The 101,936-nt window shown below is 36.9% G+C and overlaps 12 protein-coding genes, 1 non-coding gene and 1 pseudogene across 16 annotated transcripts in view; 7 read left to right on the top strand and 7 right to left on the bottom strand.

The window, feature by feature from the left end:
* The first annotated feature begins 7,560 nt into the window (after positions 1–7,560).
* LOC137749441 (protein TIFY 5A-like) lies at positions 7,561–8,872 on the top strand. The gene is made up of 3 exons (XM_068489536.1): positions 7,561–7,653; positions 8,002–8,083; positions 8,652–8,872. The coding sequence occupies exons 1-3, from the start codon at positions 7,610–7,612 to the stop codon at positions 8,853–8,855; spliced, it is 330 nt and encodes a 109-aa protein (XP_068345637.1). The 5' UTR covers positions 7,561–7,609; the 3' UTR covers positions 8,856–8,872.
* A 918-nt stretch (positions 8,873–9,790) lies between these two features.
* LOC137708075 (uncharacterized) lies at positions 9,791–15,226 on the top strand. The gene is made up of 18 exons (XM_068447060.1): positions 9,791–10,010; positions 10,426–10,498; positions 10,604–10,647; positions 11,017–11,059; positions 11,256–11,477; positions 11,591–11,707; positions 11,846–11,917; positions 12,046–12,090; positions 12,183–12,262; positions 12,414–12,478; positions 12,561–12,627; positions 12,815–12,928; positions 13,204–13,277; positions 13,951–14,048; positions 14,134–14,190; positions 14,286–14,354; positions 14,439–14,492; positions 14,699–15,226. The coding sequence occupies exons 1-18, from the start codon at positions 9,892–9,894 to the stop codon at positions 14,789–14,791; spliced, it is 1,506 nt and encodes a 501-aa protein (XP_068303161.1). The 5' UTR covers positions 9,791–9,891; the 3' UTR covers positions 14,792–15,226.
* A 1,083-nt stretch (positions 15,227–16,309) lies between these two features.
* LOC137707603 (protein PAT1 homolog 1-like) lies at positions 16,310–22,413 on the bottom strand. The gene is made up of 5 exons (XM_068446508.1): positions 22,030–22,413; positions 21,127–21,275; positions 20,714–20,770; positions 20,036–20,111; positions 16,310–18,881 (listed from the first exon to the last, which is right to left on the bottom strand). Exons 1-5 carry the CDS (start codon positions 22,082–22,084, stop codon positions 16,801–16,803), a joined length of 2,418 nt encoding a protein of 805 aa, XP_068302609.1. The 5' UTR covers positions 22,085–22,413; the 3' UTR covers positions 16,310–16,800.
* Positions 22,414–42,244: 19,831 nt separating this feature from the next.
* Positions 42,245–44,619, top strand: LOC137707588 (UDP-arabinose 4-epimerase 1-like). Its single transcript, XM_068446491.1, has 9 exons — positions 42,245–42,453; positions 42,529–42,642; positions 42,728–42,835; positions 42,950–43,041; positions 43,129–43,270; positions 43,433–43,527; positions 43,648–43,777; positions 43,879–44,023; positions 44,128–44,619. Exons 1-9 carry the CDS (start codon positions 42,331–42,333, stop codon positions 44,355–44,357), a joined length of 1,179 nt encoding a protein of 392 aa, XP_068302592.1. The 5' UTR covers positions 42,245–42,330; the 3' UTR covers positions 44,358–44,619.
* A 70-nt stretch (positions 44,620–44,689) lies between these two features.
* LOC137707587 (pentatricopeptide repeat-containing protein At4g02750-like) lies at positions 44,690–47,245 on the bottom strand (annotated as a pseudogene).
* A 127-nt stretch (positions 47,246–47,372) lies between these two features.
* LOC137707586 (heat shock 70 kDa protein 17-like) lies at positions 47,373–54,307 on the bottom strand. Its single transcript, XM_068446489.1, has 15 exons — positions 54,161–54,307; positions 52,924–53,727; positions 52,434–52,666; positions 51,651–51,810; positions 51,265–51,510; positions 51,032–51,168; positions 50,567–50,894; positions 50,308–50,469; positions 49,877–49,951; positions 49,687–49,787; positions 49,146–49,215; positions 48,835–48,891; positions 48,641–48,702; positions 48,058–48,130; positions 47,373–47,952 (listed from the first exon to the last, which is right to left on the bottom strand). The coding sequence occupies exons 2-15, from the start codon at positions 53,695–53,697 to the stop codon at positions 47,755–47,757; spliced, it is 2,676 nt and encodes an 891-aa protein (XP_068302590.1). The 5' UTR covers positions 53,698–53,727; positions 54,161–54,307; the 3' UTR covers positions 47,373–47,754.
* A 1,062-nt stretch (positions 54,308–55,369) lies between these two features.
* LOC137708223 (OVARIAN TUMOR DOMAIN-containing deubiquitinating enzyme 11-like) lies at positions 55,370–59,468 on the bottom strand. Of its 2 annotated transcripts, none has more exons than XM_068447255.1 (10): positions 59,263–59,468; positions 58,560–58,760; positions 57,669–57,742; positions 57,247–57,301; positions 56,910–56,972; positions 56,578–56,651; positions 56,412–56,460; positions 56,058–56,142; positions 55,758–55,814; positions 55,370–55,635 (listed from the first exon to the last, which is right to left on the bottom strand). In XM_068447255.1, exons 2-10 carry the CDS (start codon positions 58,725–58,727, stop codon positions 55,589–55,591), a joined length of 672 nt encoding a protein of 223 aa, XP_068303356.1. In that variant the 5' UTR covers positions 58,728–58,760; positions 59,263–59,468; the 3' UTR covers positions 55,370–55,588. The 2 variants fall into 2 exon arrangements, with proteins under 2 accessions (XP_068303356.1, XP_068303355.1); XM_068447254.1 differs by having other exon boundaries at positions 56,898–56,972; positions 59,263–59,464.
* Positions 59,469–62,325: 2,857 nt separating this feature from the next.
* LOC137749231 (UDP-glycosyltransferase 82A1-like) lies at positions 62,326–66,696 on the bottom strand. Its single transcript, XM_068489340.1, has 2 exons — positions 66,179–66,696; positions 62,326–63,278 (listed from the first exon to the last, which is right to left on the bottom strand). Exons 1-2 carry the CDS (start codon positions 66,666–66,668, stop codon positions 62,347–62,349), a joined length of 1,422 nt encoding a protein of 473 aa, XP_068345441.1. The 5' UTR covers positions 66,669–66,696; the 3' UTR covers positions 62,326–62,346.
* An 11,941-nt stretch (positions 66,697–78,637) lies between these two features.
* Positions 78,638–79,987, top strand: LOC137708526 (protein CYSTEINE-RICH TRANSMEMBRANE MODULE 9-like). Of its 2 annotated transcripts, none has more exons than XM_068447622.1 (2): positions 78,638–78,931; positions 79,612–79,987. In XM_068447622.1, the coding sequence occupies exons 1-2, from the start codon at positions 78,910–78,912 to the stop codon at positions 79,800–79,802; spliced, it is 213 nt and encodes a 70-aa protein (XP_068303723.1). In that variant the 5' UTR covers positions 78,638–78,909; the 3' UTR covers positions 79,803–79,987. The 2 variants fall into 2 exon arrangements, with proteins under 2 accessions (XP_068303723.1, XP_068303722.1); XM_068447621.1 differs by having other exon boundaries at positions 78,646–78,931; positions 79,609–79,987.
* A 5,635-nt stretch (positions 79,988–85,622) lies between these two features.
* Positions 85,623–86,276, top strand: LOC137749527 (large ribosomal subunit protein eL27). The gene has a single exon (XM_068489638.1). It carries the CDS (start codon positions 85,687–85,689, stop codon positions 86,092–86,094), a length of 408 nt encoding a protein of 135 aa, XP_068345739.1. The 5' UTR covers positions 85,623–85,686; the 3' UTR covers positions 86,095–86,276.
* Positions 86,277–89,262: 2,986 nt separating this feature from the next.
* LOC137708396 (scarecrow-like protein 23) lies at positions 89,263–91,062 on the top strand. The gene has a single exon (XM_068447457.1). The coding sequence runs from the start codon at positions 89,514–89,516 to the stop codon at positions 90,861–90,863; it is 1,350 nt and encodes a 449-aa protein (XP_068303558.1). The 5' UTR covers positions 89,263–89,513; the 3' UTR covers positions 90,864–91,062.
* Positions 91,063–94,110: 3,048 nt separating this feature from the next.
* LOC137708536 (uncharacterized) lies at positions 94,111–98,119 on the top strand. The gene is made up of 4 exons (XM_068447634.1): positions 94,111–96,653; positions 96,924–97,125; positions 97,219–97,415; positions 97,507–98,119. The coding sequence occupies exons 1-4, from the start codon at positions 94,343–94,345 to the stop codon at positions 97,560–97,562; spliced, it is 2,766 nt and encodes a 921-aa protein (XP_068303735.1). The 5' UTR covers positions 94,111–94,342; the 3' UTR covers positions 97,563–98,119.
* A 630-nt stretch (positions 98,120–98,749) lies between these two features.
* Positions 98,750–98,821, bottom strand: TRNAD-GUC (transfer RNA aspartic acid (anticodon GUC)). The gene has a single exon. It is a non-coding gene; the product is annotated as a tRNA-Asp (tRNA).
* Positions 98,822–100,132: 1,311 nt separating this feature from the next.
* The window catches only part of LOC137708784 (COP1-interactive protein 1-like), an 8,334-nt gene continuing 6,530 nt past the window's right edge, over positions 100,133–101,936 (bottom strand). For both annotated transcript variants that reach the window (XM_068447934.1, XM_068447935.1), the window contains exons 3-7: positions 101,653–101,936; positions 101,329–101,571; positions 101,022–101,180; positions 100,772–100,930; positions 100,133–100,610 (exon numbers count right to left, since the gene is read on the bottom strand). The exon at positions 101,653–101,936 is cut by the window's right edge and continues 2,971 nt beyond it. In XM_068447934.1, the coding sequence (XP_068304035.1) occupies positions 100,371–100,610; positions 100,772–100,930; positions 101,022–101,180; positions 101,329–101,571; positions 101,653–101,936 (1,085 nt within the window). In that variant the 3' untranslated portion in view covers positions 100,133–100,370. The remainder of the gene's footprint in view (positions 100,611–100,771; positions 100,931–101,021; positions 101,181–101,328; positions 101,572–101,652) is intronic.

Raw genomic sequence — 101,936 nt, 5'->3', positions numbered from 1 at the left:
CCTAAATTTTCTAGGCTAAAAATTTTAGGTTTTATTCCAAGGATTAGAGATGGTCTCAGACAATTTCAGAAATCAAGAAATTAGAAATCATGCAATAATCAAATTTACCCCTGATTATTCTCTATGGCCTCTTTGGGAACTTGTGGTGAAAGCTGCTACTTAACTTTTGGTGAGTTTTAATTTGAGTATTGATAATAAATTAATTGGAATATTAGACTATGCCTTTCTATGTTGCTATCTATTTAAGTAGTTAGGATTGTAAATTTTCTTAGTCAGCAAAAAGAAAAAACAATTCAAACTCTTTATGTCCTCCTAATTTGTGCTTTTGAAATCTTTTTCATATAGGAAGCGGTATTGGCTGCTTCTCTTTGTGTTCTTATTACGCTTGTTTTTCTCTTGCCCCCTTTTTGGGATCCTATTGATGCATATTTCAGAACGGGAAGAAGGCTTTGTTTTTTCTTTTCTTTTTTTTTTTTTTGGTTGATTTTATCTAATTATAATGATGCTTTGTTAAATTTAAATTAACAGTATATTGATTACTATTGAATGAAATTTCAAATGTGAAATTTGCAGAATGTTTATAAGTGTAAATTCATTTATAGTTGTGAATTCATGTATTATATATCGCTTTTGGTAATTTCCAAATTTTTTTGATATCTAATAGACTAATACTAATGTATTGAATCAATACTATACATTCGGATTATATGCATGTTAGAGTGTTTTTTTTTCTTTGTTTTTTTTTTATTTGTTTTCTATTTATTTATTTGACATTCATATTGTATTTTCTTTTGTCAAATTGAGTGAAGCTACTGGAAAAGTAAGTTCTCAAACTTTGACCAACGCTGATGCTTCATCAGTGCCACCTCCCCCACTTGTGGATAATGGTAAGAAGAAAAAAGCAAGTAGGAAAATGTCCACTGTGTCAGATCACTTCACCAAAGTTGGTGGTGGTGAATCTTTTGATCCCAATGACCCTAGAGCTACTTGCAACTACTATAAGAAGAATTATACTAGTGATACGAAGAAGTGTGGGACCTCTTGTTTGTGGAACCATTTGTCTAATTAGTATAAAAGGTATCCTCATGGGTTGAGGACAAAAAACAAAAAATCCTTAGCTTTGGGGAGAAAGATGGTAATAGGAGCCTTATAGCAATTGGCTTTAGTAAGGAAGCTTGTAGGGTTGGGTTAACCAAGATGATAGTTCTTGACGAGCTACCCTTTAGCTTTGTTGAGAAGGAAGGGTTTAAGCTTTTCTGTGGTATTAGTTCCCCAAAATTTACTCCACTCTCACGCAGAACTATTGCGAGAGATGTGTTTCAATTGTATTTGGATGAGAGGAGGCTTTTGAAAAATGTGTTGACCATAAATGCACAAAGAGTTTGCCTTACCACTTATTGTTGGACGTCTGAACAAAACATTAGTTATATGGTTTTAACTGCTTTTTTTTGTTGATTGTGATTGGAAATTACACAAGCGCATATTGAATTTTTGTCTTGTACCTAATCACAAAGGGGAAACAATTGGGAAACTAATTGAATGGGGAATAGAAAATGTGTTCACTATCACTTTTGATAATGCTTTAGCAAATGATCAAGTTGTTAAGTATGCGAAAAGGAAACTGAGAAATTGGAAAACTGATGTGCTTGTTCTTGATGGTGTGTACATGCATTTACGATGTAGTGCTCATATTGTGAATCTAATTGTGTCTGAGGGGTTAAAAGAATTGCATGAGTCTATATTGAGAATTCGATCTGCTGTCAGGTATGTGAGGTCATTGCCCTCAAGGCTAAAAAAAAATTAAGGAGTGTGTGGATCGTGTGAAAATAGAGTCTAAGGGTCTTGTGGTTTTAGATGTACCAACAAGGTGGAATTCCACCTATTTAATGTTGGTTGATACCCTTAAGTTCCAAAAAGCATTTGAAAGGTTGGAGGAAGATGATGGACATTTTGTTACTTACTTTATAGATGGTGATTAAAAAAAAAGGGTTGATTCCTCCTACAACTGATGATTGGGATAATGCATAAGTTTTTGTTAGGTTTCTGAAAACATTTTATGATGTGACACTCAAGTTCAGTGGATCTTTAACTGTGACTTTTAATACTGCATTTCATGAGATGTGTTCAATACAACAAGAACTAATAGTTCTTGGTAGTAGTGGAGATCATTTATTGCAAAAAATGGCTATTAGTATGAAACTCGAGTATGAAAAATATTGGGGTTATGTGAGAAATGTTGATAAACTGCTAATTATTTCAATGGTGCTTGTTCCAAGATTTTAATTGGATTATGTTTCATTTTTCTTCAGTTTTGTATATAGTGCAAATAAAGTGATTAAGTTGACCAAAGGTGTTAAAGATGTGTTACTGCATCTTTATGACTTTTATTTGAAGTCTAATGAACAAGCTCCCCAAGCTTCGAATATTGGTTCATCTAGTAGTAGTGGACCAACGCAAATTGCTGATGGTAGTTCTATTGAAGATGAAAGGTTGTCTCATTTTTTGAAGATAAGAAAACAGAGAAATAGTGGTGAGTTAAGAAGTGAGGTGGATAGGTTCTTATTGGAACCTCCTAAGAATCCAATGCATAAGCAATTTAATTGCTTGAAATAGTGGAAGGTCCACTGGGAAAAATATCCAATTTTAGCTAAGATTGCAATGGATGTGTTTGCAATACTAGTTTCCACAGTGGCATCTGAATCTACCTTGAGCACTGGAGGGCGTATTCTTGATGATTATAGGAGTTCCCTGACTCCTAAGATGGTAGAGGCACTGATTTGCACACAAAACTAATTAAAGTCATCTCCTATCTCTTCAGAAGTTGAATCATCATCCATTAATGAGATGGAACTCCACAAGTAGATCATATCAGGTAATAAACTATTTGTACTTGTATTTGGCTTTCATTTTTCAAGTAAATACTTTCTGACTTGTTTTATTTTCATTTGTATACGTTTTGTAGAGCTTTTAGTTGCTTCCACATCTAAAATGAATACCATTGATTAATACATGGTTGAGTTAAAGTACTTTGCAATTTCTATGAACTATTCAAATCTAATCTTCTATTCAAATTCCAATGCTTTTGTGTTATCAGTTTACGGATTTAATGAATGTTTTTAATCCATTGTAAGCTTGCAACTCCTCTTGAATGCTTTGGACCTTCACTTTGGGAATAAATTAGTAGATGTCATCTCATGTTGCTTAGGGTCATCAAAATTTGCTGCTCAAAGCTCATGGACACTGCCACTATCTAAAGTTTTGAATTTTATTATAATTTTGGGCTTGATAAGTTAGTTCATGTTTAACTTTTGAATTTTATTAGTATGGAATTGTTAAGTTGATTTTCTTTTATGGTTGAAGTTTGGAACATGGATTTTAAGTATAATATCTAACTATTTGAGATTTCAAGTTTCAAGTTCATTTTTTGTTGAGGAAATTTGGATTCAAGAGTTCTGAATAATCGGTTGAATCCTTTTAATGTTTGTTTAAAAAGAATAATAAAATTGTTATTAAAAAATGGCACGAAGCCCAAACCGAAAAACCTACCCAACCCAACTCGCATAACAATGGGTTGGGTGGATTGGGTTACATGTTTGAGCGGCTAGAAATTATACATATACTAAAACCCAGATCGCAGACACTGTTTTGCACTGTTAATGAACAATAAAATGTCGGAAATTTGAGGGTTTTAAGTAAAATGTCGCATTTTATATGATTTGTTTTGTTGATTTTATTTTCTAGGATTTGAGTTTTTATCTCCTGATTATTTTTTGTAGAGGTATTAATTTTCCTTTTTGACTGGAAATTTGAGGGTTTTAAGTATAATGCTATCAAATTAATTCTATTTTTCTAATTTTCTGATTTTGGTGCAAAGCACGGAGTGCTAATATACTGATCCTGGGATTGTTTGTCTTTGTAGGATTTTGGTCTTTGAAATGGGTATGTGTTGTTTTTAACATTTCAATTCTCACGTATTCCGGTTTTTGATTTCGGTTGTCTGCCTTTTTGTAAAAATAGTTGTAGTTTTCTGAGAACGTTGGGACTTTAGTTATATTTTCTGTGTAATCTCAATTGAGTTTAAGACTCTCAAAACAATGGAAAACAGATAAGAGTGATTAAAATTTTGCATCCGAATCGAGGAATTGGTTGCTGCACTAAATCATCATATTGTTCTTCATATTTTGGAAACAGATTTTTATTTTTTGGTTTTTATTTTTTATTATTATTATTTTGCTGTTATTAGTATGAATTTTGTTTGATGGGAGGCTGGTTGAGTGTGCAAAAGATTGTATGGGTCCTCTGTATTTGAAGGAAGATTTTCATAAAATTCCAGTATTTTTTTGCAAGTAATTACTTTTGTGTGTTTGAGCACTGTACTATTGTTTCTTGCCATTTTCATTTTTATTTTTGTGTTATTTGAGGCTAAGCTATACATATTTCTCAATAACGTACAAGGATTTGTTGCAATTACTCTGTGAACTTTAGTATTGTATAATATTTCAATCAGTTGAATATATTTTTAACAAATTTTAGTTTCAAATGCTTTGAAAGGTTTTACTCTTACTCTCCTGCTTTTGTTCAACTGTTTTGCAGTGTGATTTGATTTTTTGGATGGCTTTTCTGGATTGTTCTTGATTTTGTGTTTTCTGTTTGCATTTGATTTGATTCAATGGAGCTAATATGTAAATTATTAGGGTTTATTGGTTATTTTACTGAATTTGGCAATAATGCAGAAAAGGGTATGAAGCAGTCACAGAATGCAACAACCGCCCCCAGTTGGAAGGGTTCTTTGTTTCTGGACTCTACCATTAACTTTGCTTGAACTTTCAAATCATCAAATAAGCTTATGTAGACATGGGTTCAACCTGAATAGAAATCCTAATATTGATTTTGGTTTGATTTTTGTTTCCTTATTCTTTTTATTTTTTATTAATTTTTTAATAATTTTATTTATTAGTTTTAAGTCCCATTTCACACAATCAACCAACATGCTTGCAATTTTGTCTAATAGTCTAAAATTCATATAATCATTTTATAAACTGGGATGTGTGAGGAAGTGTATCTCAATCTGAAATTATACATTTGTGTTTAAATTAAGCATGTGTTTGGTATTTGTGAATTTACAACTGCTTAATGTTAAGGTTAATACTGATTGCAAAAATTTTGTACGATTTTCAATCCCGCAGCATCGTGTGGGCTATTCTTTGCTAGTGGGTGCTAAAAATCACTACCCGAGCTTGTTGGGTCAACCAACAGGTTTAGGCCCAACCCGGACTGACCCCGCCCATTGCCCACCCCTTAAGATAGCTATATATAATAATATACGTACTTTCAAGTTTTGCTTCAACGTGTGAGATTCTTTCCACTTATTAACTAGTTTAACTTAGTCATATATATTCAACTTTGACCTAATCTTGTCACAATCAAACCTAATTATGGTCTAATCACACAATCCCAAGTATTTTCTGGTAACATGATGGCACCAAGATATTGGAGTTAGATATAATCCAAATGTAACAAGGAACCAAATAGTTAGGAACAGTTGAGATCCAGTAATAGCAATAAAACATGGCATGTGCATAAATGGTGTGACATAATATACCAAAGTGCACCACCTCCTTTAAATATACTACAAAGTTTTACAACATATAGAGGAAATATCACATTTTTCACACAACCTAAACACACAAATTACAAATATATGTCGTTCCCTACAAAGTCCTTTGGGTGTTGTTATGAAAAAGGTTCTAAAAGATGTTAGGTCTTATTCGGGTAGTTGGCTAGGGTCTAAAGCCTAGGCAGCTAGTTGGACTTAAGTAAATTTATTATATATCATATAAATAAGTGTCTATTTGTACTTAAAAGATACATAATTATACTAAGATACACATATTTTAAAATAAACATATTGAGCACATGGGGAACAAGCAAGCATATAATGAGTGTTCATTTAAGTATTTAACAAGTCTTTTACATTTTATTCAAAAAATAAAATGCAAAGTGGGTGCTTATGCGGGTCAAGGTAGGCTAGACGGGCGCCCAAGCAGATGCCTAAGCAGTTCTAGACTCCCTTTCTTAATCTTCAAATGCCTAGAAATTAATCAGAACAATGGATAGTTGTCTAACGTCTAGGCGAAACCCAGACGAAGCTAAGTGGAACTTAAACAACATTAGGCGGAGATTTTTAGAATAGTAGTTATAAAAGCATCATTCTCATTTGCTTTACAAAACCAGTAAAAAACCAAGCAAAGCGGCACCATCTCATAAGACTTGCAAGTCCCATTTACACATGATTGGCTTTCGGCTCTCATGCATTTGTAAAAATTTAAGCACGTGCCATTTGAGGGACAATTTCCACGTGCCTTAAGTTAATTATGAAAACAACTTCTCCTTTTGAGAAAGGAGGACTTGACTAGCTAGATGAATGACAATATGTAATGTGAGTGAAAGTACATGATAATTGCATGCATGTGGGCTGCAATACATGCCTAGTTGTATGACAAGGGCGTTTGTGGAACAAGACTTATCCATGCCTATGTTGTTTGTTTCTCCTCTTGCTTTAGCGATGTCCATTTTCTTATTATATGTGAGAATTTGAGGACTGGCCTACAACATTCACAAGTATTTAGTATTATCACTATTCATTAATTGGATATGTTCTGTAAATGCCATTACAACATATTTGATGTTCAAATAATGATAGTAGTGAGTACTTATAAGTATTGTAACAAAATTCGACATTTTAAGTGAGTCTAGATACTAGCAATCACTCATATAATCAATCTATTATACTTGTGTACAGAAAATGGTTCTCACTACGCCCTTCAAAGTGTTTCTAGCTAAAGCACTAATCTCGAAATTAGACCTGGCAATTTCATGCACAACCTATTAACTCAACACGAAACAAAATCCCTTGGAACCCACTAAATTCCCCATCCAAACAAACCCTGTTTTTGGATTTGAGAGAAACATATCAAAAGATATTTTTGTTGATTGCAATAATTAAACTTGTTTCTAACAAAGACGTGTTAAATATGATTAAACCGCGTCAAATGTAAAAATAAAATTTTCATTTAAGAGTAAGGCGTCAAATTCGTAATAATATGAGACCACATTCAATTAAAAGAGATGATGATTATCCATTAACAAAATATCTCAATTTTGAGCTTTTGTCTCCACCTAACGTGCAAGTAAATAGGATTACGAGTCAATTGCATCAACAAAGCAAAACAAACCCTGCAAATTCCACCACTCATGAATTGCAATACAGTACTTTTCATTTTTGGAATGCAATCTGAAAAGACAAAAGGCCGCTACCTAGACGCAATGTCGTAATATAGCAAGTGTGAGAGAGAGGTAGAGAAAATTAAGAGGGAGAAAGAGAGTGAAGGATAGAGATATAAAGAGAGTGAAAGAATTTCTCACGTGGCCAAATGCCTAGCCAATATTTGGGGCACGTTTTTTATGCTTTTTATTTTTATCAAACACTCTCCTATAACAAACCATCTCTTTATTTTTATGATTTGATTTAATTCTTCGATGGAATAGTAGTCTCTCCTACTGGCGGCTATCGGAAACGGAGTGCAGCTCGTACGTTCAACTTTCTCCGATGGCCACTTCTGAACCACAGTCGGATTCTCACAAAACTCCAACGTAAGTTCATCAATGTTTTCATGCCCGAAATGCTATGATATTTTTCCGAATTCACACGCACATAAGTGATTCCTAGCCGTGGATGTATAAGATTGACGATGAAATTCACACTTACATTAATGGATGATAAGTTATGATCAGTTTGTGCGTGTGTATGGACGATTTCGAAAACATAGCCCTTTCCTTTTGGTTTTATAAGAGATTGCTTTTGATATATCATGCCGAAAAATTGAAATGACCAAACAAATGATTAATTCTATCTGTTTGGGTTTGCTTGTTGATGTCTCTTTTGGAAACCGGAAAGAGACTTCCCTGATATCTCTTTGCTTTCCCTCTAATCTTTGTTAGGGGTGACTCAATTCGGAGCGAAGAACAAATTACGATTTTCCATAATGGACAAGTTTTTGTTAGCGACGTGACGGAACTTCAGGTACTTCGTGTATTGTATGAAATAGGTTTGCATTTTTAGGGAAAAAAACTGTAGGTTCTCTCCAATGTGTGTGAATATGATCCGTTTCTTTATATCTCACTCTTTTATTTCATGTTGCATTCAATGTAACGTGGTATTGTAGATTTTCCGATATATATATGAGAGTCAATGCTATATGACAACATTGTATCAAACAAAAAACAGAAGAGGAAACTCAGAAATGAAAGGAACAGAACAATCAGAGTTGTGCCATAAGGAATGGTTTCAAAACTAAAAAAGTTCTGGGTAGAAAAGAGGATGTGCAACAGAAGTGTTAGTCAACAAGTAGCTTGAGCCCAACCCTGTGAACCCAACATAAGTGTTATTAATCAGTAGTCAATTATTATTGTTTTTAATTTTTTTTCATGTTTTTGGTACATCTGAATAGAATGATTTCGATCTTGACCATGTTTTCGAAGGACAATTAGGATTTCAATTTAAGATAAGCTTTGAACTTTTTTTTTCAAACGAAAACTTTAACGACAAAGAGTTACCAGACAATCTGATATGTTAAGTTTATCTGGTGTAGGCTAGGGCCATAATTTTGTTGGCAGCTAGAGAAATGGAAGGAAGAGACAGATCAATGTGGTCCAGCGCAGCATTGCTTGCCTTGCACTCTCAAATTTATGGGCCTCCAGGTGTGTCCCTGAAGAGGTCTCTTCAAAGCTTTCTCCAAAAGAGAAGGCAAAGAAGTCAAGCAGCTTCTCCATACAACTCCACCGCCAACCTATGACTATAGGCTGGTTTCGTATTGATGTGCTTTGAAAAAAAAACTGATTCTGCTATGCTGTGAGAATAAACTCATTTTTGCTGCTTCACGTTTTCAGCTTTTTTTCCGTCCAAAACTGTGAAAATAAGCTGTTTTAAGTGTTTACCAAATACCTTTTTTAGCTCAGCTTTTTTTTTATACCCACTTTTTATAAAAGCACATTAGTACCAAACTAGTACTATGTCTCATCAAATATTATTTTATTATTTTAGGTGCAGTTTAATTAATATTAGAGATCAATTCATGTATCTTTTTCATAAGAACTCATAGTGATGCACTGCGTTTTAACCACTTTTAATAATGTTTATTTTTCGTAGTTTTCTAGCCATTGAACTTGGCCATTGTATGTAAGTATTCCTTTTTTGAGCCGTTGTAGATAGCCATTGTATGTATTTCATTGTATGAACAAACATTGTATACTTATATATTGTACTCTTTACGCAAATGAAATCAAGAAAAATCGAATCAAGACAACGTTGTGTGCAGGGCACTATAACCTATAAAGATAGGATTTTGACCGACTTTTTAATTTGTGTTTGGTGTAATACTCGAGGTGAGGAAAACATTGACAACCAAAGACTATAAGATGTGAGGAAGATGGGACACAGTTTAACACAACGAAGTACGAAGTGATATAATTAAGGACAGAAGTGAGAAGCAGATTGATGAAATGAACAGAAGTGAGGGCGGCTCGACCCATAAATTATGAGGAACTAATGAGTTGGTCAACCTAAAATTCCGTCAAATCTTAAATATGAAAAGCCCAAACATCTAATATCCAACTCTTTATCAGACCCCCCAATTAACAGGTACTAATGGGTTGGTCAACTTAAGATTGTGTTTCATGCTGGGCTCGGCCCTTTATATGTATTCAATGATGCGTAACTCATCCTGTTTGACTGACTACGTGAGGAGTCGAAGTACTCTCATCAGTTGTTGGAACAAACACCAGGGTGTTCCTGTCAGTATTCTGTCAGTCAGAGCCGACGACAGCAGAGATATGCATCCATTAGCAGGAGGAGGAGTTGAGGACGAAGATGACGAACGACGTCGCCAGAGGAAGCTCGAAGAAGCTCTCGAAATCAAGTCCCTCAGGCGCATCATCAGCGCCTACCTCAAGTACCCTTCTCCCTCTCCCTCTCGCTCTCTCTCGCTCTCTCTCTCTCTCAAGTTTGAATTCAATGATTTGGGATTTATTTAATTTGCATCTATGATTGTAAAAGCCTAATACTTTCGCTAATTTTGTTCGTTCAATATCAAAAGATTTAATTTTTCTTGTAAACAGTCGAAATATTTGAATTTTTGGAAAGAAAAAAAAGGCTGCTGTGATTGTCATATAGTCAGCTGGAATATCTGTTTTTTACATTCTGCTCTATTAGATTGTGTATAAATTCTTAAACTTTATGGCTCGAATTTCGGAAATTATGAACCTTTTGATTATTCTGTTGGTGCGATAGCTTATTTTGTTCAATTTTCACAGAGATATCAAATATGTTCGTATAGTTTGAATAATGTCCCCTCAATCTGAATGCAGCTACCCGGAGGCGTCAGAAGAGGACGTGAGACGGTATGAAAGATCTTTTAGATTGCTTCCACCTGCCCATAAGGTATACTACTATAAGAGCCTTCATATGTTTAGGAACTTGGATATAGTAACCAAATTGGTATTTCACCATCTTTTTTGTTTCTAACGATCTCTCTTGATACTGCAGGCTCTATTATCCCACTACCCATTGAAGTTTCAAAGACTAAGACGGTAAAGTTTTCTTGACTATTTTCTCATTACATTAATTTCAAGTTTCTAAAATTTGGATATTACACCAATTACTGGCATATCTTTGGTTTTAATTTAAACTGTAAAATGTGTAGGCAAAGTACCTATGATCTAGAGTTAACAGTGAACCTAGTAAAACTTCATATTAACTCAAAATCTAATCTCAAGGTTAATGTGATGAAATTTTCTGACAATTTACTGAATATTCTAGAGTATTGTGACGACCAAGATAATAGCGTTTTTTTTTAAAAAAAAAAATCTGTAAAACATCCTAGGTCTTTCTTTTTGAATACATGATTGATAAAATAGATTTTCGAGATTTGTAATGGGTCAGACTTGTTAATTCTGCAGGTGCATCTCTGCAAATTCATATTTCATTTTTAACATGCTTCAGGTTAGTTCCGACTTCCTTCTTATCTATTTTTCTTTCAATAGAAGTTTGTTTGATGATATTCCAATGACCTTTTGACATCGCGACACTTCATGCTTCTCAAAGGACTGACATTATGTGAGCGATTCCTCATACTGGTCTAATTGGTATTAAGGTATCTTGACTTTTTTTGTTTCCCCACTTTTATATTACATTGCAGGCATTTGAACCCCCACTTGATTTGAGCCAGGACATAGATGTCTGTGATGGACCACATCTTGAAAACATCCCGAATAATCACGATGTTTCTGGAGTAAATAATGTTTTCTCTTCTCGGTCTACCTGTGCTAGCAAAAGATTGCATACCTCCAATTCAGATCAGGCCTGTTATGGGGAAGGGAGCAATACAGTGTGCAGTTCACCAATAGTGACTACGAATAAGGTTTCTGCAACACTTACACGACCATGTTAGCTTTTCATTAATGAGAATTAAATGTATATTTCTCTTCATATGTCTTTTTTCATCAGAAATTTGACCTCTGTAGATAACCACAGGAGGTAGACAAAAATGGTCATCGTGAGTCCATGACCGATAGACACGCTCTAGGCGTGGAATATGACAAAGAGACACAGAACTGTTGTGAGAATGATGCCATTGATTCCAATGGAGATGTAAGATTTTTTGTTTCTTTATAGCTTTAATTTACAACTTATTTGAGTAGGTGTCTGTCTCTTTTTGTAGTTTAATTTTTCAGAAAGTGGCCAAAATTTTCTATTAAAATTGTGGCTTTCTTTGTGATACATGTTCAGGTATCCTCACCAACTCGGACATGGTTGGATCCATCATTACAATTACATGTTCCATTAGTTGATGTTGATAAGGTATGTTGCTTCTCATGTGTTGGATATCTGGTTCTATGAGACTACTTGTCTTCCCTTTAAGCAATAAGAAATACAAGTAATAAAAATTTTGGTTTAATTTATCAAAATTTCTTTTACCCTTGCTACAGGTTCGTTGTGTAGTACGGAACATAGTTAGAGACTGGGCGGCAGAGGTATCTCATGATTTATCATTGATTTCTGTGCTCGAGGATATCTTATCTGTGATTCCCAGTTTTACTTGAGCTTGTAATTATATAAAATACAGGGACAGAAAGAACGTGATCAGTGCTACAAGCCTATATTAGAAGAACTTGATGCACTTTTTGCTAATCGCTCTAACGAAAGGTAATGTTATTCTGTTGGTTGTGCTTGTATCGTTTCTTAACCATTGCAATTATCAGATTACTGTTTCTTATCGAGCGAGTGTTTTTTTTTTTTTTTTTCCAAGTACTTTACTAGTTTACTGTGTACGATAATCATAATTATTTTTTAACAGTCCTCCTGCCTGTTTGGTTCCTGGTGCTGGACTTGGGCGGCTGGCTTTGGAAATCTCGTGTCTAGGTGTGCATACGTTGTTTGTTTGCTAAGAATTCGATTATAACATATTCATACTCATGTTTATTATTTCTCATATTTTATACAGGTTTTATAAGTCAGGGAAATGAATTTTCATACTACATGATGATATGTTCGAATTTTATTCTTAATCAGTAAGCATGTCATTACATCTCACCTTAAACGGTCTTTAATCATCTTGCTATCACGAAAAAGAAATCCTTTTTCTGACCATGGAAGAGAGTTTTCAATGGTTGGCAATAGATTCTTTTTCCGATATATTTCATTTTAATTTTGTATTCTATGTTTTCTTTTCTTAGATGTTTTTGTTTGGTTAATCAGTTGCCAAACTGCTGGGGAGTGGACAATATATCCTTGGATCCACAGCAATTGCAATTCACTTTCAGATAGTGACCAACTTCGTCCCGTTCCAGTACCAGATATTCATCCAGCTAGGTACTGATGCTGCTAATTCATTTGTTACAAAAGCGTTTCTGACATACTTTCAGTTCTCTAAATACTTTTAAGGCGTTTATCCATGAATCATTGAAATAGATTGTAGTTTAATATACTCTATACTCTTCAATATCCTTTTTTTATTTTTTATCGCTGTCCTAGAAAGAGATAACATGCTTTTCTTCTTATTTTTTAATATATGAATCCTATTTTCTTTTCATAAAAGCTTCTATTAGGATTTGTTTTCCAATAATTGTAGGTTTTCTTTCAAACAGTGCAGGGATTACTGAAGGATTTTCTATGTGCGGTGGTGACTTTGTTGAGGTTTACAACGATCCAAGCCAAGTAGGTAAGAAAATATGGGTTTCTTATATTCAAACATTTGATTGATGCTAATGAACACTTGATATTTTGAGCACCTAGTAGTAGCAAATATTGTAAGAAATTTTCCATTGCATTTAACCTGTGGTAATCCATTTGTTATAAGGTGTATAATGTGGCAAGTTGCTTCTGCATAGTGACGGGTGGTCTTAAATTGTTAAGGTCTTGTGTTGATAACCTGAGACAGCAAGTCAGGACGACTTTCAACCCGCTGGTGGGGAAATAATAAACAGAAAATGACATACAGAATGCTGAATGTAGGCTAATATAGGTTTCAACAGGTAGTTGCCTTGTCTGTATAAACACATCTGGGTGAGATAAAATAAATTTCTTGCTTCCCATTCACAGCGTTTAAATATTGATACGATCTTTGTGAGGAGACCTAAATGAATCTCGTGTCACAAAGATTGACAAAGTCAATTTCCAAAGTAAATTTAGGGGCAATTTATAATAAGAAAAACCTGGTCAAACAGATTGACAAAGCAAACTTAGACAGTTCATGGCGAAGCAAATTTAATTTGCTAACGTTGCTTTACTGCTGAGGAAATTACCTTTGAAAGATTGAGACTGGGATGCACTCTAGGAAATTGCATAAATAACCTCTGTAGTATTTCTCATGGAGATATTTGTGGAACGTACAGGTGTCTGGGATGCGGTTGTGACCTGTTTCTTTATTGATACCGCGCACAACATTATTGAATACATTGAAATCATATCAAGAATCTTGAAAGACGGCGGTGTAAGTTCCTCAATCAGTCATGGTGGCTTCAATTTGTGTTCCGCTGTCTGATCACTTCATTAATCCTTAATTGATTCGATGACAGGTTTGGATAAATCTGGGTCCCCTACTTTATCACTTTGCGGATGTCTATGGGCAAGATGTAAGCTTCCTTCCATTTAAGCATTTCGTTTGCTCGCGTGCTCTCTGAGGGAGCCCTATATTCTCTTTAAAATTGTTTTTATTGTTTTGTTTTAGGAAATATCTGTTGAACTGAGTTTGGAGGATGTGAAGAGGGTTGCTTTGCACTACGGATTTCATTTCGAGGTAAGTTCATTCCAATTCTATTGTGTTGCTTAAGCGTCATTGGATGATCATAACTGTATAAATTGCCTTGTTCGTGAACCGCAGAAAGAAAGTACCGTTGAGACAACCTACACTACAAATCCTAGGTCAATGATGCAAGTACGTAGTACCATGTGATGTGGCTTTTCTTGTTCTTCCTTACAATTCTTTATTCCACTTTCATGTTGTAATCTCGAAACTGGATCTCTGAGTATGTTACTCCTCGAATCCCAGAAATTTTAGATTTGAAACCTGTTTAAAACTGAGTTGTTCTTTTAAAATCTTTGCTGCTTTTGATAATCTTAAGGTCCGTTTTTTCCTTGCAGAACCGATACTACGCCGCATTTTGGACGATGAGGAAGAGATCGGCAGCAATGGAGCACCAACCTCCTTTAACCGAGAGACTTTCACGTTCTTGACGGTTGAAATAGTTTTTGTTTTTATATCGAGTTGATTGTTATATTACTCGAGGATTACAAATTCTTATTTGTTTAAAATATTTAATTTCAACGTGAAATAATTTTATTTAATTTTTTTTTTTTTGAAATTGAAAAGTGGAAAATACTTCCCAGGAACCTCTCCCATGCAAATCTCCGGCGGCCCTTCACCGCAGTTAGGATCACGACTATTCATTCCCATGCAAATCTCCACTTCCAAGTAAGCCGACAAGTAACCGCAAAATTAGGGCTCGAATTAAGCCCAAATCATAGCTTCCCCATATAGCATTGTATTAATGATTTACGACACTATCACCTTGGCAGCTGATTTCATGCAAGTTAAGTTGTGAACGACATTGGTTTTTATGAAGTTTGACCTATATCCCTGGAAAGTAATCAGTGCCAAAAGCAATATACATAATTAACGTAGTGAGTGTCCTTTTCATATCAGGTTTGATTAATTATGCGTACAGTTGGTTCGATAGGTCTTTCCTGGACTGAAGCTGTTGGGAGGGCGACCTCTGCAACATTCCCCATGCACTTCAAATCTTCGACTTGCCTCAACTTTTTAACCATTTTTTTCCATACTCGTATCTGGACAAGTAATCCACTGCTTACCTGGCTCGACCGTTTCATGGATCTCTGCAGCGATGGGTTTTGTGCCCTACGGGATGGAGCGAGGGAAGTTTTGAGAAGTCAGTCGCGACGAGGCGAGCCATTCATCATTGCGTTACGATAGGTGTCAAGTGAAGGTGCGGTGATGTATACCGTTGAGGCATTCTAATGGACCGGTAAACTTGAACATTGTTCCTACATGACCGGATCAATTCAATCAGGCACTCGCTGTCTATTTTTATTGTTCAACTCATTGACAACAGTAAAAATCATTGTTCAACTCTTTAACAACATGACGAACCAAAAACTCTGCTCTCCCCTCTATTTATCTAGAGGATGGAAGGGCAGAGTAGTGTCCCCTCCAATCAAGAATTTGGGCCTCACAGTTCTTTCATGCCTTTCTTCCGTCATGGTTCGATATTCTGGTATCCTAAGCGTGGAGGAACCACACCATTCCATCCTCAATTTGGTTGTTAAACTCCATTGCGGTGACGGTATCCTAAATCTCAAACCGAAGCTGAACCAAAATAACTTGGTTCGAATTAACAGAAAAATAATTCTGTTCAATTTCAATCTGGTTCAGTCTAGTTCGGGTTTTCAAAAATATTCTAGAAACTAATGCTCTAATTTTCTGTTCATATACATATAGTCAAATTATTGTTTTCTTTACACCCAATATGCTAAAAAACACTACATTTATATTTTAAATTGAAAATTATCTACATAGACGCACGAATGATCACATAGTACAATTATGACCTTCAACACCTTCAGCTTTCTATCCTTACCAACCTGGTGACGCCCGATTCGGTCGCTCCCTTTCGAAAAGAAGAACAAAAACACACAAATTAATGTGGATGCTAATAAGTTGCTAACAGAGAGACAGATACATAACTGAATTTGAAATATGGGAGAAAATGAGAGAGAGAGAGAGATGGAGCAAAAGGAGTTTTGAAGGTTCTGTAAGACTACACCCTGTACATTATCTCTATCCCTATGCTTCCAGTTCAACACAGAGCCACCAAAATAAAAGCTCCCCAGAAGAACAATACTTCCACACTCCAAACTCCCCGTCCTATACAGACAGAACCCCATCACATTACACATTTTTCTTATGCATGACTATCAATTCATCATCAAACCGAGCATCGCATGTTTTCTTGACCTTCGAAACAGTAAAAAGTTAAGCAACAAATAAAAGCAAAGCCTTTAAAATTACTTCATTGGGGATGCACGCACGCAGGCACTATCCCTGGCACACCCCAGCCGGCCACGTTCCAAGCAGATTCACTTTGTTAAAGAATCTGACCTCCGCTCAAAGAATCGCCGGCCAAAGATGGATTATGTTTTTTTTCAGAAAACTTGTAGGTCCTCCATTATCCCCTCACTGATTCAGAGTTCATTTGACCTCCGCTCCCGCCATGGGCATTAAGACCAGAAATGGGCATTGATCGATGAGCAAAATCTGACAAAAGCTTCCGCTGATGCTCATCTGTGTGAGGAAGACTAGCACGCAGAAGCTCCACAGGAATTTCACGATGTATCGCCCTGGTGGCCTCTGAACCAATAACTTCTGCACTTTGCTGACTCTGTGTAAATATTGATTGTACTATAGTTTCATACTTACTCAGGCAATACTTGGTGAGCAGACCAAAAAATTCATCAAAGGATGCCTGCCAAAGGGTGCGGTTAGAAATGCTACAGCTTCCAGCAGCATGAGGGTCACTTAAGAGTACAGTTGCCCTTTCAAGAACAGATTTTAGAATAATAGTGGCCCCATCTCCAGCAGGGCTTCCAAGGGGTCGAAGCGGTGGCTGCTCTGATGAACAAACTACTGCAACAAGACAAGCACTTAATGCACGAAGATCCACACCATTTATACATGTAGAAACTGTCTTTGCAAGATTAGTAGTTGTCTCAGCAGCTCCAGGATCAGAGGGTAGACCACCATACAAAAACCTTAAATGACGGAAAACTGTCATACAGACAATACGGGCAAGCTCGCTACCAGGGAAGAGAAGCTGAATAAACCTAGAAAGGAGCTTGCGCCCCTTAGGAAGAGAAACTATACGTAGGAACACAAGGTCATCCTTTGGAGCCAGCCCCGCTGAGTGGCTGCCTTTACCAAGTGGGTCGACAAGCTGAAGCGATGCCGCCAACCCTTCTAGCAGTATTTGCCGTCTTCGCCTGAGTTGAACCCCACCATCTTGGGGCTGACCATGTTGTAGCAATCGATCAATGTCATCAATATCAAGAAGGAGACAAAGGCCATCCTCAATAGCAATTCTAGCAGCAAGCATGGGTTCCTGCTCCAGAGGCTTCTCAGAGACCTGTTTGCCGTCGCCAGAACCAGGGGGAGGATCAACTTCAAGGAGGGGGCGAGGCCTACGTATGGAAGCGAGGGGAATTCTCCCAAGAGCGTCAACAGAACTATGAGTATGCTGATCAGTACTATTACGACCTCGGGAGGGGGACTCTCTAAGATGGGATGGGCAAAAAGGATGTTTCAACCGCAAGCCAGCTGCTTTTTTGGAAAGGCTTGCCTGGTGGTAGTAATCATCAATATAGGGGTCATTGCTATGTGTTGCTGCATGCTGCATTTTAAGAATACTCTCTATCTCTTCAGATGTCATGTGCTTAGACCTGAACTGGATCCACCCACTCTCACTTTTCTGACTACCAGCATCAGAGCCTTGAGAAAAACGTTGTTTTCCTCTTTTCGGTCTATGATCTCGTACGTCGGACAACCCATGCATTGACTTATGTGATGAAGAAGGATGAGTACCATAAAACTGAGACTGCATTGCAGCAAAATGGGCCATTGATGGCTGAACCGAGTGGTGCAATCTCTGCTGTTGTAGCTGCTGCTGCTGAGCTGACAGTAATTGTGGGGAAATATGTCCATTTTGATGAGGGAGCTGTTGCTGCAATATATTGTTTATGAGGCTGGAATGATCACCGTGCAATACTCCAGCATGGGTAACCCAATGATTTTGTGACCTGCTATTGAAAGGAAGGCCAGGGTTGACAAACTGAGGCATGTTCCCTCCATAATGCAACCCAAGAGGTAAACCGGCCATATGAAGATTAGAGTTAGATAAAGGTGAAAGGTTTGGTGCAGAAAAAGGCAACTGGGAACCACCAGCAAGAGCAGAAAGATTCAGCTGATGTGGTGAACCCTGTGGGAACTTGTTTCCAGGAGGAGGGAATGATGTGAATGCTGACTTGGGCGGTACAATTGGTTCACTAGAGAAGTGATGCTGGACTGGCTGCTGGTCTGGGTATGAAGATGTTCTGTACAAAGGCTTTTGCTGTTTTGATTCTGAAAATCGAGCAGAAGAAGGTTGGGGCTGTGAAGACCACCTCTTTCCTTCCTGTGAAATTTCTGTATCAAACATATGCTGATCTAACCAGTTATTGAAATCTCCGTCTTGGGCCCAATCAGTGGCTGATGAACCTGAAGAAAACACCACATTAGATGAAGCCAAAATATAATCCAGACAATTGGAAATTGTACAGAGAAAGATATATCTACATTACATACTTCACAAATGGAAGAAATCAAGCACATCAAAAGATACCAAAGAGGTGATAAAAATTAACTAGCGATAAAAGGAGAGGGTGGTATAATGACCATAGACAAAAGGTGAACTCTTGGAATCTTAATTATCTTATAGCTAACTGCTGCTGTTTTTCAGCCTGCTTACTTCTATTCTGCAAGAGGTATTCGTCAATTTGCCCCCCAAACTGGTAAGGATTGGCCAATTTCCCCCCTCAACTCTCATAATTAGTCAATTTCCACCCCACTGTTGGATTTTTGAATTTTCCATCTATTCTTCTGTTAAGTATGTCACGTGCTATCCACATGATCAACTTTAAAGGGCAAAAACACCATTTTCTCCAAACCTTCTATCTTCTTCCTTTTCTTCCACCCATGTTTTCTACTCCCCATATTTCTTCTCTGTTTGACTTCTCAAACCAAACATTTCTCTCTGTTTCTCCTCCGACCTCCAAACCCAACATTCAATTCCAGGTCGTTCTGCCAAGGCGTGGATTGGGTCGATGGTGTGAAGCTCCAGCCGCCAACACATGGAGCATGGAGAGAAGAAGAAGCTTGCTGCCGAAGACGAGAGTGCCTTAAAAGTTTGGGGGGCAAATCAGCAAATGCCTCATTTTGCAATGCAAAGCAACAATACCATCCAATCTTTTGCAATTAAATCTCAAGTATCTAGATCTTAAAAAATCAATCAATGATAAAGCATAATGTGCAAACAATTGTTAAGCAAAAATTGTACGACTGTTCTAGTTTTAATATTGTTACAACGAGTGCATTCATGTTTCAATTTGACAAATTGTTTATGGAATGCTAAAACACATCATATATGTTAAACAGAGGTAACAAAAACTGTGGAATGCATATCCAACAATTTCTTTTTCTTATTTATTAGACTTCAATAGAGGCTCGTTTCCAGCGGATACTGGCTCAAATAAGATGACCTAAGATTATAAGCATTATCGCATACGGGACAAAGGAACAATTTCAGAGCAAGCATGCGTGCAACAAAAATAAGAACCACAATAATGTGATGACAAAAGTTAAGAGTTACTCACTTTCCCGTGAAAAAGATCCTGAACCTCTGTCGCCAATAACTCCTGGATGTCTTGGTCCTGTTACAACTTTGTTTAACTATGCAAAAGAAAAACTACGTCACTACTAAGAGTTCGTTGGGGGGGGGGGTGGTGTGTGCAAAATAGGCCATAGAGTTAAAACTGAGGGAAATAATATAATATGCTACATTTAAACCATCACATTTACAGGGTAGAACCATCCCTAGTAATTTGTAAGTACCAGCAAGTGGCAGATAAGACTCTGATGACAAATATAGCTCAATCATTCCAGTCTTACTTTGTTGCAATGAAATATCATCAGCAAAGAACAAATAAAAGGATACATATATTCCAGTACTGACCAAAAAGTTCATAATTTCGCGCAAATTTATGCCTATAAATATGCAAGAACATACGGATTGAAGTATCTCTCAATGGATGTCATGCTTACAATGATAAGATTTAAAAGAATTCAGGACCAAAAGGCATGCAATACCAGAGATATAAATTAATAGTACTTCTAAAAGAAAAAACCAGGTAACAGTCACTAAGATCTTTAAACGATAAGTACAGCCACACAACTTCCATTCAAAAACCATGTCAAACAAAAGATGTGGACCAACAGTTACTGATTGCAGACAAACTCAGTTGTTTGAAGTCATCAAAGTTAAGAAAGCTGACCTTTGCAAAAGTACTTGCCAGATCATCGACGTCAGATAAAGATCCCAAACCAAGACCCTAATGCAAAAGGAAAGATTGACGTCAATAAACATGTTTTATATTGCTCAAGGACCTGCAACATATTTCATTAAACTAAATAGACAACGAATATGAAGCTTATCACAAGGAATAAAAAGGATAGGGAAATGGGTGCACATAGCATCAGGTCAGGTGTTAAGTGTACTCAGCATGAATAAAGAAAAATATACGCACACCAGCTCAAGGGTAAGTGAATAACTTAGCATGTGAAACAATGCTTCAAAAAGAACACAAGTGCAAATTAAACATAATAAACTATTTCATTGTTGGCCTTACAGACCATTGTAAGCTTTTGGGGGGGGGGGGGTGTGGTGGTGGGGTGAAGATAATCTAACCTCTTCTTTCTCAAATAAATGGTACTCATTATCAGCAGGCCCGAATAAAGGTTTCCTGTCTTCCACATCGTCCAAACCCCCCAACTCAACTTCGTCCACCAGATTTTGACCAAAAAATTCATATTGTGACGCATCAAAGAGTTTATTCTCTGTATGACAATACAAAAAAAGGTTAGACATCCGTAAAAAGAGAGCTAATTTCACTAATTTCAAGAGTTCATAAATAAGTAAAGCTGCAAAAATGAATCATCAAGACATCTGAAAAAAGTGAGCTAATTTCAACAGTTCATAAACAAGTAAAGCTGCGAAAATGAATCATCAAAGTCATGGTACTAAGTGCTAATAGCGCAGTGCATATTAAAACAGAACAATTATCAAGCCATTGTGCAAAATCCGAAGAGCGGGTACCCCAACTATTCATTTCGCATACGATTCAAACCACAATGACAGACAAATTTTCAGTCTTTCTCATAACTAGGCCTCGTAATTCAGTCAAGATGAGAACTTGATCGGTATCATACAGCCTCGAAACAGCCTTAAATCAAAATTAGGCTAAACTTGATTGTGAGAGTAAACTCTCTGCAGAAATTGTTGGGCAACAAAAATTTACATCCATAAACAGTAATCATAAACTCCGAATTTCAACTTCTATACAAATCTCCCAAACAAGCGACGGAAGCAGGTCGAAGAACAAAAACCCTTATCGTTTTCTGGTGAGAAAAGATTGGAAAGGGGAAATAAGAATCGCATGCCAATTTTCGCCTCAGATTCTTCGAACCAAAAGGACATTCAAATATTTACGATTTTCGTTTCCTTTCCTTCTACTTTCTCAGCATCCAAACAACCTCTTAAGCAAGGGAGAGGAAAAAAAATTGATCTTGAAGGCAAAAGACGAAAGCAGACCTGACGAGGAACGCTCAAGCAAGTCCCTGAAATCCGTGCCATTAGATCTCTCCATATTTACAGAACGACCAACACCGCCGTCCCCGACCCTAGAAACTGGAAGCTCCGCCGCAGAACCAAAAACTACGCCGTATTGGTCCAGATCAGCACCATCACCGCAAAGCGCCGAGACTCCAAGGCTTCATTAGGAGATTTAGGCGGCGGGGGATGGCAAGGGAGTGTAAATAGAGGGGAATCCGCGGGTCAAATTCGAGAAAAAGGGTTAACCCCTCTCAGAAGAGAGAGGGATATTGGAGAGAGAGAGAGGGGGAGGGGAGAGAGAGAGAGAGAGAGAGAGCGAGGGTTAGGTCATTTTCTTTGCAGCGCGAAAGAGAAGACGACTTTCGCATTCGCGCACGTGCCTTCCTCCAGCGAATGGCGGTGAGCAAACGCAGAGAGAGAAGGCGCGGCGAGGTGGTGCGCTCTCATTGGTTGGCTTCCAACTGTTTCTTTCTCTATTAAACTCGGATATTCGGACTCGGTTACGTAATATGGACCATTATGTCCGGGTCGACTGTGGAGATGTTTAGTTTAGTACGGCTGTCTAGCTGTCACATAATGTTATTAATTAGGGATGTAAATTGAGTTAGGTTAACCCGAATTTGCTTATGTTTAACTCGATTTTAAATTCGATCATGTGGTTAGGATGAAGAAAAAACCTGCCCAATTCGACATCAACCCACGCTCAACTTGATTTTGAGTCCGAGTTCGCTCGTGCACATATTACTCATTTCACTTCATATTATGTAAGCTATGTATAAGTTTTGGAATGACTATACTTCTTTATTGTCCATTTTCATATGGATAATGCATGATAGTGTTACCTTTACATTTATTTTGGTTGAAGCTTTAGTGTACGTCTTGTAATTTAATTTCAACTTTGCATGGTTGAAACATTAGACATAATCTCTAAGTTGTTTGTTTTATCTTCTGTGTGGATGATGATGTGTAAATGAAATATTAACTAATATTAACGTTATTTGGTTCAAATTTTGAAAAATCATACAAAACAAAATGTTATAAGATTGGACTCGATGAATTCGGCTAGCCCGAACCCAACCAAAATTCGAACCCAAATACAACCTGAACCCGACTAAACCTACATGAATCTGAACACAACCCAAACTCGAATTATAAACAATGGATTAGGGTTGAGTTGACCATCTAACATGCCCAACACGCCCGAATTGCACCCCTATCATTAATTGTTTTAGGTTATAATTTGTGTATTTATGAAGCATTAGTCACGTTTAATATGTAATTACATGATTCTCGTTCTTTTCCTCACTTATTAGTTTTCATGGTCACATAAGCTTGAATTTTACATCAAAAATGAGATTATAACATCAAAATCAATTTCATTTATATTGATAACGATGCGTGAAAATGTAATTACTTTGCCTCGTGGCCAGTGACGGAGTTACGCGTATCAGCGTGTGACAATGGCAACTTATACCGTGATTTGATGAGGGATGAGGGAATGCATATGGGGCTCCACGGTGAGATTGCTCAGCACGCAATCGTTTCATAAGAGGATATGTGGCTAGGATTTGGAGAAAATATACGAGACGGTGCGTTTTGGTTGAATTGTTATTATTTTTGCCAAGAGTTTCTTCTAGGAAAGTGTTGTTTTCTTTCCTTTTTTTTGTAGAAATTTTCTCATTTATGAAACGTGCAAGATGAGAATTCGGAGATGATTTAGGTAGTAGGGTGTAAGCAACGAGAAAATTGGGCAGCAAAGAAAGATAGGGTGTTAGAAATTTGGTAACAAACAAAACCCTATGTGAAAGACAATTATTCAATCTAAAAATTCCGTTAAAAAAATAAAACAAACCAATTCAATCGGAAACAGCTTTAATCACAATAATGTTGGATAATTACATTTGTTGGGCACAATATATGTCACATTGAAGATAACAATAATTGATCATAATAACTGATACAATAAGAATACAGTCTACTGATGCATCGACATATAAGTATTTCATGTAACAATGTTCTTTTATATTGACCCTCTTTTACGGAAAAATAACATTGTTGATAGTTTGTTCAGAGAGTTGTTATTGACATCCTAGTATAAATAAATAAAACCAAAAACAAGAAGTGAATGATGATTTTTTAGACGTGCTAATAACAATTCTATTCTTTTAACCTATAAAACCTACGGAAAACTTGGAAGTGCTTTCAAGTAGTGCTTGAGAGTATAGGGGACTGAGGAGAGAACCTAATTAGAATATGGTTGTATATATAGTAAACTATACGAAGTCCACAAACTGTGAGTAAATGCAAAAAAATTGAAAAGAAAAAAAATATATATGGAAAAGAGAATGGTTGGAAAGAAATGTGAGAGAAAGAAAATGTCAGTTTTTTTTTTTTCTTCAAATTAGAGTTGTTATGATGACATTGAGGTGTGGTTTAAAAAAAATGCAACATTTGATTTGTGTAAAATTATATTATTGTTCATGATTTTATTTTGTGCTAAAAATTATATTATCTTTTCACTCTTTTTTAATTGAAAAATAAGATTTTATCAATAGGTAGTTTAAATTAGAATACGAGGGAGGACTAGGGATTAGGTGTTTAGTGTTTTTCTCTCTTGAGGATTTTTTTTTTTTTTTTAGTACAACGATATTTTTATATTAAGAGGAGGGGGAGTTTGGTAAAGTCATATGATAGGCAGCCTATTTGGTATCGAATTCACCATCTACGAGATTCAAACCTAATACCTCTCACTTCCAAGTGAAGAGGAATATTACTAGACCGTAGTACTGACTAACCTCTCTTGAGGAATTAATTACGAACAAATCATGCATACATCTCTTTCATATATAATTTCTCCATCCCAGATTAATAACGATTAGTTAGGAGAAAATATAATTGTTAAGAACTACAATTAGTGGAACTCCAACAAGAAGAGAAAAAAAAAAAAAAAAAAAAAAAAAAAAAAAAAACCATTAGAGCATCTCCCAATAACATATCAATATGTAAACATATAATTTAAATTTAAAAGCATGTGACACTAAAACATCTTTTAAAATTTTGCTCTTCACCCAATATGTCAAATTAAACTATTATTTTATTACTTTAAACTATTATAATAAATCTTTTAAACAAAATAATCTATACTATATATATAGTAAACCCTCCTTATCAACCTTTTTTCTAATTTTGCCCTCACTTTTGAGACACACTCTTGACAAAAAGGAGGACAAAATAGTAATTTTGTACCTTTTGACAAAATGACAAACATATCCTCATTTTTCCTATTTTACCCTTACTTTTGATACATAATAATTACATAAAGATGGCAAAATGGTAATTATGTAATATTAAGAAAAATATGCCCTTATTAAGAGATCCCATAATCATTGTCTCATATTCTTTTTTAAAATTTGATGTTTTTTGGATAGTTTGAATAAACTGAAGCAGTTGCGCCTAAGGAGAACGTGGGAGGAGGTGGGCGGTTGTTCATACACACAAAGTATGTGCTCTGTGCTAGTAATAATAATACATTTAATAATCAATTAAAAAAATTTGAAGATGCTATCAATTTTGGTAGTAAGGGTGAGGGTTGACAATCCACGTCATGCTACATCAGATTTGGGTTTTCCATTGAAAAACTTGTTGCTACATTTTTTTATTGTTAGTGCTGAGACATTTTGACGTCTCATTTAGAGATGCACTTAGCATGCTTAATGTGCAGTGTGCAATCATCAATATTCTTAATAAACATATTACACATAAATCTAAGCAACCCAATTTCATCTCTTTAAGCAATGGATCCTAAAGCGATTGAAAACATGTATTTGTATTGGATTCTCCCCTTCATCCATAAACATATACCACATACATATAAATACACACCAAAAATTTACCTCTTTGTTAAGCTAAGGTTTGTATCTCAAGCAGTCGAGCATCCATCTCCGCACCTGAGGTCATGTACGTATTTGTGTCGCATATGTGTATAAACTAATAAGTGTAGACATCAAATAGAGTGTGACTGTGTGCCATGTCAGCTAAATATGGTTGAGAATTGTTAGTAGTTAGTTGAGTTGTCAAAAATTAGTTAGATGTGAGCTGTATAAGTGTAAAATGCTATATATAGCATATCTTGTAAACATTTACATTTTACGAAACGCAATCTGAAAAGTCACAGCCACTTCTTTCATTCCTCTCTCTCTCTCTCTCTCTCTTTCTCTCTCTCTCTCTTTCTGCAATTCTTCATACACAGTTCTTCATTTTCTTCATCTAATTTGTCACGCTCCACCCTGAATTATTTGCTTTATTTCAGGAAATAATAATATTAGTGATAGGCCCAAACTAAACTCCTGTTTAGTTTGCTACTATTTCTTTTATCTTACTTCTAAATCTCCAACCGATTTAATTCCTATAAAATTAACCATGTTTTTAATTACCATAACAATCATTAAGTTATCAACTTAATTCCCCAAATTCTTCTATCAAGCAACCTCTAATTCAAAGATTAATTCTCGAATATTTAATCTTACTGGTATTATGGCTGCATCTAACGTCTCGTTAGACTGCCTACGTACTCTAAATAGGTATCAAGCCATTCGTAGTTCACAAATTCCAATTCAATTAAACTTTGATATTTCTACATGTAACTAACAATCACCATCTAGCTTCAAACAAGTGTATTACATTAAATGCTTAATAAATTTAATTCCAGAACAACAAAATTAGCCTAAAAATACGACGTTGGCTCCCTGGCCACGCGCCACCGCTGGTGGCAGTCGGCTGCCCCGATTTGCTAGAAAATATCAACTATCTCCAAAATTTACCAAATTTTATAGAAAAGTAGATCTTAGTAAGAGGAACAACTTTCATACCTGCGGCCAAGCCCAATTTGGCCGTGAAACACCTCATATTGGCCACGAACCACCGGAAACCCTTGAATTTGGGTGTGTTCAATTTGACCTCAAAGTAACTCCAACGCCCATAAACTTGTTTGGGCTTTGTTCCACACCTCAAAGGGAGTCTAATGGTGGTGGAATTGGACTTGAGTAGTTTCAAATTTTGGGTAATTCGAACTCAAAGCCGCCGCACCCCACCATGCAGTTTCTACCTATTTCAAGCTCAAATCCCATGATTTTGGAGGTGTAGTAGGAAGATGGAAGGTTGGAGGGTTTTACAATGGTTAATTTGATGTAATTCCCTGGAAAAAGGGACAAAATCCCACCGGAAAAACACAAGAGGGCCGATCGGGTCGGGTCCGATACCCGGGTCACGGGATCCCCCTCTCCCCCCCCCTTCTCTCCTTTTTCCTCCCTTCTTCTCCCCCCTATTGGTCCTCCTCCCCTATTCTTTTTCCTCCTTTTTCTCCTTTCTATTCTTTTCTTTTAATCACAACCATCCATTTTATTTCTTCCTTTCATACCAGCCACACCCGTGGCTTTTTCACATGGCTCCAGATTTTCTGGAGCCTTCTAAAGATATTTAAAATTACCAGTTTATCCCTGACTTTAAACGTTAATAACTTCTTTGTTAAAACAATGTTTCACGAACGGTTTGTGCCTACGCGTTCGTGAGATCGAGCTCTATTCAAGCATATAAATTGTGACCTCAAAGGGTCTAGGAATTTTAAATAATTAATTTTCAAACTTTAAACCTCGTAACTAGTTTAATTTAAAACTTAACTCAAATCAATTACTATAAATTCTCGAAAAATCAAATAAAAGCTCAATACTACAATTACATTAATTGTAATAATTTCCCAATTCTATTTCCATAACCATAAATCGATTTATTTTCGATTTTCTCTACGTATTCATAATTATGAATATTTAATTCATATACTTAAATTTTCAGGATATTACATGATTCATAATAGTTAATATGGTATCAAGCCAGCAATTCTGCTGTGGAGTTATCGGGTCGTGTTTCTGATGAAGTTTCGAGGTTGAAATTGGGTTCTTGGGTGGTGCTGATCGGAAGTGCTTTCTGGGTTTCTGGCGATGGTATTTTCTGAAGGTGTTGCAGTGTGTTTTGGAAATCTCTATCTCAGGTGAAAAGTTCTGAATTTTTCCCTTTCTGCATCTGTTGTGATCAATTCTTGAACACTTAAGCCAAATGGAATCTTTGTCTCTAGGTTCTTTCTTGAAATTTTTCTCTTTGGTAGTCTATTGCTTGATTTAGCTAGACAAATAGTTGTTAGGCACGAAGCCATTAGTAACTAAATATTGTGGGCACTAAGCCATTCTTTGTAAAGATTAGTTGATTGAAATTTGTGGGCACGAAGTCATTTCTATGAATTTCTTTGAAGAGTTGTTGAAATTTGAGGGCACGAAGCCATTCTCTGTAAAGATTAGTTGATTGAAATTTGTGGGCACGAAGCCATTTCTGTGAATTTCTTTGAAAATTTGTTGAAATTTGAGGGCATGAAGACATTCTCTATACAGATTAGTTGATAGAAATTTGTGGGCACGAAGTCATTTCTGTGAACTTCTTTGAAGATTTGTTGAAATTTGAGGGCACGAAGCCATTTTTGTGAATTTCTATGAAGATTAGTTCAATTTATGTGGACGTTGTTAGTTGAAATTTGAAGCATTTCTTGATAATCTGTGATTCTTGAAGTATTGAGAAGATATTAGTTTCTTGATAAAACTATAAATCCTTCAAATAGCAATGGCATCTTCTTCTGTCAAAATTGAAGGGCTTTTGTGAATGTTGACTATTAAGCTGAATGACAAGAATTTTTCGAAATGGGTCTTCCAGTTCAAATCTGTTCTAAAAGGATATAAGTTGTTTGATCATTTTGATGGATCGACTAAGTGTCCAGCAAAATTTGTGATTAGCACTGATCATGGTGTTACAAATGAACTTTCTGATGAGTATAAAGAATGGGAAGCTGTTGATCTTGCTCTCTTGAGTTTGTTGATTGCTATGTTATCTGATGAGTCGATTGAGCACGTTTTGGGATCTAGGACTGCTCATGAGGCTTGGACTAACATTCAAGATAGGTATGCTTCCATTTTTAAAGCAAGGGTGAATATGCTAAAGACTGAGTTTCAAACTATGCAGAAAGATGGTGACTCTATAGATCAATATTTGTCTAAGCTTAGAAGTATTAAAGAACAGTGAAATGTTGTGGTAGAATTTGTGACTGATAATGATTTCATTGTTGCTGCTCTGTCTGGTTTACCAAGGGAATATTCTGTGATTAGAACAGTGATCTTTACAAGAGACACTACTATGTCCTTAAGGGAATTTAGAAAGCATCTATTATGTGCAGAAAGGGAGGTTGAGTCTATGGTGAATGGCTTGTCTTAGAATTTTTCTAGAATGTATGTGCAAGGGAATGTAGCCTCTACTTCATAATTTACAAAGGCTCAAGGGTCTTCAAGTAATTCTGATGAGGTTGCATATAGTATTGGAGGGATTCTTACACAGATTCCAAATGGAGTACCAATCTTTGGAGTGCCAAGTCAGGGAGAATCATCATCTAATCATGTTATGCATCCACCACCAATGCATGCTATGCATCCACCACCACCAATGTCATTTTCTTCAAATCCTCAAGCATTGTATCCATCACCATTTCATGTTAATCAGTTCCCTATTGTGCAGCCTCAACCTCAATTGTACCTTGATTTCTCTAATGTATATGGTTTTGTTGGTAATGGTAACTTTAGATCATCAAACTATGGTGGCAATCGTGGGAATTCATCTGGTGGAAGACAAAATGGTGGAAATCGGCAATCATGGTCTGGAAACACTGAAACTAGGCCAAATATAGTTCTTGAATGTCATATATGTTCCAAGATGAGGCATACTGCTCCAAATTGCTGGAAGAGGTCTACCAATCCGAGTTCAAGTGGATCAATTCTTGAATGTCAAATATGTGGCAATCAAGGACATAGTGCATTAGATTGTCACCACAGAAACAGTTTTGCCTATCAAGTTTCTGCACCTGCACCTACATTGACTGCTATGCAAGCTCAAGCTCCAACCAACTTTCTTCCCAATGATTCTTGGATCATTGACACTGGAGCATCACACCACATGACAGCAGACCTGAATTTTTTGCAGCAAGTATCTACATATGAAGGCAATGACAACATCACAATAGGCAATGGTGAAGGACAAGGTAACCAAGGCTGTACTATACCACGGAAGGAGCAGTGATGGGAGAAGGTTCAAAGAAAATACTTACAAGTGCAATATGTCTCCACAGAACATCAGATTGCAAATATTCTAACTAAAGGTTTGCATGGTCTAGCCATCTTCAGACATTGCTGCAATCTCAGGCTTGGTAAACCCAGCTGAAATTAAGAGGGGATGATAAGTGTAGACATCAAATAAAGTGCGAGTGTGTGCCATATCAGCTGCCATGTTAGCTAAATATAGTTGAGAATTGTTAGTAGTTAGTTGAGTTGTTAAAAGTTAGTTAGAGGTGAGCTGTTTAAGTGTAAAATGCTATATATAGCATATAAACATTTACATTTTACGAAACGCAATCTGAAAAGTCATAGCCAGTTCTTTCATTCCTCTCTCTCTGAAAAGTGGCTAAAAAGTCATAGCCACTTCTTTCATTCCTCTCTCTCTCTCTCTCTCTCTCTCTGTGCAATTCTTCATTTTCTTCATCTGATTCATAGTAGTTAATATAAACAAGTACATTCGTGGACTCGTGGACTTTAGGCATAGCAAGACTATTTCAACAATAATCTCAAAATTTTGACTGAAGCAAAGCTGGCCTGAGAGCTGCAAAGACCCTAAAGCTGCGGGCTCAGGCCGGTCAATTCACATGCAGAAGACCGGGAGAGAGTCTGAAGCCGCTGACCTTAACCGCGCGCATGCACATGAAACGTTTTTGTATACATTCTCCTTCCCTTTAAAGAAACACAAAGACCTGCAGGAGGACCTCGTCCAAAGTCTATCTCACTCTACGAATATTCATGGCGCGCAGTTATTCTTTCCTTTTCACTCATATAACTTTGGCGACACTTTATTTTCTCAAACTTGCCCTATATATACATTCCACCTAATCCTCCGCCTTCATATATTTATGTGTGTGTGTGTGTGTATGTTTCAATTGTACGCATGCAGAAACGACTAGAGACGTTTTATATAGTCAAACGCCAAGTCCAAGTCCTCGTTTCGACTGTCTGGTTTCTGTGTTTCTGAGGTGACCAGTTTAACGTTTATGTGAGGCAGTCGAGACTCCTCAGGCTCTTGTCATGAATTTCAACCCTTGCTTAATTAATTCTCAGTTTCTGTCATTAGGGTTCCATAAGTTCATTGAAAAGCTGTGTTTTTCATGTTTTTGTTGTGTCTAAATCACTTTGTTTTCCATGTTTCTGTAACGTTTCCTTTCTTTTCCTATTACTCCTTTATCTTGTAATTTGTTAATTGATTTTTTTTTTAACTTTCGTAACCTCTTTGTTGGGTTGGAACTGGGAGTCTTATATGGATGTTCACTTTTACCTTACCTTCATACATCTTTCTGATTTGGGTTTTCGGTTAGAAAACATTCTTGCTATATTTTTTTACGGTTAGTGCTGATCTGGACGTTTTGACATCTCCTTTAGAGATGCACTTAGCATGCTTAATGTGCAATCATCAATATTCTTAAAATAAACATATAACACATATATATCTAAGCAACCCAAGTTCATCTCTTTAAGCAATGGCTTATAGCCGAAACGATTAAAAGCATGTATTTGTATTTGATTCACCCCTCCATCCATAAACATAAATCACATACATATAAATACACAACCAAAATTTTACCTCTTTGCTAAGCAAGGGTTTGTATCTCAAACAGTCGAGCAACCATCTCCGACCTGAGATCATGTACGTACTCGTGCCGCGTGCATATATAAAGTTTATAAACAAGTACAGTCGTGGACTTTAGGTATAGCAAGAGTATTTCAACAATAATCTCAAAATTTTGATTGAAGCAAAGCTGGCCTGAGGGCTGAGACCCTAAAGCTGCGGACCTTAACTGCGCGCATGCACGTGGAACGTACGTTTGTATACATTCTCCTTCAATTTAACGAAACAAAAAGACCTGCAGGAGGCCCTCGTCCAAAGTCTCTCTCTCTCTCTCTCTCTCTCTCTCTCTCTCTCTCTCTGTGAATATTCATGGCAGTTGTTCTTTCCTTTTCACTCATATAACTTTGGTGACACTTTATTTTCTCAAACATGCCCTATATATACATTCCACCTAATCCTCCGCCTTCATATATATACGAAAGTGTATATATACTACCAATGTACGCATATAGAAACGACTAGAGGCGTTTTATATATATTCTCAAACACCTAGTCCAAGTCCTCGTTTCGACCATCCGGTTTCTGCGTTTGTGAGGTAACTAGTTTAACGTTTCTGTGTGGCAGTCGAGACTCCTCAGGTTCTTGTCATGAATTTCAGCCCTTGCTTAATTATTAGTTTCTGTCATTAGGGTTCCTTAAGTTCATTGAAAAGCTGTGTTTTGCATGTTTTTGTTGTGTCTAAATCACTTTGTTTTCCAGAACCACGTTCCTTTCTTTGCCTATAATTCCCATCTCTCGTAATTCATTAACTGATTTTTTATTTTTTACGACTTTGGTGACGCTCTTTGTTGGGTTGGAATTGGGTCTAATATGGATGTTCAATTTTACCATATTTTCATAGATCTTTCAAATTTAGAGGTGCGGTCCTTTTCATATTCAATTTATCATCATTTATGATCTTTTTCGCTTTCTATGAGCAAGAGACGGAACTAGAAATTTTAAGTGCCGTTCATTTCTTTTAGGCAGTAAAAAATTCTCCCCAAATTTCAATAGTGCATCATTTGTCTTTATGACATTTTTCAAGTCACGAGTCTAAGTACTGGTTTGGTACTGAGGTGTTTTTATAAAAAGTGGGTATAAAAAAAAGTTGAGTTCAAAAAAGTATTTGGTAAACACTTAAAAACAACTTATTTTCACATTTTTGGGTGAAAAAAAAAAAACTAAAAACGTGAAGCAACAAAAATGAGCTTATTCTCACAGCACAATACAAACAATTTTTTTTCAAAGCACATCAATACCAAACCAGCCCTAACTACGATAAGTCGGCAAAATGCTTTTAGATTTTAGACTTGAAACAAGATTAATTAAAGTTGGCAAAGTTAGGCATTGAATTGGATGATAAACATTGGGAACATCGAGCATAGACTTTGGACTCATCAAATAGACAATTTTCACTCCTGTACAAGCACTTTGTAACAAAGTGCTTCAGTACCAAATTTGTTTTTTGAACCAATTCTGTGGTTGCAGTTGCGGGCATGGATATTCCAGTCTCGAAACGGAGGAGGAACTTTTCCAGCAAATTTATCGCAGCTGCCGGCCTAATCACCCTCTGCATTGTCATGTTCAAGCAGTCACATGATTCTAGCAGTCTCAACAAGGTATGTTCCGATTTAATTTTCGCTTTGTTTGGATTTTTTTTGATGCATTTTCTTTACATTCGACTTGTTTTTGCAGTTCTCTTATCATGAAGCAGGGATCACTCATGTATTGGTCACAGGAGGAGCTGGCTACATAGGCTCTCATGCTGCACTTAGGCTCTTGAAGGACTCATACCGAGTAACGATAGTGGAATACATCGATCATTCTTGAAAGTTTTTTCTTCGTAATTGTTACAATGCGTGAAAATGTAACTGTCATATTGAAAAAATATTTGCCTCGTAGCGATGACGGAGTTACACGTATCGGTCGGGTGAAAATGGCAACTTGGACCGTGACTTAATGAGAGATAAGGGAATGCATATGGGGCTCCACGGTGAGATTGCTCGGCACGCAATCGTTTCAGAAGAGGATATGTGCCTAGGATTTGGAGAAAATATACGAGACGGTTCTTTTTGGTTGTATTGCTCTTATTTTTGCCAAGAGTTTCTTCTAGGAAAGTGCTATTTTCTTTCCTTTTTTGTAGAAAATTTCTCATTTATGAAACGTGCAAGATGAGAATTCAGAGATGATTTAGGTAGTAAGGTGTAAGCAAAGAGAAAATTTGGTAGCAAAGAAAGGTAGGGTGTTAGAAATTTGGTAACAAACAAAACCCTATATGTGAAAGACAATTATTTAATCTAAGAATTCCACCAAAAAAAATAAAACAAACCATTCAATCTTAGACAATTTTAATCACAATAATGTTGGATAATTACATTTGTTGGTGACAATATAAATCACATTGAAGATAAAAATAACTGATCAAAATAATTGATACAATAAGTATACAACCTACTGATGCATCGACATATAAGTACTCAATGTAACAATATTTTTTATCTCAACCCTCTTTTGCAGCAAAGTAACATTGTACATAGTCTATTTACGGAGTTGTTATTGACATCCTAGTAAAAAAACAAAACAAAGAGAGGTGAATGATGTTTTTTTGAAAATGCTAATAACTATTCTATTATTTTAATCTATAAAACCTAGGGAAGACTTGGAAGTGCTTTCAAGTAGTGCTTGAGAGTTGAGACGATTGAGGAGAGAATCTAATTAGAATATGTTTTTACATATATAAATTTGAAAAGAAAATATATGGAAAAGAGAAAAGTTGGAGAGAAATCTGTGAGAGAGAAAATGTGGGGGGTTTTTTTTTCTTCCTAAATTAGAGTTGTTATGATGACATCTAGGTGAAAAGTTAAAAAAAAAAAAACACAAATTTTGATTTGTGCAAAATTACATTATTGCACATGATTTTATTTTGTGTCATAAATTAAATTGTCTTTTCACTTTTTAGTTGACAAAGAAGATTTTGTTAATAGGCGGTTCAAATTAGGATACGAGATAGGACTAAGGAGTAGGTGTTTAGTCTTTTTCTCACTTGAAGAATTAATTACATATAAATCATGCATACGTCTCTTTCATATATAATTTCTCCATCCCAGATTAAAAATAATTAATTAGGAGAAAATATAATTGTTAAGAACTACAATTAGTGGAACTCCAACAAAAAAAATAAAAAAATTGTCACATCTCGGCCTGGACCCTATCACATTCGGGGCTCGACTCTACCGTAGCACTATATTGTCCGCTTTGAGCCCATACCACACCCTTACGGTTTTGTTTATGGGAACTCACACGAGAACTTCCCAGTAGATCACCCATCATAGGATTGCTCTCGCGCGATTTTGAAAATTTGTGTTCCGACCACTCACTCTTTCTATTTTTGCACCCCTCCAGGTTCTAATAGCAAAATTCCATATCGACGAGGACTTGTGGCACTCCCAGTTCAGGTGGCTCCTTATGATGGTATAATCATTATCTTACCTTACTGTGCTTACTTATGCTTTGTATCACACGTAAAATGGGTCCATACTTACTCACTACGTATTTGTGTATATAGGCACTTTTAAGTTTAAATTTATTCACATTTTACACATTATATCACATTCTATGGCTTTGTCACCTTCCAGGTGTCGGCCAGCACAACTCAATTCGAAATCCTAGTGGACTTTCCAAGTCGGGGTATGTCAAAAACCATTAGAACATCTTCAAAGAATATGTCAAATTTTAAACATAAAATTTAAATTTTAAAGTTATGACACTTTGACATCTTTTAAAGTTTTGATCTCCACCGATATTTCAAATTAAAATATCATTTTATTACTTTAAGCTATTACAATAAATATTTATATGTATATAAAAGCAATAATCAAATCAATAAAATCAATAAAATACATTTAATAATCAATTAAAAAAAATTGAAGATGCTAACAATTTTGGCAACAAGATTGAGGGTTGTCAATCCACATGCCACATCAAATTTGGGTTTTCCGTTGGAAAACATTATTGCTACATTTTTTATTGTTAGTGTTAATTTGGACATTTTGACATCTCATTTAAAGATGCACCTAGTATGCTTATTGTGCGATCATCAATGTTCTTAAAATAAACATATGACACAGATATATCTAAGCAACCCAAGTTCATCTCTTAAAGCAATGGCTTGTAGCTAAATCGATTAAAAGTATGTACTTGTATTCGATTCACCCCTTCATCCATAAACATATACCACATACATATAAATACACAACCAAACCTTGCTGGCTGAGGATGTTTAACATGTAAATCTTCCAATAAATACCTCAACCAACTTAATTCACAAGTGGCAGTAGCCATGGACCGATACTCCGCTTCCGCGGATGAACGAGCTACTGTAACTTGTTTCTTGCTTTTCCAAGACACCAGTGATTTTCCAAGAAAAATACAATAACCAGTCATTGACCGACGTGTAATGGGGCAACGAGCCCAATCTGCGTCGCAGTAACCAGTTAAAGATAATTCACTTTGGGAAGAAAACATCAAACCTTGCCCAGGAGCTCCTTTAAGATATCGAAGGAGTCGATATGCTGCATCAAGGTGGTGTCGTTGCGGATCTTGCATAAACTGACTCAACGTGTTAACAATGTATGCTATTTCCGGTCTTGTGATGGTCAAATAAATCAACTTGCCAATTAAGTGCCTATACCTCGCAGGTTCATGAAGTGAAGTGCTTCATGTGGGTGTTAGCACCAAATCAGCCTTCATTGGAACTTTCATGGGTTTAGCACCAAGTAACCCAGCCTCCTCCAGTATGTCCAATGTATATTTTTGTTGACAAATTGTGACTCCGGCTTTCGAACGTGCGACCTCGACTCCAAGGAAATATTTTAGAGGTCCAAGGTCTTTAATTCGAAATCGACTGCTAAGGAAAGTCTTTAGGTTCTTGATTTCTGTCTCGTTGTTGCCTGTAATCACCATATCATCAACATACAACAATACAATAGTGAGTGAAGTACCCTTGACTTGAGTGAACAGAGAGTAATCTGCCTTAGATTGGCAGAAACTGATGTCACTGATAGCTGAAGAAAATTCTCGAAACTAACTTCTGGACGCCTGTTTAAGACCATATAAAGATTTATGGAGTCGACACACAATGTTCTCCCCCTGTCGACGACACCCCGGAGGAGGCAACATGTATACTTCCTCTTGAAGTTTGCCATGAAGGAAGGCGTTTTGGACGTCCATTTGATGTAATGGCCAATGCCGGACAGCAGCGATGGTCAGTAAGCAACGCACTGTGATGAGTTTGGCAACCGGGGAAAAGGTTTCCTTGTAGTCGATACCTTCACGTTGGGTGAAGCCTTTGGCAACGAGACGCGCTTTGTAGCGTTCAAGAGTGCCGTCGGAGTGGTACTTGAGTTTGAAAACCCATTTGCATCCGATAGGTCGTTGGCCGGACGGAAGGGGAACGAAACTCCACGTTTTGTTGTCGTCTAGAGCTGTGAGTTCGGCCTACATGGCTGCAACCCAGTGGGGATTTTGACAAGCCTGTTCATAGGTAGTAGGCTCTACCAAGTGGGAAATGTGAGAAACAAACCGTTGATACCCAGGAGATAAGCAAGAATAGGAAACATACCGATGTAGCGGATATCGCGTGCTGGACATGGACCGCGAGAGGGACTCGGTTGGTGTGAGCAAGGTGGAATGATGAGCCACATAATCTTTGAAGTAAGCCGGTGGTTTGGTGGGGCGAGTAGAGTGACGGGGTGGAGGTGGTTGGAGAGACACTGGAAGGGAGAGGCTAGAAGAGACGGGGTCAGATGGTGGGTGACTGTCGGTGGTGGTAGGTAACGCGGGAAGGTTGAAGTGTGATGGGGAAGATTCGTGGGTGGTAGAGATAATGGGTGAGGGAGAGTTGGAAGGAGTCTCGAGGTTGGTAGGGGGGAGATTTGGCAAAGGTGGAGTGGATGGGGAGATAGGTGTGTGGACCGTGGGATGGGAGGTGGTGGGAATATGGGTATTTGTGCCGTGGATCATGTCGTGAGGTGGATGGATAAGGGGAGTAATAGGCAGGTCATTTTTGTCAAGGGTTGGTGAGGTGGTGTAAGGGAATATATGTTCATGAAAGATGACATCACGGGAGGTGAAGATTTTATGGGTGATAAGATCATATACCTTATAACCCTTTTGACCAAGTGGGTAACCAAGGAAAACACAACGACGAGCACGGGCGTCAAACTTAGTGATGGGTGTGAGGTTGGTGGCATAACTAAGGCACCCAAAAACTCGTAAGTGGGAATAAGTAGGTGGTGTATGATGCAAAAGTTCATATGGAAACTTATGAGAGAGCAAGGGTGTAGGTAGACGATTGATGAGATAACAAGCGGTTTGGATACTTTCCCCCCAAAATTTTAAAGGTAAGTTGGCTTGAAATCTAAGAGCACGACCAACATTTAAAAGATGCCTATGTTTACGTTCGACTACCCCATTTTGTTGTGGTGTGTAAGAACAAGAATGTTGGAAGGAGGTTCCACATGAGTCTAGGTAAAGACGCATGGAAAGAAATTCACTCCCATTATCCACACGAAGAGCTTTAATGTTATGATGAAATTGGGTTTTGACCCAAGAGAAAAAGGATTTTAGTAATGTTTGTGTGTCGGATTTGAAATTCATAATATGTACCCAAGTAAAACGAGTAAAATCATCCACAATAGTGAGAAAATATCGTGCCCCATAGTGTGTTTGATGTTTGTGAGGACCCCAAATATCACAATGAATTAAATCAAATGGTGCGGAAGATTTAATTTCACTAGTAGGAAAAGGTAAACGAGTTTGCTTTGCTAAAGGGCAAACTTCACAAATGTGTTTGGAATCAAACATTATTTCAGCATTAGTTTTGGCTAAGGAATGTAAAGGTGTGGATGATGGGTGCCCAAGGCGCCGATGCCATAGACTTGTGGTGTGGGAAATGTGGTTGGCAAGGTGAGGATTTTGTGTCGGGGTGAGGTAGTAGAGCCCATCAAAATGCTTGCCCAGGCCAATCACCCTCTTCGTATCCATGTCCTGCACAACACAAAAATCAGGATAGAACGTCACTATACATCGCAAAGCTCTTGTCAATTTACTAACAGACAATAAATTGACGCGGAACTTTGGTACATAAAGAACTTTATCAAGAGATAACTCATGTGACAATTTCATTGAACCAATCCTTTTTATTTCCGCTTACCCCCCATTTGGTAAGCCAACATAGTCATGTTGAGCATCTATGATGTTATGTGTTGGTGGCGAATGAGAGATATGATCAGTGGCTCCGCTATCAACAATCCAACATAGATTCGAATGTGGATCTGTTTGTGCTATATTGCATTTAGGCAAGAAAATACCTGTTGCATTGGCAAGTGGCTGTCCATTACTGTTACGAAGCATGGCGATGATTTGATTGTACTGCTCGGTAGTGAATGTAGGACCATCAGAAACATTGGTCTTGGTGGTTGTGGTAGGGTTGATAGCCTCGGCATTGTTGGCTGCTCCTCTCTTATTCTTGGGCTTCACAGTTTTTCCATGCCATTTGTGTCCTTCTGGGAACCCAATAATGTAATAGCAACGATCCACCAAGTGTCCATCTCCATCACAGTAAGTGCATTTGAGTGACTTACGTGAAAATGTGTTGGAGGTCTTGTTATTGGATGAGAATAATGCAGAAGTTCGCTGGACTTGCATCACATGTGAGGATGTCCCCATATCGCGACGACTAGCCACATCCATCTGCCGTTCATGTTGAAGAATGAGGCCATGGACTCTGCGTGTATCAGGTAGTGGACTCATCATCAGAATCGAGCCTCGTACAGTTGCATAGGATTCGTTCAATCCCATCAGAAACTGCATAACTCTTTCTTTCTCTTCCCGTTCAGCAAGTCCTCTCAAACCTGTGCAAGTGCAATCGAATGGATCATGATATGACGCTAACTCATCCCATAAGGCCTTCATCTTTGTGTAATAGGCAGAAACAGAGAGCTGCCCTTGATGATTCTCGACAATTTCTTGTCGAATCTGGTAGATCCTCGAGTCACTACTCTGTGAGAATCTGTCTCTGAGGTCGCTCCAAACTGCAGCAGCAGTTTCGGTGTACATGATGCTGCCGGCTATGTCTGAGTGGACTGAATTCACAATCCATAATGTAACCATGTCATTGCATCTTTTCCAGGCTGCATAATTTGCGTCCAGTGATGAGGGAGCCTTGATGGTTCCATCAATGAACCCAATCTTGTTCTTTGCGCTGAGACCCATGCGCATGGCACGGCTCCATTGCCCGTAGTTGTTTCCATCAAGAGTTTTGGAAACCAGTACAAGTCCAGTGTGATCTGAGTGATGAATGATGTATGGGTCTGAGAACTCCATGAGATTCTCATTTGATTTATTGTTTTTGGGTTTGACTGGTTCTGTCATGTTGTGGTCAATGGTATTTATGGGAGAGCTGTAGAGATTACGGAAAGGCTATGGTGGTTATTGTGTTTGTGGTGGCGGAAGCATGAAAGAGTCACCAGGATCGGTGCTCTGATGCCATATTAAATTGTGAGTTTGTATATTTCATATTAGAATATTGATACACGGGCAGAACTTTTATACAAAGCCTATAAGCCATTCTAAGTAAACAGAACCTATAATCAAGCTAATTACATCCTACAATCACTCAATCACAAGAGTTGACAATATCAGAAGTTACAATCACTCTCAATCAGATCATGAGATTTCTTTCCTTTAACACTGAGAGCTGCAGAGATCGTAAAGCTGCGAGCTCAGGCCGGTCAATTCACAGGCAGAAGGCCAGGAGAGAGGCTAAAGCCGCTGACCTGAACCTCGTGCATGCACGTGAAACGTGTTTGTATACATTCTCCTTCACTTCAACGAAACACAAAGACCTGCAGGAAGACGTCGTCCAAAGTCGCTCTCTCTCTCTCTCCCCCCGAATATTCATGGCAGTTATTCTTTCCTTTTCACTCATAACTTTGGTGACACTTCTTTATTTTCTCAAACTTACCCTATATATACATTCCACCTAATCCTCAGCCTTCATATATATATATATATATATATATAGCCAATGTAAGCATACAGAAACGACTAGAGACGTTTTATATTCTCAAACACCAAGTCCAAGTCCTCGTTTCGACGGGCCGGTTTCTGCGTTTCTGAGGTGACCAGTTTCTGTGTGGCAGTCGAGACTCCTCAGGTTCTTGTCATGAATTTCAGCCCTTGCTTAATTATTAGTTTCAGTTATTAGGGTCCTTTTTTTTTTTTTTTTTCTTCTTCCTTTTAACAAACGATATTATCTACAGTAATAGGGAGGGGATAAACTTAGCCTCACAATGGGCTAGCAATAATGCAATTCAAATTCGCCTTTGGTGATAATCGAATCTAAGACCTCTCACTTACAAGTGAAGAAGAATACTACTAGACTGTAGTACTGAGTGACATAGGGATGAATAAATTTAATATTACTAAGGAATTTCAAAATGACGGAAATTGAGTGACTTAGGGATGAATAAATTTAATATTACTAAGGAATTTCAAAATGACAGAAATTGAAACGACGAGATTTTATATTCTAGAATTTGTGAATTTTCTTATTTGGTTAACTTAAAAGAACAATGAAATTGAATACGGAATTTGTTATTAGTAAAGTCTCAACCATAGATATTGAGAAATGACACCTATTTACATGGAATTTAAACTTGAGAATTGGAGATCCCAAATTCCAAGTTTTTTTCCACGCAGAAATTCTAAATTTCTATGGTTATGGATCCAAACAAGAGAATTGGTGCATATCAATTTATAAATTCTGACTTTTACCCAAATTCTAAGTTTATTTCCCCATCCAAACATAGCGTAAAGTTCATTGGAAAGCTGTGTTCCATGTTTTTGTTGTGTCTAAATCACTTTGTTTTCCATGTTTCTGTAACGTTCCTTTCTTTGCCTATAACTCCTATCTCTTCTAATTTATTAACTGAATTTTTTTATACTTTGGTAACGTTCTTTGTTGGGTTGGAATTGGGTCTTTATGGATGTTCAATTTTATTATACTTACGTAAATCTTTCTAATTTAGAGGTGGGTCCTTTTCGTATTCAATTTATTCATTTATGATGTTTTTCGTTCTCTATGAGTAGAGACGGGGCCAGAAATTTTAAGTGCAGTTCTTTTCTTTTAGGCAGTAAAAAATTCTCCCCAAATTTCAGTAGTATCATTTGTTTTTATGACATTTTCAGGTCACGAGTGTAACTACGATAAGTCGGCAAAGTGCTTTTAGATTTTAGACCTGAAAGCAAGATTAATTAAAGTTGGCAAAGTTTGGCATTGAATTGGATGATAAGCATTGGGAACATCGAGCATAGACTTTGGACTCATCAAATAGACAATTTTTACTCCCGTACAAGCACTTTGAAATAAAGTGCTTCAGTACCAAATTTGTTTTTTGAACCAATTCTGTGGTTGCAGTTGCGGGCATGGATATTCCAGTCTCGAAACGGAGGAGGAACTTTTCCAGCAAATTTATCGCAGCTGCCGGCCTAATCACCCTCTGCATTGTCATGTTCAAGCAGTCACATGATTCTAGCAGTCTCAACAAGGTATGTTCCGATTTAATCTTCGCTTTGTTTTGATTTTTTTGATGCATTTTCTTTACATTCGACTTGTTTTTGCAGTTCTCTTTTCATGAAGCAGGGATCACTCATGTCTTGGTCACAGGAGGAGCTGGCTACATAGGCTCTCATGCTGCACTTAGGCTCTTGAAGGACTCATGCCGTGTAACGATAGTGGTATACATCGATCATTCTTGCAAGCTTTTTCTTCGTAATTGTTGCATGATTCGTTGATTTAAAACCCTTCTGAAAATGTTCACAGGACAATCTCTCTCGAGGAAACATCGGTGCTTTTAGGGTTCTTCAACAGTTGTTTCCAGAACCCGGGAGGCTTCAGTTCATATACGCTGACCTCGGAGACGCAAAAGCTGTATCCTAATTATGCTTCTTTTGTACATTCTACTTTAAACTAATCTAATATGCGTACAAAGTAAATTGAATTCGGGCGAACAATGTGTTGGACATTCCTTGATTCTTGTCTTAGGTCAATAAAATCTTCTCAGAGAATGCATTTGATGCTGTCATGCATTTTGCAGCTGTTGCTTATGTTGGGGAAAGTACAGTCGAGCCTCTTCGGTATTCGATCGTCAATTTCACGTTAATTAGGTTTCCATTTCGTCTTTGTTTACCTGGTAATGACATACAATTAGTGTTCTGCTGCAGATACTATCACAATATCACATCAAATACCCTGTTGGTTTTGGAGGCAATGGCAGCACACAATGTAAAAACATTGATCTATTCTAGTACTTGTGCAACTTATGGTGAACCTAAGAAGATGCCGATCACCGAAGAAACCGAGCAAGTGAGATTTCGTAACACAGTTTTAGTTGTCAGTTAATCATGTGTTAACTGCAAAGTTCAAATATTGTGTTAGTGTATCAAGCCAAATACAACACAGATTAATAGTTGTAGCAAGATGTGCTAATTTTTGAAATACTCAATATGCATAGTTGTACGAATTCAGGTCCCAATCAATCCATATGGAAAAGCAAAGAAAATGGCAGAAGATATCATACTAGATTTCTCCAAAAACTCAAACATGGCAGTCATGATCTTACGGTAGGCAGCGAATTCTTCTTAATTCCATGAAAAGTGTTTGTGCGCGCGCAAGCGTTTCTGAATTCAAAATGTATATTTTGGGTATAACTGAAGCTAACATATGTACGGTTATATATCCAGATATTTTAATGTGATAGGATCAGACCCGGAGGGAAGACTAGGAGAGGCTCCTCGACCTGATCTACGTGAGCAGGGACGAATATCTGGTGCATGTTTTGATGCCGCTCGAGGGATTATTCCTGGACTGAAGGTACTTTTCTCCCTCCGTTCCCCTCCTCTTTTTCAGTACACTTTTTAAGGACAAAATCAATGTGAGAAATTGAATTCTTTTGTGTATGTCATTGATTCTAGGTCAGAGGAACAGACTATGATACAGCTGATGGTACTTGTGTGAGGGACTATATTGATGTCACTGACCTGGTGGATGCTCATGTGAAAGCTCTCGCCAATGCAAAACCGGGGAAGGTTGGGATCTACAATGTGGGCACTGGAAAAGGTCAAGAAATCTGTCATTTGCGTTGAAATTATTTTCATCCTTTCCTTACCCTTGCCTCGCTGGCCCCGCATTTCTGAAGTTCTTTTTGATCATTTTGATCACAGGTAGTTCAGTGAAGGAGTTTGTCGAGGCATGCAAGAAGGCGACAGGAGTGGACATAAAGGTTGAATACCTCAGCCGAAGGCCAGGGGACTATGCTAAAGTTTATAGTGATCCTTCCAAGGTAAGGCAGGAATTGAATTGGACAGCCAAGTACACACTTCAAGAAAGCCTACGGATTGCATGGAGATGGCAAAAATTGCATTTGAACGGCTATGGTCCTTCCAATACTTAGCTTAAAAGATACCAGATATATCGTTGTGGAAGCCGGATGTTGCTCCATTTAGTTGAACATGGATTTCCTTTTACTTGGAACATGTTGTAAATTTCCAATCGGCAAGGAAGAAAATCTCTGGGTTTGTTGAGAGAATGGACAAAAGTAACCCTGCTTGTGTTTTCTGTTCCTGTACTTTGTTCAAGCCCAGAAAAAGAAAAGGAGAGGATTAGATATCTCCTTGGCAATAATGAGTTCTCTATTCAAAAGTAACACAAGTCGTTTCAATGCAACTGAGGAACAATTGATAAAATTACAAATGAATACTCCGTGTGATTATATACTGATAAATGCTATAATGTTAATAGCTTAGCGAGAGCGAAAAGGCAGTTACCATTTGTCGTAGTTTGTAAATCTTTGTAATCATAAGGTGTCGACAAGTAACTGGTGCTTCTCATCTTTGTGGTTAGACTCTTCAATATGCTTGCAAGCTCTGCTGTTCTGGGCTGCGCCAGATCATCGAAGAGAAAAGCATGTACCTGATTTCTGACTTCAATCCAACTGCAGCCTGGCTGCTTCTCCGTGCTACTTTCTTTCATTAATACCCTGACTCTTTCAACCTCGTCCCATCTTCCGGCCTCAGCATGCATGTTCGACAAGAGCACATAATTTGAAGCTTTATCGGGTTCAATTTCTTAGAGCTTCTCAGAAGCATACTTTCCAAGTAGTAGACTCCGGTGTATCCTACAAGCTCCAAGTAATGCACCCCATATTCTAGCAGTTGTCGTGATCTTCATATTCCTCACCATTTCAAAGGCTTCCTCTAGCCTCCCTGCACGACTGAGCAGATCAACCATGCAAGCATAGTGTTCGGCAAGAGTTTCAATAAGGTAAACTTCAGTCATGCTCTTAAAAATTTCTAAACCACACTCAACCAACCCACTGTGACTGCATGCTGATAACACCGCAACAAAGGTCACCTGATCTGGATTCATCCCTTCTATTAGCATCTTTTTGAAGAGCTTTACTGCCTCTTCACCATCTCCGTTTAGAGCATACCCAGATATCAAAGAATTCCAAGAAACAATATCCCCACACTTGATATCTTCAAACACAAGATTAGCATCCACAACTTTCCTGCTTTTAGCATACATTGTAATCAGGGAATTGCTGACAAACAAGTCATTTACATAACCACACTTCACAACCAAATGGTGAAGTTTCTTTCCAACTTGTAAAGCGGCAAGATTGGCATGCGCACTTAGACCACATGCAAAAGTCAACTCATCAGGCCTCTTCCCTTCCTGTCCCATCTTCACAATGCTCCTTAGTGCATCCAGATATAACCCATTTTGCACATAACCTGCAATCAGAGAATTCCACGAAACTACGCTCCTCTCATCCATCGACTCAAAGATTTCAACTGCTTTATCCATTTGTCCTGTTTGAGCGTAACCAGTAATCATAGTATTCCAAGAAACAATGTCCTTGTTAATCATATTTCGGAAAAGAGATAGAGCTTCAACCATTTTCCCACACTGAGCATAGCCTGCAATCATTGTGTTCCAACAAACAGCATCACAGATGGAAATGGGACTGAAGATCTCGCTTGCTTCATCCATCCTTCCATTTTGCACGTAGCCAGACATCATTGCTGTTTGTGCTGCAATGTTCTTGTATGGCATTTGGTTAAGCAATTGCCTTGCTTCGTCAAGCTTACCAATACGAACATACCCATTGATCATTGTTGTCCACGACACAGAATCCCTCTCGGGCATATCCTTGAATAATTTAACAGCCTTGTCAATTTGGTGGTCTCGAACATAGGCTCCAAGCATTGCATTCCAAGAAACCACATTTCTACTTGGCATCTTGTCAAAGAGATCCTCTGCCTTTGCAATCTCCCCATTTTGCGCAAACCCACATAACAGCATGACCCAAGAAACCACATTCGGGTCTGGAATCTTCTTAAAGAACTTCCAAGCAGAATCCAAATCACCAACCTCAACAAACCCATCCAACATCAGATTCCACGAAACCACATTCCTCTCAGGCATTTCCTCAAAAAACTTCACTCCCAGCCGCATCTCCCCATTTTTCTTATACCCTGCAAGCATTGAATTCCAGGAAACTAAATTTTTGGCCGGCATTCATCAAACAAACCCTTAGCCTCATCAAACTTCCCCTTCTTTGCATACCCTGCAATCATTGCATTCCAACAAGCTGCATCCCCCTTATCCGGAAGCAAATCAAATAGCTCTCAAGCTCGCCACTACGTGTATAGCAAGATATCATCAAAGTCCACGAGTAAAGGCCTCTTTTCGGCATGTCAATAAATATCCTATAAGCTTCCTCGACCTCGCCATTGTGCAGGTACCCGGAAATCATAGTGTTCCAAGAAACCAAGTTTCTGTGCGGCATTTGATCAAACAGTTGGCGCGCGTTACCAACTCTACCATTCTTAGCATAAGCAGAGATCATAGAATTGTATGTTACTGTGTTCCTCTGAGTCATTTGTGAGAAAACTTTAACCGCTTCGTCGATCCTACCAGAGTTCCCCAACCGGGTAATCTTCAGATTTTGGTTGAAGACTTGGCTTCCCTTTTCACCTAGTGATCTCAGCCTCATTTGGTCTTACTGGTGGCGACTCGGAAGAAAAAAGTGCTGCTTTGTAGTTTGAGCAGTTGAATGGCAGTTGTGTTATAGTTAAATTTTGGAGGGAAGTGTTATTCACACTCCAAATAAATGATGCACATACATTTTTTGAGAGATGCGTTATTCTGAAACGTAAACTAGAACTATAGAAGAGGATTCTAACTTGGCTACGTTATTTTTAAAATCTTCTAATTATCATTTTAGAAGGGAGGTGATTTTCACACCCATATTAACTTCTCGGCATTCTTGCACATCTCTTTTTATTTCTGACCATCTGACTAAATAAAGAAAACACCGAACAAATTAAATAAGAGTGTGTGAGAGGCTAATAAAGACGGGTAATTATTATTTTCCTTTTAACAGCATAGAAAACAAACTAAATTCAAGAAAGGACTAATCTTTTTTCTTAAATAAGAATATAAGACGGTACAGAGTCTTCCTCAACAGCCAAAATCCCCCCTATCAATATCACATCGTCTGATGCAGATCAAAACTTCTCTCTAACGAGGCAAAGCAGAAAATCGATCTGTGCCCCTACGTAATGTGGGTATAAGATGATAGCAGTATAAGTAACAAGAGAGATGTCGTTCTTGAGCAACTATTCTTCAGACCGCCAAACGGCAGCTGAAAACCATGCTCAACTCTACTCTTTTCTTACGTCTGAAAATTCCAGGTGCATTCTCCCTTCTTCCGTATCGATGCCAATCCACGGTGGTTGGGAAGGCAGTTAACTAAGGCTAATTGACATGTCAATTAGATTAGATCACAGCTCATCGTGACCCTCAGACTCAACTTTTTCATTTGCTGAGTCATCTGAGTCTCCGGCTTTCTGGTCATCTTGTGAAGAATTATCAGAACTCGAGTCAGAATCCTTAACTTTTTCTCCGCTGCTCTCGGTTTCATTGCTTGTGGGTTTCTCAATTTTAGGCTTTGGCTTGGGGATTCTGTTGACTCTAGCAACCTAGACAAAGATAAAGTCATCAATAAGAGCATTACAATCGTATAGAAATAGCTCGGGATCGCATTCCATTTATTTTCTCAACCAGAAACAGATACGAAATGATACCTCATCTTCCAGATCAAACACCTTCCCGAACACTTCATCCGATGTGAATGCTGGTTTGCTATGTGCAGGAGTCCTTCAAGGTAGAGAAAAATTAGGTTAAGCACATTGAAGGACTGCCCTAAACTTGTTATCATACTTATAGTTATTCAAGGAGAGCAGACTAGATATCAGTCGGTAGACAAAATCAATTTGAAACAAATCATGAACCAGGTGAAATTATGCACTTAAATTACTGCTAACTGCAGGTTTTTTTTTTTATAAACGAAAAGAGCAATACTTTCAAACCAAATAAAAAATTCAGCACAAACGTGCAACACAGTACACATGGTACATTCAACACTCGTAAACATAAAGCAACATATCAGGCAAAGGGAAATGGGCTTTCTCCGCATGATTCCTAAATGGGAAACTTTTATTTTACCCCCCTTCAGCATGCCTTGTTTTAATTTACTACACTGTACGCGTATATGTAAACATCACTTATAAGCATGTAAGATTATATGCGCATGCATAGTTGACATCAACAAGTTACCTTAATAATGTCAAAAAAAAAAAAATCAATGCAGCAACGACAATTACTTACTTTTTCTGCGCATCCTCCTTCTCGTCCAACCACTTCTTCAACTTGTCAGCATCACTCGCAACCTGGAAACACACATAAATTTCCCACACCTTAAGCATCAGAGGCCGTCAAATGCACCTAAATTAGATCATTACTACAACTACTATTTACAAATTCACAAAGAGTTTAAGTTGGATCATGTATGATTGAAGCACCTCATCTGTTCGATCTTTCGGAATCCAGGGTTTGTTTGACTCCCATCCACGTAGAATCTGCAAACATTGAGGAGGAAAAGATAAATGAATATGTCACATCTCATAGTTTACTAAGGTCATAAAGGTAATGGTGTGAACTTTATTGCAATAGCAGAATAGCTCTTTAAATATTAATGGTAATTGACCTTTTATGGCAACTGTTTCACATGTAAAACTAAAGTCTATTTATTTGTTTAGTAACGATACGCCCGAGTTCAATTACTAGCATTTGATAATAATCTATAATTTATAATAATAAGTGTCTGAATTACCTGTTGCACTTCAACAAGGTACTTTCGAGCGTGTTCCACTGCTTCTGGCCGAGCAGTGAGCTCTTTGAATCTGCACCCAAGAATTCATCAGATCAGATACATTGCATTCACTTGACACAGGACTTAACTATTAGAAATTCATACATCTGAGAATTATAGATCACACCCAAAATTTTGAGGATTATAATGCAGTGGGGGTAGCAGAACTGTGGGGTAGAGTAAGATACTGGGCATCAGTTTCGAATGAGTTCAAGGATTATTCCCTTTCTCATACAGTGTGGGATATGTTAGCAGCTGTAAAATGATTTTGGTTGAGGTTATGTTACTTGTAATCAGATCTGTTTGAGAGGTCTTAGCTAGCTTTGCTACATGGTGGATTTCTTAACCACTATTTTGTAATTCTTGTTTTTATTTATAAAAGTGTTATCGTTTCTTCTCAAAAAAAAAAAAAAAAAAAAAAAAAAAAAAAAAAAACCACACCCAATTCTTTTTCTTGGTGAACGCATTAGTACCCTCAGTTAAACTTAAAGTAAAAATATACCTGAAGAATATCGGATCACCAATAGCTTTTAGCACATCTAGGCGTTCCTGAAACTCTGAAGCAGTAGCATCTTCACCATCGGTGTAAAGCCACTCTTGCACCTAAGAAAATGGATAACATGTTAAATAGAAAAATTAAGTCAAAGATATACGATGAAGCAGAATTTTGTGGTGCATAAAAGAAATCCTACCTCATCTAGCTTTCCAATAAAGGATTGGCGTTCCTCGCTAGTTGAAACCTTTTCATATTCCTCAGATGTTTCAAACTGGTATAAGAAAGAATTCATTAAAAGGTTGAAACAAGAACAGTATTGTTGACCTAAAACTTTAAAATAGGGAATCTTGCACTAGAACAAAATAATTTGGTCTATCAAAGCAAAAACACAAGGAGAAATAACATTAGATTCAATACAAAGCAAATCAATGCAATATCCTCAGATGCATGATATGAGAGAAAATACAAAACAAACTACATTAATAAATTCATCAAACAACAATTGCAAGGGCATGATATAAAACCAGAAATATTTGGAAACATCGTAAATATTCATGAAAAACATATCATACAATGAAGATGGTTTCTTATGCCGAGAAGAAAAAATAGTCGATTGCACCTACATACCTTTTCTTTGGTACCATATATGTATCCTTCCAAGGTATTTTTCAACTCTGCCGTTCTCCTCCGCTCTGCATCCTTCTTGTCTAATTCTTCTAATTTACGTTTTGCTTCAGCAAGAGATTCTTTTGAAGGAGACATCGCAGGTCCGACTGTTTTCTCGACAATCTACAATATATAAAGGAGTTAAGAGAAGATACGAGCTTCTATTGAGCTGTTGAGAAGCATGAAAGAACTTTAAGAGGATTAACTAATAAATATATACCTTCAGTGGAATCCTAAAGGTCCGCTTTTTCAGCTTTTTTTCAATAATGATGTCTGTTTCTACTGTAGAGTTGGAACTGTTACTATTTCCACCATCATCAGTATTGCCATTGCTTTCTTTTGATGTGTTCTGAGCACCAGTTTCAGTCGATATGTTGGGTGCAACATTAGTTGAATTCTCCTGAGTAGTCAGATTCTTCTTAGGAACTTCTACCCATTCTGACACTTCAATAAAAGCATCTGCACGATCCAACGACAAAACACCACTTCTACTCAAAGAGAAATGCAAACTTGCTTTAATGGGTGAAGACAAATTTCGTGATGCATACCTAAATAAAATGGAAAGGACAAAGATAAAATGTTGTCAGTGTTCATCTCATGCTTTTGCATGGACATATAGGTAGAACTTCTTTAGAACACTGCAGAATAAATTGTAAAGACAGAATCTGGAAATGCAAATCCTTACTTCTCACTTGTCTCTGTCAAACTGGACACAGAGTACTGAGCAAATACAGGAGAGGTGGCACCAGGGGGTAAAAGGTCTTCACTCTCGTATGCTAGTGTCACTTCAAAATTTTTGCTCTGGATAAAGGACCTGAACATCTATTTTATAGCAAACCAAAACATAGTGAGTCAACTTAGCGGGAAAAACTATAAAATAAAACCATAACACTTGCTACTTTTTTCCATGTTATTTACCTTGCTGGGGAGTTTCTTCATCCGTTGCACAAGTGTCTGCCTAGTGCTATCTTCTTTCTGAAGATCGCGGCCATCTAACTCAAGCACAAACCCATAGGTAGAACCATCAATCATCCCTAACTTACGGTTCAGTTTGATTCCATCACTTAAATTAGCAGCATATAATGCTGCACCAAGAACTGTAGCTTCATCAGCATCCAGATGTCTATCCAACTCTTTCCTTCCAAGATATTCCTGAAGCCTAGCCTGTCATTAAAAAAACAGAGAATTCCTTCTTGTGATCACTCTTTATAAAAAATCAGATGACGAGATTCAATTGGCAACATTAATAGCAAGGTGATGTAGGACATCACCATAGAGCAAAAGGGAGATAGTATAGGTCAAACCTGCAACTTTGGCACTCTAGTAGCTCCTCCTATCAGTTCCACTGCATATATCTCATCTACCTTTAAACCAGAATGCTTGAGCACTTCCTTAAGAGGTATTAGCGACTTCTCCCACAGATCTTCGCAGAGCTCTTCAAACTTTTCACGAGTTATCGTGCTCCTGAAAGGGACATAAATAGTGTTCAGCTTGTTATCTTGGACATCTGACACAAATTGCCAGAGTACACAGGGTGAAAACATATGCATCTTTAGAAATTTAACATAGCTTATTTTCCACCAAATCTAGAAGGGTAAACCAAGCTTTTTATAATAAAACTTACATCAACCAGAGCATAGCAGTGGAATAAATAGTAATTAATAATAGAACTTCCAACAATGGCAACAGAGGCATCACAAAGAAACCTATCTACATAAGTTGCACAACTACATAACGATTATGTTCAGTACACTACGTTGGACAACTAAAGATAAATTCCAGCACAATGTGAAAAGCATTTAAATTCAAACACTTAACATAGCCTATTTTCCACTGCTCTAGAAGGGAAAATCATGAAATTAAAAGCCCATATCAACCAGAAGTATGGCAACGGTAAAAATAATAGTTAATGAAAACTTTCAACAGTGGCATCCCAAAGGCACAGCCACATGAACAAAAATTGACACATGAACTCCTTTCACCATTCTGCTCATTGCTTCCACTAGTTAAATTAATATAAATAAACAATGATAAAGGAACTTTGGAACAAGGATAATAGAGTATAATACACTTTAAATTCCACCAACCTGAAGTCCCGATCATCATAAAGGGATTCAACAGATATTGGAGCCATTTTGTTTGCACTTAGAATTTCTTTTGTACGCTTGACCTGTTTCTTCAATTTAGCCATTGCTTTTGGAGACTTCCTCACATCAACACCATTCCCTACTTGTTTATTGAACTGCTCTGCAAAATACTCCACCAACCGTAATTCCAAGTTCTGGCCCCCAAGTTGTGGGTTCCATCTGACATCCTTGACCTGTACATGAGAAATGAGAATAAAATTTAAAAGAACTGGCTGAGATAATTGCGTATCTCATGAGAATCAAAAGTAACCTATGCTTCCGTAAATAGAGGAACACAGAGGGAGGAAATTCGCATTGGTCGATTATTTACACTCGGTAGATGTTATTGTGTTATTGTGAAACCAATATAACATGTGTAGAATGTAACTATGGAAAGCATCGGTTCAAAATATTACATGTTGGAAAACAATTTGAATTGGAATGAAATTACCTGAAACTGGTTGACTGACACGGTCTTTCCAAACTCCTTGGCATTATACGCCGAGAAATATACAAGTGCCGCATAGGTACTGCTGGTGCCCATATCATAGAAAATTACATGCCTTGACTCATTTGAGAAATCCTTGTCAATCCCATACTGCAATGCTGCACCAGAATGCTCATTTATCAAAGCAAGAACATTAATCCCCACCAACTGTGCCGCTCGGAGTAACCCCTTTCTCTCTGCTTGCCCAAAGTACGGAGGAACTGAAATTACAGCATCCTTTACAGGCACTTTTGAATGAAACTCTGCCAAATTTGCAGCATAACCTAAAATCATCGCCACTAGGTCCTCGACTGAATAAGTAGTCACTTTATCATCAATTTTGAAAATAACAGTTCCCATAGTATCCTCTGTAACGTCAAATGGCAAGTACAATGAATCCAAAAGGGTTTTGCTGGAACTAAAGGGTTTTCCAATCAAGTCCCTTGTTTGAGAGTAGACTTTCTCCGGGTACCGAGCAACCAATCCAGCTGCTTCCTCACCAAGAAGGCGGTCACCAGAATGAAATGCAACCAAGTTAGGGGACTTTCGCTTCGACATCTCGTTAATAGCGACTGTGATCGGGCTCTGCCCGCGCTTAAGGTTCACTACCGCAACTTTCACCCATTCAGAGCCTAGGTCTATACTCATAACCGCACATTGAGAACGCAAAAACATGAGGCAAAGCACAGATAGGAATAACCCTAGCTTGATTACGATTGACGCCATCCTAGATTGCATCAGGTAAACCCTAGGACTTCAAAGCTTCGTCTGAAAAAACACAATAACAAAAATTGACAAATATTAGCATAAAGATTCAATTTTTCTAACTTGCGACTGATAAAACAAATAAAAACAGTTAATTTATACGAGAATTTACAGTTTGTATACTGTTTGGGAACGAAGAAATGGAAAGCGGGAGTCTACTAAGCTCAACTGATTGCTCTGTGTACAGATTTCAATCCGAAATTCGAATCAATTTCGATTTAAAAAAAAAAAAAAACATAATTGAATAAGCTTAAACCCTAATTTTTCTCCACACTACGTTTTCCATTTTCTCAGCAACCAAACAGAGGACTTAAATTTGAACATCTTATATTTCACGTCGAGAGAAAATCGAAAAAATGATCGAATTAAGAGAGAGGAAAACGAAAGCGAAGAGATAGTTAGAGAACGAGAGAGAGAGAGAGAGAGAGAGGGATACCAGTAATGTGCAGATCGCATCCTCCAGAAGACTGGCGGCACAATTTTCTGTTTGGTTGACGAGAAAACGTCGCAACAAAGTGAAGGCGAGAACTTTCTCAGTGAATGCTGGAAGATGCGGAACTTCAATTTACCGGAAAGAGCAGAGGAAATGCCTATGTGGAACATTCGGAGAGTGGAGAAGCCAATGGTTAAGATACACGTGTCGTATTGTACACGTGGAGGTCAGTGAGACGGTTCGTATTGTTGTGCCAACGGTTATCATGGATGCTTGCGTACATCATTCGGCGTTGGCGCGCGTTGCTCCGTGACTCGATTAACGAACCATGTCCAAGACCAACCTCACCTTCCATCTTTTCAAAACCATTTATTCGTCTAACCGTTTGGATTTTTGGTTAATTTTTTAAAACATGACCCAAAAATTGTTTGAAATTTTGAATCCTCGTCTTGTTGAAAACATTGGCATTGTTATGAATGCCCACACACGCATTGTCAATGCTCTTGTAAATTGAAATAGACTTTGGAAACAAAATGATTGTTTTTCAAAACATGCGATGTAAATCTCAAACTGTAAGAACTTGTTTGTATGGAGCCACTCTATAAATAGAGCGCTCCGACTGCAGTTAAAGGATATAGAGAGAATACAAAGAAGAAAGAAAGATTAATAACTTCAGTATCTATTCCTCTCTCTTTTATTTGTCATCCTCTTGTGTTATAGTTTATGTGTGATATTTTACACCTGCTTCACTCCTGTCACTAGTAAAGGCTATCTCTCTAACTTTTACATATTTATAACACGTCTAATTTTATAGAATGAGAAATAGAGTCGAGTAAGTTGGATTATTGAGAAGGTCGGCAGCAATGCCCCAAGGTAAAACATTAGGTGCTTTTTTATTTCTCTCTTGCAATAAGAGATCTTAAGTTCATAGGATATTACATACATAACCTTAAGTTCATAGGATATTACATACGTAACCCTAATTCACCCGCTGAATCTAATGATCATTTGGTCTAGTGACGTTTTTACACTCACTTTATAAAAGAGGTTACGAGTTCAAATTGCTCATATTGCGCAGACGATGTTCAGTTGCCAACCGATGTGCGAGATGACTTAAAACCGCATATTACTTGCAATTCGTTCCAAATGAAATGGGGAGTCCAATTTTTCAGTGTCAACTTAGTTCGTTAATGCTCTTTATACAAGAATCCGTAGAAAGTTAGAAACACAAACATAGAAAAGCTATGTGATCCTTTTAACATGTAAGTTCTATTTACAGATATCTAAAGTCTAATTTCCGGCATGCCGGCGAAAAGAAAGATCTGAATTCTTGTTAGTTTACACCAAGTTACAATGCTCATCACCATAATACACTTGCTAATGTAACTTGTATATGGACTATTTTGAAACCAAAGACCGTTTGAAATACCGCTAGAATGACAGCCAATGCTTCTTTCGGGGAGTTCTTGACGGAACATCTGTAAACAGATTCGTAAAAAAGAATCAGAGGACTGATTATATTTGGAATGGTGGCGATACCAAAGTGTCAAGCAGAAACTAATTGCAAATGAGAAGTATAAGTAATAGTTTAGTTCAGCACCAGCACTTGCATACAAGGAGTTATAATGCACTTCACTCCAAAAGCTCAGCCAAAGCTCTGAAAACACACAAAAGTCCAAATACAAACAATCGCAACCTTGTTAAATTTTTATTACGAAGTTTAAACCCACACGTACATATCAAGTTACGCACTTAACTCCATCCAAAAGCCCAACTTGGCAAGTTTGGCTTGATTTTCCACAGCATATCAGTACCACTTGGTTAATAAATACATTGTGCATTTTCTTTCGACTTTCACGACTTAATTCAAATAAAGATAAAGCGAGCAAATGAGATATACCTCGCGTAGGATTCCCATCTTTAGGAAGAATCTCGATGTAGCAAGTGTCCCGAAAAGAGGTGATTAGACAAATCTTGGCTCCGAACTACAGAAGAATCCGCAACTGTTAGAAACCAATCACTGTGAAACTCAGCATTATATAAAGCGGGAAAGAACAAAACCATGATGGAGTTACCAGAGAGCAAACAGAAGAATCAACATATGCAAAGAAACAATGGTTTACAATTCTTTACTTTGATCTCACTGAAACTACTTTTTAAATAACGGTGGGGTGAAGAAGAAAGTAAGCATTTTCACTAAGTGACCTTAAAAGAACCTGGCGAAAGGGAGAAAAATGAGGAGAGTCAAACTTACTCGATCTGCAGCTGCCTGTAGTGTAAGATGATCTCCCCACTCCCCGGTTCTAGTGCCATAGTTTTGTGTACAAAATCAATTTAAATTTTAGTAACAGTTCAATATATATATTGCAAAATGTCTCAAAATTTTCAGTAAATAATAGGCATGAACGCAGAAATCTAACTTTTTCATCTTCCTCAGGTAGTGTCCGTACTTCATTGGGACATAAGCTTCGTATAGTTTTTTGTGATGCTCTAGCTGAAACATACAGAAAACGTGCAACTAGAATTAAGCTCCATTTTTTTTGAAATTCGAAAAGCAAGGAAAATTGCAAACATAAACGGCTATCCTAGTGTTACTCCTAAGATTTTGCGTCCACTCCATACAGTGAAGTACTAAGATTTGCATATCAACTACTAGTAATAAATGAAAATATTAGGTCAAGGTACATAACTAAACTAAGTTAAGAAATGAATGGACTGAAAGGAGCTTCATCAGCCGTACCTGCTTTATCACCTGTTTTCTTACATGCTTGTGGTATTCTGGATTCCGAAACAATTGATCTGCTACTGCTCGAAACTGCAGCATATTAACCAAATATCTTGGAATTACTCGAAAACCCCTCTCCTCCCAAAAAGAGAAAAAGAGGGATGTAAACGAATTAATGTAGGTTGATAAATCAAGGGTTACACCGACTTAACCCAAGTGAACAAAATAACAAATACATAAAATGATAACAATATACATGTGGTATGCCTTTGCGTTTCAAATCAATGTATAAAGATAAATAGAATGTCAACAGATGCAAATCTTTGAAAACAATAAGGTGATAAATTAATTATTGTAGCCAAACCTGACAGTTTCCATCGCCCTTGATCTGCAGTTCAGATAAATCATACGTTGCCAGCCTGAACCAATAAAAAGATATTACAATCAAGATGATTCTTCCTGCTACCAAATCATCCATTACAAACCCAAGTGCACAACAAGCTGCTCGGTCATAGCTACATCTCTCAGTAGTTCACCAACAAATAATACCCAAAAGGAAAGTAGCAAAGGATACCGGGATATTTGCAATGAGCAGTTCACAATAAACCCCACCCCTGCCTTTTCAGAAAAAAGAAAGAAGGATTTTTCTAAAGTTTGTTTTGTGAAAATAAAATTTGTGAAGTTATGATCAAACTATGTTGTCTAACCCGTGGTGTACTATAAGCACTGAATAAAGGAAAGCTCGTTACGGAAATTGTGTAGAGAGCTCATTACAGAAATTACAACCTTGCTGACAGGCGCTCATGGTCTTGGGTTGCATCATTCACATCAGGTATCTCCCCATTTACCCGGGGAGTGTGCTGCAATGGACAATAAATCAGTGAGTACATATTTATATCCAGTTAAATACCAATAAGCTACCCAATTTTCAGTCAAATGGACAACAGGGTTAGCTCATACGTATATGCACTGCTCAGACGGTAGGCGGAGAGTGTATTATTTTATCTTAAGATAAAGGAGCAAACAACCTATCTCATACAGTGGAGCAAGAATTAAACAAGTAAAATAGACTTATCGGCGTTTGAAAAATGTCTCCTCAATTCCAACAGACATAGCAATCAATTGCATATGAGACAGGAAAATAGTGTGCTCATCTAAAGAAGAAAAATTAGTGTGTCAAAAGTATCAAAGGCCCGCATCTAAGTAGCAACAAGATTTCATATCACATACTACATACATTTCTATACCAGCACAAATTTACGTCTAAAGGCATGTATAAGTAACACCTCCAATTCCCAGTTATCATGAAGTGTGAAAGGGTGTGAATTAGTTAGCACATCCCTATTTTCTGCCTGCATCATTAACTTACATAAAAATATACTTGTGTTAATTCACTGCAAGTTTTTTTATCACACTAGAATTCAGATGTAGATTTGGTGACCAAAGATCAGCAATTAAGAATGACACTTCAGTTCTGAACTTGGAGATTTTACTCGGAATAAAAACCAAACCACCTGAGCAGATTCTTGGACTATTCTACTCTGTGCGTCGTCAAAAGCACACATTAGCTATTTCCCACTCATAACAACCAAAAGAGATGGGCTTAGTTTTTCGATAGAATTGATATGACAAATGAATACATACGTTCATATACATAATGACGAGTGAGGAACATACAGGAATCGAATTTAAGTGGCACAGTCTTTTCCCAAGCGTGCCATCAAATTTCAGCTTTTCCTCTTCTCCCAAGATGACTGCAATGGTTTGATCATCCTCCGTACCGTGAGTGCTGCTATCTAAACTCGAGCTGGAACTCGCACTTGCATTGCTGTAGTTTCCGTTCATACTGGCCCAACTACAAAGATTACAAACACACCCCTGCAAAAACATGTCAAGTGTAATTACTCACCAAAGTAATCCAAAACACAACAACCGCCATGGCGGTAGCTACGAGCTAAGACCCGCAACAAGTTCAGAATAATGTACAGATTAATGACATATCATTTTTGCCCCCTCATTATCCTCTGTTTGGTTGCTGAGAAAATTTAGAAAAGAAATGAAAAAAAAAACGAAAAGTTTGTATCTTTGATTTCTATTATCATCAAATTCTTGAAAGTATAAGACTTGACTTGAATTGAATGGGAAACACGGTGATTGATCATGACATAATCTGATTTTCTAATTCATTTCACTTTCTCACCAGCCAAACAGTAGATAAAGCGTGAAAGGAAAGCAATTCAATAGCAGCAGCAAAAAAATTAAAATTAATTGAAAAGCACAAAAGTATAAATTGTATAAACAAGCAGAGGGAATAAGAACCTGTAGCTAAATTCAGTTCCTGATAAAAGAAAAAAAAAATCTGCAGAGAAAATCTTTGCACCTCTCAGCTGAGCTTTAATTAAATCAAATGAACTTGTTGAACTGAATATTGAAGTCCACAGAAGCAATCCACAAACAGGAAGATCTCAAATCCAAGTTTTCTCTTTGTCGTATTTTCTCAGCAACCAAGCAGGGAATTGAAGGAACTACAAGATATGCAACTGAATAAAATAAGATAATACAAATACGAATATAATTGTAAATATATATTACCTTAGGTAGTTGAACTGTATAATAAATGTCTGGGGAAAATGAAAAGGAGGATTAAAATGTGAAACTAATCAGATTTTACAGTACAACCTCTATAAAACCATAAAATTAGGTTGAAACCAAATTTACAATTTTAAGGAGGCAATTGCTTAATGGATCGTGTTAGGGAAATTAAATTTTTTAAATTAATCTTGCAAACCAAATGATATAGTTATTAATGATTAAATTATTAACTATTGATTAATGTGCTTATTTCTTATTGCTGACACATTATTTGGTTTGTAAATTTTTAGTTTAAAATTTTTGTCTTCCTAGCATTACACTTACTTAATACACTTAGTACTATAGTCTAGTGATATTCATCTTCACTTGTAAGTGAGATGTTTTAGATTCGATACTCAACAAATGCGAGTTTGAGCTATATTATTGTTATTATGAGACTAACTTCATCTCTTCCCTTAATGTAGATAATATCGTATGTAAAAAAAAAAAAAACAACAAAAAACAAAAAACTTTATGTATCCTTAAAGAATGTTGTTTTCTTAAATAGAATTCTATGGGCATCAAGTATTTTATTTATTGAACATACCTACGTTCTTTACTTGTAGGCGTTCTTCTATGCTCAAGGCCCTGTTGTATACATTGAATAACTTTCTTTTGTTCTCTATCAAATCAATCTGTCACGTAAGATCAATATGAAAAATCAGTTAACTAAAAGTATGGGTATGAAGTAGTGCAAAAAGTGTCCTTAATATGTGACTTAGAAAAATTATAACATATTACGTTGTGTAGTTTACTCTTATACATAAATTGGTCTCAAATTAGTATAAAATTTTTTAGAGAGTTTTAATGAAGCACTTCTAGTACTGTTCATTTTTTAACAAAAAAGTACGTTTTTACCTTTTTCTGGTACTATTCACTACACGTTTATTTGTCTTTTTTCCATTAAAACTAAAAAAAATTTAGAATTTTCGTTAGCTTTCTTAAAAAATTTATGACTTTAAAAGGATTATTCTTTTTTAAATCTTTTTTTAAAACGGCTTTACTGTATATATTTTTGAAGAATATCAAGCTTTTTTCTTCTGAAATTTGACTTGGTAACCAAATGAAGGGTCAAAATAAAAAATAAAAAAATAAAAGCCAGGAAGGAAAACGTCACTCCCTCTTTTCCGACTGTAAACCAACACAAAAGTGTGTCTCGAATGTGATTCCAAGTTGGTCATTAATTATATGAAAGGGGTTTGTTCTATTATTTGGCGTTTGAGGTACATTTAAGAATATATCAAATGGTTGGCTTCGGTTTTTTATGTGATCACTTAGAATCATGTTTAAAGAAGCAAATTTTTTAGCGAATGCTGTTATTAGTACGGAATTTATGTATCATAATTTTCATGTTTGGGACAAAACCTTGCCACCTATGACAAAGCATTGTTACATAATTGCATTGGTACTTATTGTAATAGGGGTGATTTTATCTAATTTGTATCTTTAAAATAAAAAATAATAATAAAAAAAAAGCCATGAAACCAACACGCACAAAGTGAAACAATTCCAACTTAATCATGAATCATGATTTGGAATATCAATTAGAGCCTTTTTTTTCTTGAGAGTTCAGTGTATGCTGTGATTGGCTATTTTTCGTGCTAGCTACATTTCCTTTATCTTTTATCTTCTTTTTTTTCACCATGCAAAATGTTATTTAATGATTAGTTCATCTTCTTAGTAATTCTCCAAGAATTATTCCAACTAAATCTTTGCAACGACCATATCGCAAGTAGTCTAGTGAAAATGCCATATAAAGTTAGGTATGCTCCTTAGTCTTGAGTTCGAGGCACAAAGCTGGCAAAACACGGTAATTTCCTATTTAAAAAGATTTAGAAAGAAGTGTGTCATTTGAAGATGGTCAGGGGTGGGCTGAAATGTCTTTAACCTTTCAAGGCGCCATTGGAGATTAGTCATATCCTTCGAGGTGTGAGATACCTCAGGCTTTGGCGATTAAAAAAAAAAAAAAAAACTAAATCTTTGCAATGTTGATTTTTTGCTAGGTGATTTTAAGTGACCCAAAAAATAAATGGTTTTGACTATCAAATCACATTGATAGAAATGAAGAATGGTAGAATAAGAACATCGTTTGTATCCAGTGTATTGTACTATATATTTGGGATACAAATGATACTTTATTTTAAACCAATCTAACGTGTGAGGAGTAAATTCAAATTCTGATGCAAACTGTGCGCACATCTACTATAGTCAATATAATTACGTCCACATTTGTACTCAACTATGTATATAATGACATTCTTTATCAACTAATGAAGATAATTTTCTCAAACACACCCTTATTCTTCAAGTAACTCCCTTTGCACCAAATGCATGTATCATTAGCCCTAGCCAGTTTCTTTTTATGAATTAATCTCTACTAAATAAAGTACCATAGTTTTCTTACTTAAGTGCATGCCTATGTATGTAGTCGTTTATGTAACTTGTCACGCGTAAAAATTACAAAAAGATTTGGGAAACTTCTTTGTGTTGCTTGAACGTCTCTCCTTTTCTTTTGTGTTTAACTTATGTTTATTTTGGCTCTGGTTTATGCGTAGTCCTCATCAAGTTGATTAAGAAAGTTCAAGGAGTCAACTAATTACAACTTAATTAAACTAACTGCAGTCTAAAGTTTTTTAAATTCATTGTAGACGTGCAGTGGCTACATTTACTACAGTGGATATCCTCCTTCATGCACTCAAGTTCAAATCTCCTTCCAACGCTATAATTTAATTTGACGTAAGTATCACCCTACATAATAACAGTAAAAAAAAAAAAAAAAAAAAAAAAACCTCTCTCTACCAAAATTACATAAGAATGAAATAGAATAATTAATCTAGAAATCATAGTCATAAACACCATTATTGGAATACTCAAGTGCTAACACCTTAAACTGATCAGTGAAAGCAGTGAGATTGGACACAACTCTCAAATTAGCGTCATCTCCCATACTCCTTTCATTTAGCCTCCTCATCCTGTTGCTTATCTCATCCTCCTCCATCACCCTTCTCAATCCTTCCTCAACATCTCTCTGTCCAAACCCACTTAGTTTCACCCCGATCCTCCACACGTTCACAATGTATGAACAATTTACAAATTGGTCCCCAGCCACTGGATAGCACAGGAGAGGCTTTTGGCATTGAATGGCCTCCATTGTTGAATTCCACCCACAGTGTGTGAGATAGCATCCCACTGCCTTGTGTTGCAAGACATCCATTTGTGGTGCCCATGATACAACTCTGCCTTGTTTTGCTACTCTTTCCAAGTACCCAATTGGTAACCCTCCAAGCCATGAAGATCCAAGCACCCAAAGGAATGGCTTTCTCAAAGCTTCAAGTGCCAAGGCCAAGCTTCTCACCTTACCCTCTCCGATTGGACTAACCCAACTTCCAAAAGAGATGTAAACAACTGTGTTAGGGTTTTGCTTGTCTAGCCAGTTTAAGCAGCTTGTGTCTTCTTCCCAAAAGCTAGGGTTCTTGGTGGTTGTGTGCTTGCTTAAAGGACCAATTGGGAAAACAAGTGGTTGTTGGGTTTTGGTGCTCTTAACCAATTGATCACCGAGAAGTTGTTGTTCATCATTGATGGAATATTCATTTGGGAAAGAATTTACAAGGATCTGTTGAAGCGTTTTCGATCGTTCTAGGGTTCTAGTCCAAAATTTGAATCTTCCTTTTCTTGCAGCTGGAGTGCCAATCAACCATGGCACCTCTTCAGTAAAGAGCACAGGCTGATTAGGTAAGCATATACCACCTAGTTGTTTTGGAAATCCTGCCAATAGTATAACAATAGCACAATAGTAGGGTATCACGTTAGTGTCTTAATATTATGAAACTATGGGCTCGTTTGGTTGTGTTTTTTAAATGATTGAAAACACTTTTAGAGAAAATATTTTTGGGTTCTAAAAGCACTTTAAGTGCTTTCTACAAGAAGCACTTTAAATGTTTTTCCAGGATTTACTAATATTTTTATTAAGGATTGTTTCCAAAAATTTTTTCACCAAAAGCACTTTCAGTCATTTTAAAAGCACATCTAAACGAGCTTTATTTATATCAAGGTGTTAACTCATACATATTCATACGTGAGATTCAGTGATGTACAAGATATGGTCTAACTCGTATGAAAAATACGATCAACAATGTGATCAATAAATATAATACATGAGACTTCAGAAGAAATACAAATGACTTTAATTGTTACAGCATTTGAAATTTTAAATGGAATACGTGATTGAAATAAAAGATAAAATGTTCCTCCTGACTAGATGTAATTCTTTTTTATCATTTTTTCTTTTCTTTTCTTGTATTATAAGGGGTAAGGTTATGTGTGACATCCCACATCACTCAAGGGTGTGATCCTTATATGTATATTCTCATTTCTACCTAGCATGAGGTCTTTTGGGAGCTCACTGGCTTAGGGTTCCATTGGAACTCCGAAGTTAAGCGAGTAGCGCGCGAGAGCACTCCCAGGATGGGTGACCCATTGGGAAATTCTCGTGTGAGTTCCCAGAAACAAAACTGTGAGGGTGTGCTGGGGGCTCAAAGCGGACAATATCGTGCTACGGTGGAGTCGGGCCCGGGAAGTGGTCCCGCTAGGGCCGGGATGTGACCGCATACAGCCGAAGTTAAAAAAAAAATATATATATATATATATATATATATATATATATATATACAATGTCCCTTAATGCTACGATCTAGTAAGATTTCTGTTCACTTCAAAAATAGCGAGTTCACAACCAATTTATTTCTTATCACTTATTATAAATATATCATTATATAAAAATAAAAAAATAAAATCCAGACATAAAATAATCTATCCACAAGGACACGTGATTTTTCGCAACCAATTTTTTGCCTCGTTAATGTTGGAACGTGTCTATTTTAATTATCTTTAAATTACAAAAATTAATGTCATGTTCAACTAATTGACACACGTTCAACGGTGACGAAGTTCATATGCCTTGATTAATATATTCAATTGGGTTCTCATGTGAACTTCCACTGATAACTGATATTTTTGGTCGACCATATATTTATCGGTGTTGTATAAACATATTTATAACCACTGTTCTACAAATTCCCCCCTTAGCGCCGTTTAGGCATTGTTTAGGCGCTAGACGGTTGACCATCACTCCGATTAATACTTAGGTATTTGAAATTTAAGAAAGGGCTCCTAGATCGCCTAGGCATCCGTCTAGCCCGTCCAAACATGCATAGGCACCCACTAAGATCGCGACTCACTTAGATAGAAAATAGATAACTTTCATTTTGCATTTTATTTTTTTTCAATAAATTGTAAGAGACTTGTTGCATACTTAAATGAACACACATTATATCCTTATTCCCCATATTTTTATTATTTTCAAATACTTCATAATATATATATATATATATATATATATATTTGTCATTTTGTTTATAGTTTATGATGAAATTATATATATTTTAAGTATAAGCAGACACTTATTTACACTAAATATAATAGATTTACTTAAATCCGCCTAGACTTTAGGCCCTAACCCGCTACCCGACTAGTGCCTAGCGTCTTTTAGAATCTTGTTTATAACCTTGTGGAGCTTTTTATATATCCAAACATAATATAGAAAACATCAAGTTCAAACTTTTATAAATAAATTAGAGCTACAACCTTTTGGGAAGACTAGCTGATTAGGTATCAATATATGGATTGAACCCTAACAACAATAACGTACTTGTCCAACTTGCTTACCTCAATACATAAACGTAATTTCATTTAGTAATACGATCTAGTGGTAGTCCGTTTCATTTATAAGTAAGAGGTTTTAGGTTCAATTCTCGTCAAACGCAAATTTGAACCACATTATTGCTAACCCATATTGTGAGGCTAAGCCCACCTCCTCTCACTCTCTTATAGATAATATCGTTTGTTAAAAAAAAAATATATATATATATATAGATACACACACACATAATACATGTGTTTTTAACTGAAGCACATGTGTCTAGATAACATCATTTGTTAAAAAATAAAATAAAATAATACACACACACGCACATAATACGTGTGTGTATTATGTGTGTTTAATGGAAGCACACCCCATATAACATGTTGTTCCTAATTAGAATAATGCCTACATGTACTATAAAATTATTGACTGACAAATGAAAATTGACATATGTATATATGTATATATTGTAATTTTAATAAGCAACTTGTATGTGTGTGTGTATATGTGTGTGCGCGCGCGCATGTGTTAGACTTTGATTTGTAAATGAAAATAAATGCACTTCTTCTACTTAGGAGCCCAACAATACAGTTTAGTTATTACATCTCTTAGTAGAAGTCTAGAACACATTAATTAAGTCCAAATAATCTATACAAAAAGGTGTGATAAACAATATGATCAAGTTGGAATAAGTAACAATATACTCATATAGAAATGACAACTTGAAGATATAGTACTGATCAAAGGAGTTTTTCATGCCACAAATATATTGACAAATATATCAATTTTATTCACATGTTGTTGTACTATTAACACAAAACGTTATAGTGCTAGTGCACTTATATCATGTAAGTTATTCTTCCGAACAAAGACACAAAATGAGGGAAAATATGAAGGAGAAATGAAGACATTGATTGATATCATGCATGATGCATATACTATAGAAAATATATAAACAACTAACCTGTATCAGCACAAATGAGACCTGTCCTGATCATGTCTGGAATTGCAGTGATCAAGCGATAAGTGGCATGCATAGCAGGCCAAAACCCAGCACAGGCTACTCCGCATCGATTGGCTACATCTATAGCCCACGATGCCAACAAATCAACAACAACGCACACAACTTCATCACCATCCTTATCAAGTTGACGGACAAGGCTTTCCAGATGGCTTGGCATGTTGTCCTCCATGGCCTTCTCGATGGCAAAGAAGTCCCTCGGGGTGTCCTTGTCCAATCCATCCGAGATTGGCATGCACAAAATCTTTTCCTTGGGTTCGACTTTTCGGACAATCTGGTGGTGAATGTAGTCTGGAGTGACCATCACTGGCTTGAAGCCTTGGCTAAGGAAGGCTGAAGCTAATTTAAGCATGGGAGTGACATGTCCTTGTGCGGGATATGGAACCAGGATGATGATCGCGTTGGAGTTCTTTACGCACTTCATGTTTCCCATCTCTCTCTCTCTCTCTCTCTCTCTCTCTCTCTCTCTCTCTCTCTCTTTCTAATACTGTTTTGGCATGTGTAATTGTGTAGTTCACAAGTGATTTCTGGAGTCAGAAACAAGCCTATGTTTATAGAGGGCCGGGAGGGATGAGTCAACTATGCATGTGCAACATGATGTTTACTGTTATATATATAATTTAATTATAAGCCTCTACTTCATGGTCACTCCTTTGGCAACGAAGTTAATTTTAAAATATATTTAACTAGCGCAGTTGTAATGTTGATGAGAAATGCTAAGAAGAAGATTCTCTTAACCAGCGTAACTAACTCAGCTAAACATATTAAAAAGAATAAAAAAAATGCTTGGTTTGCAAGAGCGGCGGATCTTACAGATACGGTATCATCTCAGGCAGAGGGGACCCGATCGGTGGAGTTAAGCCAACGGTGGACTCCGTTCTCGGATTAGTGTATGTTTTTAAGTACCGCATTTAGAAGGTAATATCTCGCCTAGCGAGTGATGTGGCCTCGCTTGTCAGTGATGGTTTTTGTGGTCTCGCTTGCCAGTGATGAAATTGCGTGTGCCTCAATATAGGTCTGATGCGCCTGCAATCTTTGTGGTGGATTTGACCGAGGTACTTGTACTGGTAGGGAGATGTTTGTGGTAGCCGTTAGGAATTTACTGTTTATGTTTATTTGTGCGAATTATCTTCCAATCAATGTATTGGTCACTAAAAAATGTACTCATACGGCAACCCTTGTAATTTTGTTTGTGTGTTCGTGTGTGTTAATGAAAATTACTATTGCTTCTTGTCTTAAAAAACTTGACTTAAATATTGTGGTCTTCCACTACACCCAAATCCAAATCTTTCTTAAAACCATTTAATTAATTAGATTAATTTATATATAGTACAACTTTAATTGGGAAAAGTAACCCAACTTGTATATTTGTCTATAATAGGCGCTGTCTTTGTGTTATGTACACACCCCATCAAGAAGAAAGTATCTAATTATAATAATTTAAACAGTAGGAAAAACAATCAAGGCTCCTGTATGAAATCAATCACAACTCACAACTAGTTGCAAAATCATTCACTTCCAAAACAAAGAGATGAACGAGTCCGCTATATATATATATATATAATATAACCCCATATATATACCTCGTTTATCCTATCTGGTAAGAAGCTGCCACCAAATTAGGCCAACCCCTTTCATCTTTTGTTAGGTGGATGCGATCGAACTCCTCTTAAAGCATGCGTTCGTTCATTCATTCATTCCTTGTCCAATGAAACTGAAGTTAGGCTTAGGGGCACCCACAACTCTAATTTGATTGAGGTATGGCCTGCGTTTTTTCCACACGTTTAATGCCATACACCCTTTTCAACTACTTTATGCATCGATCAATAATCCAACTGGCTTTGATGTTTATGTCTACTTTTGTATTTCATGTCCTTTTGTTTGAACCATGCCTAATGTGAAGTCTTTTTCTAATCACACAAGGATAAAATCTTGACACTATATGCCCATTTGGAAGGAAGGTGATGAGTCCATATTATACCATATATTTTACCTTAATCTCAGTATTAATTTATTGGTTATTTTGGTAGAATTTTGATACTTTATTATATATTTCCAATGTAGGATATTCGACTTCCTTTGGAGTAAAAAGTGATCAAAATGATGAATTTTAGAGTGATTTCAGTTAGAGGATGTTTGTGTACCTTTCAAGATTGTGTCAAAATTCCAAATTTTTCTACCAAGCTGTTTGACCGTGGCGATGAATTTAAGGCTCAGCGCGCAGCTTTCCCAAATTGACATTTCTGGACGTTTTGGGTATTTTGGAGGTCAAAATGGCATATTTTGAGGAAGATTCCTTCTGAGGATTTGTAGGGAACGTCTTTAGCTTTTGAAAGGGACCTTTTGGGACCAAATCGGAGTTGATTTGGTTGGTCAAAAGTCCATTTTTCTGAGAAGTCCGAATTTCAGTTCAAATAGGAAACTATTTATTTTCTATTTTATTATTTTATTATGTTTCCTAGTTTTATTCTAAGACCTTTTCTAGGAAGTATTTTATTTTGTAGTAATATAAATAAGGCTTTTTAGCCATTATAGGTTAAAAAGGGAAAACGCACACACTATTTGGAGAATTGCTTTGGAAGATTCAAGTTTATTTTCAAGGTGTTTTATATCCATGTTTTTAATAGTATTTTGTTTTATGATTGTTAGTAACTAATTTCGTTTGCTAGGGCGATACTTTGAGCCTTAGCATGAATATGTAGTTTTTATTTAATTGTTTATGATATTATACATGCATACTTTGAATTATTAATCAATGTGCTTTAAACTGTCTCTATATCTTATTGCTTAGCCACCATTAGGATGTTTAGATAAGTAATCGGATGCAATTCGATTGGAATACCTCTAGGAAATTGAGTATTGCTTCTTGTGATTGATAGTTGTAATTTCACCTAGGATGAATACCTCGTTCTAGGGGTTGCATGGTTTTTCAAAGGGTTTTTACAAAGCGTAATAAGTCATGCATGTTCATATTTGATCTGAATACCACAAACGGATTGCATGTTTGATATACGTTCTAGCTTGAATACCACGAGTAGAATATGCATTAGGAAAACCTAACCTTCAAAGTTGCATGTGTAATTCATAAGTAATTGGTAAATCTACATAAGATTGTTAAGGGGACAGCAGAACCCTAGGGTTTTACAATTTGATTTTCCAAACGTTTTCTTTTGTTTTCTTTACTTTGTCAATTTATTTAATTGTTTAATTTAAAATTCGTTTTTAATATTATAGGTCATAAAATCAACCTATTCCAAACTTTGTTTTCAAATAATTAATTAAGATTTGGTATTTACATAAATTATTCAGCCTGCGGAAAACGACCTTACTTAAGCAGTTTATACTACAACTACGTTGTTCTCTTGCAAGTATTTTGTGTGATTTTAACCTCTTTGCGCAGGTACCTAAAAATCCTATAAGAAGGATTTCAAATACAGGAATTTAGATGATAGTATAAATTGAAATTGTTTTGTTTTAAACTATTACAGATGATGTAGGTTGAACTTTGGATAAAAAAGGAATAGAAGAAAACAAATTGATTTCAAAATAATTTTTAGTTATTTTGAATGCGTTTGATTTTTTTTATTTGTTTGATTTTTTTTATTTTTAGTGATTTTGTGGCGAATTTTAGCATAAAGACAAATTCGAATGACAAGAAAAGAATAAAAATTGATCATAAATTTTAAATTTTATTCCATTGAATAAAATATAGAAGAAGACCATAATTTGACGGAGGAGGATTCTCTACCCTCCTAATCTCTATACCCTTTTATGCCCTCCTATTTGAACGGTCACGGTTAATCCACGTTAACATTTTATATTGATTTTTTTATAGAGATAATAAGACAAAAAGTAATGTGTGAGGGGAAGGGATGGAAAGGGATGGAAAGGGATTAGAATAGAAGATGGCTACATAAAGAAAGAACTACGGCTTGTCAGATTACAAGAGTTGTATTTAAGAAGACGTAATCATGAAACAAATATAAAACAATAAATAAACTAGGAAGTAATCTTGAACCCGAGTAAAAAAACAGGAAATGAATCATAATCGTTATTCTACTAAAAGAATTTAAGATATAAAACACCAAAGTACATTAAATAAAAATAAATTAAAAGGAATTGTTATTAGCATTCTAAAAATCTCATTTGGCACTCTAAACTTTCTATAATTAGAATGAAACATACATAATGTAGAATGAAATTTTTTAAGTGTTAATAACAATTCCCTAAATTAAATTGCTAACTTGCTAACTTTTCCAACCATCGTTATATTTACAGGATCGACTACAATTCTTACACGTAATACAATCCCATCTGACAGCATATATATTTCATGTGAATATATTAAATAAAATATATTGTGTTAATTACGTGTAAATATTATAGTCAAATCCCAAAATTTACATCATCTCTTTGATAATTGTCCTTTCAGATGGAGGTAGGCTGTTGGAAACCCAACTTCGCCGACTTTGGATGGTGGAAACAGAAGTGTAAAACGCATGAGAAACTCAAGCTAAACTCCATCTCTTAGTGCGCCATGCATTTGAAAGAAACGTAGAAACACCCGCGTCCTTTCACCCGCCAACCATGCGACGTCATATTTACACGTTACACTTACACAATGCCAAAAAGTGAAAGCATGAAACGTGTTGTAAATTCAAACGTCATATTTCACACTCACAAATATAATTCGACCGGTTTAGTTAATATGTGGTTTTTTTTTTTTTTTTTTTTTTTTTTTTTTTTTTTTTTTTGGGGTGTCATGAATGAGAGCTCATTAAGGTATCGTTTGGTATGCAGACGGGACGGGACGGAATGGAATGAGAAGGGACAGGACGGGACAGGACGGAACGGAACGGAGCGGGAGCAAAGATGCCCTCGGATGGAAACAAGAAGGAAGAAGAAGGAGACGGAGAGGTTATAATTTTGTGTTCCACGGATGTGGAACGAGTTGTTCCAAAGGGGTGAGATGGAACGAAAATTCACCCAAAACTCATCCCGTAGAACAGCTCGTTCCATCCGTTTTAGGCGCACCAAACGTGGGACGGAACGCCTTATCCCACTCTGTTCCGTCCCGTCCCACGTACCAAACGGTACCTAAGGGAAGAGATTTCAAATTTTTTTTTTTTCTAAATAGAGATTAGTTGTGGGGTTCATGCCACTTCAAATTTCAATGATCTGAATCATCTGTTTTTCAAGTTGCATCTCATAGACCATTTTTGTAAAATATTAGCCAAATTGGAAATATTTGAGATATCTAATTGAGTTCAAAGAAATTGACAAACACTTTGTTCTATAAGAAACAATGAAATTTCATGGTGATAATTAAATAGGCAAATGGTTTCTCATTGAATTGAATTTTCACAAAGATGATTTATAAATCAAGACTTACAAAATAGACGGTTCAGATTGTTAAGGTTCGATATGAAGTGGATCCCACAACTAATTCCCTTTTTTTTTCTTTAAATAAGGTTCCCTCTCCATAATGGGCCTGTAGAATCTCTAATCGACTCCTACTTAATATCCTCACCTTTACATGTATTGTTTGAAAATAATTTCATACGTATGTGGCTTAAAATCTTTTATTTAATAAGGAAGTGATGTACCCCGGCTGGATTAATTACCATGTGACTAATTTTTAATTTAATAATATACATTAGAAGAGGTTTTAAATTTGAATCCTTCTTTGTAAAATGTTTGTAACTCCTCTTTTGTGAAAACAAACCAGCCGCATTGTTCATTTGGAGAGGGATAGAGACATAAAGTGGGAAGCAAATAAAAATAAACGTGGTCAAAACACAAAATGTTTGTAACTCCTCTTTTGTGAAAACAAACCAGCCGCATTGTTCATTTGGAGAGGGATAGAGACATAAGGTGGGAAGCAAATAAAAATAAACGTGGTCAAAATGTCAATAGCACCATACGGCAACTATTACATTTGAGATCCACTACAAAGAATAAGAAGAAGAAATTGAGGAAAATCAAACGAGATTTTCTTGGAATTAAGGCATATTTGTATATAACGTATGTCGGTACATAACTACATATCACGTAATTTTGGCATATAAAATTGCAGCTGGAAGTTGGCCAAACCTCAAAAAAAAACGGGAGTTTTAATGAAAAGTCCGCGGTACTATTCACTTTAATAAAAAAAAAAATCACATTTTTACACTAAAAAATCAAACTTGATATTATTCATTTTACCCTTTATTTTGTCCTTATTGTTAAAACTCAAAATTTTCAAGTTATTTCCATTAATTTTCCTAAAAAATAACCACCCACCAGGAAGAATAGAAGAGGTCTTTCCTTTTGTATAAAAGTTGGGATATGACTTGTAAAGCTATTACTCAGATATAGTTCAGGTTAAAATTGCTAACAAAGTTTTATTGGTGGTCACCAAAGCAAAAGGAATAGGAGAAATTTTTCATTGTGACAAAAACACAAGTGTTATACAACGTGTTTTATAGAAATTGTGAAAATTTTTATTTTTTAAGTTATTAATTTTTTAACACACGTATCCCACCATTTGTATAATAACACGTGATGTACCATCCCGTGTACCAATCATACTGAAAAATCTCTCAAGAAATAGGGAAATGTGCAGCTTTTGTTGTTGCCACTTGCAAAAGTGCTAGTTTATCGGTTTTGCTTATAGTTAGAACCTCTATCCTCATCGTTGAGTGAAAAAACTTGCATATCTTTTGCCTTATAATGATCATAATACCTTTTCATGACGTTTTAGGTTATCCTGAAGGGATTGAAGAGATGTCAAAGGATATCCAAGTAGGTGCTCAGAAGACATAGTCTTATTAGGACTTTACCTTGGAAAGCTTGATTATCTTGAAATCCATCCCTATAAATAGAAGTGGTTGGTCAACATGAGGAGCTCTTCAACTCAACAAACAAACAAACTCAAACGCTACGCAAAACCTTCTCAAATCCTAAGAAAAATACTATTATCCTAAATGTCTAATCAGCACACCTTTAGTTTAGATTAGCAGCACTGTGTTGACAACAGGCAACATCTTCAGTTTGGATTAACAATACTGCAGCTGTAGAATCAAGCAATTTATGAGCATCTTCAATTTGGATTTGATTATTTATCCAAGTCTCAATCGGTAAAGAATTTATAATTCTTTCGCCAAAAGATGTCACTTCTTTTAACTCTCACGCAAAGTGAGTGTGCTATGATCGGTTATTCCCATGTGCACTTCAGAGTTCGGCATTCTGACGACCAAACAACATTTATCATAAAACACTCATCTCCTTTAAGTATCTTTTCATATGCATCAAGATATCAATTCGGCGCACCTATATTCTCACGATATAGTTGAAGCTGCTGAACCTGGTGCATAAGATCATGAAATTCACAGTGAATTAAATAACCTTGTTTTCAAGTTCTAGAACCCTAGGCCGGGAGGTGTTCCTTCCTCGGTCGTAGTTGCTCCAATGCAAAAGTTAGCAGGGCGTTCAACACACACACACACCACATCTATTCTACTTGCCCGATCAACCTCAGTCAGGAGTTGGCATGTCCACATTCACAAGAAAGACGTAATTTGCTCAATAGTTACTCAATTTGCACGCCAAGTAAACTTTGTAATTTTTACGGTCAACAACTGTATTAAAAAAATACTAATTTGAAGGATTTCAAGAGAAAACGCATTCAGCCGCTCATGCTTACTTGATCAAAAAGTGAAAATTACACACACACACACTCAAGCTCACTTGATCAAAAAGTGGAAAAAAAAAAATACTAATTTGAAGGGTTTCTAGAGAATACGCATTCAGCCGCTCATGCTCACTTGATCAAAAAGTGAAAATTTTATATATATATATATATATATATATATATATAGCATCTTAATTTAGAGAAGAAGGAAAAGGTTTTGTTACGTCCCAAAATCTTACATATTCTTTTTCATACAATTTTTTTTTTCTCACTACATGAGACTTATGTTATACATGTGATAAGAGACACCGAAAAAAGAATATGAAAACAAAGGATATGTAAAATTTTCCATTATTCAACGATGCTAAAGCAGCAAAGTTGCCTCTTGGGTCTCACTACTTAACTCATGATGTATGTAAGAGGGGAGGAAACCCTTATTCTACAAAAGGGATCCTTCACGCTCATTTTAAAAATATGACAAACTCTAGCCCTTCTAGCAACAACAATGTAACTCTCATTTTACATAATGAAACTGCATCTACATCAATGTGGATGTAGCCCCAACTCGGTGTAAACCATGATATACCTTTGTATTCATGTGTGTATGTGTGATTTACTGTCAGATTTACATTGGTCCAAAATCGACTCAATTTTGTGCATCAACACAACCCATCACCCATTTTGTCGATAATAGTACATAGGACATGCAAACTATTAGATTAAGTGGTGGTTTAGGCGTTTGCTAACTTTTGCCTTGTGTAGTTTGGAGTAACAAACTTTGGTGAGATGCTATTAGGAGGACTTTCGAAGACAACCAACATAAGTTCAATTCATTTCCGATATTTCGAAATTAAAGAAACAAGTAGAAAGTACAAGCAAATAGGCAAGAGTTGAAATCTAGCCGCCAGTGTTGTACTACTAAAGGGTGGGTGGTGTTTTAAACTTGGATAAGTGGTTGAACTAAAATAAGAGTGGTATTTCAAATAGAAACACCAATTCACGAATTTGGTGAAGATGAAACACTATTAAAAAAGCAAAACACATTTGGGGAATCTTGGTATTAATTTTTATATAAAACAATATATTTACATTAAGAGAGGTGAGAGAAATAAATTGGTATCGAACTCGTCATTCACGAAATTTGAACCTAAAACCTTTTTACTTTCAAATGCTAACATTAATTAATCTTGTTTAATTCATTTCAAATTCAAACCTAAAAACATCAGTGGATTATAGTACTAAGTAACATTAAAACTTTGTTGAGGCCTAAAAGGGATCGAGACATAAAGTGGGAAGCAAATAAAAACAAACGTGGTCAAAATGTGGGAAGCAAATAAAAAAAACGTGGCCAAAATGCCAATAGCACTCCACGGCAATACTATTACATTTGAGATCCGCTACAAGGAAGAAGAAGACATTGAGGAAAATCAGACGAGATTTTCTTGGAATTCAAGCATATTATATATAAAGCACGTCTGTACGTAATTTTGGCATATAAAATTGCAGCTGGAAGTTGGCCGAACCTCAAATAAAACACCCACCCACCAGGAAGACTAGAAGGCCATTCTTTTTGTATAAATGTTGGGAGATGACTTGTAAAGCTATGACTCAGACATAGTTCAGGTCAAAATTGCTAACAAAATTTAATTTGTGGCCACCAAAGCAATAGGAAAAGGGAAAAGTGTATCTTTTGTTGTTCCCACTTGCAAAAGTGCCAGTTTATCGGCTTTGCCTTATAGGTAGAACCTCTATCCTCATCGATGAGTGAAAAACTCGCATATATTTTGCCTTATAATGAGCATAATACCTTTTCATGATGTTTTTAGGTAACTGCTTAGGAATAATTAGGATCACGTCCCTAATCATTTATGTTTGTAAACTGAAACCTTATTGATTTTCAGTTTTTCATCAAAGTCTCTTAACTTTGTACACCTTATCATTTTACTATTAACAAGTTATTATCATTTTTAATACAATTAAATAAGATTTTGGTGATCCAATGTTCCTTCATGTGTAGCGTCTGCTTATATTCATGATCTTTCTGCATCTAACAACTATCATTTCAAATGATTTTTGTCATATGTTTTCTTTGTAAGTGGGGTTTCCCTACCATGTTACTTGATATGTTATTTCCATTAATGAGGTTTGGCATTATGTCCTCCTCATTTGTATGTTTATTTTTATTTTAATTAGATTATGGAAAGAAAAAAAATACAGTTAAATCCTTTAGTCCATTACTTATATTTAAATTAATACAAAAGGAAAGAAAATGATCTTTGACAAAAAAACAAATCATAAATACTCGGTCGTGTTGTAGTCCTATTAGATTAAGAATGTAATTGTGTAAATCCTAGTATATCTTGGAATATCTTTTATATTCCCTTTAGTAATTAATATCCTATTATAGTTGTAATTCTAAAAGGGTAAGGAATTAACCTTCCCTACTACTATAAATAAAGACACAATGAGGTGGAATATAACACATCCACAATTACACATCTCTCTCTTCTCTCTCTATGCCACATCCCTACTACTATAAATAAAGGCACAATGGGGTGGAATAGCCCATCCGATTTTTCCCACCGATTTGTAAGAAAACGTCTCGGCTCACCACCGCCCAGCGCCTAAGCGCCGTCTAGGCCGTTTTTTAGAACATTGGCAAATAGGTATTGTGGGAGACTTGGTATTAATTTTTATATACGATGATATATTTACACTAAGAGGGATGAAAGAAATAAATTGGTATTGAACTCTTCATTCACGAAATTTGAATCTAAAATCTCTTACTTACATGTGCTAAGTAACATTAATTAATCTTATTTAATTCGTTTCATATTCATGCCTACAAATATTATTGAATGGCAGTACTAGTACTAAGTAATATAAATTAGGGAACTTTAACGAAAAGCTCCCGGTACTGTTCACTTTAACGAAAAACCATATTTTTACACTAAAAAGTCAATCATGGTACTATTCACTTTACCCTTTAGTTTGTCTTTATCATTAAAACTCAAAGTTTTCAAGTTATTTTCATTAGTTTTCCTTATAAATTAATCTTGTTGAAAACCAAGATCTCCTATGCATATCCCTGACCTAGAAAAAATTCCATGGACTAATGGAAGTCCAAAGCATGCACTAGGCAGTCTAAAGGCATGAAAGATTTGAAAAACCCACAATTGGTATTTTGCAAGTACGGCCCAGTTTTTAGATATTTCCATCATAGGCCCATCTATTATGTGTAATTATCCATGAGACCTAAAGATAAGCAAACGTTTCCTTTTTTGGTCAATAAGCAAACATTTCAAGAGACACGTGGAATTCTTTTTTATCAAACGATAGATTTTAATTAGATTAAATATTAGATTAGTTATTGATAAGGTTCAAATTCACATTATTATGCAAAAAATTTAACACATTTTTACCACTACCTTAAAAATCACGCAAAACTGGGTAAGAAACATATTTTAATAATTTCTTAACGTTGAAGGCGCCAGAGATCCTGTCGATATTTGCTAATGTTCCAATACAGCCTTCCCCAAATAAAGGCCTTTCTCAATGACTCACATGGCTGAAATTACGTAAGTAGGGGCCACGTGTCAATTTCTAGGAGTTTACTTTTGCAGTTTTATCAGCTTTTGTTGGTTAAGGAGAGGAAACTGAGTACTTTTCTGAATTCAAGATGGAGATCCTCCTGAACAGCTCATCTGAATTGTTAAAATTTGATCAAAAGGGTTCAAATAAGGGGTTCTTCTAAAAATTATAATAATTGCAATCGTTGGATCAAGTTTGAATGACCCGGATGGGCTGCTCATGAGAATCCTTATTCTAAACTCAGGAGAGGATCCAATTCTTAAGGAGAGAGGAATTGAATCCACAACAAACATAGGGACAAAAATATGAATTTTTAATTTGTGTGGAAAAGAAATTAAAGTTTGTGTGAAGTGGATTAGCGAAATGAGTTAATGAGAACCATCAGATTTAATTTGTGTGGTCTAGATTTTTTTAATCTCTTGGCTCCAGACGCTAAGGTCCAGAGTGATCCAATTCCAAGGAGAAAAATGTTAAGGAGACTGAACTCTTAGTCGCTTCATATTTTAGCACAATATTTTATAACGTTGGATGTAAATTGACGTTAAATTATAAAGTGCTAGAGAGTCCAATCTCATTTTGAAGAGAGTCTCCTTAACTTTCTCTGGTTGCAAAAATCTTCAAATAAGTAGAATTGTGTAATTCTTCGCTTTTAATTAATTATTGTAAGACTTAGTTAGCTTGTGAATTAGTGGTTGTTGATCATGATTTGCTGAAAGACTATGAGTTTCATTCAACTTTATAAAACGACTTGACATCTACATCATAACGTCCGTGTTGATCTTAGCGTATCTCATAATCGTGACATTCGAAGTGTTGCGTGATTAATAAAGATTTTTAGAATAGGGCGGTCTTGTAAACTTAGCCGCGTGATGACAAATTAATTTTCAATTTAATTTAAGGAACCAGATCCATCAAAATTGAACTCACTAATCAATGAATTTAGACCGTTAAGATCCAACGATTACAATTATTATAACTTTTAAGAGGATCATCTGTTTGTAACCGTTGGATTAAATTTTAAAGGTCCGAATTCATTAATTAGTGGGCTCAATTAAAGGATCCGGAGAGAATCCGGTTCCTTAATTTAATAAGCATGGCCTGCCATTTGGATCATGGGTGATATATAATTGGGGTATTTTTATAAGATTATCGATGGGTTTGCCTTGTATTAATCGGCTTGATATTCTTCCTCACGCGGTGTCAGCTTAGCCGCCCGCGCTCGACTGCCTTCTGAGAAGCAACCACTCCATCCATTTCCTTGCTCCATCTGCCCTTTGTCTATATGTATAAATATTCATCATCTATCATCTTCTAAACCAACAACTGCAAACTTTCCAAGTATTTTCATTGTCTAAAGTTCTAAACCCCGATACATATTCTTCTCAAGATCTTCGCCTTCATTTGATCCAAGATGAGTTCTACTAAGACAGCAGGTACTTAGTCAGATCCACCCTCACTCGTATTATCTTAATTTCTTCCCTTGAATTTATACATCTCCATGCATATATATGGCCCTAACTTTATTCAATATATTGCTGAGAATATTTAGTTACAGCAGAGATTTCAGCTTCTTGATTCCTCAAATTTTTTTTTTAAAGTTGTCTATATATATGTTTAATTTCATTAACTTTTTATCTACGCTAAGTCTAGATTTATAAATATACAAAGAATCCTGTAAGTGAAGATGATGAATTTTTGTAACAAATAAAAGTCTTTGAATCTGGTTCTTAGTTTGATTAAGTTTTATAGGAATATATTCTGAATTTGAGTTTCTTTGTGGTTGGGAATATTAATCCAAAGAATCGAAAACTCTCTAAATTGTATATATGATTATAAATAATTAAGTCCTAGTACTACTGTTCTTGGATGATTTTGTATTCCAATCCGATGATCAAATTAGTTTAGTGACACGAAGTCTCTATTTTCCTTTAAAGATCAGTCTGAAGATTAAAATCTCATGAACGCCAGTTGTTAGGTCAAAATATATGAACTTGGAAGCGTGATTCCATGAAAACTAGCTGATCACTTTCTTTCTTTTTTCTGTTAATTAGTTCTTTGCTGAATTCTATGTAAAATTGATTGTTAATTATCTTAATTAATTGATGTGCAGCAGCATACCCCGCACTAGCTTCCTCCGCCGCACAGGGACCGTATCATGTGCAAGCTCCGCCACCTGCCGGCTACCCAACAAGAGATGAACCCCAAAACGCCGTTTCTGTAGAAACCAAGTCAAAGGGTGATGGCTTCTGGAAGGGCTGCTGCGCTGCCGTCTGTTGCTGTTGTATGCTGGATGCATGCTTTTAAGATATAAAGATCCAGCGATTCATTCTTCACCCCAGATAAATATTGATCAATATGTTTGATCATTTGTTTTTATTATTATTTTCCAGTTTTTACGGTACTACAGTGTGTGATATTGTTTATGAAGATTGGATGGTATCTGATTGTCCAGTTACTCATCATTGTATAATAATTTGTTGTTGATTTTAGCTATCTGGCTACCATTTTTATTTATTTGTTTATATTGTTTCTACTTTTTTTTCTCAATTTTCAAACGTTAGGTGAGGGTTGATGACTGATTTTAAACGTTATTGAATTGAATTCGATGAAGATAAGAACAAAGCAATAGGAGGGAGGGATGGTCCCGTTGCCAACTTTCTTTCAAGAAAAATCGCATCCAGTCCTCGTCAATATATAGAGACTTGAAAGTTAGGCACACTTACTCTGAACAACGATAACCACGGTTTAATTTTATCTTTTTATAATACAATGATATCGATATTGGGATTAGGGTTGGGCACTTCTAACAATGACCCAGTAGCTCAGATAATGTTTTCATCGAGAACAGTTTAGGTCTCGTACATCAGACGACACTGATTATTTAGTCGGACAAACTAGCTGTACATCGGATAGTAGAGAATTGTTGGTCTACTGGCTAAGTTATCAAAATTTTGGTGGTGTCGGATTAAGAGGTTGGATATTTTTTTAATTTTTAATTACTTGTTATGATATTTTGGAACGATAGTTCATAAAAAAATCACAAATGTGTTTTTTTAAATAAAAATAAAAAAACAAAAACAAAACTTTTTGGAAGAGATTTGGGATAGGGTGAGTTGGCAAACGCAAGCAGAGAGGAAGGGAGAGGGAGAGATTCGAATAGGGTGACTTGTACAAGTAAGGAATCAAGAGGAAGAGGGAGGGAGAGGGAGAGAGAGATGGAGAAGAAGAGGGAGAGAGAGGAGGAAATCTTGAGATAGACAATGGCAAACGCAAGCAGTTAGAAGAGGATTCACGAGAGAGGGATTGAGAGCGAGCATGTTTTTGTTAGCGACACAACTAATTATACATAGATTTAGGGGTCTATAACTTTAAGTTAGCGGGTGTGAACTGTATAAAATAAATGGACCCATATTAATTTATCTGATTCTTATTTAACACGTACAACACCAAACACCGAATTCATGCTAATTAAATAGTAGTGTAGTACTATCGGGTGGCCTAGATAACACATAATAAAGAATTTCTCATTATCCTGACTAATTGGTACTTCTTCTTCCAACTCGGTTGAAATTTTGAATTACATCTATTTATGTGTGTTGTTATCCATGTGCCCACTATTGTGTATTAATTTCTTAATCTTCAATTAATAGTCTTGCCCATGATTAATTATGGTTTAATCAAGTGTATTGACCTACAAGTCCCTCCTTGCCGCCTGTCCACGTCTAGTGATTTTTAGAACATTAATAACTACACATACTAGTCTCGATTAAAATTTGACATGCTCTTTTATTACTATATTGATTGCAACAAAATATTTCTTTTAGAATCTAATTTCGAGTTACATGCATATATTCTTTTTGTCCTTTCTTCTTCCTTGATTCAAGTAGATAAAAAAATAGATTGAACGAATCGCTCTTGTGTCAGTCTTCCAAAAAAGATAAAAAAAATTACATAGTATATATAACAATGTATATATAATTTATAAAAAATTATTTAAATATAAACAAACCAAATCCTACTGATTGGATCAAAGATGATGTAGAATTAAGAAATAGGATTGTTATTCTCAATATAAAGAATAAACAAACCATGGATAAATCCAAGTGAATTTTTCTTAATTGTTATTCTCAATTGTCCTTTTTGTAGGGGTTCGCCTCTGATCCAATCGGGAGATCAAATTAATTATAGAAACATGAGTTTATTTAGTCGGTTTATTAGTGAACAAGGAAAAATATTATCTAGATGGGTGAATAGACTGACATTAAAACAACAAAGATTATACAAGCTCATGTTTTATCTCCATTACCTTTTCTTAATAATAAGAAACAATTTGAAAGAAGCGTGCACTACAACAAAAATGGCCACTGCGCACAATAAATTATCAGTGCCCCTTGAGGCCAAAAAGCACCAACAATTGTGCCCATAGACCAATAGCAACAATGCAGCAACTATATTTGTATATGTGTCCTCTACAGGCGTCATCTTTGATTAGAGGGCACAATACGCCCATGTGTGCTCAAAAAGTTGAGCACAAATAAGGTTTATATTGTGCCCTGTTCTAACACCTGTGTCAGATGCCATTTCAGATTTACGTTAGCACAATTTTTGTAATTATGCCCTATCAATTAAATATAAAATAAAAATAAAAATTACATATTTGAAATACCCTACAATCTGAAACAAACATTTGAAAACGTATAATCATCCTTGAAAACGTATACTCATCCTTTCAGGCAATCATCCTTCCGGTGGAGGCGCCTGTGCTCCACGTGCCATCCACAACAGTGCCACACGCAGCGACAGTGTGACCTGCAGCCACGCCAAAGGTTTCAGAGTTTGTTTTGGTCCAAATCACAACCATTTTCAACAATTCAAAAGCTAAAGCAAAGCTACAAAGGTAAGTTTTCGAATTTTACCTTCTTCAGGGCTATTGGGTGGCCGGTGATATCTTAAAATCAACCTAAAAATCATAGCCCTAGCTGGAAATCTAGGGAATTTGTCCCCTGAGTTGAAACTGCATCCAAACTTCACTAAATCAGGCATGTAGTGCAAAACGTCTCTAGACAACTTAAAGAACCTAACTAAGGTGTTTTCGAGACTCACTCATACTGGATTTAACAGAAAATCTCGTCGGGGAGTCAAGCAGCGACGGAGCTTGTCATTTCGTCCCGTCGGTTTCGATTTCCAGAAAGCAAAAGGTAATGGGGAGTCTGCAATGAGGAGAGGAAGGTGACGCTTATGGTTGCCTCACTGGAGATCGCCAGTTCCGTCGCCGTCATTGCTTATGTGCTTCTCTGTGTCAAGGAAGAAACCAAGAGGGAGAGACAGAAAGATTGTGAGAGAGCGAAGGTGGCAGTGTAGTGTTTGGGTGGTGGCAAGGTTCACCGAAGTGGCTAGTTAGATGGAGATGGATGCTGCGATTTTCTATGCAATGAGCGCAGAGATGGTAAGGGAGATGACAGAGAAAAATGTGAAGGAGTAAAGAGAGAGGATTGCGTGAAGGAGGGAGACGGAAGAGTGATGGCGTGTAGAGATGAATAGAAGCACGGGGAAGGGTGAAGACCCACGTGAATGGGTCCCACAGTACACAAAAACCCATCAGAAAATTTATAAAATAATTATATATATAATTGTGTCTATACAACAAATAATTATATATACATGACCAGGTGGGAAGGGTGAAGACCCACGTGGGTGGGTCTCTGCTGCATCAGCATGTTGGGAAAGTAAAATGGGAGAAGCCTTTGGCTTCTAGAATACTCCCTCCCAAAATTACCATTTTGCCTTCTAACTTTAAAAATTTGTAACTTACTCGTTCTAACTCCGAATTCACATCCGTTTTCGATCATGCGTTCATTAAGATAAATATTATTTAAATAAAATAAAATATTTATCACCAAGTGTCTTGAACTCGAAGGTCCCACAAAAGATGAAATTACCCACCATCTTATTTGTTTTCCAACAAGTTCCACATAATCATACAAAAATGAATAACCAAATCATACATCTAAAACTACGTAAGGTATTACAAATAAATTGCGTACATTTGTTTTATAGGTACTCTGGGTACATTTTCATAATTTTGTTGACATTTGTACATTGATTTATATGGTAGGATGTGAGAATAAAATTGAAAAAAAAAAGAGAGAAAATTGCATGAACAATATGTGACAACTATTAACATGTATGTACAAAAGCAAACATGACGTTCAAAAATATCGATGACTTAAACAGTTAATTTCCAGAAATATAGAAATACCGATCACTGTTTTTCAAGAATTGTGGTCCATTTATTTAAATGCAGTGGCGCCTAACGTAATTTTATAAAAAAAGGGCTTATGATAATCTAAATGGTGCCCCATTTTAAGGAGCTAGTTTGATCAAAGGTCTAAAACACACAAATGTCAATCTAAATGCCTCACTAATAATACACCCTATTACATGTTCCTTGGCATTGAGGACATCGCTCAAAAGCGGGGGATTTCCTGACATTCTGATTGGTTGCCTTGTGTTTCTAATAAGTTGCTTAATAGTTGGTATATTGAATCATATACATATAGGTTTAGATTGATCTTAACCGGATGATCATGAATTATTTTTTTATATTAATAAATTAATGAAAAAAATATTAAATCCGGTAAGAAGATAAAATCTTGTTAAGATTAAGAGCCTATTGGCGTGAAAACAAATAAGTTCATGACGCAGAAATAGGCCTCTCAATAGATCGGATACAATTAGAAATAACTTTTATCTCATACTACTCTTTTGATACATGATTTAAGAGTTGAAAAAAAATTCTCATATCAAAATCGAAGTGCCATGCTATTATTCTTAATATTTATATATCATATAGCGTGAAGGCATAGTCTACTTTTTTTTCTAAAATCAAATAGGAAACTCATTGGCGCCAAGCGTGAGGGAATGCTTCGTTTGGTAATTTCTCCTCTAACTAAAGTAAAAGATCCCACTGAAGCGACTAATCCATGCTTATCGTTTGTATATGTGGTAACACAAATGGGAAGGGACAATTTCAATATTTTTCCATACGTAATCCTTTGTATAGACTTTGAGGTAGACGTTTAGTAAGATGGTATAGATCTTCCAATATGCCCAAGGTCCTTGCTGGCTGCAATATGATGAGAGGCTACTCCTCTGGGAACAAAAAGATCGAAACCCTCCACACCCCACACTAGATTTACGTATTGTACCCTTCCAGTTAGTCCATAAAAATCAGGCACCCGTATTCTAGGACCATACAATCCTCTTACATGAAATGCATCACCAAAGAAAGCCACCCCTAATAGAAATAAATGAATTCCGAAAATCAAAAAACAGTTTTGCTGTATGTTCATCAATAAATATTTCTAGATACACCCAATGCATATAGCTGCCAAAAAGAACAAGCCCGAAAACACAATATGTGCTTGGGCCACACCTTCGTAACTCTAAATACTTGGATTTGTTAGAGCAGTTCCACCGGGGAACTGATAGGCCAGCACCCAGCCAAAAAACCAGCCCGGTACCCAGGCTATCCACTCCAGCCCAATATTTTAACTGGCATCCAGCCCAAGCCAAGCAAGAGACCAGCCTAAAATCGACAGACCCACATGCCGGGCCATCTGATGTCAGCCGGGCCATCAACCTCCTGCACGATCAACGTGTCGCAGAGAGATGTTGGTGCAGAGCTCCTCGAGGTTGAGGTTGATTCCAGGTTCTTGATGCAAAGCTCCTCGGGGCTGGCACAAAGCTGTGGAGCATGTGGTTTAATTCGATGCAAGACGAAGAAGCTTACCAGAGCTAGACATGCTATGAATCCTCTTGAAAGAAAGGAGTGCCTTATGGTTAGAATTTTCATTCAATCTCCAAATATGATAAAATGGATTCTAAAGGGGTTGATAAAAACCAACTCTAAGTTATATCTCTACCTGTTTTTAATTTTTTGGATGTTGGGTTACCCGATTAAGCTCGATAACATTTTTTGGATGTTGGGATTTAGCACAATAATGCGATTAATAGTAACTCGGCCCATGCCAAGCCCAATGAAAAATCTCAATAGTTCAGCCCAGACCTACAAAAACCTAGGGTTTCACTGAGCCGTCATTACTATAAATTAGATCTGTTAGGGTTTTTCCTCACCACTCCTTGCCGAAACCGAGCATCAGAGAGAGAGAGAGAGCAGAGAGAAACAATGGTGAAGTTTCTGAAGCCAAACAAGGCGGTGATCAACCTCCAGGGCCGCTACGCCGGGCGTAAGGCCGTCATCGTGCGCGCCTTCGACGAGGGCACCCGCGATCGTCCCTACGGCCACTGTTTGGTTGCGGGGATCAAGAAGTACCCCAGCAAGGTCATCCGCAAGGACTCCGCCAAGAAGACGGCCAAGAAATCCAGAGTGAAGGCCTTCGTCAAGCTCGTGAACTATCAGCACCTGATGCCCACCCGGTACACGCTGGATGTGGATCTCAAGGACGTCGTCAACGTCGAGTCTTTGCAGACCAAGGACAAGAAGGTCACTGCATTGAAGGAGGTGAAGAAGCGGTTCGAGGAGCGGTTCAAGACCGGGAAAAACAGGTGGTTCTTCACCAAGCTCAGGTTCTGAGAAGGGAGATTCAACAGCGCCGTATCGGAAATGGGGTCTGATTTGCCTACTGTGTTTTTTTTTTCAAGTTAAAAGTTTTAATTTTTGGAATTAAATGGATGTGACCTTTTCATGGATTTATGGATTAACGTTTAGCTAAACAATTAAATTTTGCTGTTATTGGGATATTTAATTTGGTGGCATTCCTTGTTAAGCTACGTTTTTCTGCGATTTTAGACCAGCATTGCTCTTCTGTGTTGATTGAAATGTTTATTTCTTGCAATTGCTTTGTCAATTTTATTTCGGGATTCATAGTGATTGGACTTAAGTTTTAGGTTATTTTGAGCTGCTAGATGTGCTCTGTCGATTGCCTACTTGTGAAATTTTGTTTTGCACCGATGTTCTGCTTTTGGCCTTCGAACCATGTTGTTTCGGGTTTATGTGATTGAATTGTATGTTGTGGCTTCTTGTTTGTCAATGTCATTGTCAGTTGATAAAATCTTAACTGATGTTTGTTGTTTGTCAATATCATTGTTGGTTAATAAAATCTTCGCTGATGGGTGTCTTGAGTTTTATGTTTGTGCTTGTGGTAAAATTAGGGTACAAGTTAGATAGGACCTCAAACTTCGGACTTTATTGATTAGACATTGTTTATCATCTCAGCATGATGTGTTGAGTTGAGTCATCGACTGGTGGCTGGTGATCGAATGATTTTGGTGTCAAAATACAGACGTGAATGAAGTTGATGTCTGTTTTCGGTTGTAACTTATAATCATGTGGTTCTGCTTGTTTTGTGTTTATCATGAAATGATTCGATGCTAAACCAATGTAGCATTGTATGGATTGATTTGGTGGTGTGAATTTTTTGTTGTAATTTGCAAACATTTCCATGCCAACTCTTTCGTAGACGATTTTCGATTTTTCATGTGTGTGCAAGTACAGTATTTGCTCGTAGGCCTAATCTTGTAATGTGAGGTTTAATCCATTTCATCTTTGCCTTAAGTCTCTTGAGGTGGAGCTGCCTCGTGTGGATGCTCGTTTCATAGAACGGGTTTCTGAAAATCAAAACTCCGAGAGGAGAAGTCTCGCTTTCATTTTGATGTCGAAAATTATGCAAGTTGGTTTTGAACTCCAGGAGAAGTCTCGTTTTCACTAGTTTTCTCATGCACCCTCCAGTTTCTGTAACCCTCGATTTGCTTTGTTTCTTTGTTGATTCATCCAATTCGAAGGCTGAAAAAACTGGAGGGGTTCAGTGGAAGAAAGTTGTGTGTGAGGAAATCACTTCCCATCTAACGAAACTTTACAATTCTCAATAGAAGCCTTAGTGAATATCCTCTGTATCTATGCGTTAGATGCATTCAAATTCGCAAAGCACAATTCTAATCTCCAAATTCCCAAGCAGAACCCTTCTAAATATAAAACATATGTCAAACAGACTTCCATTGACGAGCAATTCCGGTTCCCTGCCTGCTCAAGTCTGCGCTGCTCCATGTCACCGCGGCCTTGGCACTCCGCCACTTGACCACCGGAAATTGAGAATCCTTCTTTACCAGTTGAAGAGCCAACCGCCCCTATCGTTCAACACTCAGTTTATTCTTTTTGATGGCCACTTGCTCAGTTTGCTCATTTTGACGTTCGAGTTTTGTAAATTCGAAATGTTTTTTCAATAACCCGATCTACTTAGTAGTATGTGAAATGATTAATCATGATTGAATTGATAAAATATTATTTTTGCTTATTTGTCAATCTAAGTGGATATAAACCAGAAACACTAAGTGTTCGGACTTTGAAGACTTGCCCTTCTAACTTATGTACACCCTCCCACAGAATCTTTAATGATTTTGGTAGGCAATAGGGAGATAGGGAGGGACAAGGATTGTCTGCCCTCCTACGGTGCCCTTCCCTGTTTTTTTGTTTATGTGGTCACAGTTAAGCCACATTAACATTTTATATTACTATTTATTTTTGTCTTATTATCTCTATAAAAAAATAATATAAAATGTTGATGTGGTTTAACCGTGACCACATAAAACATGAGGGCACAGGAGGACAACGAAAGTGTGAGGGCAGACAATCTTGTCTGATAGGGAGCTAAGTCTTTTATATTGAAAATGATGAATCAAAGGGAGCTAAGTCTTTTATATTGAAAATGATGAATCAATTTATTTTACATCAATTCACAGTGTACAATACGTTTAAGTGATTCCGATTTACACGCTAAATTCTCTAGAATGCTTTATTTTTGGTCGCTATATTTTAACAGCATATATCACACACGTGTGATATTTCTTTTCATATGTAAGTAAGACGTCTTATGTTCGATTGTCGTCAAATGTAAATTTAAACCACATTATTATTAGCTCATTGTGAAGTTTATCTCACTCTCTCACATTTTTAGTTTAAATAATATTGTTTGTTCAGAAAAAAAAACAAGATCAGAAAAGAAAGAAAACGATGAAGTCCAACTAAGCGTCCAAGGTTGTACAGCTTGCAAAGCCGCCATCTAAAGTTCCAAAAATTTGAGAATTTTGAATGGTCTAGATGTTTGCATACAACCATACAAACAATATTCAAATCTCTCTCTCCTGTCTCTCTCTCTCTCTCTCTCTCTCAACATAAAGTTAACAATCCACACAAAGACAAACCCTCCCCCTAAACATCGTCCCGAGAATCCAAAGATGATGCTAATTGCACCATTAATCAACTTATAAACCCTTAACTTATTGATTTAAATCCACAATCAACCCACCCTTATTCTTTATTTTTCCTAATCCCCCAACACAACAAACGGACTTAACGACAACGCCTAAACGGAGTCCCTAACGAGGACGATTTCCCCACACGTGTCAACTCCTCACCCCCACACGCTCCGGAATTTTTTTTTCATTGGGCTAGAACCTAGCCCGATTGACCAAGTTTTATAGTAAGTGACGAAATTGTTTTTCAAGCATTCAATTAGTTGTATTATAATATTTTAAATTTTTTTAGTGTATCATAAATACGGATTTAACATATTAAAAAATCTCTTCAAATGTTTATAACTATTAACAAAAATTTTTTTAGTATGTTAAAAATATAATTCGATATATAATTTATAATACAAGTATTTGAAATTTTTATCCAAGCACATTTGTTATGAATCTTATGATTTCCGTTTGTCAGAATGAAAAATCTCTCCAATTGCCTCCCCCCTAAAGTTATAGACTTTCTGTTTCATTTCCTGTAATTTCTCTCACTTTCTCGCACTCTCTCTCTCTCCAAACAGCTTTCTCTCTCTACTTTCTCTCCTCCCTCTCTCTCTGACAAAGCTTTCTGCAGAACTCTCTGTACGGGCGTTTGGTTGTCTTTCTCGCTTTTCTTTTGTCTCTTTCCGCTCGAAAGCTTCCGAGCTTTTTATATTCTCTCCACACTTCCTCCTTCCTCCTTCTCCTCTACCAGTCATGCTCCAGAGCTTAATTCCTCAATCCCCAATCGCCGCCGCCAACCCTAACAATAACAACCCTACCTCCTTCTCCTCCTCCATGAAGACCAAGCGCGTTGACCGTGACCTCGCTGGCAGTGGAAGCGGCGATTGCGACGCTGAAGACCCCTCCTTCACCAAGCGCCTCAATTCCGGCCGAAACTTCCGTGAAAAAACCGCAGACGATCGTGACACCGAACCGGTGGAGGAGGGCGAGTCGGCCGGACTCAGACTGTTGGGGCTCCTGCTACAATGCGCCGAGTGCGTAGCCATGGACAAACTTGACGACGCCAGCGACCTGTTACCGGAGATCGCGGAGCTATCATCGCCTTTCGGGTCGTCGCCGGAGCGAGTCGGCGCGTACTTCGCGCACGCACTGCAGACGCGCGTGGTCAGCTCCTGCTTAGGTGCCTACTCGCCGCTCACCGCCAAAACCCTAACGCTCGCTCAGTCGCAGCGGATCTTCAACGCGCTCCAATCCTACAACTCCATCAGTCCGCTGGTCAAATTCTCTCACTTCACGTCCAATCAGGCGATTTTCCAGGCGCTGGACGGCGAGGATCACATCCACGTCATCGATTTGGATATAATGCAAGGCCTCCAGTGGCCAGGATTGTTCAACATCCTAGCCTCGCGGACGAAGAAGATCCGGTCAATGCGGATAACCGGGTTTGGGTCCTCGTCGGAGCTCCTCGAGTCGACGGGGCGAAGACTCGCCGATTTCGCGAGCTCGCTTGGCCTCCCCTTCGAGTTCCAGCCGCTGGAGGGCAAAATCGGGAGCATAACCGAGCTGAATCAGCTCGGAATCAAACCGAGCGAGGCCACCGTGATCCACTGGATGCACCATTGCTTGTACGACGTCACCGGCAGCGATTTGGCAGCGCTGAGGTTGCTGGGCTCTCTGAGACCGAAGCTGATCACGATCGCCGAGCAGGATTTGAGCCACAGCGGCAGCTTCTTGGGAAGGTTCGTGGAGGCCTTGCATTACTACAGCGCGCTGTTTGATGCGCTCGGGGACGGACTGGGCGAGGACAGCCTGGAGAGGCATATGGTGGAGCAGCAGCTGTTCGGCTGCGAGATTAGGAACATCCTCGCGGTGGGCGGGCCGAAGAGGACCGGAGAGGTGAAGGTGGAGAGGTGGGGGGATGAGCTGAAGCGGGTCGGGTTTCGGGGCGTTTCGCTTGGCGGGAACCCGGCAGCGCAGGCAAGCTTGCTGCTGGGGATGTTTCCGTGGAAAGGGTACACCTTGGTGGAGGAGAATGGGTGCTTGAAGTTGGGTTGGAAGGACCTGTCGTTGCTCACAGCCTCTGCCTGGCAGCCGTTGGATTGAAATACTTTGACGGGAATGATCATCGTAGTTGTTTTTCAGTCGGCTGTAATTCTTTGCGGGAGAAAAACACTGTAGTTAGTTTTCATTTTTGGTTATTTGTCAAATGTGAAAAGAAAAAAAAAAAAAAAAAAGAATGGAAAAATCCATAGCTCATCAATGAGGTCTTATTATTTAAGTGAGAATTATTTGGGTTGTTAAATTCGTTGCAATTGTTTGATTGGTTGAATCCGAGTTTTGGTGATGCAAGATCATGAGATGACGAGAATTATGATATTTGGCTTGGTGGGAAGTTGCAATCAAAACGTGGGAGAGAAGACTTGTCCTCCTTTGTCTGCTGAATCATTTTACTACGATTAGTCGTCCATACAGATGATAAGATTTTGACCGATGATACTTTAGATTTGAGTTTTGATATACCAACGGCAAAATAGGATGGTCAAATCAACTCACGTGCACGATTAATCTTACTAAATCCCATCATCCTATATTTAACATGTGTGGATACAGTGGATTAAGGGATTAGAAATAGCTAAAAGAAAGTTCCACAAGTGACATAATAGTAACTTACCTCAATCGCATTTTCACTAAGGTAAATAATCTTTTTACCATTTTCTTTAATGAAGTTTAACACTCTTTAAAATGTGAAACGTGACGTGAGAGCCATTGTGCCAATAGAAAATGAAGGGTGGGAGTGGCCTCCGTGGGGATATAATTTTTGTACGCCTTTTTCTCGTGTTGCACACTCATATTTATTTATGTTTGTTAATTTTTCTTTGCTTTATTTAATAAAAATCAAACTTAAATAATGTCATCTCCCTTCTTTGTACCCTTTCATGAAAACCATGATTACAACGTGAGATTAAAACTAAACCCTACCCCATATTGATAGCGGCTTATATATGCCCACCCCAGGCACCAATGCTTCATGGGGGCAACAATGGTTGACCTGTGCACCGAGCCAGCCTTATTTTACGTGTCACATTTTTTGTACACCTAGCCAGGCTCGGTTTGCACTTGGATCCTTCTTGTTTTGCGTGCGTTGAGCTCGCCTTGCTTTCTGTGAGCAGAACCCGCCTCATTTTGGGTGCATGGAGCCCACCTCACTTTTTGTGCACTTGGGTTCCTTCTGTGCCAGCAAAGCCTGCCTTATTTTACGTGCACAAAATCCGAATGGAAATATTTTCCATGAGTATTAAGGAAAACATTATAAGGCACTTGGAAGCGACTTGATGGTTTATTAAGCAATAAATGTGTATTTCGTAGAATATTTAAGCCGAAAACTATGTGAAAAATATAGTAGTGAGGTCGAAAACGATGTCAAAATGAGGTTCTACCCTAGAGAATATCAACAGAAAGTGTTACTTTAATTTTCAAAACTTCACGGTGAGGCGAATGTGAAAATAAATAGATAAAATGGCAAATTTAAGTACAAATTTTTAAAACTGGCAACAAACCGTAAATGTTAACCCAAGTTTTTGTTTTTTTTGGTGAAAAAGGCAAATTTTGTATTTGCGCGAAATATTTTTTGTGAGTATTAAGGAAAACAATATAAAGTATTTGGAAGCGATTTGATGGTTTATTGAGTAATAAATGTATATTTAGTAGAATATTTAAGCCGAAAACTAAAACAATATGTGAAAAATATGGTAGTCAGACCTAAAGCATTGTCAAATGAGGGTCTTCCCTCAAGAACTAAATGGAAAGCCTTACCTTAATTTCCAAAATATCACATTGAGGCGAAGGTGAAAATAAATAGATTGAACGATGATTTAAGTGCGACTGGGCGAAGATCGGTAGAGTGGCACCGATCTTTCCCTATTCCAATTTATATACTTTATTTGAGTAGCCATTATTAAATTCAAATATCTTTAAATTTGTTGATTACAAGTGTTTAAATATGAATTATAATAGATTTTGCATGATTTTTTTTTTTTTTAAAGAACATGAATGTGATAGTTTATTATTAGGGTAAGAGAAATTTAAAAAAATAACAAAGAAAAAAAATTGAAAAGGGGGGATCGGTATGATACTAGCGACTACAATACAATTGCTAATGTGCTAGCGAATGCTTTTGTGGATAATCGGTAGCTGAGTACCAATTGTATCATTTTCTATTTTTTTCCTTTTTTTCTTTTTGTTTTTCTTTTTCCATTCAATTTTTTGTTTTCTTCCTACCTTACTTTATTTATATTCAAATACCTTTAGATTTATATTTATAACATTGCCTTCGAGTGTTTTGACATAGATTACTATCCCAATTCCTTTCATTTAATATCCCTTCGGTGTCATTGAGCTAAATAAAGTCCACGCATATTTATTTAGCTCCTAGAAAGTAGTTATCACTCTCAGTTCACCTGCAAGTGCGGGCTAAGAGGCTAGTAAGCATTGAGATTAAATTTTCTACACCTAAAATGAGTGTGGCCTCTCTGTAGCCCAATTATTGACTGACATATGTTCATAAACTTAACTTTTCTTAACTTTTTTGTCAGAAAACTTAACATGTGTTAGTGAATGATTGGAGCTATAGAGAGGTTACACCTTTTTTTTTTTTTTTTGAGGAAAAGCTACTAGAGGTGGATTCGGTTCAATTCGGTTTGGTTTTTTTCAGAAACCAAAAACTAAACCAAATTTATTGTTCGGTTTGGTTCGATTTACTTCCAGTTTGGGGAGAAACAAAAGAAAAAGAAGAGGGCTCAATCAAATTCACCACCACAATTTTCACAGTTTGACAATGAGAAAATGCAAAGTGAAAAACACTTGCAGAACATTGATAGCAGCCGGGGAGGAACAAAAGAAAAAGAAGAGGGCTCAAAATATTTGGGCTTCAAGTTTGCTTTCCAAGACATTTGAGTTTGAAAATTGGGCTCAAAAAATAAATATCCAATATAAATAAAATTAATATATTTTTGATTTGGTTTTCGAACCTCAGAGAACGAAATTGAACCAGTCACATTCAATTTGGTTTGGTTCGATTTTTCACATTCGGTTCGGTATTTTTTCTAATTCAATTTCTTTTGGCATTAATTCTGTTTACAGTACAATTATTCTCGATTTTTTGAACCCATCACTAAAAGCTACACCCATTTTAGGTGCAAAGATTTGATCTCGTAACCATTACGACTTACGAGTAAATGAAAAATAAAAAATCACAACTTCACAAAGTGGTTGACCTGACCACTCTATATCAACACAAAAATCCATCAAAAGCCCGCACCGGACACAAAAATCCATAAAAAAAAGCCTCTCTCTCTCTCTCTCTCCAGTCTCATCTCTCTCTGTTCCAAAATCCTCCAAAGCCTGACAGAAATCATCAGAGACAAGTAAGTCATCTTTTTCCCACTCTTCTCCTTCAAAATCTTTATGCCAAATGTAAAACCTTTCTCAGTTCATATTAAGTTCTGGGAAATTATTCCGAAACATTCAGAGGGTAGTAATTTGATTGATTGATTGATTGGATAATTAAGTTAATTAGGATTACGATGATATCTTTAGACGGTTTTGAGCCCGTAGCTGTTTCTCCCCAGAAACAAGACCCGGCATGGAAGCACTGCCAACTTTTCATGAAAGACCAACCCAATGGGGGTAAAGTTGAGTTGAAAAAGTGTATATATTGTGGCAAATTGTTTCAGGGTGGTGGGATTAATCGCCTTAAATCCCACCTTGCCGGTCGGAAGGGCAATGGCCCCACCTGTGATCAGGCCCCGCCCGATGTTAGAATCATAATGTTGCAGAGTTTGGATGATGGGATTGCAGCGTTTAGGCAGAGGAAGAGTCATATTGTTGCTAACCCACATTGTAGCATTAGCGAAATTGACGGTTCAATAGGCGAAAATGGAGAGTATAAATTGGTTGTAGGACCGAATGCGTTGGTGAATGATGAGGAGGTTGGTGGGTTGAGTTGGAATGGAGGAATTAGGTTAACTGATAATTTGACTAATGTGCCCATTGAAGTAGATAATTCTTATAGGAGTAATGCTCAGCAGGGATTAATTGGAGTGCCCGAATTGGATTTTTTGGTAGATGAAGTGGAAGAGGAAGATGGTGGGACGAGTGTTGATCGAGGAGTACAGCAGAGGGGTAGACCTTCTGGTGGTGCTACCGGTTCTGGTACAGTTAATGGCGTTACGAAATTTAGTGTTTCCCCTCCTTTTCCTATTTCAGTAGGCAATGCTTTTCCCAATTCAACTTTTTCACAAAACCAAGAAGAAGTTGGCATCAAACTGAATTTTTCGGTAGATCAGGAAGAAGATGTTGGATTGAGTGTTGATAGAAGAGTAAGGCGGAGGGGTACACCTTGTAAAGCAGCTACTGGTTCTGGTTCAGTTAATGGTGTTAAGAAATTGAGTAATGCTTCACCTCCTGTTCCTATTGCAATAGGTAATGCTTTTCCCAATTCAAATTTGTTGGAAAATGAAGAAGTTGGCATAAGTAATACAAATATGAGTAGGAAGAGGGTAAGGGATGAAAATGCTTCCTGGGCTGCCAATGATGGAACCATAGGCAATGATTACGAGGTAACGAGGTTGAGCATTGAACAGATTCATATGGCAATTGGTCGGTTTTTGTATGAAATTCAGGCTCCCCTGGATGCAGTAAAGAACTCTGTTTATTTCCAGCCAATGATTGATGCAATTGCCTCTGGGGGAAAGGAGACTGTAGCACCCTCATATGATGACATTCGGGGTTGGATGTTGAAGAATGCTGTTGAAGAGGTGAAGAGTGAAATTCAACAACACAAGGAAATGTGGGTGAGGACAGGCTGTTCTCTTCTAGTCAACCAATGGAATTCTGAAAAGGGTAGAACTTTGCTAAATTTTGCTGTGTACTGTCCTGAAGGAACAGTCTATTTGAAATCTGTGGATGCTTCTTATTTTGTTTTTTCTCCAGATGCTTTGTTCGCATTTTTTAAGGAAGTGGTGGAAGAAATTGGAGTTGGACATGTTTTGCAAGTCATTGCAAATACTGAAGAGCAGTTTTCTGTTGTTGGGAAGAAGTTGATGGATACGTTCCCAACTCTGTACTGGTCTCCCTGTTCCACCGCTTGCATAAGTTCCATCCTCGAGGATTTTGGAAAAGTTGAATGGATAAATTCTGTAATTGAACAGGCTAGATCTGTTACAAGATTTATCTACAAACACGTTGTCATTTTGAACATGATGAGAAGGTTTACGTTTGGGAATGACATTGTTAGGCTGGGAGTAACTAGGTTTGCGACAAACTTTATGACATTGAAACAAATGGCTGACCTTAAATATAATTTGCAGTCGATGGTTACTTCAAACGAGTGGATGGACTGCCCCTATTCTAAAACACCAGAAGGATCGGCAGTGTTAGATATATTAAGTAATCACTCATTTTGGTCTTCGTGCATTTTGATCACCTGTTTGACTAATCCACTCTTGCGAGTTTTGAGAATTGTTGGTAGCCAGAAGAGGCCAGCGATGGGATATGTTTTTGCAGGGATGTATCGAGCAAAAGAAACAATCAAAAGAGAACTTGTCAAGAAAGAAGAATATATGGTGTACTGGAACATTATAGATCACAGATGGAAAAAAATAGTGGATTTTCCCCTTCACGCTGCTGGATTTTACCTTAATCCCAAGTTCTTTTACAGCTTCAATGGAGACATGCATAATGAAATTGTGTCGAGGATGTTTGACTGCATAGAGAGATTGGTTCCTGATATAAAAGTCCAAGATGAAGTAATCAAAGAGATAAACTTGTACAAAAAAGCTTTTGGAGATTTGGGGAGGAATTTGGCAGTCCGAGCGAGGGACAATCTGCTTCCTGGTGAGAATATTTCATTAGAATACATTGTTATTTTGAGTCGCATGGTTTCGATCTTGGCTATACATGTAGACGGAAGGTAATTAAGCCATCTTTTAACTTGGTTTTATGTAATAGAATGATAGATGTGATAAAATGCATAAAATATGCCGGCCATATAGTTTATTTAAAAAAAAAAAGAAAGGTATGAGGCTTCTTTTTTGAGGATATGCTGCAGAGTTCAGATGTTATTACATCGCTTGGCTCACTTCTTTAAGTCTCTGTTTGTCTTAGCTGAATGGTGGTCAACATATGGTGGTGGTTGCCCAAACCTGGCGCGCTTGGCAATTCGTATTCTCAGTCAAACTTGCAGCTTAGTTCAGTGTCAGGAGAATCAGATTCCTTTCGAACAGTTGCACAAGACAAGGAACAGCTTAGAACATCAGCGGCTTAATGATCTTGTTTTTGTTCAATACAACTTCAAACTAAAACAGAAGTAAGTGGAAACCAATAGGTTCTGTTTATTTGTACATTCCAAATGTTCTTTGGTCAAAGAAAATAGATCTTTTGCTAATAGACTGTCTTATAGGGTTCATAGGTACAAAGAACAGGAGTGCACAGATCCTATATCATTTGACGGTGACAGCATTGCTGAAGACTGGGTAGCAGAGATGGAGATGCACCAAGAAGACATTGAAAATCTTGATTGGAGGTCACTTGATCCCCCCTCTGAGAACTCGAGGCTTTTAGAACTTTCGGTTGATGAAGTAGAAGAATTGGGTTCAGGTAACTAACTATGTATGGTTTGGAATTTATCGTTGAAGAATGTATTCTTTTCTACATCTTGAGTTAAACTAGAATGTTGGTCAATGTGCAGGGTTTGATGACGGTGAAATTTTGAGCGGATTGAAAGTGGTTAAAGAAGAATGTTAAACACAGCGCTGTAAGCATTCACTACACCACCGTCACTTTCTTGGAGTGCCTACAGTGAGCAAAGCACTTAAGCAAGGTCGTATGTCTAGAGATACTGCTTGGGCCCGATTATTTTCTTTCCCTGGCATTACTGCTGAGTGATCGATTCTGAGATGCATTAGTATACAAACGTACGAGGAAAAATACGTGATCGTGGCCAGCGTCCCGTGATGTGAATTGGTTTTGCAAGTTCCTGCAACAAACAATTAAATGTAGGTAGTGTACATTGTAGAAAAATAGGGCTTTGTGGCTGACAATTGGAATGCTGAAGCTTTTAACTTTTCAGATATCCTTGTAGTTATAAAATCATTTTGCATGTTGCTCACAAATTTAGCTCGGTTGAAGGAATTTGCAAGGTATCAAGAGGGAAACAATAGGTTTTACTTTGCAGAATGTTCAATAAGAGCATCTCCAACGGGGTGGGGAGATGCAAAATCATATTCGCATCTTGTTTTATGTTTTCGGGAGTTGTAAATGAGAGTTCTACACTTATCGGAGATACATAAATTTGAGATCTCATTTAATTTTCTCTTTATGATTGGTTGGATTTACCACTAAAAGATGTAAACTTATGTATATACTTATATTTTTCCGCCGAGATGAATATTTTACGTCTCTTCATTGAAGAAATTTCTGCAACTAAAAATGTAAAAATGCACGTTTCAAGATATTTTGAATTTCGCACTAAAAAAAATTATCCTACCCGCTAGAGAGAAAAAACAGAAAGAACCCATATCCTCGGCCATTTTTGCTTTTAGCCTTGAGGTTTAGTGTTAGCTTTCATGTTGGTTAATTAGTTTAATAAAATTTAACCAAAAAAATTAGTATATAAAATAATTTATTTTATTAAGGGGCATTAGTAATTATATTCATTTCCATTCTGATTAAGGTGAATTAATAAACAGTTTATATGGAATCTCTATTTCTCCTCAACAACTTCAGCATGAATCCAATTTTGACTCATCTTCACTTTGAGTCTTTCATTTTTTATTACGAATTAGTAAATAAGTCAGGATAGTTGGAAAAAAACCGTTCATAAATAAAGTCTGGACTGGATTGGAATTTTCTGGCCCACAGTAAATCAGTTCAATTTAAAACAAGCAGGCCCAAAATAAATGTAGGCAAAAATTGAAAAATCAAAATTAAAACGCCGTTGCCGGGGATCGAACCCGGGTCACCCGCGTGACAGGCGGGAATACTTACCACTATACTACAACGACTTGATGTTAGTCGCCCGCGTGAAATTGTATAATAATAGACTATGGGAAACTTCAAATTACTACCCCCTAAGGTCTAGAACAATACTACCAATAGAAATGCTCGAACATATATGTTTCGTTCAATCGAGTATTTTATTGGAAATTATAGATCATAATTAATTTTATAATATTTAATTTTTGTATGAATGAAAAATAAGAGTCCTGTATCATAGTTGAATTCAAATTCATGAGTTGTATTTGTTTGTTGGAACTTTAGGTAACAGTCATATTGTTTCAAAAAATGTAGCTTGAGTTCTATATAAACTCAAGCATCCTACCTGTCTAATAGAATTAAGAGAAGGGTTTTCTCCAATATCTTAGTAAAAATCTGAGTCGTGTTTTGAAAGTATGGAATATATAAAGTTCGTTAGAGTTCGAAGATTGAAGTGCTTTGACTTCGGATTATAGATTGTTGAATCCTAGGAGACGGACGCCTACTGAACTACAAGCACAAGAGTAGGGCGAAATTTTGTCTTTAGGACATTGCATATATGCAAGTCTCAATCTCCAAATTTGTTAGTTTTTTAAACTTTCTCTGTAATTGTTTATATTAATTTAGTACACATGTGATGTTGTGAATCTTTTTATAATTATTATTATTGTAATTCTTGTTGTTATTTTCATATTTTCTAATATTGCTCCAACATATTTGTCAGTTGACTCAATTTGCGATCCTAGTTTTAGTAGAGCGTCAAGTCCCGGTCTCAAATTCTTTGAGACTGGAACCTATGTTTGGAAGATGAACTTATATGATAGCCATGTTTGAATTTCCATGGCTATCATATTCATGTGGAAGCTAGGAATTCTTTCAGATTCATTTCAGAAAAATTTGGAAGATGAACTTGGTTGAATGCTTCAACTTGAAATATATCAACATCCGCGGGGGATGGAGGACTACGACACCTTCTGTTACGTGATTGCCAAGGTACTGTGGAGGCCACTCAATCCAAACCCCATAGGAATCAATTTATAAAAAATAAAAAAAATAAAAAAACTAAAATGAAATGCTAAATACTTATCGTCAGGGAGGAAAAATAGGACTATTTGTAGGAGCTAGAGTGGATAAAACAGTACTCGTTATGGAAGTGATCAACAACATTACCAAAGCTCGTGGGGGTGTATCCGTATTTGGCGGAGTAGGTGAACGTACTCGAGAAGGAAATGTTCTTGATGAGGGGAGATACGACTCACAAACAACTTAGACCGTCCTCTCCTTTTCATATCAACAAACGCACAAATTCTTATATTTCCAAAAGCATCTGCAACCCGGTATAAAAACTAAATACAAACTTAAATAACACATGAATCATCTGTGTTTTGCTTTGCAAACAGCCAAGGGGATAGGAACTAAAATAAATTCCCTGACCAACAACCTCTCAAAAAAAACCAAGCTTGAAAGCATAAAAACAAAGCCTTCAATCTTCATGTGCAAAATTAATAACAAGCGAAACAATTACGAAGTAATCAACCAAAAACCTGACGGTCAAACCCAAAAACATAAATATGTAATCTAGTATTGTTTCCCAAGAATGATGCCGATGATCGCAGACACCACAGCCACTCCCACGATGAACTTAACGCTCATCATTGGGGAAGCCTCGGCAGTATGTGTATGGGTATCTGAAGATGATGAGGTTTGAATAGGTGTTGCTTCTGCCTTCTTCTTGCTCTTCCTTTTCGATGGAGTTGAAACGGTTGATCCAATGTCCCTGGATTTCACTTCCAGTCCGGCTACACTGCCTCCATCACCCTGCAAGTTTTTTTCGTTTCCCACAAGTTGTTTAGGACAATTATGTTGGAAAACTTGACAGCCACGTACAACTTAAGATTACATAACTAGAGTATGCTGTTTTCGAAACTTCTACTGTGGTGGTATCTATGAAGGGATTTGGGAAACAGAAATAAACATACCCTTTCTGTTACTTTGGTATCTGCCAGCTGCAGTTTTTGCTCGAGCTCCTTGACTTGCTTATCTAGAAGTGCGATTTCCTTATTCTTAGCTTCAAGTTCTTCAAGGGAACGCTTCAATGATGCTTCTCGTTCCAGGTCCTTTTGAGAATCTGCTTCTTTCTGTTGAATAGGAAATTCAAACATGGAATGTTGAGAATTGTCATCGTACAGTTTAAGTAAAAAAAATCTTAAACATTGATCGGTGCCTTACCTTTTCAGCAACAGTGGCATGAGCAAGTTGTAACTCGCTATGGAGTTTTGTGACTTGTTCATTCAATAAATCTCTGTCATTGACCTTATGCGCGTGATCCTCCAACTTTGAAGTCAACTCTGCCTCTCTTTCGGCCGCAGCCGCCTTAATGCTTTCAACCTACAATTCATCTGAGTCAGAAAGAATTTTTAAAAAGATGAATGTGCCCCTTTCTTTGGCCGCCCCCATCGCATGCAGAAAATAAATATTTATAGGTTGCAGGATAAGAGCATATTCTGTGGATTTTTTTTCATGAATTGATATTTACCTCTTTTTGCAGTTGAGCTTCGGTTTTCACCAATTTCTGTTCGAGTTCCTTGAGAGAATTCTGCAACAAAGGCTTCTCAGCAACCTCAGCCTTGAGATTTTCAATGTCAGATTTTAAAGCAGCTTCTCCTGCTTTTTGTTCCTTGAGCTGTTCTTCAAGCTCGGATATCACTTGCTGGAGTTCCTTCTTAGTATTTTGATGCACTTCATTAAGCAGGCTGTTCTCATCCATAACCGAAGATATCTGTGGAAAACGAATGTAGCTAATAAGCATAAAGCAACAATAAATAGCCGCAAAATAATCACAAGAAAGTTTGGTGCAAACCTGAGATTGTAGTTTCTGCCCTTCAGAAGAATGCTGCTGCGTTAAATCTTCAATAGTCCTTTTTGCAGCCTGAAGTTGTTCAACTGTTTCGTCCTTCTCAACAACTGCAGTAGAATATTTTGCTTCAAGGTCACTTAGTTTGGACTCATATGTAGACACATCCTCCGTAAGCTTTATATTTGCCTCAGCTAGTTTTCCGCTCTCTTCTTCAAAGTGAGCTGACTTGGTTTGCAGTTCCTCAACAATATTCTCCAGACTCTTCAGCTTCGATAGACTCTCTTCCA

Source organism: Pyrus communis, chromosome 11, assembly GCF_963583255.1.
Source record: "Pyrus communis chromosome 11, drPyrComm1.1, whole genome shotgun sequence".
NCBI lineage: Eukaryota > Viridiplantae > Streptophyta > Magnoliopsida > Rosales > Rosaceae > Pyrus > Pyrus communis.
The sequence above is the reverse complement of the archived record's forward strand: the minus strand, read 5'-3'. Positions and strand labels throughout refer to the sequence as shown.

Excerpts from the sequence above, each read along its gene's own strand:
- LOC137749441 (XM_068489536.1), top strand. The coding sequence starts at position 7,610 with ATGGCCACTTCTGAACCACAGTCGGATTCTCACAAAACTCCAAC. Across the intron at positions 7,654-8,001 it reads GATTCTCACAAAACTCCAAC|GGGTGACTCAATTCGGAGCG; the intron begins GTAAGTTCATCA and ends AATCTTTGTTAG. Across the intron at positions 8,084-8,651 it reads GCGACGTGACGGAACTTCAG|GCTAGGGCCATAATTTTGTT; the intron begins GTACTTCGTGTA and ends TATCTGGTGTAG.
- LOC137708075 (XM_068447060.1), top strand. The coding sequence starts at position 9,892 with ATGCATCCATTAGCAGGAGGAGGAGTTGAGGACGAAGATGACGAACGA. Across the intron at positions 11,060-11,255 it reads TCATTTTTAACATGCTTCAG|GCATTTGAACCCCCACTTGA; the intron begins GTTAGTTCCGAC and ends ATTACATTGCAG. Across the intron at positions 13,278-13,950 it reads CAACGATCCAAGCCAAGTAG|GTGTCTGGGATGCGGTTGTG; the intron begins GTAAGAAAATAT and ends TGGAACGTACAG.
- LOC137707603 (XM_068446508.1), bottom strand. The coding sequence starts at position 22,084 with ATGGAGAGATCTAATGGCACGGATTTCAGGGACTTGCTTGAGCGTTCC. Across the intron at positions 20,771-21,126 it reads ATTTATTTGAGAAAGAAGAG|GGTCTTGGTTTGGGATCTTT; the intron begins GTTAGATTATCT and ends CTTTTGCATTAG. Across the intron at positions 20,112-20,713 it reads TGGCAAGTACTTTTGCAAAG|TTAAACAAAGTTGTAACAGG; the intron begins GTCAGCTTTCTT and ends TCTTTTGCATAG.
- LOC137707588 (XM_068446491.1), top strand. The coding sequence starts at position 42,331 with ATGGATATTCCAGTCTCGAAACGGAGGAGGAACTTTTCCAGCAAATTT. Across the intron at positions 43,778-43,878 it reads GGATTATTCCTGGACTGAAG|GTCAGAGGAACAGACTATGA; the intron begins GTACTTTTCTCC and ends CATTGATTCTAG. Across the intron at positions 44,024-44,127 it reads CAATGTGGGCACTGGAAAAG|GTAGTTCAGTGAAGGAGTTT; the intron begins GTCAAGAAATCT and ends TTTTGATCACAG.
- LOC137707586 (XM_068446489.1), bottom strand. The coding sequence starts at position 53,697 with ATGCAATCTAGGATGGCGTCAATCGTAATCAAGCTAGGGTTATTCCTA. Across the intron at positions 48,131-48,640 it reads AAGGAGGATGCGCAGAAAAA|GACTCCTGCACATAGCAAAC; the intron begins GTAAGTAATTGT and ends TCTACCTTGAAG. Across the intron at positions 47,953-48,057 it reads TGTTTGATCTGGAAGATGAG|GTTGCTAGAGTCAACAGAAT; the intron begins GTATCATTTCGT and ends ATCTTTGTCTAG.
- LOC137708223 (XM_068447254.1), bottom strand. The coding sequence starts at position 58,727 with ATGAACGGAAACTACAGCAATGCAAGTGCGAGTTCCAGCTCGAGTTTA. Across the intron at positions 56,652-56,897 it reads GAAAACAGGTGATAAAGCAG|CTAGAGCATCACAAAAAACT; the intron begins GTACGGCTGATG and ends TGTATGTTTCAG. Across the intron at positions 56,461-56,577 it reads TACCTGAGGAAGATGAAAAA|AACCGGGGAGTGGGGAGATC; the intron begins GTTAGATTTCTG and ends CTATGGCACTAG.
- LOC137749231 (XM_068489340.1), bottom strand. The coding sequence starts at position 66,668 with ATGGGAAACATGAAGTGCGTAAAGAACTCCAACGCGATCATCATCCTG. Across the intron at positions 63,279-66,178 it reads TCTCATTTGTGCTGATACAG|GATTTCCAAAACAACTAGGT; the intron begins GTTAGTTGTTTA and ends TACTATTGGCAG.
- LOC137708526 (XM_068447621.1), top strand. The coding sequence starts at position 78,910 with ATGAGTTCTACTAAGACAGCAG. Across the intron at positions 78,932-79,608 it reads GAGTTCTACTAAGACAGCAG|CAGCATACCCCGCACTAGCT; the intron begins GTACTTAGTCAG and ends ATTGATGTGCAG.
- LOC137749527 (XM_068489638.1), top strand. The coding sequence starts at position 85,687 with ATGGTGAAGTTTCTGAAGCCAAACAAGGCGGTGATCAACCTCCAGGGC.
- LOC137708396 (XM_068447457.1), top strand. The coding sequence starts at position 89,514 with ATGCTCCAGAGCTTAATTCCTCAATCCCCAATCGCCGCCGCCAACCCT.
- LOC137708536 (XM_068447634.1), top strand. The coding sequence starts at position 94,343 with ATGATATCTTTAGACGGTTTTGAGCCCGTAGCTGTTTCTCCCCAGAAA. Across the intron at positions 96,654-96,923 it reads GAGGGACAATCTGCTTCCTG|CTGAATGGTGGTCAACATAT; the intron begins GTGAGAATATTT and ends TGTTTGTCTTAG. Across the intron at positions 97,126-97,218 it reads AACTTCAAACTAAAACAGAA|GGTTCATAGGTACAAAGAAC; the intron begins GTAAGTGGAAAC and ends ACTGTCTTATAG.